Source organism: Saccostrea echinata, unplaced genomic scaffold (assembly GCF_033153115.1).
Source record: "Saccostrea echinata isolate AGI-Se365-2 ecotype Australia unplaced genomic scaffold, CSIRO_AGI_Sech_v1 ptg000012l, whole genome shotgun sequence".
Classification (NCBI taxonomy): Eukaryota; Metazoa; Mollusca; class Bivalvia; order Ostreida; family Ostreidae; genus Saccostrea; species Saccostrea echinata.
The window spans coordinates 20,018,952-20,163,130 of record NW_026889761.1 but is presented as its reverse complement, the minus strand read 5'-3'; the positions used below and the strand labels follow the sequence as shown (position 1 = coordinate 20,163,130).

General features: G+C 33.1%; 6 protein-coding genes and 1 non-coding gene across 7 annotated transcripts; 2 read left to right on the top strand and 5 right to left on the bottom strand.

Moving 5' to 3' along the window:
• The first annotated feature begins 24,085 nt into the window (after positions 1-24,085).
• Positions 24,086-31,290, top strand: LOC133185511 (uncharacterized). Its single transcript, XM_061320789.1, has 5 exons — positions 24,086-25,211; positions 25,784-26,024; positions 28,244-28,551; positions 29,192-29,929; positions 30,185-31,290. The coding sequence occupies exons 1-5, from the start codon at positions 24,215-24,217 to the stop codon at positions 30,991-30,993; spliced, it is 3,093 nt and encodes a 1,030-aa protein (XP_061176773.1). The 5' UTR covers positions 24,086-24,214; the 3' UTR covers positions 30,994-31,290.
• A 12,767-nt stretch (positions 31,291-44,057) lies between these two features.
• Positions 44,058-51,166, bottom strand: LOC133185510 (uncharacterized). Its single transcript, XM_061320788.1, has 5 exons — positions 50,031-51,166; positions 46,551-46,791; positions 46,083-46,393; positions 44,961-45,722; positions 44,058-44,849 (listed from the first exon to the last, which is right to left on the bottom strand). Exons 1-5 carry the CDS (start codon positions 51,145-51,147, stop codon positions 44,065-44,067), a joined length of 3,216 nt encoding a protein of 1,071 aa, XP_061176772.1. The 5' UTR covers positions 51,148-51,166; the 3' UTR covers positions 44,058-44,064.
• Positions 51,167-56,422: 5,256 nt separating this feature from the next.
• LOC133186173 (U5 spliceosomal RNA) lies at positions 56,423-56,544 on the bottom strand. Its single transcript, XR_009721022.1, has one exon. It is a non-coding gene; the product is annotated as a U5 spliceosomal RNA (small nuclear RNA).
• Positions 56,545-69,359: 12,815 nt separating this feature from the next.
• On the bottom strand, positions 69,360-76,584 carry LOC133185108 (uncharacterized). The gene is made up of 5 exons (XM_061320166.1): positions 75,471-76,584; positions 74,762-75,008; positions 71,819-72,138; positions 70,828-71,589; positions 69,360-70,739 (listed from the first exon to the last, which is right to left on the bottom strand). The coding sequence occupies exons 1-5, from the start codon at positions 76,582-76,584 to the stop codon at positions 69,955-69,957; spliced, it is 3,228 nt and encodes a 1,075-aa protein (XP_061176150.1). The 3' UTR covers positions 69,360-69,954.
• A 10,576-nt stretch (positions 76,585-87,160) lies between these two features.
• LOC133185509 (uncharacterized) lies at positions 87,161-93,880 on the bottom strand. The gene is made up of 6 exons (XM_061320787.1): positions 93,800-93,880; positions 91,435-92,584; positions 90,745-90,991; positions 90,265-90,578; positions 88,368-89,129; positions 87,161-88,263 (listed from the first exon to the last, which is right to left on the bottom strand). The coding sequence occupies exons 2-6, from the start codon at positions 92,558-92,560 to the stop codon at positions 87,479-87,481; spliced, it is 3,234 nt and encodes a 1,077-aa protein (XP_061176771.1). The 5' UTR covers positions 92,561-92,584; positions 93,800-93,880; the 3' UTR covers positions 87,161-87,478.
• Positions 93,881-102,472: 8,592 nt separating this feature from the next.
• On the bottom strand, positions 102,473-103,411 carry LOC133185107 (G-protein coupled receptor 12-like). The gene has a single exon (XM_061320165.1). The coding sequence runs from the start codon at positions 103,409-103,411 to the stop codon at positions 102,473-102,475; it is 939 nt and encodes a 312-aa protein (XP_061176149.1).
• Positions 103,412-131,759: 28,348 nt separating this feature from the next.
• Positions 131,760-142,456, top strand: LOC133186086 (mitochondrial carrier homolog 2-like). Its single transcript, XM_061321367.1, has 12 exons — positions 131,760-131,856; positions 132,436-132,523; positions 132,890-132,996; positions 135,526-135,606; positions 136,159-136,216; positions 136,875-136,926; positions 137,187-137,246; positions 138,558-138,651; positions 138,840-138,872; positions 139,253-139,320; positions 139,830-139,899; positions 141,247-142,456. Exons 1-12 carry the CDS (start codon positions 131,776-131,778, stop codon positions 141,307-141,309), a joined length of 855 nt encoding a protein of 284 aa, XP_061177351.1. The 5' UTR covers positions 131,760-131,775; the 3' UTR covers positions 141,310-142,456.
• Positions 142,457-144,179: the final 1,723 nt, after the last annotated feature.

Here is a 144,179-nt window from a genome sequence, read left to right as displayed (position 1 = left end):
TAAGAATAATAATAATAATAAACGGAAGAAAATCAATAGGTCTTTCCACAGAAAGGTGGAAAGACCTAAAAAGTAAATATACAAATGAAAATAAAGGGCTAATTTTGCATAGACAGTGCAATCAGATCTATAAAATATCAATACTGGATAAGAATATGAGGGACTTTGATAATGAGTTACAAGAAATAAAAAAAAGTAATAATAAGTAAGATAATAAAATCTACTCATGACTCATGAATATTTATAATCAATTAAAATTCGAAAAGATGAAATACATTTACTTGTTTCAAAAATCGAGAATTCTCTTTTATCACTCTCTTTACTTATCTCAATTTCGTACGTTGGAAATATCCGAGCAAACATATATCTCTAAAAACATCAGGTTGGATCATGTGGCATGGAGGAGAAAGTATTCCCTATCAACCAGTCTAAGAGTGACTGAGCAAATTTCTGTGAATCAACGAGACGTTTAGTATTCATCTAGATGCTTGAGTTTCTGATTGACAAGATCTATGTGGTTTTTGGAGATCAGGTCTTCTAACAATCTATTGGAATTCCCATGGGTACCAATTGCGCAACGTTATTAGTAGACCTTTTTGTATTCATATGAAGCAGAATTTGTTCAAAATCTTGTACGTGAAAAGAAGAAAACACTTGCTGTGGCCTTCAACTCGATATTTAGATATATCGATGACGTATTGTCAATTAACAATGGCTATTTCCATTCTATGTCGATACGATATATCCTTGTGAGCTTGAAATAAAAGATACCACAGAGTCTGACACATCTGTTTCATATTTGGATATTTTATTTGAAAAAGACGTTAATGGTAATCTAACAACCAAGCTTTATGATAAACGCGATGACTTTAACTTTTCAATCATCAACTTCCCTTACTTATGCAGCAATATACCTTCATCACCTGCATACGGGGTATATATCTCTCAGTTGATTCGATACGCAAGAGCATGCTCTACGTATGTACAATTTCTGAAACGAAGTAAATTATTGACAAACAAGTTGATGAAACAAGAATATCAGCTGTCTTGTTTAAAGTCATCATTTCGTAAGTTCTATGGTCGATACAATGACCTTTTCAGCAAATACAATTTATCATTGAGTCAAATGCTGACTGACGTTTTTCACACTAATTGTTAGGCCATTATTTACGAACTGAATTGTTGACGGATTTTTCCGTTATTTCCCGATCATGACAAGGAGCACACGGCAGGTGTGACAGGTCGGCAGGGAATGCTCACTCCTCCATGGCACCTGATCCCACCTCTGATGTTTGGAGGTCCGTGTTTTCTCTACTCCTATCTTGTATTGTTTGATGGACTTTTGAGCCTGAATACTGTTCGTTATCTTCATATATTTCATCTAAGTAATAAATGTACGTTGTTAGCTAATTACGGAAAATTTGATGGTAATTTTCACTATTTTATGTATGACACGCCAAATATACAAACATGAGTTAAAGGTTTTTGTGTTGATAAACTAGGTTTATCAATTGTAAGCTATAGTTTACAGTTTACAGAATGTATGCTTGAAATCAGGAATTGCTGAATGCTAATTGCCTTATTTGTATTCAGTGACAAATAACAAAAAGAAACTGATAAATATTTTATTTGGCCCAACGGGCCACGGCTGCTTAAATGAGGGAGCTAAGGCATCAATATACTGCCTTGTAATGGCAAACCCTAAAAATGCAAGTTAAACCGGAGAACAGAGTTCATTTTTGTGACTAGTTTATATGCACTTAATAAATGTAACAGTTAATGACAAAAAGCTTAATTCGCCTACTGGTAAGTCCAATAACCGCTACGATACTGTGTGACAGCACAAGTGGGGCGTATATGACTGAACTCAAAACAAGACCATCTTTTAAAAAATGGTTGTTTGTCCTCTCCTGACCGACTGACTATCCTCAAGGAAAGAATTACTTTTTATTAATAAATTAATTATCAAATAAGGTTTTCCATTTCATTAATAACATTTTAACTTCATAGTGTATTTGAATAAACACCATAATAAATAAATATAATATTTTTTTATCCTGAGTCGGGAGACGGCAAGCAAACTTTTTATAAAGATGGCCTAAATAATATTTGCTTTAAAGCTAAAGTAAAATCATCACTTGTGCTGCTTAAAATGTGAAAAGAAAATTACCAAGAAATTAGTCTGATAATAATAATCTGACACTTTGGCTAATAAATTTGAATTACAAGCAAATATACTTGATTGATTGATTGAAAGATTGATTGATTGATTGTATGTTTTTAACGTCCCATTCGAGAATTTTTTTCACTCATATAGAGAAGTCAATATACACCGGTAATGTGTTTCAAATTTAGACCTTTATTCGGTACTCGGGGTCATTGAGCTTCGAGGGATCTTTATTGTGCCAACACCTGCCGTGACATAGGACCTCGGGTTTTAAGGTCTCATCCGAAAAACCCACAACGTACACTTCAAAGCGCCGAGGGCTCGGCAAAGGAACAGTTGCTACCTATTTTTAGCAATTTAGGTCAGTTGCAGCCACGGTTTGACGCCACAACCTTACGATCACAGAGCGAGCACTCTGCCGACTGAGCAATCGTTATGATAGGGCACAAATGAACATTGTTAGCAAAAGCATTGCAAACAGTAAGTGCATTAAAAAGCCAAATGCTCAGAAAAGAAAGCGTAGTCAGCAATATGCAAAATCTCGGTGGCAAAAAGCATTGTCCAAATAAGCCATAAGTATTACCAAAAATGGACTTGTCATGAAGGAACAACTATAAAAATGCAGCCAAGTTAAATAAATGGCTGAAACTATCCCCATAACTAGTCATAGCGCAACCATAGCCCAAAACTCCCTGTGCTTGTAAAACCTTTCAATCAGGGTTTGGAAGGAAACCATGCAATCTTTGTTGTGACCTATACGGAAAAAGGAGTAACCCAAGTCTGAAAGTTGGACCTTGTCACTTAAGAACATATATGGACTATCAGCTTCGGGTTTTGGGTACCTGATATATTTCCCCCTGCCTTTATTAAAGATGTTGCAAAACTGTAATCGAGGCGCTTTCTTATCTTCTTAATGGCTTTCTGGTTTTTACCTCCCCCCCCCCACCCCTCCATTGTAGGCGAGGCAATATTTCACACCAAACTATAATTGTTGAGGGCAACCATTGTGCCAGCTTCTGCAGGATCCTATTTATCTGAAACCGTAAATCTATAGCTACTGACTTACCCCCTTCAGTTGTTGTCCCACAATGAATAAGAAAAGTGAGGAGGGTCGACAATTATAAAGAAGGTCCTAATCTTTGGACAGTTTTCTCTCCACTTCATTCCCTTATTTCCCTACCAGAGGATGGATGCATGCGGTTTCTTTAATTCTAGATTTTAAAAAAACCAGATTGCCTTACATGACAAAAACCCTCTTTATTAGAGATCAGATAACCACCCATATTCTATGCTCTGTAACAAAAGAAACGACAATTGCAAAGAAAAAGCACAGGACACAAAAGTTTTTAAACATGTGACCAATAGCAAAATTCCAAAGCATGCACTTGCTTATCAGCCCTAATATTTAAAATGTACTAATTTCTCTGTGTGTAACTTGTATCCTTCACAATATACCTAAACATATAACGAGACTTCCATCCACCCTTACACGAGATGTATTGTCACTAATGTCATTAGTGCCCCATTGCGAAATGAATAAGTTTTGTAAAATTCTTTATCTAAACCTAATCTCTGAATGACTTTCATAAATATAGATTCGACTTGATATCGTGTAGTGACAGAAAAAAAACCCTGAGAAATTTTGTTTTATATGTAGGTAGCTCTGCAAGATTTGAACTGGATAAACTGGTCCCTGTATAAAAATGCTTCATTTTTATTGTTTGCTACACAAACGTTACCAATCTGAATAGCATGACCGGGTTGATTCCTTGAGTTTTGAATCAGCTCACTCATTCTGAAGTAGCTAAAAAAGCCGTTGCAAATACTGCGCTAAATATCGTGGATTCTTAACTCGATTGGCATAATTCTAGGAGTATAGAAACCATGCTAACGAGTAATTTAAATTGGTTTAGGAGTGTCTAACGTTAGCCTTACTCCAAACTAATAGCATCGTATTGAGAATACATGATTTGGTTGTGTAGTGGAGACTATTAGCCTTAAGAATAATGATATTCCAGCTATATACGATTTAACTTTACTTGGGAAAAAATGTTTATATGAAAGATAAGCCACAAAATCAACTAAATCCTGAAAAACAGCGGGCCAGATTACATCACGCTGATAAATACTGCGAAATTAATTGAATTGACTTACTGAAGCTATGTACAATTTTATTGTGCTTTCAGACACCGAGTAGCTTAGCAACTCTTCAACTCTTCATTGTAAATTATATGTAGGAAGGACACTTGGTTTGCTGCTGGTAGTGGATCGGACTCTGGGAAGGAACGTCTGAGCCATTGCTGCCAATAAAGAAAGTCAGCTTTTATGTTTTTAATACCTTCAATATGTTGACCCTTAAATCGAATATTATATGTCAGCGCATGGAGGACTGTTAGTCTTAATTTATACATAGCCCCATTTGATTAAGAGGTCTTAGAATTCAGAATGGTGACAAACGCTTTGTTATCGGTATGAAGTATGACACGTTTGCCTCATCACCCCAAACAGCAAATGCAATGACAACTGGAACAAGCTCGAAGAATGTAATGTCCCTAAATATATAAGACCCTTTCCACTCATTTGGCAATCTTAGAAATGACCAGTGTGTTGTAAAGACTGCCCCACAACTAAATTTATCAGAGCCAGAAGTGTCAACTGTGAATAGTTCTAGATCATAATCACTGGCCCAGTCTACCTTCTGATATGATGTGACCCCATTAAATGACTGTAAAACATGAACCATACCAAGATATTTTATCTCCTCTGAACACTAACCCTATGTTCGTGATATGGCCTGCTGAGATCACGTGTAGCTTCATACAGGCGTCTCAGAAATGCTCTACCAGCAAGTATAACTCGAGTGGAAAAAATTAACAAGCCTGTCAGTGCCTGAATTTCCTTAAGACTTACTTTTTTACGAGATAAAAAATATGACAATTGAAGACAAAGCTGCTCCATTTTGTCTGAAGGAATCCTGATAGACATGACAGTCAATAGTGTCAATTTCAAAGCCTAGAAATACTAGTTTATTGGTGGGATTTTTTTCGTTTGCAAGCGGTTCCTAATTCTGCACAAACTTGGTTGAAGATCGACATTAGCTCACTGCATTCCTGCATGGGTACCCACCCTGCTTGCAAGAAGGAAATCGTCCAGATAATGGACAACATTATTACAATGATTCTGACTTCTTACAACCCATTCCAAGAAAGTTGAAAATTCTTTAAATGTTAAACAGCTTACCGAACAAACAAATGGTAGGTATGTCTACAAATATCTTGCATTGAATTTTGTAACCTCGTAATTCAAAGTCAGATGGGTAAGCTGGTAATATCCGAAAAGCATTTTCATTGTCTAAGAGTGATATGAGTTCCCCCTCCGGAGGTAAAGGAAATATACTTGACTGACCAATACTTTTAATCGATAAAATTGCTAACACTTGGGGTAATACAAATAGTGGATAAGGGTAAATGTGCCATCTTTTTTTAGATACAATGCCTACTAGGAATAATCTAAGGAATGACAACGGTGGTTTGTGAAAAGGGTCAGTCTCTCTTCCTAGAGTTAATTCTTTATTAACTCTCTTGATGACCTCATCAGTAAGACAGTTTAGTGACTTAAGATTCTAACAGTTATTTGAAATGTTACGACCGTTATCTCCTTCGCTCAATGGCTGATATTTGTAAAGCTGTTTAGTTGAATAAGCGCATCGATCATATTAAAGAAGCACAGAAACACAAAATACATTGTACGCGTAGTTTTAAATAAAATTGATATTTTTACAAATTTTTTAAGTAGAAACATCTGATCTATAGTCCCTGGCAACGCCTGTTTAAACCAAAATTTTGGATGAATTGTTATTATTTTTTTTTATTTATCTTATGAATTTTCACTCTTGTTTGTGAAATATCCCACCCTTATTCCTCATACAACTTTGATGGAGAGGTGTTTTATCTTAGTCCAATGATTATTCTGGCTGCTTCTAAAAGTTTGGAGTCTTTTTTTCATTTAGGGTATTTTGGGGTATGAATTTCATTTAGTCTTGAGACCAATAAACACACACTTACACAAATAAGCAATCCTTCCAAGGGACCAACAGGCTCTTCAAAGAAAGTCAAAATATGAAGAAAAAGATAAAACATGATATTGTTATATTCAGTATCAAATATGAATATCACGAATAGTAATCAAGCTGAAAATTCATTGAAACAATGCAAATAAACTGGTGAGCAGAGCAAACATGATCTTTTAAAACATCAGAGGTGAGATCAGGTGCCATAAAGGAGTAAGCATCTCCTCTCGACCAATCACACCCGCCGTGTGCTCTTTGACATGATCGGGTGAACGGAAAAATTCCGTAGACAATTCAGTGAAAATAATGGTCTAACAGTTTTTATGAAAACGTCAGTCAACATTCGACTTCACTATAGCTAATATTTCCCAACAAGGTTAATGTGCCGACCACAGAATTTGCAAAATGTTGACTTTAACCGAGATTTATGACATCCTTGTGTTATCAACTTATTTGTCAATAGCTTGCCCCGTTTTCCAAATTTTGCGAAAGTAGAACATGCTTTTGTGTATTGAATCAACTGCGAGACATAAACACCATATGCAGGTGATAGTGTTATATTGCTACATAAAGAAGGGAAGTTGACAATAAAACGTTGAAGTCATCATGTTTATCATAGATTAGTTGTTAGTACGCCTTTCATGTCTTTCTATGGTATAATAACCAATATGAAACAGATGTGTCAGAATCTGTGGTGTCTTTTATTTCGATTTAAAAGGATATTTATAACGTAGGAATGAAACTGAATATTGTTAATTGATAACAGTTCGTCGATATATCTAAATGTCGAATGGAAGACCACAGCAAAAGACTTCTTTTCATGTAGAAGTGTATGAATCTTCATATGAGTACAAAAACATGTTCGATTTTTATTGAAAAAGCAGTTGAGGCGTAGTCTTCAATTTATCGTAAGGAATGGCTGTATAAAGTGTTTAAAAAGTCCGTACGTTTTCGTGCTACTGAATTTTGGTAAAAATTCGTGATTTCAAATTTTCTAAAAGTTTCTCGGAGTTTTTAGTATCCACACCTGATTAACACCACCTTCTCAAATATGCTGTACGTTATACAGTATTTCTTAAGTTTCTCCATCACTGCTGTTAATATTTTGGTGGAGAGTAATGAAGGAAGCTTGATAGAACTAGAACCTGCTATGTATCTGTTTATATGGATTTTTATATAGTTTAGGAATCCAGTATAGGCATGGTAATTCAAATTCAATCTAATTGCTGGGAATATTAAAACTGTTTATAGCTGACATATTATTTTGAAGAATTTCTTCCCTAAAAAGGGAACTATAAGTGTAAGTTGGATTACAGTTGGTTTTCATATTGCCCCTCGACAGTTTAATGCAAGATTTCAACATCCATTTGATACTTTGAATACAATCTGACGAAATGCCAAGGTCTTCTTTTCCATGTTTGGACTATCGCCTGGCGTAATTGTCGACAGAATTTATAATAATTATGAATTTGACGCCTGCTGAAAGATCAGGTTTCCCTAAAATTTGCCCTTTTAAAATACTGTAAGTGATTTAAGGTCGTTATTATTAAGTATATTTACGTGACTGGGAATATAACTATCATTTACTTCGTCACAACCTTTTTGCTAAATTTAAGTTTAAGGAATAGACATGCAGTATTCTCTTCCATAAAAGTGACAGTTAAAAAGCCTGTATTTAAAGAGGCCGAATCTTAATGATCTGCGCATACGTATTCACGCAGCGTCGTTTCAGACGCGTCACATATCCTTTATTGCCGTCACAATTGAAAACAGTAACTTTACAGTTAAGATGACGTCCGATTGCGCTAAAATGTTTCGCTATTCTTGCATACCTGGTATTAGTGTTCAATGTTGAAAGCTCCCTCATTCTGGCATTTATATTAATTTCCATGTTTTAATAAATAAATGTTTTAATTGATAATCAACATAATTTATTTTGAGGTATCAATTTCTAAGTAAAGTTTTATTAGTTTTTATATTTCATTATTGCAATTCATGAGATTGAACAACCACTGCAACGAAAAGTAAACGATTTTAGTGTTTCTCCTTGATGTGTTTACTATTCCTTTTTATTGATGACTTAAGTATACATGCATTAGCCTTTTTAAAATATAAAATATATGAATCAATACCCGCCCTCCTGAATTTTACAGTTTCCTATATATTATACAATTATTGCTGGTTTTTGAGGTCAATACGATGATTTAGACACCTGAGGAGTACAATATTCACTCCGGGCTCGGTGAATATTGTACTTCGAAGGTGGCTAAATCATCGTATTGACCGAAAAAACAGCAATAATTGTTTTATTATATGATTGAATGATTAAATGACACACACTCATTAAGCAATCCATGCCATCTTACTTGTTCATATCCACTGAAGTACTAGCTGAACATAATGAGAGAAACGGCCTTAAAAAAAAACCAGTTGTATTATTTTGGAATTTTTAATTTTCGTTTAGGTGCAATGTAGAAAAAATAAATTTCAGGCATATATATAGGATTGATTTTGAAAAAAGGGGGCATTAAAAGGGAAAAAAATTGACAACTTACCTAAAAACAAATCTTTGACTACCCCCCCCCCTCCCCGCATAAAAAAGGAAAAGAATTCTCCCAAATCAAAATCTTGTTTGGTGGGATGTAAAGGTCCATAAACTTTTCGAGGGGAGAGGGGACCTTCATTGAAATTTCCTTAAAATTTAAATTAAAACTTAACATTCTCAAAAGGTGGGGAGAGGGGCAGGTCTCCTGCAACCCCCCCCCCCCACCCTCCCCGACCCCTCACCCAAGAATCTATGTGCCTTAATGTTATGTTCATATGAGTGGATGTCAGGTGCAATAAGTGAAATAACTTTCCAAAACTATTTTCATCAATTTGGAATTTCCCTATCTATTTTTGGTCCAATGTAGAATAAATAATTCCTTATATTGACCTGGAAGATCACGTGCAGGTCAATATAACGTAGTGTTTTTCTAACATTGTTGGATCTCAGCCAATCAGAGAGATGGGAATTATTCAATCATATAATAATACATAATATTACTTAATGTCCTTATTTTGTCGCCCTCATCACCTCCCTTCTTACGTAAAACAACGCTGCGTGTTAAACAAAATTAAGGATGGAGAGAAAAATAATGTAAGAAGTATTTAATTTTGAGCAACTTATATAATATAACAATCATTTGTTGATGTTATGAAAACCCACTGCGACTTATCATAAATCTTGTTAGATATATAGGTCCCCTTTCTGTGTTTCGACATGCCTCCTTTTCACTGCAACAGTAAAGGCAACCCCGATTTTCTTTTCATTTTTCAAATGAGGAATGGATATTGCATAATATATGTGAAAGGCAAAACATTTCAACCTTTATTTCTTTTTTTTTTTTAGTTTGTCAATTCTTTTGTTTATTAGGCAGTTTTAGTATATAATTGTATATAAAACCACAAAAATGGTCCATTTCTTGAAATAGCCCCTATTTCACTATAATAAAGGCAAGATTACAAAATTAATTCAAATTTTTCTTAGCATAATACATTCAAATATTTATCCAAAAATTCAAAATTTTTATCGGTCCGTTTTCGTCATTTCCAGCTAGATTGGGCCTCGTTAACAATATCTAAAATTACAGATCACAGCCTGTATTTTCAAGAATAAAATGTGCTTACAGAATTATACTTTTTAGCAACTTCGATTTAAAGGTGTGTATGTAAATTAAAGAAATTTGCCTTTCCGTCAGAGCAGTTCTACATATGGTAATTTTATCATAAATTATTTTAATGTATTTTTGAATTAAAACTTGTTAAGGGAGGAACGCTATATATAACAAAAATAAAAATGTATCAAGATTGCATACTCTATGTTAAAAAGTTTATACATGTATTGTTATTAATTTTATACCAGGAAAATAATTAAATTTAGTAGACATGAAGTGTGTAACATTGTTGCAAGCTTCTTTCCTGTGCTGACAAACACGGGTTATATCATGGAAAAATTTGCAAAATTACGTAATAAAAAAATCAATATAGATTGCATACCTTGTAAATTCAAAATGTCCTAATTTCTTTATCTTATAGCCCTAGAAACTTGATACGAATGATAAGAGAAATTTCAAAGTACTATAAATTTAATCTAAACTCCGAGTTGCGACCCCCACCAATATCCCCACTAAGATCACGTTTTCTGTCTGTCTACATATTTTATGTGGGAGACTATGACGTAATTGCATGCACAGCTTATCGTTAACATTCTCAAGCGACGAAGTGGAGTTCTGTTTAAGGCAAGTACACTTTTAATAACTGAAATCTGTCTGCATTAAGTAGAAATAATGGATTTGTTAGGTTTTTATTACTTAATTCGTAGATTATCGATGACTTTTGCGTAATAAATTTGACAATTAATGTAATTAATTGAAATGCCATCCTAGCCTCGCTATTTATACGAATTTTTATACTTTGCATTGTATATAGTTTTATAAAAATAAAAACATTTCAGAAATTCCTTCGTAGAAAAGAAATTTTGATACTGTGATTGATTTAATACATGGTTATTTTGTCCATTAAGAACAAATTCTAATTATCATATTGGACTTTATAGCCATCAATTAATAAAGTTGAAAATGACGACCCAAAAGCAAAAATTTTAAAAGGTCCTCAATACAGCAAGCCCCGATATTTCGAATTGCAAAAGAACTTCATTTCTATTCTAAATTTTGTCGATCGAAGATTATGCTAGACTTTTGGCGAAATATGAAGGGAAAGACATAAAACCTTGTCAGAATGAATTAAGTATTTAAGAAACATATTAAAGAATCGTGTTAGAAAGTGAAAAGTAAATATACAAACCACCCGTCCTTCCGTTTTCACTAAATCGGCGTAGTTTTAAGAATTAGAAAGACAACATAAACATTAAACAATATTCTAGATGATGAGGCTTATACGAGGTTTGATAAAAAAAAATTCGTGGAATTTCTTTCTAAAATTTTATCGTGATGTGATTAAAGCAAACAATAGACATATTAAAAATTTTATAAAATAGAGCCATTATGCAACAATACTGGAAAATTTCACCAAGTTCCAATTACCATAAAGGTCACAGGAGTCTTCTTTACATGGACAGTTGTAAAATCCGGGGGAGACTTCGACGTAACGTCATTAGCCCTGATTAGGTATGTCACGTCGCGTTGTAGGAGCGTCCCACCCTTACGTTCAAATCGACTTAGAAATTCTACATAAGACTGTCTTTTCTCCATTCTTGCTCTCGAGAAAAGCCTGGGTACCCATCTCGCACCCACTTTCTTTTAATTACGATCATTTTTCAAATACGCGCCATTGTTCCATATGATGTTCTTATATCAGTAGCAATGTCAACCACAATACGTCGGCGGTCCACGTCCATTAACGCTCTCAATTTGTCTACGAGGAAAAAAAACGACCTTCCAATAGGCGGCCACTTCTTTCATCATCATCCATGGAAGTTCTTTTTTCCTTAAATTTCTCACGCTACTGGAGAGCAAGTGGCTTACTGCACTTTTGTCCTGTCTGTATTAGTGGTATATGCGTTTAAGTCGGAGTGTTCCAGAGATTTTCACAAAACTTATTACTTGACCGAATTTCGACGTTGTCTCACGATGTCATGATGAACAACAAATCATCAATAGAAAAATTAAATATCCAGTAAAATCGATAAAACTTTCACACAAAGGTTTATAAGAGGTCAAGCAATCGCAAGAATGACATCATTTTCGTTTTATATGCTATTTAACGTGTTTTTATTCCTCACAGTGAGTATTAAGTATTGAAATGATAATTAACGAATAAAAGTCTCCCCCGCATTTTCAAACATCCGTTTCTATGACAACTGCCAAAGTGTTACTATCATGAATATTTAAAATATATTTATTAAAAAAAATTCAACAAGTGTATACATCTCCATCTGTAATTTTCAATCACTTCCACCAATAAAAAATAAAATACTATAAGAAACGAACTTTTGGATCAACCCTCGTAATAATGTCTTTTTTTGTAAGGCTCATTATTATAAATTGTTAAAAATCACTCTTATTCTACACAAAAGTACTCTGAAGTTGATATTCAAAGGATGTTGAGTATATTCCTATGAAGCAGAATTTGAAGAAGAAAAGACTTGCTGTGACCTTCAATTCGTCATTCAGATATATAGACGACGTTTTATTAAACGAAATTATTTACTTCCATTCATATATCGACTCGATATGTCCAAGTGAACTCGAAATAAAAGACAACACAGAGTCTGGTACATCTGTTTCATAGTTGGATGTATAACTATAGACGACAATGGCTAACTAATATCTAAACAGAGAGAAATAGATAAAATTCGATTGTTTAAACGTCAATGTTAGCCGGGACTATTTACAAACGTGTTTGTAATATTGACATAACTGTATTTCTTTGCTGTGTGTCATATGTGTCGCCAAATAAGCTCTTTAAAAATAGATTAAAAAGATCGATTACATTTTTGATATCATGTCATCTTCGCCCCTTGGGGATTTCCTTTAATTTCAACATAAAACTAAAAAAAATGTATTGCGTAGTAGAATTTTGCTTAAGAAATTAAATTGCTCTAAAAAAAATCGTAATTTTATGAAATATATTATCTACAACCTTGTTTATTACTTTTTGTAAGCATATTTCAAGTGATATTGCGAGTTAAGAGATGCATATTTCAATCGTATTTCGGCGTCATACTGCTGTGACGCCATATAGGCGACAATTCATTGATAGAGAGATGGGAATTTGCACACTGCATGTATAGAAATCAAGCTTGGTCTAAGGTATTATCATTGATTAAAACATAAAATTATGATGGATATACATAAAATCTCAGCGGGCTACGGTGTGGATGTGCATGGTGTCGTCATGTTAGTAAGAAAATAAAGACAGAAAAGGTGATTAACGAATAAATTTGCAAAGGTTCGCTTCCTGCATAAAATGACCCTGCCCTTATATCAATTAATTCACTCTCACCATATGTCCCATTTCTAACATCACTATTAAATAGTGACTAAGTGCTTTCATTTCCTATGACAAGTGTCCTTTGAGAGTCCAGGTATTTGAAAACAGGGTTTTTGATATTGCAATGTTCTTGAAATTTGCAGAAAACAGGTGTATTTGAGTACCCTCAGTAAACAATAAAAATGAAAGCACACCCTTCGATCCAAAAAATAAAACATATTTTATAATCATCAGTAACAGTTCTATTATTATATAATTGCACATTTTAGATCAGAGGTTGTGCTCTATATATAATATATTGAACAATACCTTTTATTCTTTAGACCATTTTTGAAGGAAATTTCAAGATATTGGAATAATGACGTATTTAATGATGTCATAATGCATTGACTAGGAAGAAAATCACGTCCTTTTCAATAGATATGCAGTCTCCAAGGACCCATGTTATAGTTAATGCATTGTCATCCAAACTTGAGCAGTTCTGATTTTTCAGGAACTCATAGGAACAAAAAAGGTACTAAGTGAACCTTGCTCTTTATAGCGGAATTTTTTTTCTTCATTTTATACATAGTCATTGATTATATGATAAAAAGTAATTAGTAAATACCCCGGCCCTATTCTGTATTCGATGAGGATTCAGTCGCTTATTTACATTAAATTATGACTGGATTAAAATTAATGCGCCTATGTTAAAGAAGGGTATGCAAATTTGCAATTTATTTCATATTATTGAAATCTACTGTGATTTAAAAAAATAATCTGCATTTGTTATATTCTTTATATTACAATCCGTATTTGTATTATCAGCTCTGATTACCGTAATGTTTTGTGATGGGAAAATTATTTTCAAGACCGTTATCCCTTACAAAATCTATGAAACTACATTTGCATAAATTGATATTCTAATATAGATGAAACAATAACAAAATTCTATATTATTAAATTTGTGAATAACAATAGGTTAATACGTGTGATAATATGACAAATCAAATCGTATTGTGGGTTGTGAATGCAAGTTTCTTCGTCTTCGCCGCGTCTTCCTCGCTATATATCGTCCTCATATTTTACCATGTTTACATATTTTGGGAATTTTCTAGTATTGATTGTTCAAACGTATCGTGTTTGATATCCAAACTCAAATCCACAAAAGTAGTGATTTGGCGTCCATAACGTAGAAAATCTAGGTTGTATCGCGTGTACGTATTTCAGTAAGAATAGCGTGAAAAGCTAATCACCCATTATCGCCTTTGACGTCACAGGTCGATCCATCTTTAATTACCTCAGATTTTTTATTCATAGGTTTTCATTTGAATTAATAAATTCTTAATTTCCGCGGTTTATCCGCAATGAAAACACAAAATGTATATACTGTGATCATGAGGAATCTAATACGTTTTGAATTTCAAGTAATAGAGAAACATGCAGTAAGTCTTTCAAAGCTTAAGGGGAAGAAGGACCTTGAGGTGAAAAAATACCTGTCATTCAATTTTTTTCATATTGTGTATATTCCTTATTAAGTATGTCCCACATATCTTAAAGCAGTTATATCATTAGGTTTCTAACCTTATTTTAGAGATATTGATTGACAAATACTATGCCCCACAGTATCTAAATAGAGTTTTAGTTTTCCATGTTATGGGCCCATTACTCTGTCCATAATGGGATTTTTTAAGCAAAGATAAAAAATATGTAAGTGGACATGTATCTTTTAAAATATTTCATAGTATGAATAGGGTTTAAAATTCGAAAAAGCAAGTTTCTTCTATCACATTGCATCTAGATAGCGAAAATTACGTACTTTTTAAGACAACTTTAACAACAAAAAACGTAATTTACCAAAAATTCTATCATTCAATATTTTTAAATTTACGTTGAAATGTAAGTCCTTCAAATTACTGATTAACTGTAAAAATTTCGAATGGTGAAGCTGACCTCAATATTGCACAGGACATCGTTAAAGAGGACATAAGCATGACAAAAACGTGTCATGTTTACATTTCTCGAGTGCGGGAAAAACCAACTATGACGTCACATGTAGCTAAATAAGCGAAATAAGATATACCTACATAAGATTTCCGTCATCAGCCATGCAAAAATAATTTTTGTATTCCCCGTGTCTCAGAATATTTTATCATATAATGATTAAGACCTGTTTTCACAAAGTAATACCGCCCCTGTATTCACTGAGTATGATCTGGCTGTACTAACAGATCGTGTATGACGTCACCGACTTGTTGGACGCGCAGTTTAGGGAAACAGAGGAGTGGATCAATCTTTTTCATAATTTGTTAATGTTTACAAGAATTTTAAAACTTTTTATTTTTTTAATATAATTAAGATGGTTATCAAAGTTCAAAAAAAATGTTAAAAAATTATACAAGAACTCATGCTTTACACGTTTTGCACTTATATAAACGGAGACTATGACGTAGTTAAACAGAGTCATGTGACCATGTGTCCTTCATCCCCTTAAATCTAAAGAGTCATTCTCTGTAAAAATCAAAGGATTTAGAAAAAAGTTGGAAATGGTACATCACAGATTTCGCTGATATTTTGCATGTATTGTAGAAACACCATGTATAGAGCATATTTGCGGTCAATTATTAAATTTGAGTACCGGTTGCTATGGGAATCAAAACCACCATTTTAAGGCCAAAATTATGGAGCGGCCTACTGAAATTATACCAACTTCATCTTAAATTTCTATTTTCTACATATTTTTTTACGGGATTAATTGTTGCCTACTCTGATGGACTACATGTATTTGTTGGAGTAACTACCACAAATAATGAAATGATTCAGTAGTAGGTCATGAAAGAGTGGTCTATCAGTGAAAAGTGTCAATTTTTTTAAAAATTGGAAAAATATAGTAGCAAGAAAACGCAGACAATCCATAACAATTACCATCATTAAAAGTACATTATATACTCAACAAAATATAAAATTTCTAGATAGGTATTATTTCTTAAAATAAATCAAAATGAAAACAAAAATGGTTGCAATTGAGAATTTGGAATAATTTGTAGATTCAACATTTGGCTCCTTTTTTGAACATTATAGCTTCAGAAAATCATTTGTACAACAAATCACACTAATAAACCTTGTCATTTCACTTACATTATTAAAAAAATATAGTTCATAAATTAAAAAATATTGTGTTGCTATGGCAACCAAATAGTTCAGGAGCAATCATTATGATTATTGATGATATCGTTATTGAAAAATTATGGCCTCAGTACATGATTAAAGTTCTTCAATAAAATAGATCACACTTATTATATTTATCATTTTATTTCCATTAAAAAAATAAAATTTATGTCTAAAAATCATGTTGCTACGGTAACAAAATAGTTCTGGAACACGGTTCAAGAACAATCCCTTAAATTATTGATATTTTAAATATACAAAATCTTAGTCTTATTACACGATTATATTTCTTCTTCAATGAAATAAATCACATTAACCTTGTCATTTCACTTACATGAAAATAGAAAGTCAAAAATTAAAAAAAAAAAAACAGTTGCTATGGCAACCAAATAGTTCAGGAAAGATCCCTATAATTATTGACTTATTAATATACAAAACTTATAGCCTCAGTGTTTGATTATACTTATAATTCACATACTTACTCGGATATACACAGATGAATACTTAAACTGTTCACATTTCTGAATTACTGCAGCATAGTTTTTTTTGCACTGTGCTGTTTCCATGGAAACAAGCAATAAGTACCTATATAAAATCATGACCAATATTTTCACTGCTTTGTCACAACGCCAAATGTAATAACAACGCAAAATGTAATAAACCGGGATTATTACATTTTGTGTTGTTACATTTTGCGTCGAGATCAAGCAAAATGTAATAACACGATTTTTGGATTATTACATTTTGCGTTGTTACATTTTGCATCGAGATTAAGCAAAATGCAACGACGCAAAATGTAATAACACACTTTTAAGTCCGTCAGGTTGAGAATAATTTTCAATTGAGTGCACGACGAAAATAGATTTAAAAAAATTAAACAAAAGGAAAAATAAACATATGCTAATTCTTTCATTAGATCTGATTTCATTATCGTATTTCGTTGATCAGTGTATCAGTTTGCTTCTGCTTTTTGATAGGCACATGTCTGGAATGTAGAAAAGAAATCTATTTATTTTTACTGGCAGGTGTAAATCTAGCAGGAAGGAGGTTTCTTGACAATTCAGATTTCATACTGTTTTACAAATCATGTGCATTGCAGACCAGCAAAAATAAAATTCTCTCTCTCTCTCTCTCTCTCTCTCTCTCTCTCTCTCTCTCTCTCTTCAACAATAAAACTGGAAAATTTTTACATGTGCATAAAAATACAATGATCAACATATGAGTAATTCCTACACCTCCCCCCGGCTTCTCCTCGCTAGACATACACACATGCACTTCTAATTTGCTAACCAATGTACACATGCACGTCGTACATGCATATCAAGATTTTAATGGACCCATGATCAATCTTTGGTTATTATACCCCACGCAACAAGTTGCGTGAGGTGTAATGTTTTTGACCCGTCCGTCAGTCAGTCAGTCAGTCCGTCAGTCCTGTTTTTTTGTCAGCGCAACTCCTGATAAACCGCTGCATAGAATTTCGCCAAACCTTGCAGATATTTAGGACACAATGTGTAGATGTGCATATTACCAGGAAATTCCAATTCCTTTATTTTTCTGGGAATTTCGGCACTTTTCAAACTAGATTTTTGGCCATATCTTGAATATAGAGATGAACAGTTTGTCAGCACAACTCCTCTTAAACCACAGCATTAAATTTCGTCAGTAATCCAAAAATTGTGTTATTACATTTTGCGTTATTACATTCTGTGTCGATCTCGATGCAAAATGTAATAAGCAAAATGTAATAATCTTACTTTATTACATTTTGCGTTATTAAATTTTGCGTTGTAACACTACTTACTGAAGCAACATGCTTTTATCATTAAACCATATGTACATGTTTATATAATTATATAGAATGTACTTCTAGTAGTACAAGCACATAGTCAGAAGTGCCCCCTACCCCCACCCCCGTTCCAACTTCTTTTTTAATAATCTTTTGCTGTTTATTTAATAGGGAAAGGATGAATTTTGACCACCCCTTCTCCAATTATACCTTCCCTCTGAAAGAATATAATATGACCCTCAAATTTTGCCGCAGACAATATGCTACGGGAATATTTTACTTGTCATGTGCATCATTTTCCTTTCTTCCTTCAATCATTTTACATTTTAGTTCGCGTAAAGACACTGTTGAACAGAAGATATAATTGTCAATCATCATACACATTAAAATTGATAATCACAATTCAATAGATATAATTTAAATATTTTGTGATGTTGTTCTTCGAACCTCGTTCAGATACAGATCTAGGATTTTTGTCAGGGGAGGTGCTATTAAGTGGAGAGCAGGCTATGGACCACCACCATTCGTAGTGGGTCCAAAGCACTGTCCAAAGGGGTGCCCCTGTAAGCTTTTGAAATTCAATAAACAGAGAACGTCGTTTTGACTCAAAGTGAGTGTTATTTTACCTTTAGTAAACATGTATATCAATGTATGACAGTGAAACTATATCTTAAAATATTTTGAGGGGGTTTAGTGGCGGCACACACTGGGAGCACCCCTGCCTGAATCTGCTCCTGACATTGCACTGGTATTACATTTCCTAATGTTGATTATACTCCTGAGCTAACATTGACCTTCCAATATTCGGATTTTGCATTGACCTTGTTACCTTGGAAATCACAGAATTCCAACCATCCCAATGTCTGCATGACTCTAAAAGCATTACTTATGAGTTTGACCTAATCTGTTCCATTTTTCAACTGGTCTTAGAACTCTCTCCCTGCAGTTTTAGTCAGATTTCAATGAAACTTGATACACAGGTAAACTTAAGTTAAATTTATAACTGAAGTTATATTAAAACAAGAGGCCCAAGGGCCTTAACGGTCACCTGAGTACAATACAACAATTTAGAAGTTAAATACACTGATAGTGGAAGCTTTGTTGCCGTAAAGCAAGAGAAGTAGGAAGAACAGGATCAACAAAATAATTAGTCTAGTATTCAGTATCAACTCATAACTTAAGTTCTAATCTGTCCCCCACTTAACACTATCACCATGCAGACTATTAACAAACTATTAGTGCTTCTGTACTATTTTTAAACCCATATTAAGACCTCTAGCATTGACCTCTCTTATGGTCTTTGAAGAACTTTTAATAAGATAAGTTATTTTTGTCTCATTTTTATTTATCTATTACTTACAGGTCTGCCTGATTATTAAAACTAAGAAAGTACTTTTTGAATTATACGATAAACATTCTTGCATAATTATCTTATTCTATTAACCTTTCAAATACATTATTTACAGTGATTAATTATCAGAGGTGAATGGAAAAGGGGAATAACTTCTATCAGTAGAATACAAATTAATAGAGCCCTGCTTAAACAAATGGTTCAGATGTTCAAAAATCTGGTAGAAATAAGCTTACTTATATCATTTAAACTTTTACTCAGTTTGCTTCCGATATGCCCAGAAGCAGAGAAGAATTTCACAGGTACAATGCATTTTCACTACAGATTCAACAAAGCCTTACCCTAACACCAGAACCCAAGACCAAGGTCAAGAAATTTACAAATTTGGAAGAGTTACCCTCATCATCATAACTACGGACTTCAAAGAATTAACACTTTTCCACTATATTATCAAAAGCCAACCCCCCCCCCTTCCTCGTTATGCCAGAACCCCTGACCCTAGGACCACAAGATTTAAAAATTCTGTTCGAAGCTCCCATTTACATCATAGCTAAGCAATTTATTTATCAGCTCAACACTAAGGAGCAGACAGGATTAATTAATGATTAATTAATAGAATTAATGCATTTTCACTATATAATCAATAGAGCCCCCCTCCCCCCCCCCCTCCTCAAGAACACCAAAAACTGAGGCCATATATTTAAAAATTTTGGAAGAGGCATCCTTGCCTATCATAATCATGCACTTAGTTTGTTTAAATAATCTCCAGTAGCAAAGAAGAAGATTTTCATAGAATCAATGCATTTTCATAAAATCAATGCACTTATAAATTCTGAAATTCATCTATTGCCTTAGGTTACAAATCATTATTTTTTTTTATTTCATTGAGTAAAGAATTTGTTTAGTTGTCCAAATGAAATACCAACATGTATTTACCAATACAACTATATCATTGTTCACTTCTTTTAAGCTGCATCTCTGTAATGCTTATTAGTTGCATAACTTCAAGAAGAGAAAACTTTCATTTTGTAATCTTTAATATCCAATAAAATCTCTCCCTGTCCTCATTCAGCATTTTAGAGGGTTTTACTTGTGCCCTCGCATAATGATGTCAGTGTACATATTTAACTGGGTTTGAATATTTAATTATAAAATCACCACAAGCATATCTCTCTCATTTCCAAACAGTATTCCAGCAACTCTTTACTCTTTCCTACAAACAAAACAATTTAGTTTAATAATTACGGTATTGGATATTCACAAACAAAAACCCCAAAAATTTTAAAAGAGCCAAATGTCCATAAATGTTCGCATAAGATATATCATTACCCCAACCCACCCCATATAAAAGTCATATGCAGTGAGATCCCTTCTGTGTTATCCCCCGAACCCTCTCCTTTTTCTCCACAATTTAAACAAAAACAAATCTTCACTACACTGAACACCAGAATATTTGAATCTAAAATGAATATCCCAGCCTGTGCATTAAGGAGATAAAAAATATGTTGGATGTACGAGTACATGTATCATGATCATTGTTAATTAATTATCAAAGAAACTACTAATATTAATCAGTTTTGGTATTAAGCTCACCAGTACTAATAAATGAATTTTTTGGATTAAGTGTTCTACATATATGTTCATAAATATATTAATTATGAGGTACATCTTACATGCAAAATATATAATTATATTTTCATCTTCTTCCTTAAATTATGACCAATTAAACAACTTCAACTTAACAATGGCACAGAACATTTTTGGTTTATAGGAATTAAAAGTGATCGAATATGAATACCCAAATTTCATTGAAAAGGGAGTTTTAAAATTAAAAAAAATGAGAACCCCCCTCCCCCCCCCCAAAAAAAAAATTAAAAATGGCTATGATCAATTAGCATAAATATTTTTTATGTTCATTTTTACATAAAACTATTTTTTAAAATATTTTCTAGAACATGAGGTTTGTAGTAAATGGAATAATGAGATATCCTTATAAAATATGACATAAGAATCAAAATATAATATGACCCTTTCTCTGCTAAAATTTGGACACATAAATCTATGAGTCAAGATTTCAACTATGAGCTTTATCATGGTTATACATATCCTCAACATCTGGATGCATGTAAAAGGAATTCTTTTCCACTGGAAATTGCCATATTTTCCCCCACCTTATTGTATTGGTTGATATTGTTGCGGGAGGTCAACATTACCGCTACATTGCGAAAAATTTCAACTCATTACCGCTACATTTCTTCCAAATTTCGGGTGATCATTACAGCTACATTTTATCAATAAGACTATTGTCGATTACAACTCATTACCGCTACATATCGAATTCGCCTGCAATCACACAGAATATAAGTTCTATTCATTATACATGGAATTCAGATAAGAGATTTCCAGAAAGCAGTACATCAAGCAAATGGTCTTCAAAGCTCTACCAACTATGTAAAGACGGCGTGTGTTTTATCCATGAACGATGCTCGGTTTTAACACTTTCTAAAATGTTTTATTAAATAAAATAGATTTTAAATAAAAATTGAAAACAAAAACAAAAACATTCGGTTCAAAGTCTTACTTTCACCTCCCCGTGGTGAGCAGGTGAAACAGGTCTTATGGATGTACATGTAGTTTAAATCAATCTGTATATGCATAAGCCGCTGGCTAACGAAAGAGGCAATGTAGTGGTAATGTATACTTTTAAATATAGCGGTAATGTAACCTTTTTGTAGCGGTAATGAGTGTGTAGCTGTAATGACAATTAATTTTGAAATGTAGCGGTAATGATGCGCACCCATTGTTTCAGTAAAGTATATACATTGTAATTTGGCTTAAATTTAACTGAGTGTTTAGTAATAATGATAAATAATAATTTTATATATAATTAATTTTCTTACTTTGCTTCCATTAAAAAATCTAATAAGAGATAAATTTCAAAGTTGTTACAATTTTATGTAATGAGTTCCTTAATGAAAGGGCACCCCCCCCCCCCCCCAAAAAAAAAAAACAGAACAAATTTAAGCCCTGAACAAACTGAAACCTATAAAACTTGCAATGTTGTCACATGTCCAATTTAGTGAGTGTGTATACTGTCTACTGAGGTCAACATGTAACACCAAGAAGAAGAAAAAAAAACCAATGAATATCATGCTTTTAAAATGGATGAAATACCTTGCCTTGCAATAACTTGTTATTCCCCTCTTTAAAGCAGACACACAGAGAGCTGTTACTATGCCTAAAATCTGACAATGTAATTTATGTCATATACACTGTATGCTTTAGGTTAACATAATTTTCATCAACAGATAGTTTAAAAATGTGTCTACAGTATACATGCAGACATTGAATTATTGATATAATGAGATTCTTATCAGTATTATGTTTTAGATACTTTAATGTTTCTTTCCAATCCTATAAATATTCATACCCTGTTATTAACCAACTTGTTACAGAAAGTGTGTGAGCTGGAGTAATATTGAGAAAAGTAAAAAATTTAGCATACAGGTTTCACTGTTATTGCCTAGTGATCTCTCTGCCAGGTATCTTTCTTCATCACAGCCTTATTATCCCACCCAGCTTGTAGCTTTGAAGTCCATGTAACTGATGTTACTTTGCTTTTAGACACTTTTTATTACAATGATTCAGTACGTGTCACATAGGAATTTCAATAGGTGGAATCCATTTTCATGCTTATCACCACTATACACATTACATTTATATTTCTCAGAAATAGTGAGGCCTGAACAAACATTTAACTATGTTTAATAAAAATACTACACAAAGTGGGTTAAACATAACTGAAAATATCCAAAAGATATAGAAATTACTCCTCTGGATCATGTTCTGCTCTCTACTTTCACTTTCATTTTCTTTGATTTCCGAAAAGGGAAATAACTCTTGACAAATGTGTATAAATTGAGAGATTTTTACAAACTTTACAATCAATTTATTTTCTCAAATTAAACAAATATACCTCTCCAATTTTTTAATATGTTCTTCATTATTGTTCAGGGTAAAATTTAGAGCATCAAAATATTCCAGAAGTGCCTGCGTTTTTTGTGCATACTGTTATGTCCCGCACCCCATTTTTAAAGCATTTTTTGATATTATTTGCCATTTCTTGGAGGGTCCAAGATTTTTTTTTTGCAACTTTCTTGTATAAAAAATACAAAATACAAATTATTTTTAGGAAAAAAATTAATAATAGTCACCTATATTAATTAAATATACATTAATGGAGTGAAATTACATTTATTGGTATTTTCCTCCAATGTGCGAAAATACGAGACCTGTTGCCATGGAAACAAGACCTATTGATCATTTCCAATAATATTTTTGTAAAATTGGCATACAATGTAATTATTTGACCAAGTTTCAACAAAATCGGTGACAGTCAATTTCCAGCCCATTTTGATGCTTACAGAGAATGACTCTAAAGAAGCCAAAAGCATTTCAACTCTGCTTTTTAGCAGATTTCTTCTATATTTGCATACTGAGTATATATTTTATCTTACGTAAAATGATATACCACTAACGACAAAATCGCTTTTAGGTTGTTACAAGTTTGATGGAAAAGATAAAGGGAATTCTTGAAAGAGAAGGATTTGGGCTCATCGGACAGCCAAGGGATGAGAACGCATTTTATTACATCATTCATGCAATTAAGAATACGTCAAAAAAAGGTCATGGTGGAATATGAGAAAAACGAAGAATGAAATATTTGAGTTTGAATTGCAGAATGCCTTGTATTTTCACCTTTTTCTTACTCAGTGTATTGAATGTGACGGGGGAGTTCCACCAGAGATTTGCTTAGAGAAGGATTTTAAACAATCACGGGCAGAGAAAAGATCCCCATCTCCTAGGGAAATATTTGCTGCTTCAGAAGTTTTACAAAGAACAATTTGCTTGTATAGAATATGTGCTTCTTCTGTAAAAACTATCAAGGACATCAGAGGTTTTATCTTTACCCCGGTTCTGCGAAACTTGTGTACATCAGAACCTCTCTGCATTGTCATGTTAGAAAGACCTGACGGTTTTCCTGAATTTGGACTGATTGACTTCAAATCTTATGATGAAAAGATATTAAGCACTTGCCCAGGTGTCCTCCTAAATATAGATCACAAGGACTGTTTTGGATTTAAATTTTCAAATAATTATGAACTCCTTTTCACCAGATCATCTTATGGTCATCATGACCATGCCACTGATTTGTTTAAAAGATTTAGCTTGGAGTTTTATAACGATGATGAACATTTTGTTCGTATTATAAACACCATCTGCGACTTTGAGCTGAAAGAAGAGAATGTAGATCTATTTTACAAGTATGCAGACGAATCTTTCAGTGAAAACACCGAGCTTGACGAAAAGGAGAGACTTCTAAGAAATCACGTAGAAAGAGTACGATTGCAATCAAAATCCCCTGGCAAAGGAGAAATGCTTGCTTTATCATCAGTTCTGAACGTTGATATTTTCATTGGAAAGGAAGATAGAGACTGTTGGGAACTTTACATGCCTGTTACAAGTACCTATATCAAGTGTTATCATTCACCTATTCTCTTAATATTACAGAAACACGAGTCTTCCTCGTATAAACCGCATATCACAAACAAAAAAGAATGCGCCTGTCGCCAAGATAAACCAGTGATTCTGGGACACATAGGAATGATTGCAGAAAACATTCATCACACAGTTTGTATGTACCCATCCTTTTTTCTCACTTTTGGTAAATGTATTATTCGACTATATTTGATTCTGTTTTCATTTGTTTGCAGATAAAGTCCTTAGTAACTTGATAAGAGTCAAAACCTGAGTAACAGTTAGAATTGTCCTTTCACAAAGTTACCGTCGTCCGCCCCCTCATAAAGCCCAATCCAACCCTAGGAGCGATGATTTGAAAAAAATGAAACTTCAGTTAATGGAAATATCAGTATATTAATATTATTGATTGCTATCCTTCTGTTCTCAAAAAAGTTATTGAAACAAATTCCTTTATATTTTTTGATATCAAAATTTCAACACATATTTTGGCTACATACTGGGGCTATCATTTGAACAAACTTGAGTTTACATAAGGAAACTTTTAAATAAGTTGTCTTTTTGGGACAGTGGATCTTGAGAAGAAGGTTTTGAATAACTTATCCTATTAACTATTTCAATTCCACCCTCAAAAGGAAGAGTGTCATTTTGAAGAAATTTTAATAACTTTTTCCAAGATATGTATCAAGTTTTGAATCGGACAAAATACCCATATCGTTTTTCTTTCAGTCAGAGCATCATGTTGTCCATCAACAAGACATGCTTTCCACAAACATCTTGACCACATTCCTAACAGCAGAACAACTTGGCCAGACAGGGAAGATTGTTTCGCACCAAATGAATTTATCCAGATTGCCTTAGAAAGACTTTCAACAGAGGGACGGCGAATTGATCAAATAAATGGAGGAAAAGGCACTCTTACGTGCGCATTGACAAAGGAAATATATGAGCGGAGAGAATCTTTTCCGAGGTAAATTCATTTTTTTTTTTTTTTTTTTTTTTTTTCCTTCAAATCAGGCATAGAGTTATGTATTTCTTGGGGGAATTTTAACAATCAATGATTAGGTCTATGTTTTCATATTTCATTTGATAACGGATCTACCTGATGAATATATAGGGCTCACGGCGGGTGTAACCCGTCGACAGGGGATACTTACATCTCTTATTTAAAGAAGTTAAAAAAGGAGAGATTTCTCTTATGAAAAAGATATCTTTCAGATTTCAATGTACAGATTTCTTAGTTTGAGAGAGTTCTTTCTAACAAAATAGATTTCCTCGAATTGCCAGTGATAATTAGGTTGAATGAAAAAGATGATGATAATTAACAATGGTCGATCTAAAAAAAAAAAATACAAACAATACAAATCTGTGACCAAGTCATAAAACGCGGACCTCTGGAAATTCCAGAAGTGGGAATAGGTGCAGTAGAGCAGTAAGCATCCCCTGTCGACTGGTTACACCCACCGTGAACCCTATGTATTGATCATGTAGATGGACATTTCCGTATTGACATAAGATATAAAAACAAAAGACCTGGTCATTGGTATGAATGAAAAAGGTGACGATAACGAATAGTGATTGATCTAAAAAAAATCCACAAACAACACAAATCTGTGCACAGGGCAAAAAACACGGACACCTGGAAATTCCAGAGGTTGAATCACGGGCCTAGGGAAAGTAAGCATCCCCTGACGACCTAGTCTCAAAAGACTATATAGATGTTGTCAATGAAGAACTCCAGCATCTTTGAATAACAACTCCAGAGTATTTGTGTGTAGAATCAGAGTTATTTTAACAAAGTAATTTTTGATGATCAATAACAAGCTTAAGAAATGAAAATTTCTGAGTTTCATTTTTATTAAAGAAGCAGTCTTCGATGATATAAAAAGTACTACTTTTTAATTTATCGTGAGCGTTGTTGTATAAAGTTTAGAAAAGTCATATGTTTTGATATTTTAAGAAATCTTACAATTTTAAATTTTCTATTTTTTTTTTTCTTCTTCTTCTTTTTTTTCTTTTTTGAGTTTTTTTTAACACAACTTCTAGAGTATGTCTGAAGTTTCTCCTTTACATCAGTTAATGTTTTTGTGGGGAGTAAAGATAAGGGCTTGGTAGAGCACATGCTGGACCTGTCAATGTATTTGTATTTTGTTTTTAGTTAGTTTGTTTGTTTGTATGTTGTTAAATTGTTTGTTTGTTGTTTAACGTCCCTCTCGAGAACTTTTTACTCATATGGAGACACAACCACTTGCCACGCAACCACTGCTGCAAAATTTGAGCTATACTCGGCACTCAGGGCCATTGAGCATTGAGGGATCTTTTTCGTGCCATCACCTCGATTTATACGGTCTTATCCAAAGGACCGGTCTCCACGTCCCACGGTGGGATTCGAACCCGCGACGTAAGGATCAACTCCTTACTCCGCGACTCCAGAGCAGACACTCTGACCACACTCTGACCGCTGGCGACTATTTGTATTTGTAAGGGATTTTTATGAAGTCTATGAATCCAATATGGGTAGGATTAATCGAATCCTTTGACTGGAATTTTAAAAGTATTAAAGACTGAAATGTGACTTGGAGAAATTTAATCCTAAGTGAACTGTGAGTATAAGTAGGATTTCCAGATAGAATAAAACAAAGTTCTTCTATCATACAGTTATAATAATGAGCCTTACAAATAAAGTTATAGGAATTTCAGCAACCTAGCTTATATTAATTATAAAAGTATCGAAAATTCTTTTGTCGTTATAATGACCTTGTTTGCAAAGACATGCACAACCTATTATTGGGTCGAATTTAATTGATTGACACATTTCATACCTATTGGTAGATCATTTCTAAAATACTTACTTTGACTACGGATTCGTTGTCTACCTGCTCAATACATAGGGTCCATGTGCGATCGTGAGCATCCCTCAGGGTATGAATATCATACTCCTATTAAGTACCTGATCCCAACTCTGGAGTTTCCAGGGTCTGTGTTTTATGCCCTGTTTTACTTATTTTTATTGGTTTAAAGAATTTGAGATCGATCACTGTTCGTTATCTTCACGTTTTTTTTTTCATTTGTTAAGAAGTAAAATTACCTTATATAAATGACACAGGAGGGCTTATAAGGCCTAATAGAACCTGATCTCATTAACAACCAACTTTAAGTTCCAAATCATGTGATTTTTTTCAATTTCAGTGAGTTACTTGATGTGCTAGAAAATGAAAACATTCAACTCGATGAAAAACTGCAAAGAGTCGCCGATTGGAGTAGCTTACCGATATATATCTTCAATATGATAGTCATGCACAGTGAGTGTCGTCCAGCCTTTCACTGGACTCGATTTGAGCCAGAGAGTTTGATCCAAACACGCAAACAAAGACCATGTAGATTTTACATCACATTGTTCTTTGACTACTCAAATGATGCATTTGATCGAATCATTCCAATAGGAGGATGCAATTGCCATTTGCCACCCCCAGTGTCGCTTTTGCAGACAATATCAGGTATTTAATCACTCAGAAGTCAGTAAAATTTATATTTTTCCACTTACCTTTTTTTAGAAATAATAATATTTTTGATGGTTAGAACGTTACGGCGAGCTTAGTTTATAACTGGATACGGTCAAAAACCTTTACTTACACTAACACTCTTCACTTAAACTTCAATCTGCCTCTACATACCGCAAAGTAAATTTGGATGGTAAATTTATAGGACTTAAGCAATCTGGATTTTGACATCACATGATTAATAAAAAGAATCAGATGATGATTATGATAAATACTGATAATAATAATGATTAATAATATGTTAGTTTCATTTCCATGATGTTAGTTTAGCAGCCATGTAGGGGCTGCATACTACTCTATTGTAGTTTATTCCACCTGATGTTTTTAGAGGTCTGTTTGCTCTGCTTCTAATTTGTATTGTTCCAGTGAAATTTTGAGATTGATATCTGTTCTTTTTTTTTAATATTTCATGAGTGAGAATAGTACGTCTGAGTGCTTTTTCTGATTTTCTGCGGGAAAAAATCAAATGGATCTATGTACATTATACAGACCATCAGAATTTTTTTTTCGTACAGATGGTATTTTCAGAGCTCGCTATTCTCTTATATCAAGTTATTTGTGAATATTTATTCTTTAGAACTTGAAACAAACATGACGCTGCAAATAGAACCTAACATGAGACAGAGGGTTTTTGACACATACTTCAGCGAGGTGCCAAATGAAAGCCTGTACTGCACAGAAGTCAGAGATTTCCCTCCATGTTCACCATACTCTGGGCTTCGAACTGTCCAGCAGAGGATGGACATGAAAGACAGGACGATAGACTTCGTGGAATTTTCTGATCACTCCCTGCTTCGGTGCCTCAGTAAGGAAATATTTGGAACTGAGCAACATGTTGACTTTCTCCTAAAAGAGCTTACTATTGAAATTCAACAAAACACTAATTTCTACCTGCCTTTTATTGAAAACATCACCAAATTTATTTTTGAGGAAAAATTTGGGAAAATGAAAGGCTCTGAAAAAGAAATACAACAGCTAATCACTTTTGCGATTTCACGAATTGAAGATGATTTACCAACAGGAGACGTTCTACTTTGGGTAATTAGCACATTTTTCCAAATTGAAGTTTTTGTGCTACGATTTGCAGAATCGCAGTCATCTGCCGAAAGTTACTGGACTGAATATTTTCCATTGCGAAAGAAAAAAGACCGATATGAAAATTCTAGAAAAAGAAAAACGTTTTTGACCTTGCTCGAAACACAGACAAAGAGATTCTACAGAGTTGTATCAAAAACTAGCGGATGCAGCTGTGAACTTATTGCCCCAACAGTTCCAAACAGAGTTCAGGATCCTTTGTCTATTTCTTCCAACCACGGTGTGTATGCAATTTTGCAGGCTTCTTTTAGAAAGAGAAATATAAAAATAAATAAATAAATAGCTGTATTTATTGATTTCAAGAAGTGCAAGAATTTCTAATAGTTGTTTCGATACTAATATGGAATTGTTAGGCTTACTTTCTCTTTTCAAGTTCAATCAGCCGTAATTCGCAAATGTTCCTCGATTATGTGTCAATCACTTTCTCAGCACAAAATAAATGCAATGTATTTTGAAACATTTTCTTACTAAATAGATTGGAGGGTTACAAAGCAAATGAGAAAAATAGAGGCCATGATTGAAATTGCCAGGGATGCGATAGACCAATGGCTGAAATGCAACCTCCTCCTTCAACAAACTTGTGACCTGGTGATTGCTGAAATGGAACTTCGTCGCCGAAACGTCAATGTTGCAACAATTTCAGGTTCTTCTGTCGGTATAATAGGGGCTGTGCTAACCGCTGTTGGAATTGGCATTGCCCCTTTTACAGCAGGCGCGTCACTTGCCTTATCTGTTACGGGTGGTGTTCTTGCAGCTACAGGTGGAACAGTAGCTGCTGGTGCAAAAATTACCGAAACAATCCTAAACACAAAAACTATCGAGATTCTGAAAAGATATCAAGATGGCTATCAGGAAAGATTCGAAACAGTACAGGTCAACCTTCGGTTACTTACAGATGAAATAAGCAGGCTTGGCGACATTGCAAGTGAAATGAAAACTAATCAAGATATAGAGACTTTCGATTTTGCGGCACTTCAAAGCTTACCTGGCATACTAAGAATGGTTAAGGGGTTAACCATGATCCCATTAGCCGTGCTACGGATTTCTGCACGAGGAATCAGCATTCTTGGCGTAGTAATAGGACCACTCTCTGCGCTGATAGATGTTGGTTTTCTAGCTTTTTCCATCCGGAATATGGTTAAAAGAAACAAAACTGACGTGACTGAAAATCTTCGAAGAATATCTGCCTCTCTTTTTGGTTCTAGGAGGCAAATGCACTCTTGGGCATATGGAAATCAGAAAGTTTTCTTTCATGATTCGAAGTATTTCGTGAAAGTACAATGAAATTTATTAGAGCATTTAGTACATTTCTTGTCTTATCTTGCTCATATTTTCTCTCAATGCATTGCTGCTATGTAATAAAACATACAAAAAAGCATGAGAGAGAGAGAGAGAGTTTTCAGAAACATCTGTGACTTTATACACATAAAGGTAACACGAGATTAATTTAGATTAGTTGCGATGTACATATACTAATTTTGCTAGTCTGTCTTTAGAAGGTTGAAATATGAACATTTTCCCCAGCTTGAATCTTGATTTTTACTGTAACTGTATTATTATACAGAGGTTTTGGTGATATCTTTCTTATTTATTAATATTATAATATTAATTATTTTCATGAACTTGTATCTTATATACATTGACAATATCTATGTAAAAAAAATGAATGCAAGTGTCTTTGCAAATTAGCTGAAACAAGACCTATACAATATAGCTTGTTTCTCAGGCAGCATATAGGACGTTCGACCGATCGGCAGTAAAATAGAAAAAAAAATCGATTGAAAGAAATTACACACTTCATTAAATTTTTCATTATAAAACAATCCGCAAAAGTATTCAGTAAATCTACAATTAAAGCAATTCTAATGAAAAATGAAACTGATTCTTTTTATTGACATCTATCTAGAAACAGTAATAGTCACATTCAAACACATTTCCAAAATTTGGACTGAATAATTGATCAACGCCAAGACTGTGATGTATTGCACTGTCAAGATCTGAACACAGACACACAATGTTTAGACGCTGCGCACGGTGTTGGTACTATAAAATCTTACGCTTTAGATGTCTTAAAGAAACTGGCTTTTTCAAGATGTTAAAGTCACTAGAAATTAAAAATTACATATTTTATCCAAGGTAATAAATTATTCTAAAAATTCTCTTTTTAATAATCTAAAAATATTTTAGTTATGATATGGCTTCATTCACTATTGGTTATTACGGCGAAATTCCCGTGTCCAACGTTACATGAATTATTGTTCTTTCAACTACAAGATATAAAAAGGTCCACTTCCAATCCCCTAAATTAAATGAAATTTAGGAAGTACAATAATATATATGCATTCTTTGTGATATTGTTGAATTTTTAACATCGTTTTTTTTTTAATTTCATGAGTTTGGGCTGAATCTGTGAGTAGGGCATAAAACACGGACTCACGGAAATTCCAGAGTTAGGATAATGTGCCTAGGAGGCTTGTAACAAAACAAAATTACACTTTATTAAACCCTTGATCAGATCTTCAATTACTTTGAAATGCAATGCATTAGTTTACAATTACTTTGGAATTTTTACCATTAGAATTACCCTTACTATTACTCTCATACAGAAAAGAAATTAATTGAATTACAATTACTTTGTTAAAGTAATGAATTACATTACACATTACATTTTATAAGAGAAAAATACAAATTTTATGACCACACAATTTATGTATATTTTAACTTTCTCATATTTTGTGCTCGGTTAATATGCTTTCCCTCAGGTCTATAAGTCAGAGTGGTATTTTGGTTTGATTTCATCTATCATGTTCATGTAGTTTACCAATCTACAGTTGATAAAGTGGATCGGAACACTGTCAACGTTGTAGTTTTGTTCAGTCTTTGATGTTAGTTCCACTGGTTTTGTTTTTGTTTTTGTTCTTTTTAATAAATTTTAACATTTCATACTATATTTTTTATGTTAAAGGGTTATTGAACTTATATTGGTGAATATTGGCACGAGGTGGCTGTACAAATGCACGAGCTTTCGAGTGCATTTGTACAGCCAACGGGTGCCAATATTCATCAATATAAGTTCAATAACTCCTTTGTTATATAGCTAAAACATCGCCCATTGATTTATATTAATTTCTTCAATCAAATAACTCAAATTAGTAAGAATTTTTCAGTATTGGTATTTAAATTAACGTCTGTTCTGTAAGTGTTCAATATCGCATCATTCCAATGACCCTACCAATCTTATTGAGGTTTTATTGAGGCTAATACGTACTAAATCATTAATAAATAATTTCAATTTTGTGTGAAAATTAACACATCTTACCTAGTTGCCACTGTCTATCATAAATTTGCCATCGAGAGGTTGACCAGACGACATATACAAAATAATGCAAATATTCCCTAGACGTGTAATTTGAAATTTGTTAAAATCATCAACCTTTGAAATGGAAGATGAAGTTATTTGTAGAATATTATCAGGAAAAAATATGTAAAACTTTTTTAATAGGAGTTGACCAATGCTTATTAAAATAAATATGTCAGCATGAGTGTATATCAGGGTGTCAAAGGTTTCCATTTGTCAAGACAAGAACAATCTTTAAAATCAACAACAACTAAAACTTACTTGAATTTTTTGCCAGAAGTTTGCAATATATGTATAAGAAATATCTTACTATAGATTTCACTTGATCGCCCCGAAACTCTTTTTATCTGAAGAAAATCACGCTTACACTACCATAGGGGTATGTCCGAGAAAATCGAAATGTTTGATATTCTTTAAATAACCGAGCAAGTCCAAAAAATAGCTAAAATGGCGGGCTTTGAGTGCAAACCCCAACGAAATGCACTCATGTAAATATTAATTTGAAACTTCTGCTGTTAAACGTTGTGCTATTCTCATCACAATCTTTAACCAAAGGGGGAAAATATCGATAATTTTGTAAATGGTGCTTATAAAAACTTGATCTTTTTTTCTAAATAAAGTTTAAAATTGGTAGGAATAGCATTTTTACAAGACATTTATCTAACCTAATGCTCAATACACTTTTGTTGGATGGCTAAAAAAATTAAAAGAGTTCCACTTTCTGTTGCTAGAATTGTTTTTTCGCTAATTTTTTTCTGTACAAAACTAGTTGTGAAACTTGAAAAACCGGGCGCTATATCACAAAATTAAAATATTTTCACAGGAGGCCTACCTGAGCGAAAATTGTATCCATTCACAATCTATACTTCTACTCAATAATGATTGACTCAGTTGTTTTGGTGCTTGATGCAGATTTAATTGTAAAATACAGTTTATTTTTTTAAGATATATTTATTTAAAAATGTGTTTCTACCAGATTTTGCAAACCAAAATGAATTTGTTAAAGAAGAGGTCAGAAAAGCATTCTCAATGCAATGAAATTGTTTCGTTCGTTCCTTTGTTGTTTTTGTTTAACTTTCTTCGAGAATTTTTCACTCATATTGAGAGGCCATCAGGACCGGTATCGACGTCCCGCGGTGGGATTTGAACCCGCGACGTAAGGATCAGCTCCTTTCTACACGACTCTAGATCAAACGCTCTAACAACTGCGCCAGGCAAACGGCTAACATTGTTTCGTATAAAATTATATAGATGTCAGAAATCAGTTGAAATCCTTTTCATTTTGCAATGCTAATACTAAGCTTAGGCAAACATTAATTATGCTCTGTATAAACACAATAATAGTCTTTTATGTTCATTTTGAAAAAAATAAAAATGTGTCATTTTTGTTTTGCTTGAAGAAATTATCTTAATGATAAAAATAATCTCAATCGCCTGTTTATGCTTGAATTGGTAACTGTTGGTTCAAAATTGTTAAATAGGGTGACTTAAATTTAACATAATATATGTAACTTTATTTATTGGTGGTTGTAATAATGAAAAAAAATTAATCAAATTAGTTTAAACCGTATGATAATGTGAAAAAAATCTATTTTAATTAGATCGATTTTTAAAATTTTATCTAAAATATTCTGGATATTTTTATATCGAGAAAACAATTTCTTACATCTTTTAAAATGTAAATCTTATACGGTACCAATTTTGATGCACCAGATGCGCATTCCGACAAATTATGTCTCTTCAGTGATGCTCATGCCGAACCGGTGGAAATCCGAAATATTTAAATAAAAAACCTTTGAATAGCTGAAAAAAGAGGGGTGCCAAAGACTGAAGTCAAATACGTCGAAGGATCAGAGCTATGCATGAGGGAGATAATCCTTAATTTTTAAATAAATTTCAAAATTTTACCACAGCAATTATATAAATATATATCCGTATTTTCAAGCTAGTGCCGAAGTACTTAGCTTCTGGGCTGCAGAGACCTTCGGGAATTAACAGTCAACCAGCAGAGGCCCCGATCCAGGGGTCATAATGTAAATCTTATACGGTACAAATTTTGATGCACCAGATGCGCACTTCGACGAAAATGAATGAAAAATGAATCTACAAGGTATCAAATAAATCTTTTTAATATCAACTTCAGAGAACATTTTTGTACAATCAGAATGTTTTTTAACAAAATAATTTTGCAAATGACCCATGACAAGGTAAATGAGTTTACGAATTCCTTTTTTATTGGAAAAACAGCTCTCTTTGATGTCAAAAAGCCTGGACTTTTAAACAATTTCGGGCAGAGAAAAATCCCCTCCCATGGAAATATTTGCTGCTTCTGAAGTTTTACAAAGAAGCATCTATTTGTATCGACAATTTGCTTTGTCTATAAATACTATCTGGGACTTCAGGGGGTTTGCTTTACCCTAGTTTTGTGAAGCTTGTGAAAATAAGAACCCTTTGCATTATCATGTTAGTAAGACCTGACGGTTTTTCCGAGTTTGGACTGCTTGACATCAAATCAAATGAACAGATATTAAGATTTCCTCCAGGTGACTTATAGAATATAGACTACAATGACTGCTGTCGATTTAGATTTTCCATTTATTATATATGAAATCCTATTATCACATCATCTTACGGTAATAATGAATATGGCACTAAACTGTTTACAAGATTAAGTTTGGATTTTGTGTGTATCCAGTTCTTTTTCTCGGCTCTTATATCGTTTAATTCAGTTTTGATTTAGTTTCCATCTGCATGCAGATTTGATACTTTAATTTGATAAATTGAGAGATTGTAGTATTGTTTACTGTGAAAAACTAGTGTAAACTTACGAGAATGCAATTTTAAATGTCCTTCCAAAATCTATTTAACATTCATAAAATGGAAGGCTAAAATGCGCTATATATATTCCTAGGTCTTTCCAGCGTATTGGCATATATGAGAATTACATTTTATTTTTTTTTCATGTTTCAAAATTTCTTCAAGCAATAAATTTAACATAGATGGAATCAACTGACACGATTGTCTTCTTATTATAAAAAAAATTCCTGTAAAAGTATCAGATAAACCTCATAAAATCATTGCAAAGTATCTGTTGATTTTAAGTTAAACTTAGGATAAAAATAATTAAATTTTAATTAATAGTAATAGTTAATAAAAACTTCATCTAAAATTATCATGAACCCCCCCCCCCCTTATTCGTTCCAATTTTTCAAGTAGAATCCAACGTTCAGTATTTCACATTGAGAAAAAAACTTGATTTTTTGGGAATAAAACTTATGACAAATATTAATTGTGTATACTTGATCCGGTCACAATGCACAGCTACCTGAGATACCTGATCTTTTTGACAAACACACTGTAAATGTACATATGAATAAAACACAGAAGCTATCAACTTTTTGAACTCCATTTCTTTCAGCAATGTTTATGAAATACATTAGCTATATACATTAAAGATAGACATAGAGCTCATGGCGGGTGTGACCGGTCAACAGGGGATGTTCACTCCTCCTAGGCACCTAATCCCAAATCTGGAAATTCCAGGGGTCCGTGTTTTATGCCCTTTTCACATATTTGTATTGTTTGTGGATTTTTTGAGATCGATCACTGTTCGTTATTTTTACCTTTTACATATATATAATTAAAATATTTAGGTTTCAATTCAGCATACAAATTTTTAGCTTTACTGTTCTCTATAAATTTCTGTTTCTTTTGCCCCTGCTGTGGCCTCACTCTATTCAAAGGAGTCTTGAACAAACCGGATTCTACAAAGATTGAAGATGTTTGCATTTCTATATGATTAATTGTAAATCTATTCTTTGTTAAGAAAAAAATCTTTTAAAGCGTTTTTCCTGATTTAGTTTTATGAAAAAATTCAACATTCCAGTGTATCTCCCTTTTTACATTCGACCAAAATTTTCCTATATATTCCTCTACTAAGCTTTACTAAACTAGATTGGTCAACTCCAGGCTCAGGTGCTATTACTTGAATATTTTTTTTACAAATGGAATTTGTTTATAATAACGAGATAACCAGTATTTGTACTCTTTTATTCTCGAGAAAAATATTTTAAAAGATCTTTATTTTCCAATGTCAAAATTTGGTCCTATAATTTAGCCCCATTCCAGACATGGAAACTTCAGCAAAACTTGAATTTAATATAAATACGAAGCATATACTCAAACTATGTACTTTCTGGCCAAGGGAATCTTGAGAAGACTTATAAGTGGCTCCAGCTTTTTAATAATTTATTATCGTCCCTTTAAAGGGGAAAAAGCACCTCATTTGAAAAAAAATTGAATCCCCTTCACCCAAAATTCCTTTGAACCAGCTTTGTTAAAATTCGTCGGAATACTCTTACGATTATTCATTTTCAGCCAAAGCATCAAGTTGTCCTCAACTTATGCTTTCCACAAATACTTTGACCACATTTCTAACAGTAGAAAAAATGGCCCAGACAAGGATGGTTATTTGACCAGAGGAATTATTCAAATTGCCCTAGCTAGACTTTCAACAGACAGAAAGTGAATTGATGAGATAAATAGAGGAATGGACACTCTGACTTGTGTATTGACCAAGAAAATATATGAACATAAGAACATTTTTCATGGGTTAGGAATATTTTTTCTATCAGGTTTTAATTACTAACATTGTATTAGGCATCAAGAGTAGTATCAGAATTATATCTTAGGGTTTTTCAATAATTTATAAATGAAATTAGTGCATATTGAAATTTAAAGAAAAAAAATATAGCTAAAAAAGATTAAAAGAAAAATTCCTTGCGTAATACATGATGTTTTAATGTACACAAGAGAGTTCCTCTGACTGTACAAAGTTTATCACAGAGCCATTTGATTTTTATTTCAAAATCTTGCAATACTTCACTACCATTCAGAGAATTACTTTAAGTATTGTAGAATGAAAGCTTACAGCTCGATCAAAAACATCAAAGATCAAATATTTATGACATTTTCAGCAGTGAAATACTGTGACTTATTTAATGAATAAGAGTTTTATTCTCTCACATTGTGAAAGGATACCCAAAACATATTCTCTCACAGTGTGAAAGGATATCAAAGTAAGTAAAAAAAAATCTGGCCTGTCATAGGGTAGAGACAGTAACTAAACCATCTCGATTGAGACTAAAACTGCTAATTTCTTCCCAAATATATTGCTAAAATCCATGTTACAATTTTTTTCAATCTCACAATTGCTAAGTTATGAAGCCTCAACCGCTCAACTATGACGTCACAGCTTGTGACACTGTGTTAAAAAGACAGAAGCAAAGGGAAAATCAAAGAAAATGTAATAAACGGAAAATTCAATGTTTTGTAGTTGGATAAGGAATTTATTTCATTCGTGAGACAGGATTTTTTTTAATATTTTCACTCGTGCTTCGCAGTCGTGAAAATATCAAAAAATCCTGTCCCACTCGTGAAATAAATTACATATCCAACTACAAAACATTGAATATCCTCTATATATTTTCAGTAAGATAGTCATGAACAAAGAGTGTTGTCCACCGTTCCATTTGACTAGATTTGACCAAGTAGTGTGAACTACACATGGCAACAAAGATCTTGAAGATCTTCCATGGAATACTTAAAGCCAAGGAACATGAAAGATCAGAATTACTTTTAACCAAAGGACGTGAGGATAACGAGAATATTATTCCCTTTGTACATACTCATAATCCTCAGAATCAGAACATCAACTCCATTGTTAACCAACTGAACACCATTCTCAAAGAGGACCAAACAACAGAGCCAATTTATGAAAACGTACAATTTATCTCAAGTAGACGTCAACCAAAGAACCTGAAAAGACTACTATGTAACTCTAATTTTGAAGAAAACTATTCAGTGACTAAATGTAAAAATCCTCGATGTGGAACCTGCGACCATCTAACTGAAGGAACTTGTTATAACTTTAACGGCCGAAGATTTACTGTGAACGCCAATATGTCGTGTGATACTCAAAATGTTTTATATGTTATAACCTGTCCAGGGTGTAGTGAATATTATATTGGTGAGACCAGTGACACTCTCCGTACTCGGGTTCGTATTCATAAACAGCATATCAACACGCCAGAATACAGACAGATACCACTTAGTGAACATTTAGACGTGTGTGGACAAAAGAAATTTAAGATAATTCCTTTTTATAAAGTAACAGGAGAAAATGATATTTGTAGACGTCAAAAAGAAAAACATTTTATTTGTACGTTGAAACCATAGCTAAACAATCTGATTTAATATATATATATATATATATATATATCAATTTAATGATGTATGCATATGTATATCTGTATTTTTATTGAAGTTTTCCCGAACTTTTTACCTGAACGAAAAGAGCAATTGACTATGACGTCATAGTACATTTGACTTCACAATTACGACGTCATATACTCTGCGTATCATTGTGTAACGTTACTATGTATTTTGTAAAGCTTCTGAAGATAGAATGAGATGCCTAAAGCTTTACTGAGGTTTTTCGTTTTTTTCTTCTTTAAGTATAATATATATATATATATATATATATATATATATATATATATATATATATATATATATATATATATATATATATATATATATATATATATATATATATATATATATATATATATATATATATATATTTATTTATTTATTTATTTATTTATTTATTTATTTATTTATTTATTTATTTATTTATTTATTTCTGCAAAAACGGCCGTCAGTTTTTGTAATATAAGCAAGTATCTCAAGTGGAGAATGTCCGATGCATGGTAAATTTGTGTCCGATGCATGGTGAAATGAACGTACTAGTAAAAACAGCTCTAAGAAAAAAATACAAATTTTTAAATGACACTTTTTGAAATTTTCTAGAAAATTATTAATCATTAACAAAATTCACCCAAGAAGGACTCGTTCCCTTGAAGTTTAATGAAAGCAAAATAACGCTAAAAGTTCGAAAAAATCATAAAATTCTGGTTACTCCCCTTCGATGCAAAATACGACGTCACTTCAAGGCCATTCTCGTAGTATTTATATCACAAAATGATAATAAAAACCGGCATCATTAAAAATTTTAAATCTTAGGCCTTAAGACAGGAACAAGTTCAAACACGAAGACATTCAGATTATTGCGAAAAATTGTACGAAGCAAAGAATGTGTCCGATGCATGGTGAACCCACCCTATTGGGCTAATTAAACACACTATTAAACGCTGACGTGACGTCACAATGAGGCAAAAGAGATGGTTATGAAAATATTTCGATATAGGGGAGCGATAAATTGAAACGAGTTTATTTTTGCTCGTTTAAGATATGTTAAATGTAAATACATGTATAAGGATCTTTTTTAGTTTGTGAATCTCATTAGTAAGTGAATCAAACAGACTTGGCCATTTTTATAAAGTGCTAGCGTGCTTCATGAAATATGCTTATGTGAGAAGTCTGTGTGATTTACACAACAATCATACTCACAAAACTAAAAATAACCTTAAATATCGTCATCAAATTATTTTTTTTTTATAAATTATCGTCTATTTTGAATAAAATAATGGATATTAAAGGGTTTTAATTGAGAAAGAAATTCAAAACATAAATTAAATTTGACATACCACAAATATTAAATTATGAGCATTGATTAATGAGATAGATAAAGGTAAATTGTTATTATCTACCTATTACCTTTTTTTTTTAAATTTTCATTATATCTAGTAATAATGTGGCGGCCTCAATTTAACGTTTCGATATATCGACGACGTTATATTAATTAACAATATTTATTGTCATTCCTATCTTGATTTGATATATCCCTTTGAACTTGAAAAGACACCACAGAGTCTGACACATCTTTTTCGTATTTGGATATTTTACTAGAAAAAGACGTTAATGGTAACCTTACAACAAAACTTTTTGATAAAAGTGTGAGCCTCAGTGTGAGCCTTTCTATCGTTAACTTCCACTATTTATGTAGCAATATACCAATAGAGATTGTTCCATCTGACGCTTCCGTATACGTATCCGTATCCGTATCAAGGTATGAGAGGCACCTCGATCCCGATGTCTAAACCATTTGGTAACATTTGGAACCATTGATTCGTGTTCGGTTTTAAGGAAGCTCTAAACACTGCTCACTGAAGAGTTCTAATTACTTGGTAGTTTTATGCAGTTAGAGTTCTGCCCTTTGATGAGAAAAGGAATAAGTAAATATCTACATTAAATGGTACGATTTAAAACAGATAATTGTATTCCTAACATTATATTAGACCAAGATAAAGTAATTAGAGAACATGTATTTTCCCGATGTAAGTAAACAACAGTGATTTCTGCTCTTTGTACTTCTTTGTCTTTGAACATTTCTTCTGGAGAAATATGATGGTATGTGCCATATGTTGAAAATGAACAACATAAACTCAGTATGGGACCTTTAAATGAAACAAAAGTCCAAAAAACATTTTTCATTAGTGTTTAGAGCTTCCATTGGAAATTAAGATACAATAATATTTCTAATAAAAATATATCAATTTGCTGTACATACCTACCATTTTATGGAAAAATAAAGAAAAGCTTTAAAATAAAATTAGGAAAACAAGAATGTAATTCTTATTCAATTGTTTAAAAATTCAAAAAAAAAAACGATTTGTACAAAAATATTTTTTCAGACCTCTAATGATAAATCACCTAAACAACAGAAATGTGCAGAAATTGATCAAACCGAAAAATTTGGGGGAGGGGGGGTATTTAGGTTAATTCCAGATACATTAACTGGGAAAGATTTGACCATACTGCAATAAAATATATATGTGCCTGTATGGGGGAGATTCACTGAAAATTTCCATCCCCATTGTCTTTATTATCATCCTCTATATCATTTGATGGTCGTAGTTCTCCAGAGATGCTTTGGATAGCTGGGGATTCCGGGGCGAATAGAAAACGCGAATTCCGTAATGGTTCCATAGAGCTTTCACTACACTTTCCGAATGTAATGCAACTTGTCGAGAAAGAGAGATAAACGGGAAAAAAATTAGTTTATGATCCATCTATATCTTATAAATTACTCTATATACATATAACTACAGTTTATGAAATTTAGATACCAAAATGGAAAAAGGATAAGATAGCTTACCTATAGGGCTGCGCAATGATATCGATATTCCGATATATTGCGAATCGTTATCAAACATATCGTATTGCAATACGTTTTTCCAGTACCGATATACCAACAAAATGATTGGGCTTTAGATTTATCAAGTAAAACATGAAATTCAAGATGTCAGTCGTTTTTTTTTCAATCGTACTAAACAGTACCAAACGGTGAAGGTTTCTGTTGCATGGTTGCATTTCGTTGCCAAACTGTAGTGAAATCGAATAGAACTTTTTTGTTACAACGTATTTATAAAAGTTTTATACACTCTGCTATAAATGGAGGTTAAAAAATTTAAAAAAAAATAAAAAATAAAAAAAAAAAAAAGAGCATTTTAACTGTTACTAAAAATATTGCAAAACATATCGCAATACAGTTCCAAATATCGCAATATATCGCAATACGAATTTCCAATCTATACCCAGCCCTACTTACCAGAATGAGATAAATCTATTGTTTTGAAAACTTAAAAAGAGTTAAGATAATAACGTATTCTGAATCATTTTTTTTTATCAAACCATAAATCACATGTACAACAACAAGAGAACTAAGAAGAGAGTCAAATTGTACAACTGTATTTTACTCATGAAGTTTTTTCAAGTTAATACCCCTGGATGGACACCATATCAAAACGAAATCAATGTGTATGAGTATAGGCATGAAAGTAGCAATTTCAACTGGGGAGGGGGGAGGACATACATGTATATGTCAAGTAGTTCATTGAAAAAAATGAATGAATGAAAGTTAACAAACGCTATCAAAGTTTGTGTGTGTGCCAGGGAGGACAGGTGTTTAAACTGGCATTTTTAAGCATATACGGGTAATTGTCTGGAAGGGAATTATGTAATCAATTTGATCGTGTTGACATTAACGTGTTTTGTATCTTAGAAATGAGAGGGGGGGGGGGTTAACTGTTACGCTATGTAATGGTATATGAAAGTTAAAGAATGAATCAATAAAATGTCCCGATATTAAAATACAGAAGAGGGGATGTCCGATAAATGTTTTGAAACAAAATTGCAATTGAAATTTTAAACAACATTATTAAAACAAATAGAAATTAACTGAATTTCATTTTCTATTATTTTTATAAATGTTCCCCAAAAATACTAGGGGCTAACAGAAGCTTAATATATTTTTTATTAGAAAAATAGCTATATATCCTATTTCCCAATGGACGAGGCTGCTTTTAAACCAAATAACGATCGAAATCTTATTAAATAGTTTAGACATCGGGATCGAGATGCCTTTCATACCTCGATACGTATACGGATACGTATACTTATACGGATACGTCAGATAGAACAATTTCTAATATCACTTGTATATGGAGATTATGTCTCCCAGTTGATTCGGTAAGTATGAGCATGCTCTACGTAAGAAATATTATTGAAAATGAGACAAGCTATTGACAAATACGTTGATGAAACAAGAATGTCAACAGTCTAGTTTAAAGTCATTTTTTCGCAAATTCTATGTCCATATAATGACCTAGTCACCAAGTGCAATCTATCGTTAAGTATTATGTTGACTGACGTTATTCAAACAAATTCTTATGCCATTATTTTCACACTGAATTGTCTCTGGATTTTTTCCGTTTGCCCGATCATGACAAGGGTCACACGGCGGGTGTGACAGGGAATGCTTACTGCTCCATGGTACCATGTCCCACCTTTAATAATTTTATAGGTCCGTGTTTTCTCTTATCCAAGTTTGTATTGTCACAATTGACTTCTGAGCTTGATTACTGTTAGTTATCTTCATATTTCTTCATCCTTATCTTTCAAATCCATGAGATTAAAATTACAACTATAACATTCATCATACCAATATATTGAACTTGTACTCCGTAAAACGTCTATTTGTAATAGAAAGGTCTCCCATTCCCGTACGCCCAGTTATGCATCTGCCTTCTAGCTCCATATAGAGATACTGATATTCGACGAAGATTTTCCGTCAAATCGGTTCGGTTTCCCTTCGCCATATTATAGGCCGAGAATGCTAATAGACCTGCATCAAACAACGCCGTCAGCGGCCCAATGACTGCGCCAAGAATTGTTATCCCTCTGGCTGATACCTTTAGAAGGCTTATGGGGATCATTGCTAGACCTTTCACGGTTCTTAGGATACCCGGTAAGCTCTGTACCCCCGCAAAGTCGGATGCTTCAATATTCTGATTGGTTCTGATTTCAGTCGACACCTCCGCCAGCCTGTTTACTTCCCCTTTTAATTGTTCCATTACATTCTGTAAGAGCTCAAATCTCTCCTGGTAACAGTTTTGATACCGTTTTAATGTGTCTATTGTACCACTGTTCAAGTAGGTTTCAGTAATCTTCGCTCCCGCAGCCACTGTTCCTCCGGAAACCGCCAGAACCCCTCCCCCTACAGCCAGTAGGGTAGAAATTCCTCCAGTTACCGGTGTCAACGCTATTCCAAAACCCGTCAGTACTGCACCGACAATCCCCGCCCCAGAACCAGATATTGTCGCGATATTTACATTTTTACGACGACCTTCAATTTCACATATCACCAAGTCACATCTTCTCTGCAGAATTTGATTACATAAGAGCCACTGCTCTACAGTTACACAAGCTGTTTTCAAAAGGGTATCGACTTTCCTCATTCTTCGCATCAATTTACAATCTGTAATATAATGAAGAGAAAACTTAATTTTCATTTTATTTAATAAATTTTAAGAAATGGTAAATACTTTTCAATTTGAAATACATGTTTCGGACAGTTGTTGAAATTTACCTTGCTGTGTACGATATGGCGTGGAGTCAGCTTCACTCGAAAGAATATCGGGAATATCTACAAAGCAATTACAACAATCCATTTTTGAAACGATTCTGTGAAATTGTTTGCTTCCCGTCTGCAGAAGGGAAATATAGAACGTTTTATTCTTGGAACATTTTCTTCTTACACGTGCATTTTTTTGTGTTTTTCTCTCTCGGGTTCTCAGCTTTGAGTACTCACTCCAGAAACTCTCTGTTGAGGTTTTTGTGTCCTTCACTCGGAGGACGTAAATATTAGTCTGAAAAAACGTGCAAGCAAGCCATAGCAGTACATCGTCGGTAGGAAGATCATCCTCAATTCGTCCAATCACAAACTTCGCCAGCTGTTCGTAGTCTTTTTTACCCTGAGGTAACTTTCCAAATGCAGCTTCGTAAGGACGATTTATATCGTCTCCAATGACGGGTAGGTAAGTGGTAATATTTTGCAACAATTCTCCGCATAATTCTTTTAGTAATAAATCAACATGTTTTTCAGTTCCAAAAATATTTTTGCTTAAGCATCGGAGTAAAGAGTGTTGGAAAAACTGAATGGAGTCGAATGTTCTTCCTTTCATGTCATTTCTTTGCATCGCTATGCGCAGTGAAGAGTATGGTGTGCAAACTGGAAAATCTCTTATTTCTGTCATGAACATTTCCTCTTCTGGATCCTCTGATAAGAAAGGAAGCAGATAATGGTGGCGTTCTCTTGGGTTCACACATAATAGAAGCTGGGACTCTATTTCTGAAAAAAAAACAATTGACGATACATATATATTTGTCAATATCTGTTACATATATATATCAGTCTCATTAGTGTGTAAATTTAGAGCTTTATAGTAATTGAAATAAAATCTTTGTTGTTAATTTTGATACAAATATCAACGATAAACGTTAAGACTATAATTGTGAGTATTAAAAAATTGTAAATATAAGCGTTACAAGATTTTTTTTACATGGCACTGTCATAAAACACACAAAACATGCCTACAAATTTTAATGAAAATTAGCTACGAAATACAATTTTCATACAGTTTAAGCAATCCAAAGAATGACCAAACAATGCTGGAATTAAACTCTTTCTACAATACAACTTCAAACTTACTTTGATGGTTTCGAAGTAAGGAAAAGGGTGAGGGAATTCCACAGTTACAACCTCTGAGGGGTGTTATCCGATCATAGGATTCATTCAGGCCATTGTAGAAAAGAGTGATGTAAAACCTGCATTCTTTCTCCTCATCAAATTGGCATATTCTTGAACGAGCGGGTTCAAATTTTTTCCAAAACCTCTGAGAACAGTTCAACTGGGTTGGGTCTGAATGGTAAATGTATATTGGGACTGTCAACCAATCTGATATTCTTCCCATCTTTTCATGGAAATCCAGTTTCTCGTTTTCTAAGACATCCTGAAGATCACTGTATTTTAAATAAATCATTACTTATGCTTTCGTTTCATCATTTGTTTAAACACTGGAGGATAGTTCTAGTAGTAAATGCAAATCCTGTTATTCATTTTATATATCTATCAATTTCGCAATTGTTCAGGTATTCACTTAAGATAATCAGTCAATACCTTGAAAAATATTCGTCCCCATACAATTCTTTTGAAAGGGCCATGGTTAAAGTACCATGTCCACCGTTAATTTGATCAATTCTTCGCTCCTCAGCATAAAGTCGATCTGCTACCATTTGTATGTCGTCCGTTGGGATAAGATAATCAGTTCGCTGGGGCCAAAACGTCCTGTAGTTTGGTATGTGCTTTAAATGTGTGTGGTTTTGGTGTTTCCTACTTGGAGGGCAGCATGGATTTCGTACTTAAAATAAAAAAAATTAATGTAAGTTTTTTTTTCTTTAAACTTCAAGAAGGGAAATGTGAGTAATTCTACAATACTATTGATTGCATGAGAGTTTGACAACATACAGTTGTGGTTCGTTCTAAGTAAAGAATATACAAGTTTTTTCATTACATGGTCTTTTCCCTTTTTTTGTAATTGTCCAATTAATGATAGGGGTTCAATGGATTAGACCAAATGCACAAAGATTATATCAACGAAACCTTAAGTTAATGCCCACAGTCTCTAATACTAGTGGCTTCTGCCAGCAAGTCACATGGCACACATCAACGTCTGTTGGCCCAATTAATGCTTTGGAAGCAGAATCATTGTGGCAAAAGGTGAGTAAAGAGTGTCTATAAATAACTCGTTGCTTAGTAATGGAAAATCCAAACGGAAAACAACCAGTTCTCCCTAGCAACTCTTAGAACAAGAATTGACTACACAAACGTATAAAAGAACAAATCTCGTCAATTTAATCTATAAAAGAGTACCTTCATCAAAAAAATTGACAATGCCATGTGGTAAAATCCGGGAATTTTTGGAGTCGAAAACCTTTTCCTCACTAGTACCAATAATATATGTACATGGAATGTTAAAACCATATAGGAAAGACGGAAAAATGCATAAGTGCCAACAGAGGTGTCAAACTATAACATTTTACTGCTCACTTAGTGATACAAGATGGAACAATCTGGACAGATGATACTGAGTGCAGGAGAAATGGAATATTTCAGGCTACATGGACGAAAACATCCAAGACTCCCAGGGAGTAGCATTTATATTATTAAAAACACAACATGGGTACTCACTGGATAGGAAGCGCATGGGTTAAGAATTAGTAAGGCACCCTGTCTAACAAAAGGGAAGAGAGTCAACATGGTAATCTGCTCCCAAGAAATACGATCATAGAGTGGAAAACAAAAGAAACACTTGAAATTATGAAATAGAGGCAAGAAAAGAACTCTGTGAAATACAGAAGAACAAGATCTGAGAAAATGATCAAGACCGAGTGCGAAACCTGAACTACATGCATGCAGCAGATCAGAACGACCTTTGAAATAAGATAAGAAAACATAATGGTTGCAATGGAAAAGAAAAACTTTTAAAAAGACCAGTACCAAATTATCCACAAAACATCTGCCACCTATAAAAGTCCTTAAAAGGCATGAAGTGAACCAACAAATGCGAAATAAAGACAAAGCATCTGAAAAGTGGTGAATTAGATGGACCTGAGAGTATTCAAGCTGAGATACTCAGGACCTACATAGAAACAACAGTAAAATGTTATACCACCCACCCATCCTACCAAAGTCCCTTTTAAACGAATAAGGGAAGAAGAACAATTATCTCATAATCCAATAGAGAGATTTCTTGTCAATAAAGAAAAGGGGCTAAGGCAATTATGTAAGGGTTAATGTACGAGTAGCGCTCCATTTCTAAAAAGTAATGGAGCCGAGGCCCCGAAGGGGCCGAAGCCTATTACTTCTAAGGAATGGAGCGCTACGAGTATATTAACCCGCGTGAAATCCACCTTTTTAAAATGCTTGTATTTATTTTTGTTAATATATAATACAGAATATTTATATGATACACTGTAAATATACATTACATATTAGTAGTATTTAATTTATATAGAGAGAAAAAGTAAGGCGAAAAAAGTGTATTGAGGTTATTCTAATCCTATGACGGTCAACTGCTTCGATAGCACAGTGAAATGAGTAGCAGACTACGAAGGTGCGGGTACCGGGTTCGATTCTCGACAGTGGTACATTTATTTTCTTTATGTGAAAATAAACTTGATAAAATTTTCTATGTTCTTTCCCGGAAGAGGCACGGGAAGGAGAAAAAGAACATAAAAAATTCCGTTTTCAATGTAATTTGCAACTCTCCATTCCTGAAAAATGATGGAGCGCTCAAACAAAGGAGTGACGTCACAGGTGGATTTTACAGATAGATCTACAGATGGATTACGCTCTGGCCAGTAGCAGAGAAGTTATTTCATAGAATAATACTAATAAGATGAAGGATTAGGTCCAGACACAACTAAGCGATCAACAAGCTGATTTTAACAAGAACAGACCATGGTACTGACCAAAATGCTAGGGTAATTATTGAGCAGCCAACTGAGTGAAACTCCTCCTTCAAATTCATTTATCGACTTTAAAAAGGGAGTGTACATAGAGATATCCTTTGGATATTCTCAGCCATTACGGTGTGTCAATAAAAGATGTAAATATGAAACGGAATTCATATAAAGATTTGTCTTGAGGAGTCATTCATGAAGGCCAACTTACATACGCATTCTTTATTTTTTATTAACAGAGGTCAGACAAACTCCCATTTCTATTATTTTAATGATGGTAAACTGATTTACGGAAACAGGAACAACAGAAGCTAAGGATGGTATCAAGTGGAAAGACAAGAACTAGGCAAGAACAATTTTTATGCAGTTGAAACAGTCTTGGATCCAAAGATCCTACCCTTCAAATCAAGATTAAAATTTTTAACAGTTTTATCAATGCAGTACTTCTGTATGGTGACGATCTTGGAGGACTACAGTGGTTAATAAAAAAGAAATACAGACGTTTATCAACAGGTATCTAAGTAGAATCCTCTGAGTACACTAGTCAAAAACTATCAACAGCATTGATCTCTGACAAAGACTAACCAACACTGTAGAAACTAAAATGAGCACTTACCTGATCTTCGAAGGCAAAAGACCTAAAACATATGGAATGAAAAAACTGCTAGGTGTTCACCTGGAAAGAACTATAATAGAAAACCCAGGATAGGACGGCTTGAGAAATATTAGTGGCCTAGGCCCCAAAGGGGTGCAGTGATAAGTAAGGCATTTGTAAGACTTTGAAACCCTATTTTGAACACAACCTGGTTCTTGGATTCTCATTTTACCGCCATTTAAAGGCTTTCAAACGAATTTAAAAGTTATGGATTTTGATTTGAGAGAATAAATTAAATTTAAAAAAAATACATTTCAATTGAAAAATTGAAATTCCTTTTTTCATAGTTATTAATTACAACCCAATCTTTCAGTTATTCAATTAAATTTGCTTAAATTTCCTTTTAAGTCAAGGGAGATTAATTGGAGTCATAAACAATGTCATTAATTGTATTTTTATAACTTATATAACATTACCCCTCAAACCATTGAATAATATTAACTTTTCAAGCTCTGATATGGAGAATATGAAAATACCTACACACTGCATTGTGGATATCATCTTTAATTTTTCCGATGTGACCTTGTATTTCTGGCTTTTTCTGGCGACAAGAACATGCTCCTGGTACTGTGACATACGGTATATATTCACGTAGTGTCTGCTGTCGCAGAAGAATTGGTGATTCGAAGCAGCATGCATATGTACACGAGACTGACAAAAAAGTTTCCCAGTCACCTCTACACATTTTATCAACGATAATGTCGACGTTGAAAACTGACGATATGGCATAAAGTTCTCCATCGCCGGAAGGTTTCATTCGATTTTTTACTTCCTTTGTGTGAGTCTTCAAAAGTCTCTCCTTTTCGACAGTGGTCGTTTCTTCATTGATGGAATCGTCTGCGTTCTTGCAAAATAAATCCAGATTATCTCCTTCTAGTTCAAAGTTACAAATGATATTCAGTATGCGGTCATGGTAATCTTCGTTGCCATAGAATTCCAAACTCAGACGACGATACAAATCTTTGACCTGATCTTTCATTCCATATCTAACACTTCCATCAAAGAGCAAGCAAAAATTATTTCCGAATCGTAAGTCAAAACAATTTTTATGCTCTTCATTCACGAGACCCCACGGACAAGATTTGAGATCCTTTTTATGATCTCTGAAATCAACATTGCCAAATTCTACCGATCCATCTTCATCTTCAACCATTACGATACACACTGGCTCTGAATCAAGACACTGTCTGATACTTGGAGCGAAAATGTACCCCTGAAATCCGAGCATATCCTCATTGCAAGATCTATTGTAACGAATAAGACATATATTCTTCTGTAGTAATTCTGCTCCAGCATAAATTTCCCTAGGAGATACATATTTCTTTTCTTTTTTCTTCTTTTCCAGATCACTAGATAAGCAATCTCTTGGGTGCATTGTCCCGTCACACCTAACATACTGTGGGTGAAATAGGTGGAAATACCAGGCATTATTTACCTCAAATTCGAATACCTCGTCTCGCATTTGTGTTGCGCTTTTTCTAGAAAGTGGGCCCCTTTCCGATGCTAAATTAAGACTGTAATAAAATGAGTTTTCGTCTTTGGGATGTCTCGTCAAACCGTAGCCTTTTCTTTGAAGAACTGACTCAGCTCTGTCCATGATGACCGTATTATCATACAAAACCTAAAATTGTTTTTGAATCAGTGAGTGATTTAATGATGACAATATCATTTTAGGGAGTGAGTTACTGCAAAATACTTCAATGAATATAAGAAAGCTAGTGATTTATAGCACTTATAGCAGTTATGAATGAGTAATAAAATTTTGCCCAAATGAGAGAGTCCATAATGTTTTGCGAAAGCATTAGATTTGCAGAGTACTTTCCAAGATGTGAAACTTGGCACTGTTTTCTTATAATTGTAATCTGTTGCAATTAATAATGATATATTTATTCAACAAATAAAGATAAGTTATTAGTTTTAATCATAATATAAAGATTTTAGAGGAAGGACTGGTATTCAATTCAATGCAACGGTCAATTGCTACTGATTTCCTCTTTTTTTTTTTAATATTTTGCATCACACAATGCGAAGCGAAGTAAATGATGGAATATTAAGTGTTTCAGAAATAACACCTGATTTAACAGCCCCTTTCTTCTACATAACTTAATGGGCTCAGAATTTTTATGGCAGTAATTCTGAACATCAGCAGACAAGAGGAAATATATGAAATAAAGGAGAACATATCATTAAAAACTGCATGAGAATGTACGGGGTATTGTTATTAAATAAAATAGTAACATTAAATCATATTGTATGTTATTAATGCAAAATTTTAGATAAATGAATAATAAAAAAAAAAATCTCAAATGTTTTCCACAGCTATAGAATCATGTGCCTTAGAGGATTAAGCAAACCCTGTCGACCGGTCGCATAATCTTACTGGACAAAGCTTCTCTTCAAAATTTGGAAAAACTCTTAACTAAAATTTATCTGATGTTGTCTACGGAATAAAATGTACCCTTTTGTGGGCTTATATATATAGTGGACATGATATTTTTTAATTGGGTAATGAAAAATTCCAGAAAAAAAGACCACTTGGTTTTATTCCTTTCATGACTTGGAAATGAAAAAAAAGTTTAATTGCCCCAACAAAAAATAACTATAGTAAACTATAGTTAACTATAGTTTACTATAGTTAACTATAGTAAATCAAAGTTCCAAAGTTTTCACTATAGTAAATCAAAGTTCCAAAGTTTTCACTATAGTAAATCAAAGTTCCAAAGTTTTTACTTTGGTACTATAGTTAACTATAGTAAACTATAGTTAACTATAGTTTACTATAGTATTTTTTTTGTTAAGGTGGACATAATTTTATAATCTTTTTTTTTTATTGTTTAATTAAAAAAATGCAGAAAAAAACATCGTTTAGTGTTATTACATTTGGGAGTAAAAAAATTAATTAAATAATTGGAAATAATATTTTGGAAGTTATTTATTCTCTATTGATTTTAATGTGTAGTAACATTAAGTATAACAAATAAATAGAAATACTTCCTTGAATAGGCCTATGTGAATGAGAGAGTAAAAGAAAGTCGAATGACAGATTATGTGCGTTTGGGCATATTGGTCTAACCCCATAATGGAGCGCTCACACAAAAGAGTGACGTCACAGGTGGATTTTACTTAAATGACACGAAAGTTAGTCAATAACTAATTGCTTAACATCGTGATTTACCAGATGTGTTGCATCAGTTATTTTTATAGCTCAATGATACGATTACATGTTGACACCTGTTGAGGTTTTCAGACGTCTTGCAGGGGAACAAATACCTTCTTTCTGCACTCTCTTAATTTTTTCAGAGACACATAATTGAGAAAAAAAAGATTCAAAATTGGAAAAATACGGCTATTTGGATTAGGAATGGGTCCGGTAACCGGACCAAAAAAACAAGCCTGGAAAACCTCTGATTCATATGAATCAGAATTTATTTAAAAACATACACGAGAAGAAGAATACACTTGTTGTTGCCTTCAACTCGACATTTAGATATATTGACGATTTATTATCAATGAACAATAGTTACGTCCATTCATATATCGACTCGATATATCCCAGTCATCATAAAATAAAAAGATACCACAGAGTCTGACACACCTGTTTCATATCTGTATATTTTACTAGAGAAAGACGTTAATGGTATGATAAAAGTGATGACTTCATATTTTCTATCGTCAACTTTCCTTACTTATGTAGCAATATACCCTTATCGCCTATATGATTATGGGGCTCATATCTCCCATTTGGTTCGATACGCAGGAGCATGGTCCACGTACGAACAATTTCTAACACGAGACAACCTATTGACAAGTTGATGAAACAAGGATATTAAGAGTCTCATTTACAGTCATCTTTTTGCAGGTATTATGATCGATACATTGATCTGTCAGCAAATACAGTCTATCTTTAAGTCGATTGCTGACTGACGTTTTTCATGTCAATTCTTGGGCCATCATTTAAACACTGAATTGATTTTTCCATTTGCCCGATCATGTCAATGAGCACGTGTATTCTCTGGTCCCGATCTGTATTGTTTCAATGGACTTTTGAGCTTGAGTACTGTAAGCATTCTAAGGGGGAAATTCTTCAAAATTATCAGTTTTAAATATCTTTCATATTCTCAACAATCAAATCGAATTTGAATTACCATACCTATACTGGATTCCCACATACCACACTGTAAACAAAGATATATAGAAGCTTCCAGTAAATGTTCTACCAAGCTTCTTTTTATACTCCTTGCAAAAATATAAACAGCAATGAAGGAGAAACTTCAGGAGTACTTGTACAACAACATATTCGAAAAGTGGTGTGAAACTTAAAAACTCCAAGGAACTTTTAGAAAATATGAAATCACAGAATTGTTATAAAATCAATAACATCAAAACATACACTTTATACAACCATTCCCCACGACAAATTAAATTTTGGATATCATAGACAGCTGCTTTTTCAATAAAAATGGACCTCGTAGATTTGCATACCTTGCCATTGTTCAAGAGTTTGGACGAAAATATTACTTTTACCATGGAAAAACACTATGTGTTTCTGAAACACTGATGCCCCCGTATGGCAACTTATAGCAAATATTAAACTTTCCCAAATGCAAATCAAATGTGTTGGTACACAAAGTAAGGTATTGTCTCGAGGAAAATACCTGTGAACAAATGACATCCCTAGCAGCAACCACTGATAAGATAGGCAACCATTGAAAAGATAGGGAAAAGGTTTAAGTTTTTTCAAAAGTAAGTAAAACTTCAAGGTCAAATGGTGCCCAAGGATAGACCTTCTCACATGTGAAATATGAAAGCCCTGGCATCAATTATTCATAAGTTATGGCCAAGGTTAAAATTTTTCAAAAGTAGGCCAAACTCCAAGATCAACGTCAAAGGGTCAAAGTTGTTGACGTGTGAGGTCTTGTCACAGGGATTTCACATGTGAAGTATAAAAGCCCTAGTACCAACTGTTCATGAGTAATGAAAATGGTTGAAGTTTTCCAAAAGTAGGTCAAATTCAATGGGCTATAATTATTCATTTCCAAAGAAGGGTTTTGTGAAAAGGAATACACATGTGAAGAAAAAAAGTCCTAGCACCAACCGTTCAAGAATTATGGCCAAGGTTAAATCTTTCCAAAAGTAGGTCAAACTCCAAGTTCAAGTCAACAGGTCAAAGTTCTTGGTATCCAATTACGAAAGGTCTTGTCACAATGATTACATATCTGAAGTATGAAAGCCCCAACTGTTCAAAAGTTATGGCCAAGGTTAAAGTTATTTTTGCAAAACTGGGTCTATCTCCAAAGTCAAGGTCAAAAATGACGGTACCCAAAGAAAGGTCTTAACACAAGGAATACACATATTAAGTAGGAATGCCATTGCTTCAACCAATCAAAAGTTATGGACAAGAGCTCGAATACTGTTCGTTATCTCCACATATTACATGTATATGTCGTCAAAATTATCATAGGCGTCGGAACCGGGGGGGGGAGCTTAGCCCCCACCCCTCCCCCCTTTTTTACAAAGATAGACATAATATAATATAGGCATTGAACATCGGGGCGTAGTCACAAACGCTTTTTTGTTGATGTTGTCGTTGTTTTACCCCCCCCCCCATTTCAACAGGCACGTACCTATAAAAACATGCCATTGAGCGCACAGCAGTGTGATCAGACGACAGAATATGCTTTCTCCTCCTTGGCACTTACTCCCATGGCTTTAGATATCTGTTGTTCGCTCTGCTCCCAATTTGCATTTTTCCAATGGACTTTTGACCTTGATTACTTTTCGTTCTCTTCAATAAGGTAAACGGATAATCAGTAATCAGTAATCAAACTTATTATTAAATCAAAGGTCTAACAATTGGTATAAAACAGTCAGCCAAAATACGTCCCATTCCTAGGGTATATTTGCTTACAAGGTCATTATAACTCCTTTAATAATTTCCGAAATCCTGACTTTAAACGAGGTTGTTGAAATTCCTGTAATATCAACCTACCTGTCAATAAAATGTCTCGGTTTAAATTAGATCATACTAAGAGCTTGGTCTTGAGTAACAAATAACTTACGAGACGTCAACACAATATGCAGGATATAGGGGTAATATCACTACATAAATAAGGAAAACTGAAGATGGAAACGCTGAAGTCATTTTGTTTGTCATACAATTTAGTGGGCCTTTATCGTCTCTAGTCAGTAATACATACAAATATAAAACAGGTGTGGCAGACTCTGTGGAATCTTTTATTAATTTTCGAGTTCACTGGGACATATTGAGTCGACATATTGTTATCGATTGTTGTTGTTAATTGATAAAACTTCGTCGATATATGTCTGAATGTTGATGTGAAGGCCAATTGTGTAGAAAAGTCGTACAATTTGATGCTACATACAATAAACATTTTGTTGATTTTAGATTTTCTTAAACTTCTTTGGAGTTTTCGAGAATCCACGTCTAATTTACACCACTTCTAGAACATGCTGTAGCACAGTGCATCTACATATATAACCAGTTGCAGTAGCTTAGTGGTAGGGCGTATGCATCATGATTAAGAGGCCAAGGTTCGATTATCGTTCGCCTTGGTGCGTCAAATCGAAAATGTAAACGCCCGACAGTGGAAGTGAAAGTCACGGATCATTCGGATGAGAGCTTAAAAACCGAGGTCCAGCATCAATGGCCCTGAGTGCAAAGTATAAGCCTAATTTTGAAGCCTTCACCGCAATATGGTGACGTCTCTACATGAGTGAAAAATTCTCGAACGGGACGTTAAACAACATACAATCAATCAATCAATCTTATGTGAATATGGCTCCACTTTTCTATCATTGCAATCAACGATTACTTCTTCGTAGTAATCAAGAATGTTACGATTCTGTCTATTGTTCATTTTGAATAATGCAGGGTTTCAAAAATAATTCTATAGACTCATTTATGTTCCTCTCCACGGAAATCTTTAGTAAAAGGCGAGAGATTTAATCGTGGATTTAAGAGAAACCAGAGTAACTATCATCATGAAACTTCCAAATTTTTATGTATTTCTCAAATGTATTTCCTCTCGTTTTTAAACATTACAATTACACATATCTAAGATGACAGTCTTGAATAGCAGGTTACAAGTGCTTGCATTGTTACACGAGCAGTAGATGTTAACTAAAGAGATGAAAATTCTTGTTAACTTTATGTCATGTTCAATTTGATGAAGCCGAAAATGTGTTAATTTTACAATTTATACTTCATGTATCTTGTCTAAGGGAAATAACTTCAGAATTCTAATGATTCTTTCCAACAAATTATCAGTCAATTTAGATGTTTTAAAAACAATTCTTCTGTGACCAATGACTGTGTGTGAGCAGAGTGTGAAATATTTTATACACTTATAACAAAAGCCTCCTTTACAACGTATCAGGTTACGTTAGATCATCAATTATGTATCACATGTTCAAAAAACTTTCCTATGTATTTCAATATAATCATTATCAATTATTCACCACATGTTAGCAAACGAAAAAAATCAATTTTAATTTTTTTTTATATGAATAACAGGTTGAAGATAGCAGTGTGTAAGTTTTGCAGGTTTTTAAACTTCATTGCCAATGTGATTATGCATCTTGTCAATACATGACAAATTCCTAACCGTTACTTTTCGTTGTCAGAGGTGTGGTGCAATAGTATGATTTGCGTTTCAAAATGTATTAAGACACGTCACACATTGTTTTCTTCCCATTTTTATAACCGTTAGACTTCACTTTTTTACTTGAAGATCGACGCATGTGAGGTCCGCATCCGCGCAAAACCGAGGGCGGACATATTTCCCAATATTCATAATTTATTGAGAAATATATCAAAAGATGTATTAAGGAGACAATAGGTAAATACTTTTGTGCACAAGTTTATTGCCTTACCCACCAAAGTCTAAGGTCGCCCGCGTGGCGCAGTGGTAAGAGCGTCTACTTTAGAGTCGCGGAGTAAGGAGTTGATCCTTGCGTCTCGCTTTCGAATCCCACTTTGGGACGTTGAGACCTGTCCTTCGGATGAGACCGTATAAACAGAGGTCCCGTGTCGCAGTAGTTGCTGGCACGAAAAAGATCTCTCACTGCTCAATGGCCCTGAGTGCCGAGCATAGGTCAAAATTTGCAGCTCTCCATCGGCAAGTGGTGGCGTCTGCATATGAGTGAAAAATTCTCGAGAGGGACGTTAAACAACAAACAAACCATAGTCTACGAAGCATTTTTTCTTATTATTTTTAACGAAGTTTCTTTTGCTGTAAAAAAAAAAAATACTGCAATTTGTTACTTCCTTTGATAATTAAAGATTAATTCAAGTCATGTGCCTTTATCTCGTTATTTTCCTATTTATATAAAATAATGATATTTGCAATCAAAATAAGATCGTAATTTCTTCATATTCAGTCTGTAACAGAACACTCGATATTCGTAGTTGTTTATTTGGATCTCACTTAAAATGAATCTAGACCTAACACATACCTTTGAAGATTCTTTTGTCTCCTATTCCATTTACTTACCAATTAAAGATTAAAGGTTCCCTCCACTACCTCATCCTCTTTGTGGAATGTTTGCACTTGGAATTTGGCTCTATATTTAGAAAATCCATTAGCAAAGTGCTGGTAGCCTATAACGACAATATTTCTTATATGTGCTTATAGACACAATTTTGGAAAAAAGGTTATTTATCTTTACAATTGATTATTTAACAGATATTATCATGTTTTGAAATTTGATTTGATCTGCTTAAACAGCAGTTAATTCTTTTGAATACATTACTTATCCGTCATACAATACAATGTGCAATGAGCTGCGCGTTTTACCAACTCATTGGCATTTAAATATGCATTTGAGCTTTAATGATTATTTTTCATTGAAGGGTGTAGTCTGGGTATAGTATATATTTATTTTGTACTCCCAATATGTTTTTTTACTTTATGAAAGTAGACGATATTTACAATTATGGAAAATAATGTTTTCCACTTTAAAATGTCTACTCAGCAAATTTTATAAGCTGTTTGTTGTGAAAAAATTCAAATCTTCCCTTAATATTTCGTTAAATTTCCTTTTACTGATTACTGATATTTTTATGAGTTCGTCTCCGATTTTCCTTAATGATTCGAGAAGATTATTATATAGTATCTTTCTCCGTGAATAAAGACTTCAGGCCTCTGCCTGTACAATTTTCGCACCAGACAATTGTTAAAATTTCTTCATTTAACTTCTCATCCTAGATTTATATATTTCTAAAGTTCTTGATTAATAAACATTTCCGTTTGGAAGAATTTAAACTTCAGTGCTAAGATACTGCCCATTCCGACCTACTTCAATATACAAACTTTAAGCACAAAAACTTTAATACACATTTGAATACAATTTCTCTTTAAAATTTTAAAATTTTGATAGCAGACGAAAAAATGTTTGTGTACAATTTATCAAATTAGCACTAAATTGACACTGTAAAAGAAAGGATAGGCTAAAAGCCTTCGGTTTATTTTTTAATCTATACATAGCAGAGCTCAGTTTTCCTTCCTGATGTGAAAATATGGCTAGATTTCCAAAGTTATGTTTCTTTACTGTACATGTAATTTTATGGCAAGGAAGATTTGCGAAAGGCAAAAAAAAAAATATTCATTGTAGCCTGCTGCCCATGAAAATTTAGGTTTTGCAACCGATCGGGAGTGAAAAAGAGTTTTCTTTCTACCTATGGATACATAGGTCGAATGGCAGACTTGACCGGCCAACAGGGAATGCTTACTCCTCCTTAGCACCTGATCCCACCTCTGGAATTTCCGGGGGTCCGTGTTTTATCCCCTGTTCACAAATTTGTATTGTTTGTATGTAGATTTTTAGAGATTGATCACTGTTCGTTATTTTCATCTTTTTCATTATATACATGTATCTATACATTCTCACACTTAATGTGGTATTATGTACGTTGTGAGATCTAGGCAGAAATATTTTGCTGGTGAAGATTAATGAAAAAAAATTGAATTCTGAAATGCTCGATGTGACTCTTGTGTCCGTCACGAGGGATTCCCTAGAACCCTTAGCGCGATTAACTCTATCGATTTTTTTGTTTACAAAACTTGTCATTTCTTTGAAGTAGAATATCGAAAAAGCTTTATAAGACGTATGTTTTGAGGTAAGCAGTATTTTTATTATGCTTATATGTACAAATTTATTACTATTTCGAATTAATAAAATAAAAGTGCAGAAAATAGAAAAATTGATACTTTATCAAGAAACTAAAATTTAAAGTTTAGATTTCTATATGTATCAAGACATACTGTGTAATTGATCGTTCAGTTAGTGTGTTTCTATCTCATTTTATCCAAACGCTGTAGTAGCCTTTTCTGATTACGACACTGTTGTCTGTCTGTAACCGTTTCATATTTTCAGAGACATGTAATAGAGGGACCGCTGACTCATTCGGGGCGTTTCTAGATTTTTCACTTTAAGTTGGGTACTTTAATTCCGAATGGAAAATGATGTTCCGATTTTCGCAGCGCCCTCACCGGGAGGCATAGAAACTATAAACAGTATGGCGTTTCATCATAGAATGGGTAGTAAACATCGCTACAACTCAAATTTTAAGCAAGATTTTCTCGTGGCATTAATCGTAGGGGGATGTGTAACTTTCGTTTTCATGACGACAAAGAATTGAGAACAAAGAAGATGGGTGAACAAGGCGGGCGAAGTGCCTATAGTGCGACAAACATGAAGTGGAAAATAAAATCTCAATTATATAAAAATTTTCTTTGATATTTCATCTAACATTAAAGTTTATTTTATGCTAAATCTCTACAATTTACAAAAATCTCACAAAGACTGAAATTATTTGCCTACGAAATAGCATACACACACTAAAGAGGACAAAAAGGATCATTTTCTCACACTTTAACAAAATTTTTCGATGTGAGTGGGTCTTCGCTCCATTTTTTTGAAAGTTGATCCTAAAAGTTTGCATAAAAATATACATTTTTTGGTTTACAAAAACATGGAGCAAAGACCCACTATACCTTAAAAGTACACTTTTATGACAAAGCATTCGTATCTTTCCGAGAAATACTTGAAGTCCATTAAGTCAAGGTCATATCACAAACATGATTTAAATGCCACTATTCGCCAGTAGCTGCGTGGCGTAGTGGTTAGCGTGTTAGTCTCAAAACAATATGATACACCGGATTTTTATTGATAGGGGTTCGAATCTCACGAATACCATTTTATTTTTTTTAATAAAAGAATAATTTTTCCGAGATTTTTTTTCTCAGAAAAGTTTTGTTAATCATAATTTCATAAATTTCAATAATGAGAACTTTATTTTAAATACTTAATTCACAAATTGAATATGATTTTATTAATATCTGAAGCTATAGGCATTCTGCACGCCTTGTTCACCCATTTTCTTTATCTACAGTAAATAGATTGAATCGATCTTCTAACCCCGACTCGAGTTGCATTTGTTCATGATGGCTTGTCTTCTTTACAACCTCTACACTAAGAAATACACTGTAACATGTATTTTATAGTGTAGGATAAGAAGACCTTTTTTGACGAGGCCATTTGTTTACCGTTTGGTTTTGCACTGGCATGCATTATTTTATTTAGTGGTTATGTAGGTGCTAGATTTCATGCAGCTAGCTAGATTAGTGTATTTACCGTATTTTTTTTTCATATATCGTTATATAAATATATCTGTATACATTCATTAAAATAAAAATTAAACTTTTTTAAAAAAAATATCATATTGCCGTATATAAAATATATTTTACTTTTGATTTTTTATTATAACATATCTAAAAACACAAAATACACCATCCTGAAACCAAGCATAGATTGTGACTTGTAGTCTATAATCAAGCAACTCATACATTTTATCATTTACTGCATTTTTAAAACATTGTTACAAGTGCCATTTTGCAAAAAAAAAGTCAATTGAAAAAAAAATTAACTAAAGTGATGCTCATCAAGAAAACCCCATCACAGTGCACTCAGTCTATGCAACTTAAGTAATGCTAATGGTTTTAGGAGCCCTCTATTCATTGCACACTTTAGACTTATTATGTGGTACTTATATGCAGGAAGACTGACCTTCTGTTAGATCTACATTCTAATTAAAATGAAATAATTTGAAATTTACAGTATATTCATTGATATTAATCATTTCAAGCATTCTTAACATTTATTAAGCCAAAATAAAATTTAATAAATACTTTATTTACATGTATATAAAATCAGCCCTGCAAGCTGAAACAGTTAAAAGAATGTTTTGCCCATACAAAAACCCTGTATTTACTACAAATATATTATTTATATGTAACAAAGCTTTACACAATTTAAATCCTCTGAATGTAAAAAAAAAAAAAAAAAAAAAAAAAAAAAAAAAAAACAGAGAGAGGATGATAAAGACTCTTTGTGAATATGTCGAGGTACTTGGTTACTTTTAATTGTCTTTTATTCAAATCTAAATGACAAACACGTAATATATATATATATATATATATATATATATATATATATATATATATATATATATATATATATATATATATATATATATATATATATATATATATATATATATATATATATAATACTTGAAAAAAGTGGTGTTCAGAAAAGACAAAAATATGTATTGGTTGACTTTAAAGTTAGTTTTATTGTCACACATTTAGACCTTGCAGTAAATTCCAGTTTGTATGCATCACATTGAAATTCGAAAAGTACATCACATATATGCTTTTCTTTTCCTCAGAATTTACAGTCCAAGGAGTGGAAAAATATGTGGAAAAATATTCAAGCATTAAATTCTCGGAAGTCATAAAAAAAACCTTTACAAATGTCCTGGAGTGAGAGATAGCTCAGATTTTACCATTAAAAGTTAAGGATATCAGTAATTCAGTTGCAGTATTGTTGGAAAGCCACGCAACAGTAGTGCGATACAAGCCAATGTTTGTTTCAGTCACGTTTTGAGTTTGGCCATGTTTGATGCAGCAGCATGGTACAATTTTAAGCTTTGCAGCTTACGAAACTACTAGTACTATTTGTCGCTTTATTCATCCTAAGATCTCACTTAAAACACCCTTATAAAGCAGGTCAAGGTCTTTTGGAAAGACAACAGGAAACTTCAGAATCTTGTAGAATCAATCAGTAGAGGTACCATAATATCTGAAAATATGAAAAAAAAAAAAATCAATGAATAAAAGAATTTAATAGCTCCATGAGATATACATGTAAAACCTGGGTTTAGTGCAATTGTCCATTATAAATATGTATATTTTAAAAAAAAAACCCACACACTACAAAAGCAGTTTAAAGAAAAAATTCTACCCCTAAAACAAGGGCACTGCAAGGCGGAGCATCCCCTCACAAAGAGCATATTTATCTTTAAATCAAGGCGTCATTCGACATCGATCCTTATGCAAATTTAGATGTTAACAGTTACATGTAGCAGGTTGATATATTTTTTTTAGATTGATTTTTTTAAATCATTGTGACATAATAGAAAGAAAATTGCCACTCACTTAATAGATTTATGGTGGTGGGAATAAAGTCCCACATTAAAATAAGCATTCTGCATTTCCACTGCTGGCAAGCTGTATCTTTTGCTGAGGAAAGTGATTCATACCTGGAGATTACATGAAGAACCAATTTTCATAAAATTGAATAATGAGTACATGTTTACATGATGTAAAAAATTAACATGCTGATTATTCATTCTTGGATATATGAAAATTCAATCACATGACAGACTACATAAAACCATTTTACATTTATGATAAAATAATACATCCCAAGACTATCATCAGGTCTTATGTTGAAAAACTCTCAGGACCCATAAGTGGGAAGGAATTTCAGTTTTTGGGACACAACCTAATTTAGAAATTTTGGTTGAGCCAAAAAAAAAAGTTTGTCTGACTTTAATTTAATATCTTTTTAGGAGACACATTAAAGTAACTGTAGTTTCAAATGTTTAGGCTTTGTATACACTCTTACATGTAACATGTAGTATCGGGGGGAGGGGGGGCTTTCTCCTTTTCGAAACATACCCTTTTAAACAAACTTTTACTGTTGAAAATATCCACTGAAAGCTGCCCCCCTTCTCCATGAAATAGGATTTTCGAGTTCTCACAATTTTACTTTTTTTTTGTTTGTCCAAAATTTCAGATATACCCCCCCCCCCTTAAAAAAATGATATTTAACTACGTGCCTGTATACTGGCAAAATTATTTTTCCCTTGCTCACTGGCTCTTACGGGCCTGAGTCTACAATTATCATGATTATATAAAGGAACAACTTTTATACAAGACAAAATTTTAACTCAAATTATTGTATCGATGTGACCATTACTTGCATGTCAACAAAGTTCTACGTTTTTTTTTTTTAAATTATCGTTAGAGCTGGAAAAATACATCTAAGATATCACTTTATGTAAATAGTAATTGATGTACAGGCTATATATAATAAAATATAGAATATATTCGCAATATTTACCCCAAAGGCTGTGAAGACAACACAGCAGCTCTTATGACAGGAAGTCTTTCTATGCCTCCCGGTGGGGGCGCTGCGAAAACAGGAAGATAATTTGGCGCGAAAATGAGTCAGCGGTCCCTCTATTATATGTCTCTGATATTTTAGACTTCTCATATTTAACTCATTTTCCCCAAACTTGGCACAATCATATTCTTGGGAGAAGGGAATTAAGTTTCAAATGAAAAACCATAACACCAATCAAGAGTAAAAATTGGGTCCTGTCTTTAAAATGTTTTGTCTAAAATACTTACATGAATTCAATAAATGGTGGAATTTATCAGGATCATTTTCATTTTTTTTTTCTCCCTTTGAAACGCTCTTGGTCATCAAGATACGTAAAACATGCAAATACATTGTATACTGTTTGACAAGTATCCCTTTTAGGGAGGATTAAAAAGGGATTTCATTTAATATATGATAGACCTTTCTTTAGCATATACATGTAGTTCTATGGGAATGAAAATTTATACAGATATACAGGTAAATCTGAGAGTATAGACCCATCTCTTGAAAAAAACTTCGATTTATGATACTACTCTTTGTTGAGAATTTTGGGTATCCTTTTTTCTAATTATATATGTATTACCCCTCCAAAAGAAAGGTGTCCGCTAATTAGAAATATTGTGCTGTTAATGGTAACTTCAAATACCCTTTTACACTATAATGATGAGAATGATGTTAATGCTTTATTTAGAGAAATTTAATGGTTAAAGCTTTTAAAAATTACAATTACAAAGGTGTTACTCTATCATCACTTCTACTGCTCCATTACAAGATGACTGAACATAGAAAAGTTTACTGTAAATCGTCATCCATATTGTCGGGGTTACAGAACAGCGGACTTCAAAAACCCGCAACAAATATATCATTTGAAAAGAATATCACACCACGTGAATTTTATTCTACAATTCATTTATCCATGCTTTGAGATTTTTATTTGCGCAGAAAATGATGCCGCACATTTTATTTTATCAAAATGTCTTTCTTATTAAAGATGTTATCACCGTACCAAGTCTGCGGGCAAATTAAACATTTTAAAATTTTGATTAGATTGCAAGAATGTTAACTTCATACTAAGTACAAAGTGAGAGGTCATGCTACCAGCCTGACCACGATTCAAACCCACCTCTATTGAAGTTTAAACTGTTCTATTAAGGTCAGACAACACGTTCCTCAATAATATATAATTTTTCCTAATAGTTTTTCATTGATGTATTCTAATAATATTCTTCACAGGACTCAAAAGTGGTCAAAGGTGTAAATTAGGCCAATAACCCAAAGGTCGCTGGTTCGAGCACCGTTGAGTCACGATGTAGTGTGTTTTGTTCTTAAACACCTTGAAGGCACTTTATCTGCATTTTCTCAATCCAACCAGCTGAAATAGGTACCGGCTTACGATGGGGATTGACCTGCGATGGACTTCCTATCCAGGAGAGGTCATTTTTGACCACTAAGTACCACAGAAACCGGGTATAAGCCCCGGCGTTATGAGCCTCATGGCTCGCAGAAGAATATAACTTTTAACTTAACCACGGAATTGTGGACAGCTGCTCTAAAATAAGCGGTCATCGGTAGATGGCTTTTTAGCTCAACTGATCCGAAGGCTCAAGTGAGCTTTCCTGATCAAAGAGTGTCCGGCTTCTCCTTCGTCTGTTAACTTCTCACATTTTCGACTTCTTCTCAAGAACCACTGGACCATTTTTAACCAAACTTGCCATTCTTAGGTGAATGGGATTTAAGTTTTTTCACAGGAAGTGTCGCGCCTTATTTCAAGGGGAGATAATAAAGAACTCGTGAAAATTTGGCGGCATTTTTAAAGGCATCTTCTTCTCAAGAACCACTGGGCAAGAAAAGATGAAACTATTGTGAAAGCTTCCTTGCATACTCTAGATTCAAATTTGTTCATGACCCCCGGGGTTCGGCGGGGCCTCAAGAGGGTGTCAAAGTTTTACATACGAACATCTTCTTCTCGAGAACAGCAAAGCCATGATTAGTCATATTAATAAAGGTGTATCCTGGGTCAAAGTTTTACATAGGAGTATATAGGTGTAAAGGTTAAGGGGTATTTGAGTAAAACGCATTAAAAACGTCAAATAGAGGAATGACCTGACAACCCTTGGAATGGACTAGCCAAAAGGTATACAAAAGCAAAGCTTTGGGAAAGCCAGGCATTCAGAAGCTAGCTGAAGAAGGTGGATGATGAATCAGCAATAAAGAAGTTAAGGTATTCCATCCTAATAGCAAAAGATTCAATGAAAATGAATACATAACAGATGTGCAGGGGTTGAATGCTCAGTATATTTGGACATAATTCCCATTTATTACTATTAGCATGTAAGTGTGGGAGCAAGTGTGGGATGTAAGTGTTCCCTAATTTATTATCTTGAATTTTGGTAAGAGTTATCACCCTCTGTTTTTAATTAATAAAAAACTAATTTTAAAAAACTTATCTGGTAAAAAAATCTTTTTCAATTGTCATTCTATTTCTAGTATTTTCATGCAGCTTTCCATCACAGTATTTATTGCCATTCTTATTAGTTGGATTTTTATTTTTAAAAAAATCCTTTGTCCCATAGACTTGAATGCAATCTTTGTTTATTAATCACTGCTTCGTAAATTACAATTTGAAACTTTCTCTTGATAAATTCTTTTCTACTGTAAAATGCTTTTAATCAATATCAGAGTATTATGTACGTGATGGACATTTAAGGTGAGAGAATTTTCGAAGATTAAATGAAAGTTGATTTTGTCCCCAATTCTAGGGCTCAATGGGGATAGACACCATGAATTTCAACTCTCTGTTGCCCTTCATTTCTAGTTTTAATATTCCCAAATTGGCTGAAATTGTTACGCCGTTTGAGAGAAACTGAAAATGTTCACAGGTTTACGCTCATGAACTTCACATTTCACAAACATGGATGGAAACAAATAACAATATGGTAGGTCACTTGAGTGATTCAGATGACTTTATAAAATATCTTATAATGCTTGACAGGAAATATTGGTAAACAATCTTTTTCACGATTGTTTTGAAAAAATATGAGATATGCAATATGAGAACCATCTATCCTTCTGTATGCAATAATCCAGAAGTGAAAAAAGAATTAAATAGATTACATGATCAGTAGGTACTAGTCCCTGCTGACAAAGCAAGTAACAACATTGTCTTTGTTTGTAAGGCTCCTTATATTAAATATATTTTAGAGGAACTTGGATTTAATTCTACAAGTGGAAATCCAACTATACTCAAAGTTCTCTTTCTATGGAAGAAATTCTTCAAAATCATAAGTCAGTTTTGAATATTTTTAATATTCCAAACAACCAAAATGAATTTGAATTACCATATCTATATTGGATTCCAAAACTTCATAAAAATCCTTACAAAGAAAGATACATAGCGGGTTCCAGTAAATGTTCAACCAAGCCTCTTTCTTTACTCCTCACTAAGATATTAACAGTAGTGAAGGGGAAACGTAAAGAGTACTGTGCAACAACATATTCGAGAAGTGGTGTAAATCAGATGTGGATACTTAAAAATTCCAAGGAACTTTTGGAAAATTTGAAATCACAAGATTTTACCAAAATTAAAAGCTTAAAAACTTACGACTTTTCAACTTTATACACAACCATTCCCCACGATAAATTAAAATCCATTTGTTTGATATCATTGACCGCTGCTTTTTCAATAAAAGTGGAACTCGTCAATTTACTTACCTTGTCATTGGTCATTTGCAAATTATTTTGTTAAAAAACATTCTGATTGTACACACAAGTGCTCTGACGTTGACATTAAAAAGATGCTTTAGTTTCTGATTGACAATATCTATGTGGTTTTTGGAGACCAGGTCTTCCAACAATCTATTGGAATTTCTATGGGTACCAATTGTGCCCCGTTATTAGCAGACCTTTTGTTGTATTCATATGAAGCAGAATTTGTCCAAAATCTTATACGTGAAAAGAAAAAAAACACTTGCTGTGGCCTTCAACTCGACAATTAGATATAATGACGACGTATTGTCAATTAAGAATGGTAATTTCCATTCTTACGTCGATACGATATATCCAGGTGAGCTTGAGATAAAAGATACTACAGAGTCTGACACATCTGTTTCATATTTGGATATTTTACTTGAAAAAGACGTTAATGGTAATCTAACAACCAAGCTTTATGATAAACGTGATGACTTTAACTTTTCAATCGTCAACTTACCTTACTTACGCAGCAATATACATTCATCACCTACATACGGGGTTTATATCTCCGAGTTGATTCGATACGCAAGAGCATGCTCTACGTATGTAGAATTTCTAAAACGAGGTAAATTATTGACAAACAAGTTGATGAAACAAGAATATCAGCAGTCTCGTTTAAAGTCATCATTTCGTAAGTTCTATGGTCGATCATGACCTTGTCAGCAAATACAATTTATCATTGAGTCAAATGCTGACTGACGTTTTTCATACTAATTGTGAGGCCATTATTTACACACTAATTGTCGACAGATTTTTCCGTTATTTCCCGACCATGACAAGGAGCACACAGAATGTACGTAACTATGATAAATAACGAAAAGAAAAAGTTCCTGTTGACTTAATTACAGTTATGCACCAACACACCCATAAACAGCTTTTGCTTTATTTTTTGGCACGATCGCAAACGTTTCTGACAATTTATACTTTATATTTTTTTAAGGGTAACGTCATGGTATTTGAACAGCAATAAGCATCTCACAAACTGAACAATTATCCCCATGATGTCATTCCGGAGGGCCTAGAATATCCCAGAATCAGATCATATGAATGGGTGAAAATACTACCATTCAGTTTTTTGGGGTTTTTTTTTTTTGGGGGGGGGGTAGTTTTTAACTTGAGTTTTCAGGATATTGCTTTCAAATTTGCACATATTTTTTTCCACTAATTGATTACCATCGTTCAATCGGTTAACCGGTTACAAATTGCCATCCTTAATTTAAATAGATAATAAGAAGCATGTCTAGCTCCAAAGAGTTTCTTCGAAGGAAGCAGTTTAATGTTATAGAACACAGTAAGTATTCACACTGCAATTTGCTCACTGCCGTTTTGCAATGAACAACAGCATTTTTTTAATATTCAAAACTCAATAGACATTGATTGATACGTTTTACAAAAGCCATTAAATACATATCTTATTAAACGTATTTGGGCTTACTTTACAGTACCCATATCGAAATTTAAAAAAAAAATACTTTAATAAGGAATTACTTATTACATTTTCAACAGTGAATTACTGTAATTGCTTACTTTAATTTGAATAAAAAGGATCATTTTAGACGTATTCTTTACACACAGTGAAATTAACAAAAATATGTTAACAAATGTGAAAAATAACGCAACAACTATTTCTCAATGTTAAATCTATTCTTTTGTATTTTAACATTAATTTTTGTCACATGTTTAAATTAAAGTTGTTTAGTTGTTCAAACTAAGAACTCGGGAAAATATCTTGAAAAAAATTCGGGAAATAAATTTCATCATTGTGTATCCTCCATTTAAATCACAACAAAAAATCGGATTGACAGCTAATTTTTCAAGTGAAAATACATTTTTAATGATTTCATTTTGATGGATCTAATACAATTCCATCCATTTACTTATTTTTAACAAGTTATTGTTCAAAATTTATCCTCAATTTTGAGCAAAGAGGAAGAAATGTTAAACACATAAATTACTCCTGACAACATCACATAAATACAGAATGGTATTGTTCCAACGATCATCTACATATTATTACATTTACTGATACTTGATAATCTAAAATCATTTGTCTAATGATACTCATCAAACTATGACAATTTCTTTAATCGACATAGTCTTTGTGCTCCGTAGATCTTTTTCTTTAGTCGTAATAGAAAGGTCTCCCATTCCCGTACGCCCAGTTATGCATCTGCCTTCTAGCTCCATATAGAGATACTGATATTCGACGAAGGTTTTCCGTCAAATCAGTTCGGTTTCCTTTCGCCATATTATAAGCCGAGAATGCCAATAGACCTGCATCAAACAACGCCGTTAGCGGCCCAATGACTGCACCAAGAATTGTTATCCCTCTGGCTGACACCTTAAGCAGGCTTATGGGGATCATTGCTAAACCTTTCACGGTTCTTAAAATACCCGGTAAGCTCTGAATCCCTGCGGCGAAGTCAGATGCCTCAATATTCTGATTGGTTCTGATTTCAGTCGACACTTCCGCCAGCCTTTTTATTTCCCCTTTCAATTCCTCTATTACATTTTGTAAGCGCTCAAATCTCTCCTGGTAACAGTTTTGGTACCGCTTTAATGTGTCTACTCTACCACTGTTCAGGTAATTTTCAGTAATCTTTGCTCCCGCAGCAATTGTTCCTCCTGAAACTGCCAGAACCCCTCCCCCTACAGCCAGTAGAGAAATTCCTCCAGTAACCGGTGAGAGCGCTATTCCAACACCTGTCAATACTGCTCCTAAAATCCCAGCCCCAGAACCCGATATTGTTGCGATATTAACATTTTTGCGGCGACCCTCAATTTCACTTATCACCAAATCACATCTTCTCTGCAGAATCTGACTACACAAGAGCCACTGCTCTACGGCTACACATGCTGTTTCCAATAAAGTATCAACTACTCTTATTTCTCTCATCAGGTTGCAGTCTGAAAAACTATAAATAGAGGCAGTTCATTTTCTTTCAATTTTGAGAATAAGAAACCATGGCAAAAGCTATTGAATTTTTATATTTACCTTGCTGTGTATGGTATGGCGTGGAGTCAGCTTCAGTAGTTGAAACATCTGGTATATCTAAAACGCAATTACAACAAGCCATTTTTGGAACAATTCTGTGAAACTGTTTGCTTCCTGTTTGCAGAAGAGAAATATAGGGCGTTTTATTCTGGGGACATTTTCTTGTGAAACATTTAGTCTTCTCTGGATTCCTCCTTCGGGTTCTAAGCTTTGAGTACTCTGTCCAGGAACTTTCTGTTGACGTTTTTGTGTCCTTGACCCGAAGGACGTAAATATCAGTTTGGAAAAATGTACAGGCAAGCCATAACAATAGATCATCGCAAGGAAGATCATACTCCATTCTCCCAATCACAAACTTTGCCAGTTTTTGGCTGTCTTTTTTACCCTGTGGTAAATTTCCAAATGTTACCTCGTAAGAATGAATGATATTTTCTCCAAGGACCTGTAAGTAAGGATTAATATTTTGCAATAATTCCTCGCATAGTTCTTTCAGTAATAGATCTGCATGTTGTTCAGTACCAAAGATTTCTTTGCTTAAGCATCGGAGTAGAGAGTGTTCGAAAAACTGAATGGAGTCAATGGTTCGTCCTTTCATATCATTTCTTTGCATCACTATGCGCAGCGAAGAGTACGGCGTACAAACCGGGAAATCTCTTATTTCCATCATGAACATTTTTTTGTTAGGGCCTTCTGTTAGGAAAGTGGTCAGAGGGTGGTGGCGTTGTTTTGGGTACACACAAAATACAAACTGAGACTCCATGTCTGGCAAAAACAATTGAACATGTTTAATCTGTACCCTTTGCAAAAAGATATGTGTCATAAGTTTGAGGGGGAGGGGGGGGGGTGAATTTTAGAACATTCTCTAAAGTAATTGCTAAGAATGTGAATTTAGTCTTTACGAATGTAAATACATGTAAAACTGTTAAGTTAATTGTTAATGTAAATGTCAATAATATCAATATCAGCATTTCATGTTATAATTTTAACTTACCCTGGTAGTTTCGAAGTAAGGAAAGAGGTGGTGGAATTTCACAGTTACAGCCTCTAAGGGGTATTATCCGATCAAAAGAACCATTAAGACGATTGTAGAATAGCGTAATATAAAACCTGCATTCTTTTTTCCCACCAAGCTGGACTGAACGTGAACGAGCGGGTTCATATTTTGTCCAGAAAAACCCTTGAGAGTAGTTCAACTGGCTTAGATTTGCAATACCATGGTATACGTATATGGAGACAGCCAACCAATCAGAAATTCTTTGCATCTTTTCATCGAAATTCAGAGTCTCGTTTCCTAAGGCATCCTGAAGGTCACTGTATTTAACAATAAAAGAATTTATACAAAACATTCAGTAATTGCAAAAATTGTCACTGTGATTCAAAAAGATACAACCAACAAATTCTGATGAACTTTTATCTTGATATTTAGCTATAATAGTCTTAAGATTCGGGAGGTACGTCTCCTTTGAATTTGGCACACCCAGAGAACCTTTGATACACAGACTTTACATTGTCAAAAATGGGCATCTATAAGAATTTTGAAATGAATACAAGTTGGTCAGTCTCATTTTGGGTAAACATATCCTGAGGTCCCAAGATGCATCAACTGCCAAGGTTTGCTGAACTACGTCCTTACAGTTGACAAAATGTCAAATTTCAACAAGCATTTTAGTGTAGAGCAATTGAAGTGATATTGAGGCTATGTCCTTTTCGAATAGTGCGATGCCTTGAACAAATTGTAATATAAAATATATAATCATCCTTATGTTTAAGCTCTGTGATAATCTGCTCAGTGGTTCATGGTAGAATTCTTTTTTAACTCCTTTTTTTAATTTCCCGAATTATCTCTACTTCTTTAGGGTACTTTCCCCTTGTCAAACATAAATAAAAGTCCTTAGCGCAGGGATACTCTGTTGTAAATTTGATAAATATTTGGTCATGAGATAGAGTCTACTGTCCAAACAAAAGGCCCAAGGGCCTTAATGGTCACCTGAGTATAATTCAACAATTCACAGGATCCATAGAGTATAAAATAAACTGATAGATGAAGCTTTGTTGCCCAAAAGCAAGAGAAGTAGGATGATCAGGATCAACAAAATCTAATATTCAGAATTAACACATAAATTAAGTTCTAATCTGTCCCCCACTCATCACTATCACCATGCAGACTATTAACAAACTTTTAGTGCTCCTGTTTTATTTTTAAACCCATATATAAACCTCTCACATTGACCTTTCTTGGTCTTTGAAGAACATGAAATATATGGAGATAACGAACAGTATTCAAGCTCAAAAGTCCATTAAACATTACAAAATAGGAGCAGAACAAACACGGACCTCCAAACATCAGAGGTGGGATCAGGTACCATGGAGGAGTGAGCATCCCCTGCCGACCGGTCACACCTGCCGTGTGCTCCTTGTCATGATCGGGAAATAACAGAAAAATCCGTCGACAATTCAGTGTGTAAATAATGGCCTAACAATTAGTATGAAAAACGTCAGTCAGCATTTAACTCAGTGATAAATTGTATTTGCTGACAAGGTCATTGTATCGATCGACCATAGAACTTACGAATTGATGACTTTAAACGAGACAGCTGATATTCTTGTTTCATCAACTTGTTTGTCAATAATTTACCTCGTTTTAGAAATTCTACATACGTAGAGCATGATCTTGCGTATCGAATCAACTGAGAGATATATACAAGGTATATTGCTGCATAAGTAAGGGAAGTTGACGATTGAAGAGTTAAAGTCATCACGTTTATCATAAAGCTTGGTTGTTAGATTACCATTAACGTCTTTTTCAAGTAAAATATCCAAATATGAAACAGATGTGTCAGACTCTGTGGTATCTTTTATCTCAAGCTCACCGGGATATATCGTATCGACATAAGAATGAGATAAGTTATTTTTGTCTCATTTTTATTTATCTAATATTTACAGGTCTACCTGATTATTAAAACTAAGAAAGTACTTTTTGTATTATACAATAAAAATTCTTGCATAATTATCTTGTTCTATTAACCTTTTAAATACATTATTTACAGTGATTAATAATCAAAGGTGAATGGAAAAGGGGAATAACTTCTCTCATTAAAATACAAATTAATAGAGCCCTACCCAGAACTCTGAATCAAATGGTCGAGATGTTCATAAATCAGGTAAAAATACCCTTGCTTATTAAAACTGTAGTAGTGTGGATTATACTTGATAAATAAATGTTTTAAATTAAATGTAAATAAATTAAACTACCATAATAGATAAACATAAAAAGTTGGATCCACCCCATTATATCCCTAGCTCTACCTGTAAACTTGCACATAGATAATTAGTTACCTTAGGCCAGGTCAAAAGCTTTTGGTGTTTTATTGGTTTTCATTGGTAGTTTGTTTATGAAGATGGATCTCATTGGTTTAATTCTTATGGTCATTGGTTTTACCGTCAAAATGTTCATTCTTTGTCTTGTTGAGTTATGGCCAAGACAGTATTTTATGGACTCTAATGACTTACACTTGGAGACCGACTTTTTCCATTCTCTGAGTTCATATACATATATTTATGATCAGATGTAAGCATCACACATTCATGTGGTATAGCCTTTTCCCACAGAATGCCGAGGAACTATTTGTTTTAAGTAGTAATATTTTTTATGCCTTTATACGGGAGAAAATATGTAATGTTTATATGTCAGTTATAAGAGTTATCTCCCTTAATTGAGAGCCGCACGACGACGGACGAAAAGAGATAGCAATAGGTCACCTGAGTAACTCAGGTGACCTATAAAGGTATACGCACACCCAAAAATGACCATAAAATTAGCTCTTTCAGCCTTCAGCTTATATGATATAATATTTACAAATCTTCCATAAACTTTTTTTATTTTCATTTCATTTCTCTATGTTAGTGTTATTGAAATATGATAATTACTAAATACCTTGAAAAATATTGACTTTCATCCCCGTACAATTCTTTAGACAAGGCCTTGGATAAAGTGCCATTTCCACCATTTATTTGATCAAGTCGTCGTTCTTCAGCCAATAGTCGAACTGTTATCAAATGTATGTCTTCCGTGGGGATAATATAATCAATTCGTTCAGGCCAAAATGTCCTGCAGTTTGGAATATTTTTTAGATGTGTGTGATTTTGGTGTTTCCCACTCGGGGGACAACATGGGTTTCTTACTAAAGGAAGAAACATTGAAAATAAACGTTTTAATGTTACATTTTTATCACATGATACTAAATTTTGATAAATATTTAAAAAAAAAACAAACAAACGAAATTACTATTACAATTTACAGTATTTTAGGTTCTTTTGAGAAAAAGAAGGTTTTTTTATTTAAAAAAACATTTTTTGAGGTAGTAAATAAGCAAACCATATTTTTTTTTTATTAGTAATTAATATCCAACCTTAGAAAGAACCTATTTGTATATCAATCAGGATTCTCTTCTTCCGTTCAAGATCGTACAATTTTGGCAGAAAACTGCCGATAAAGTACAACATACATACATACATACATACATATTAGTAGGCGTTTTCTAGGGCTTTGTAATATTACCATTGGATCCTTTGTATAAAGTGAACCCGGAAGGCACGAATCTTTACTTTTCAAGTTCTAATATGAAGAGAATAAAAATACCTACACACTGCTTTGTGGATATCATCTTTGATTTTTCCAATGTGACCTTGTATTTCTGGCTTTTTCTGGCGACAAGAGCATTCTCCTGGCGCTGTAACATACGGCATGTATTCTCCACGACTCGTCTGCAGGCGCAGAAGGATTGGAGAATTAAAGCAGCAGGCATATGTACATGCGACTGACATATAGGTTTCCCAGTCACCTCTGCACATTTTATCAACAACAATGTCGACGTTGAAAACTGACGATATGGCATAAAGTTCTCCATCACTGGGAGGTTTCTGTCGATTTTTTGCTTTCTCTGTGTGTATCTTCAAAAGTCTCTCTTTTTCGGAAACAGTTGTTTCTTCATTGATGGTATTATCTGCGTACTTGCAAAATAGATCCAGATTGTCCTCTTCCAGTTCAAAGTTACAAATAATATTAAGTATGCGATCATGGTAATCTTCGTTGCCATAGAATTCCAAACTCAGACGACGATACAAATCTTTGACGTCATCTTTTATTCCATATCTAACACTTCCATCAAAGAGCAAACGAAAACTATTTCTGAATCGTAAGCCAAAACAATTTTTGTGCTCTTCATTCACCAGATCCCAGGGACAAGACTTCAGATCTTTATTGTGATCTCTGAAATCAAGATTGCCGAATTCTACCGAACCGTCTTGATTTTCAATCATCAGAATATATACTGGCTCTGAATCAAGACACTTTCTGATACTAGGAGCAAAGATGTACCCCCGAAATCCAAGCATGTCCTCGCTGCGAGATCTATCATAACGAATAAGAAATATGTTTTGTTGTAAAAGTTCTGCTGCAGCATAAACTTCTCGGGGAGAGACATATTTCTTTTCTTTTTTAACCCTTTCCAGATCACTAGATAGACAATCTCTAGGGTGTGTTGTCCCATCGCAGCTAACACACTGTGGATGAAATAGGTGGAAGTACAAAGCATTATCCACTTCAAGTTTGAATACCTCGTCACGCATTTGCTTTACATTTTTTCCATTCTCTGTATTAAGTGCAGTTTGAAGACTGTAATAAAATGAGTTTTTGTCTTTGGGATGTGTCGTCACAATGTAGCCTTTCCTTTGAAGGAATTTCGCGGCTCCGTCCATGATGATAGTACAGTCACTCAAAACCTAGAATGTTTGGATGTACGGGTTATCCGATGGAAAGGAAACATGACAAATATCAGTGCTGTCTGAATAATTTACCAGCTGAAGTTTACCTTTAAATATTTTTCTTTTTACATTTTTACTTCTACACATGTTTGCTAGACTATGGAACTTTGATACATTGATTTAATATAGTAATAATTTTCACAGTTTAACTACAATGAAAATATGATTTACCATATAAATACAATGGAACTTTTTTGGCAAATATTACGAAACTTTGATTTACCATAGTTCACTATAGTAGCTATATTTTATTATAATAGTATTGTTCACAAATCTTAGTAATCTAATATAGTGTCAATGTACACATTTTGATATTTTGATTCACAAAAATGATTACTTTGGAGCTTGAATTTATCATAGTTAATATATTTATCATTATAGTAAAAACTTTGATACTGTGATTTACTACAATTAGTACTATGGTACTTCGATTTATTAAAGTAAAAACTTTGATACTTAAAGTTACTATGGTAAAAATATTTTTTTTTTTTTTAAAAAAAACTTTACTATGTATTCTTAAGGAAAATTTGAATACCAACAAATTATATTCTAGTTTCAGACAAAACCCACAGTGATAACTCTAAAATTTAAAAGTATTATTTATTTACAGTTCAGAATTGAATTTAAGGGCTTTCTTATGATCGGTGTAAATTAATGTGTGTCTGTGTGTGTGTGTGTGAGGGTGTGTGTGTGTGTGTGTGTGAAATATGATATGCAACCAAGTGCTACAAAACATGAACCTATCACATTGATTCAATAATCAATTCAGCAATGCATGTTGAAAAACTTCCTTATTTAATTCAGTTAATCATTTTATGAAGCCGGACAATTTTAGAAATCCAAAATGATCGGCGTTGTGGGTACATTCATTTTGTTCGGTAAACATCACGCGTAATATAATGAGCGGAACATTGCTGTGTTCGCAGGGTTTTTTTGTTTACTTCAATTTGTTTGTCATCTTTTTAAACTGTTATCCTTTACACTTTTTTACGTAAGCCTAATAAAACATCACGTATGTGATTTATTTTTAAAAAAGGCAAATTATACAGACTTTCGAACTGTTATCAATCAAAGTATACGATTTTCTCTATAGAGAGAGGCTATTTTTCACTTGTTCTGAAAATATGCATACTGCAATATAAGTATTTCATATACGATTTTACTTTAATAACTAAAAATCGATTCTTCTTAAGTACTCTATGTACATTCTTTTTCATTTTAATACAAAGTACATTCTTTTAAATAAAACTATGCTTGCAATTTCTTTCATATATTTAATCTATAACAGATACTAGATATTTGTAAATTGACAAGGACCCCTGTTAAACTGTTAAAATGAAAGTACAAGTAGGTTTAACATTCATCCTTCACTCATTGTTCCTTGTACTTACCAGTTATAATGTCTTACTCAGCGATTCAAGCCTCCATAATTTTTTTTTTTTTTTGATATTCTTTTCTTTTTTTAATTTTTAGCGTCTGTTTTCCTGACACGTAGTCCTTTCTTCAACAGGATAGTATGCATTTGGGTCTATTTTTAGAGAATTTATAACAAAGGGCAGATAATCAAAACAGTGACATTGCATACGTATGTCATTATAAAAAAAAAGCAGCTAAACGTGTCACTTCCTTTAAAATCCTATTTTTTATTTTCTCTCCATTTTAGGTTGTTACTTTACAATCTATGACATCTATACCTTCTATGACTAATAGAAATTTTCATATAATTAATTTCTTTTAAGTCAATGGATGATTTTTATCACACCAATCGGCCAACTTCTTACTGTCAAAGGAATTTTTCTCTTGAAATAAGGATAAATATGCTAAAAATGGTTTGAACTTTAGTGTAACAAGTCATGTATGTATAAAATAAATGTTAAAAAGAATATATCTACGAATAAAAAATATGAGCCCAATGTTCCCTTAAACTGATACAGCATTGAATATGACTGTACAAGAAAGCTGTGTCATGGTGTTACTATTTTTGTTTTTGCTACAAAAGAGTTTTCAATCCTGATAAGGGATCATAAGCAGTCCTGAGTCATATTACATGTCTTCTCATCAAAAACAACAGAAGCTGTTCCATGATATTCATGGTCAGAACATATTGATGGACTTCTGAAGTAAAGAAAGTAGACTATAGCTAGTACAATCTTTTTATGTCAGTGGTGTTTTCATCGTTATTTCAAAACAATTTTTGATATTCATTAAACTCTTTAACGAAATGTGTTCTTTGGGTGAACTTATAATGAAGTGGACATGACCTTTACATTATCCAGTGTCAAATAAAGATGACAGATCATTTTATGACTAATACGTCATTGGTATTACTCTCTCAAGTTTAACACCAATGACAAGTATGGTTACACCACTGACAAAACAAGTACTTTTGGAGGCAAAATATATTTTTCTTATGAGAAAATTTAATTTGTATTCTACTATGCCACCTAATTTATGGTCTTTGAAAGCGAGTTGAGTGATTTTTTAATAAATTATTTTTCCATTTAGAGACTTTATTCAGTACATGTAACACCAATGACAATCATTTTTACACTAATAAAATATATCTTCCCTTTTGAATAATGTACAGGTGATGAACGAATTTCAAAGTTTATAATCTGAGTTAAGTAAAATTAGCAAAGTTTAACTTAGTTTTGTTTAATCTTTCTACGAATAATTACCTTTTTATAGTAACACCAATGACTACTGAAGTAACACCAGTGACAAGAGATTTTGATTAAATACATTTTTATCTACTATTTCTTTATGAAGAATATGAAATTTAAAACATTACATATGGCACAATTGAGATTCTTTTACCCCACCGACATTTTTTCCCCATACCAATGATGAACTATCACTGTATTTCCTCCAGCTTTTACCATGCATTTGTATACAGTATACTCGTATGTGTAGGGCTTAATTGAAGAAAAGGATTAAAAAAAAAAGGGGGGGTTAAAGTTTGCAATAGGGGGTTTCTGTTTAATATTTATTCAAGGTAATCTTCATAACTCAGTTTTTCTTTGAATGTTTAAATGACAGTACACCTCCTGCAGCTATGTATTATTCTATGATGACAGTGGGATAAGTCATTGTCAGTGGTGTTACCAGTTTTCTTTTTGTTATAAGAACATTTAAAGTATGAAATCTCAGAAACTGATTTTATTTTTTGTATGCTAGAAGTACAATGTATTCTGCTTTCCACGTTAAGTTTTATATTATAATATGTTTAAATGCTAATTGTTAAGTGTTAAGTCATTGGTATTGCTAATTTCGGTCAATGGTCAATGGTGTTACAGTGTATTCTACTTTTCACGTTAAGTTTTATATTATAATATGTTTAAATGCTAACTGTTAAGTGTTAAGTCATTGGTATTGCTAATTTCGGTCATTGGTGTTACAGCTGAGTCAGTGGAGTAATCAACCAAAGATTCGTTATTTTTGACTTTTAATAGGTTTAAATGTTAGACATAACTTTACATTACCTAATTTATTCCTTGAAAAAAATCATAAAATACGTTATTTTGATTTTCACACACATGACACCACATTTAAAGCATAGTTTAGCACGTGTCCATTAATTTATTGTCTCATGTCAATGTCCAAATCTGATTGGAAACTTAATTTTCAACACTGGATAATGATACTTTTGGACTTATCAGTGAATTGGAATAATCCTAGCATATTTTTATCATAGCTTGCATCCCAAAGTTTTTCACTTGGCTCTTCTGAAAAAAATACTTTTCCTATTGTTTGCAAAATGTTGTTTCCCCAAAATATTGTGTTGCATTCTCATTTTACATTAAAAAAGAAACAGAAATATCTCATTGTATCTCCGATTTTCATGTAAACCATTTGGCTGTTTTTTTTATATTGACCTATATACATAAACAATGTTATCTCTACAATTGAATTATCTAACAAATGTTTACTTTTTGGGTTAAAAAACGAAGTTATCGTAATTCGTTTGATTTGATATGCTCTAATCTGTTTAATCCATTATTTATTTAATATAGGCTAATCTTTAATATGTTGAAATGGGGGTGGGGGGTTACTATATACAATTTTAAGTAAAAAAAATATTTCTATTTTATTTTACTTTAATTTTTACAATTCTAAATTATTCAATAAACATTAAAATTCCCTTTGTGCTGTAAAGCTATGAATGGATGCATATTTTCTTTCATGTACACTCGTTTAGAAAGTTATGTTTATATATCTTAATTCTTCTCTCCCCCTGTATATAAAGCAAATAAACTAGGTGCATGGTTATGATGAACAAGGGTGCCTCTACAAAATTATGAAATTTGTGACTCCAGGGTGAGGGGTTCTCCGGGAAAAGGAGGCTCTATTGATTATACAGTGAAAGTGCTTTTTTTTTTTTTTTTTTTTTTTTTTTTTTGAAAATCTTCTTCTCTGCTCCTAGGTTTTAGAAGATAAACCAAGTATCTATAGTTAAGACGAGCAAGGGCAACTCTTCGAAAACTGTGAATATCTTGGCCTCCAGGTTAGGGTAAATGCATTCTTTTACAAATCTTCTCTTCCCCTGCGTATTTAATAGAAAAATTAATTGCATAGTTATGACGAGCAAGGGAATCTTTTCAATAAGTTTGAAATTCAAAACTCGGGGGTCAAGGATTATGGTATTAGGGTGAGGCTCTTTTGAATATATCGTAGAAATACTTCTTTGAAAATCTTTTTATCTGCTTCTTCTTATTAAATAAACATACTAAGTACATGGTTATGATGAGCAAAAGTACCTTTTCCAAAATTATGAATATCCTGCCCCCGGGTCAGGTCTTTGGTATTAGTGTGGGGCTATATTGAATCTATAGTGAAAATGGATTATTTTCTTGAAAATCTTCTTCTCTGCTCCTAGGCATCTAGGAGGCAAATAGAGTATTTAAAGTTTTAATAAGCAAGGGTGTTTTACCAAATTTTAAAATTCTGTACCCTTTGGTCAATTTATTAATTTTTACTGAAAGATGTTATTCCCCATTGCTATTCACCTCTAATAGTTAATCACTGTAAATAATGTAACTTTTAAAGGGTCAATTGAATAACAGAATTATACAAGAAATTTTATAATACTTGATACAAAAGTACTTTCATAGTTTTTAATGGTCAGGTTAACTTTTAAATAATAGAGAAATGAAAATAGGACAAAAATACAGTACATGTATCATTGTACAATAAATAATCTTCAAAGACTTAGAGAGGCCAATGCAAGTGGGAATGAAATGTGTTAACTAATATTGCTCTAGAACTATTGTTTTTTTTAGTCCGCATGAGGATAGTGACAAATGGGGAAAGTACAGACAAATAAATAGATTAACTTTAAGATTTATTGTTGAGTACTAAATTAATATTTTGCTGATCCCTGATCATCCTATTTCTCTTGCTTCTGGGCACATTTACTTTTATCTATCAGCTTATTTTGTTTTATCTATGGATTGTTACATTACCCTTGGGCTTCTTGTTTTTAGATAGATCACTATTCGTTATTTTCACTTTTTTGATTACAGAAGTCAGATGTTTTCAATTTGAAAACTTTATACAAACATAATCAATACTAAAATAAGGCACAACTTTATATATTTAACTATGATCTATACAATTGCTATATTATCAACAGTTCTTTATGTTCGTGTGGCAAATTTGAAGATATATATAATTTCTTTTTGATTGTAGAAATTATCCTAATGCTAGAAATAAACTTTTTAACCGCCTGTCTATTCTTGATGACTTGGTCACAATTGACATAAATCTGTTATTATGGGGAGATGCAAATTTGCCTTTACAGATCAATAACTATTTTTTGCTGTTCACAAATTTATAAATGAAACCTGTAGATTTTAAATCGGTATTATTTAATGGAATTTCACTTGTATTTCTTGTAAAATTCTCATTTATGTATTCTATTTTGCATGACATATTGTTATATTCAAGGAAAGGAACAAGTCAATTGTCAGAAGTTGTTTCCAGTCCTTTTGATTCATTTAATAAAAATTAATATGCTTAAAACAAAAAACTAATATATCATCTTTGCAGTCCTCCACTGGCAACTGGTGGCGTCTCAATATGAGTAAAAAAAATCTCGAAAGATACGTTAAACAAACAAACAAAACAAACTATGGAAACAAAGTCTTCAAAAGTAACAATTTTGTTCGTTCACTTTTATAAGGCCATAAAGTCAAAAATAAAAGCAAATACAGGTTGAAATGCATCCAAATAACGAGCATTCTGAGAGTATTGCATAAGCAATACTAGTCCCCTACCGGCAAGTTTAATCTTGTTCCCATTAAAAATGGAAAATACCATAATTCCGTCAAAAATCAATAACCCGGAACGAAATGCAGAAGCCATCTATAACTTATCAAGGTAAAGTCACATACCAAAAATCAGCTCAATATCTACAAGCGTTTAGAAAAAAAACGCGGAAAGCCCTTAAAAATTAAAAGGGCCGTAATTCCGTCAAAAATCATTGAAGCGGAACGAAATGCAAACTTGATCTGTAACTCATCAAGATACACTAATACACGAATAGAATTAACCACGTTTGAATAATGTAAAAATATAATTATTACTTATTATTTCGATATTAATGGTACAATTCTCTGATTTGCTCGGATTTTCGGTATATAAGACATGCCATTCTCGGCAAGTGCTACACTGTTCATCTGTACATAGTTAGCGTCTCCTAGATTCTCCTTGATCGCTATCTCATCTGATTCAATATTTATAAAGTAGCATAAATGCAAGTAAAGAAAAAAACACAGAAGTGTTTGAACATTTCTTTCTGTGTGCTGTGTAGTTTGCAAAAATAAGCACGGCTAAGAGTTCTTATTGCAATGACATTTATTTAATTTTCTTCTTCACATCAATAAACAATTCACTTAATTTAGGATTCTGCGTTGCAGATGTAAATTAGGATAACCGGAACTTTAAGAAGTTCCCTTGACTAGAAAACATGCGAAATCTCCAATAATTACTATATTCTATAGCACATGGGCATATATAAATGTTTTGACAAGTGATGGAAGCAAAGATGGATGTATGTTTCTCTTAGACATTGGCAGCCATTTATAATTTTTTTTTTGTCACTCATATTTTTATTTCTGTCGTAACATGTATTTTTAAACAAACATTACAAAAACTACAATAACATGGCATAAATACAAATATTTTACATAATAGACAAAAAAATCCATTTGAACAATTTCGAAAAATAGCATATTTTTTTCTGTAACATTACCTTCAATGACTGAGAAAAGTTTTCAAAAAATCCCAACTTCGCTCTATCATGTCTGCTTTCTTGTGAGAGAGAGAAAAGGAGGAAAAGGGCTCTATAGTTCTATAATATCTAAGTACTTCCAAGTAAACATAAAAAGACAGTTTTATATTTTTCCATTTACAATTCATTATATATTGCAACCAGAATAATTATGTCCAAAGTTCTGAAAGAACTTTCACTTGAACTGTTATATCTAAATATGAATTCTTCAGCAGTAAATTTAATTATTAAACCATATGTATTTCGAAGTTTATCTCTAGTTTCATGGCAAAAAGAAGTTTTACTTCAGCTAAATTGCATTCCGTAAGTTTGCTATTTGTAAAAAATATTTGATGTAAAAGCTTAAACTGCAAGCATGGAAGCTTTGTGTCCTCTGTTATTAAATAGGGTACAGAGTCTTTCCGTTTAAATCCATTTAAATATGTATTGAAAGTTTTTCCTCCCATTTTCTTAAAGCCATTGAAGGGGACTCTGCTATCTTTTCAGCAAACTTTTTTATAAAAGTGTTTTGTAACTTTCATATTTTTTTGAATTGTCAAAATATTTTCACTTTTAATTTCATTCAACTTTTGGTGATGTTTAATCGTTTGTTTCCAATGTTTAGGGATTGCTGATAATAGTCCGAAATTTGTGTTTAAATTGTATGCATTTTTAAATAGGATGAAATTCCCATTTTCCATGATTAAGTCATTAATGAAAAAATACCACTGGCTATGCATTTTCGTTTAAATACGTATTTTTTCCCTACTTTTATATCATTATTAAGCCATAGTGGTTGACTTAAAATTTCAGGACCTGTGGTAGAGTTTTGATCAACCTTTCCCCAAGATATTAATACACTTTTCCAGAATGGATTAACTTTGTTTGAAATGGTTTCTAAACCTTTGTATCTGTAATACCACATTTTTTTTCATTTGCGAATTTTTGTTTTGAGTTGAAGGATGCTAGATGAGGAACCTTGAGCCCTCCGTTTTCTGTTGAACTATATATAACTGTACGTTTGATCTTGTCTGGTTTGCCTCCCCATATGAATTCAAAAAACATATTTTGAAGTTTCTTCAAAAAATCCGGAGGTGGGTCCGGAAGAATTGTAAAAATTTGAACAAGAATTGGTAAAACCAATGTTTTGAGCACTGTGACTTTTCCAATAAGTGTGAGGTTTCTAAAAGATCAATCATGAATAAGCTTTTTGACAGCTTGTAGCTTTTCCTCGTAATTATTATAAGTAATATCAGGTTTGTTTAGTTTAAAAGTTATGCCTAAGAGTTTAAATTTACCATCATGGTTCCACATAAAGCTTGTGGTTTTTTTTTTTTTCAAAATTAGGTTTTAGTCCAGAGCAGGCGGCAAAGGAGTTTATACATTTTAATGCTAAATTAAGGATTTTTCATCGTCTGCGAGCGCTAAAGAAGTATCATTTGCATATTGGCTGACTAGATATTCTGAATCATTGATATTAATTCCCTTAATATCCGGATTAATGTTTTTATGTAGGCGCTGAGGAGCTCTACCATAAGAATAAATAAACAAGGAGAAAGAGAGTCCCCCCGTCTTGCACCTCTTCCTGTTGTAAAGAAAGACGAAAAATGGCCATTGTTAAGCACACAGCAAGATATATCGTGATACAGTAATTTGAACCATTTTATTGTTGATCTCCCAAAGTTGAAAAATTCTAAAGATTTAAAAATAAAGTTCCAATCGACGGTTTCAAAAGCTTTTTCGAAATATAACAATAAAAGTATACCAGGAATATTTTCTTCTTCTGTTTTTTGAATCATATCATATATAAGACGAGTGCATTCTCCAATAAACCTTTTTTAAATGAAACTCGCCTGTGTTTGACTTACAAGTATTAAAATGTTTTTTAACCCTATTTGCAATGCACGCAGAAGTTAACTTATAATCCACATATTAAGAAGAGCTATCGGTCGCCAATTCTTTAAATACAGTTTTGATGTGCCACCAGGAGCTCAAAAACACCACTAACCCCGCCATTTGTCAACCGGTAGTCGCAATCAATATCTATACAACGTATAAGCATGATAAGTAATACATTTTTCCGTCCTTTTTTTTTGGGGGGGGGGGGTATCGAAATATTTCCATTCTCTATCCAGAGTTGACGTTCTTGCTAGGCGCCGGGTCCCACATAACACATGTATGGAGCGTAGCGGAAGACAACTCTGGATAGAGAATGGAAATATTTCATTACAGTGCATTTTGAAAACTTCATACAAAACATCATGATTTTTTAAATTAAATGGCAGTGGCAGAACCAGTGTGTGTGTAGGGGGGGGGGGTTATGCCCGAAGGGCCAAAGGGGTTATGGTAGAGGCTATACCCTCCCATTTTGGGGGTCCTGGGGGCCTCCCACAGAAAATTTTTTGAAAGAATAATGCAAAATGGTGCATTTTAATGCATTTTAAACTGAAATCCTTTCTTTTTTTCTCTGCCTAAAATGACACCAATTCTACCACGATATATAATTTAAAAAACATTTTTAAAAACATATATTTTATTTTCCAACTTTTGAAATATAACTTTACATTGCACTAGGTGTGTCTTTTAAAAATGCAACGAAGAGATTTCTTGTGTTGGTGATTGAGTTTGTTCATATAATACCTATCATAAGTGAATACTGAGCGTTGTCAATATTCAATGTCTTCTGACTTTAATGTTTGATGACGGTTACAGATTCTGCTGCCATATGTGTAATATCCCATTTGTTTACTATGATTTATATTGTATTGCAGAATCTTCGGATGCTAACCATGATCTGATATATTTAATAAACTTAAACAATAAAATGCTTTCTTTGGTTGTTAGTAAGGGAATTAATGTTGCAGCTGTTGCAGAAAAAATGCATACTTGCGTAAGCGGGTTATATATTTTTTCTGCAATAGCTTCATAGATTCTTTAACAAGTGATTAAATGTGAAAATTAAAGTATTTCTCACAATGTGAAAAACAACAAAACCACCTCGATTTCTATCAATACTGAATCTCCTCTCCTATGTTAATAAAAATAAATTAAATCACAAGGTTAAATAAAAGTCTTCTACTTGTTCGGAGTTTGAACTCGTGAAAAAAAGGGAGGGAACGTCTTCCCTACCCGTATCTTTAAATCATAGAATATCCTGCACTCAGATTATTAAACAATCGGAATGACAGCAAATATTTAAGTGAAATAATTTTTTAGGATTTCATGAATCTAGGAGAAGTCTATCAATTTACTAACATCTTCATCAAATTACTGTTAAAAACTTATTCTCCATTTGACCATTTATGGACATCGTTCCGAAGAAAGATAAAAGTTAAACACGTAAACTAGAGCGCCCAAATATTAAATCAAGAGTAAAGTTTTATAAAATACAGGATGGTAATGTTCCGACAAGCATGAAGTATTTATTTCATTTACTTACACTTGATAATCTTAAATCATTTATCTTTCACTTTAGCAAGATTTTAATTTTAACTAACGAGACTCATCAAAATATGAAAGATTTTTACATCGAGATTGACTTCATACTCCGTAGATCTTTTAGTCATAGTAGAAAGGTCTAACATTTCCGTAAGCCCAGTTATGCATCTGCCTTCTTGCTCCATGTAGTGATGCTGATATTCGACGAAGGTTTTCTGTCAAATCAGTTCGGTTTCCTTTCGCCATATTATATGCCGAGAATGCCAATAGGCCTGCATCAAACAACGCCGTCAGCGGCCCGATGACTGCGCCAAGAATTATTATCCCTCTGGCTGACACCTTTAGTAGGCTTATGGGGATCATTGCTAGACCTTTCACGGTTCTTAGAATACCTGGTAAGCTCTGGACCCCCGCAAAGTCGGATGCCTCAATATTCTGATTGGTTCTGATTTCAGTCGACACCTCTGCCAGTTTATTTACTTCCTTTTTCAATTGTTCCATTACGTTCTGTACGCGCTCAAATCTCTCCTGGTAACAGTTTTGATATCGCTTTAATGTGTCTATTGTACCACTGTTCAAGTAGGTTTCAGTAATCTTTGCTCCTGCAGCCACTGTGCCCCCGGAAACTGCCAGAACCCCTCCCCCTACTGCCAGCAGGGTGGAAATACCTCCGGTTACCGGTGCCAGCGCTATTCCAACACCTGTCAGCACTGCACCGACAATGCCAGCCCCAGAACCAGATATTGTGGCGATATTTACATTTTTACGACGACCCTCGATTTCACATATCACCAAATCACATCTTCTCTGCAGAATTTGATTGCATAAAAGCCACTGCTCCACATTTACACAAGCTGTTTCCAGAAGAGTGTCGACTATCCTTATCCTTCGCATCAACTTGCAATCTGCAAAAGGAATAAAGTGAATGCATTTTTAATACCCCCGGTATATAATTTTAAAAAATGGTAAATGCTTTAAAAAAATCATTCCAGCTGTTGATAAAATTTACCTTGTTGTGTAGGATATGGCGTTGAGTCAGCTTCATTCGAGGATTTATCGGGAATATCTACAACGCAATTACAACAAGCCATTTTTGGAACAATTCTGTGAAATTGTTTGCTTTCCGTCTGAATAAGAGAAATATAGGGCGTTTTATTCCTTGGACATCTACTTGTAAAACGTGTGGTTTTCTTGGGATTCCTCTTCCGGGTTCTCAGCTTTGAGAACTCAGTCCAGGAGCTCTCTGTTGAGGTTTTTGTGTCCTTGACCCGAAGAACGTAAATATCAGTCTGGAAAAATGTACAAGCAAGCCATAACAATAGCTCATCGGTAGGAAGATCATCTTCAATTCTTCCAATCACGAATTTCGCAAGTTTTTCATGGTCTTTTACACCCTGTGGTAACTTTCCAAATGTAGCTTCAAAAGCATGTTTAGTTTCATCTCCAATGACCGGTTCGTAAAAGAGAATGTTTGGCAATAATTCTTCGCATAGTTCTTTCAGTAATAGATCTACATGTTGTTCAGTTCCAAATATTTCTTTGCTTAAGCAACGGAGAAGAGAGTGTTGGAAAAACTGAATGGAGTCAAACGTTCGTCCTTCCATGTCATTTCTTTGCATAGCTATGCGCAGTGAAGAGTATGGCGTGCACACTGGAAAATCTCTTATTTCTGTCATGAACATTTCCTCGTCAGGATCCTTTGAAAGGAAAGTGGTTAGAGGATGGTGACGTTGCTTTGGATCCACGCAAAATAGAAGTTGAGACTCTGTCTCTGAAAAAAACAAACTGAATATGTACATACGATTTTGAAAAAATACCATTGGCATAAGTTTGAGTCAGTATACGTGTAAAATCAGATTAACTATGTATTCATTATTGTATTTTTTTTCTTTAAAAAACATAAATATTTCTTTAGTTACAAAAAGCAAACTTATATATGGTGTGTTTGCAGCCTGCAGAACTTGTAAAAAATTGAAAAAAAAGAAAAACTTTTGAATGGTTGGTGCTAGGGCTTTCATTCTTTACATGTGCTTTTCTTGTGATAGCCTTTCCTTGGATACAAATAATTTTGGTCATACGACCTTGGAGTTTAACCCACTTTACAAAAACTTTAACCTTGGCCATAACTTTTGAACGGTTGGTACTAGGTCTTTCACGTTTGATATGTGTATTTATTGTGATAAGAACTTCTCTAGGAACCAACAATTTTGACCACTTGACATTGACCTTAGAGTTTCACCCACTTTACATGTACAAAAACTTTCAACCTGGTCATAACTTTTGAGCAGTTAGTAAAAGGGCTTACAAATTTCACATGTATACTCTTTGTGATAGAACCTTCCTTTGGATACCACTAATTTTTACCTTTTGACCTTGACCTTTGAGTTTGACCCACTTTTGAAAAACTTTAACCTTGTCCATAATTTTTAAACAGTTGGTGCTAGGGCTTTTATATTTTGTATGTGTGTTTTTATGACAAGGTCTTCCCCTGCATACCATTTATTTTACCTTTTGACCTTGACCTTGGAGTTCGACCCACTTTTAGGAAATATTAACTTTGACCATAACTGGTTGGTGCTTGGGCTTTCATATATACCAGGTTTATCCATTGACACGTCCTTCCTTTGGGTACCAATATTTTTTACCTCTTGACCTTGATCTTGGTGTTTGACTTCCATTTGAGAAACTTTAACCTTTGCCATAACCTGCCATATGGAGGGGCATCAGTGTTTCACAAACATAGCTTGTTTTTCAATGTACTGTTATAATAACATGAAATCCGCATACAAGTTCTCAAAAATTCAATATTTATACGTTATTCATGCGATGATGATTTAACAAAATCCAAAGAATGATAAAGCAACGATCAAATAAATTTCTTTCTTCAATTCAAATTTTGAACTTACTCTGTTGGTTTCGAAGTAAGGAAAGAGGTGGCGGAATTTCACAGTTACAACCTCTGAGGGGTGTTATCCGATCATAGGAATCATTTAGGCCATTGTAGAATAGAGTGATATAAAACCTGCATTCTTTCTTTCCATCAAGTTGGTCTGGCCTTGAACGAGTGGGTTCGAATTTTGTCCAGAAGAACCCTTGAGAGCAGTTTAATTGTGTTAGGTCTGAACGGTAGATGTATATAGGGACTGTCAACCAATCAGAAATTCTTCGCATCTTTTCATCGAAATCCAGTGTCTCGTTCCCTAAGGCATCCTGAAGACCGCTGTATTGAAAGTGAATTGTAGCCTCTACTTAAATTCTACTCAATAAAGCATGCTAAAAAGGCGCCTTTTACTAGTATTTTTTTAAAAAAACTTTATTTCTTTTATTTCATCGCTGAAATATTAGTGGTTCATGCATTCATCATAGTTTAGATCATCACTACAAACCTTGAAAAATATTGATTTTCATCCCCATATAATTCTTTGGACAGGGCTTTCGCTAAAGTACCATTTCCACCATTTATTTGATCAAGTCTTCGTTCTTCAGCATAAAGTCGAACTGTTACCATTTGTATGTCGTCCGTTGGGATAAGATAATCAGTTCGCTGAGGCCAAAACGTCCGATAGTTTGGTACGTGCTTTAAATGTGTGTGGTTTTGGTGTTTTCTACTTGGGGGACAGCATGGGTTTCGTACTACAAACAGAAATATTATATATTGACGCTCAAGGGTCATTGATCCACTGATAAGAGAGATAACTCTTATTACTGCCATAGCATGGCTTTGGCTTTTAAACAAATGATAACTTAATGTGTTGCGCGTTGTTTTCGACAGAAAATGTCAAAGATTTTTTTTTTAATTTGGAAGGTTGAGTAAGAAAATATTACTTCCTCTCTCTCTCTATTATTTACCGAACAACGTTTGAATGAGATTGAAATTTTACATAAATAGATGGAATTTCCTCTTTCAATTTAGACGTTGAAGAAGTCTGATTGAAATCGGCTAAGTGATTTTGCAGATAAAACTCACACATATACAATGTCACTAATTGTTGTAATTTGTTGCCAGTGGGTAACTTGTTGAAAATGAACCTTAATTTTTTTTCAGATTTCTACAGGAAGAGCATAAAAATACTTACACACTGCATTGTGGATATCATCTTTGATTTTTCCAATGTGACCTTGTATTTCTGGCTTTTTCTGGCGACAAGAGCATTCTCCTGGCGCTGTAACATACGGCATGTATTCTCCATGACTCGTCTGCAGGCGCAGAAGGATTGGTGATTTAAAACAGCAGGCATATGTACATGCGACTGACATATAGGTTTCCCAGTCACCTCTGCACATTTTATCAACAACAATGTCGACGTTGAAAACTGACGATATTGCATAAAGTTCTCCATCACCGGGGGGTTTCTGTCGATTTTTTGCTTTCTCTGTCTGGGACTTCAAAAGTCTCTCCTTTTCGGCAACGCTCGTTTCTTCATTGACGGCATCGTCTACATACTTGCAAAATAAATCCAGATTGTCCTCTTCTAATTCAAAGTTACAAATGATATTCAGTATGCGTTCATGGTAATCTTCGTTGCCATAGAATTCCAAACTCAATCGACGATACAAATCTTTGACGTCATCTTTTATTCCATATCTAACACTTTCATCAAAGAGCAAACAAAAACTATTTCTGAATCGTAAGCCAAAACAATTTTTATGCTCTTCATTCACCAGATCCCAGGGACAAGACTCCAGATCTTTATTGTTATCTTTTAAATCAAGATTGCCGAATTCTACCGATCTGTCTTGGTTTTCAATCATCAGAATATATACTGGCTCTGAATCAAGACACTGTCTGATACTAGGAGCAAAAATGTACCCCTGAAATCCGAGCATGTCTTCACTGCAAGATCTATTGTAACGAATAAGACATATGTTCTTCTGTAGTAATTCTGCTCCAGCATAAATTTCTCGGGAAGAGGCATATTTCTTCTCTGTTTTCACCCTTTCCAGATCACCAGTTAAGCAATCTTTTGGGTGCTTTGTTCCATCACAGCAGACACACTGTGGATGGAATAGGTGGAAATACAAGGCATTATCTACTTCAAATTTGAATAGCTCATCTCGCATTTGTTTTGCGGTTTTACCAGAAGGTGTCCCTTTTCCTGCATTAAGTATTAAATGAAGACTGTAATAAAATGAATTTTCGTCTTTGGGATGTGTGGTCACACTGTAGCCTTTTCTTTCAAGGAATCTCTTGGCTCTGTCCATGATGGTAGCACATTCACACAAAACCTAGAATGTTTGGACGTAACAACAGATTTCCGATGAAAAGAAAACATGACAAATTTTACTTATATTTGATTTTCATACCAACTGAAGTTTACCTTTGAATAAATAAAGAATTCTCTCATTTTTACTTTTACACGTTTATTATACACAGAGAAAAGTGGTTTGCATGAACTTCAACGAAAAATATCCTGGGAATTCTTCCCATGAGAAGGAGGAGAAAAGGACCTTACATGAAAATCATACGAGCCTTTCCCTGTCTATACTATGGAACATTCGTGTCTTTAATACTTTGATTTAACAGAATAATAATATTTATAGTTTGATTTACTATACAGAAAAAGATATGATTTACTACAGTGAATGCCACTGAACTTTAACTAACTTTCTCTTTGTCCAAAATAATTATGAACTTTTGATTTGCCATAGTACACTATAGTAAACTGTACTTTATTATAGCACTGTTCACTAACCTATAGTTTAGTATATTTAGTATTTAGTTTATGGGGGTGGGGGGGGGTGGATATAGTATGCAACCAAGTGCTACAAAGCATGAACCTATTGATCCAATAATCAATATAGTTCAATGCATGTTGAAAAACATTCAATTAATTTCTGAAGCTGGATAATGTTAGAAATCCAAATAGTCGGTGTACATTAATTTTATTCGGTAAACATGACGCGTAATGTAATGAGCGGAACATTGCTATGTTCGCAAGTTTCTTGTTTACTTCAACTTGTTTGTCATCCTTTAAAAATGTTTTTCTTTACACTATTTTACGTAAGCCTAATAAAACACCACGTATGTGATTTATTTTATAATGCGGCAAATTATATAGACTTTCGAATTTAAGGTTCATTGTCTTATCAATCAAAGTCTACCAGACATTTTTTTAAATTTTTATTAGGCCTATATGGAGGCTATTTTTCACTTGTTCTGAAAATATGCATCATGTTTATGTATTTATTACACGGTTTTACCTTAATAACTAAAAATCGATTCGTGTTATATGTTATGGACTCTATCAGTCAATGTACATGTTTTTTTTATATTAATACAAAGTAAATTCTTTGAAATAAAAGTGTGCTTGCAATTTCTTCATATTCAATGTATAACTGTTAAGTGCCAGTTAACGAGGACCTCTGTTAAAATGAAAGTAGAGTTTTACAACCTAACGAAGATTTTCATCCCTCGCTCATTATTCTTAAGTTTACACTTACCAGTTATAATGTCTAATTCAGTGATTCATGGTTTCATAAATCCTTTTTTTTAATTGTTAGTGTTTGTTTTCATAACACGTAGGCCTTCTTCACTGTATGGATTTGGATCTATTTTTAGAGAATTTAATTAACAAAGGGCAGATAATCAAAAACAGCGTCATTTTTTGCCATATAAGAGACCGATAGGCTGCTCACAAACCTAAACAATTGTTATTGAATTATCTAACGGATGTTTAATTTTAAGGTTAAAAAAAGTTATCATGTTTTGTTTGATTTGATCTGGTCCAACCTGTACCTGTTTGGTGCATTTTTTTAACGTATGTCACCTGTGATATTATATAGTTATATCAAGGATTTTTTAGAAGCATATTTTAGATAAGCACTGATGTAATCATGGTAAATAAAAATAATCTTTATTTTACGTAAATTAGTTTGAATAACATATATCATTGAACATTATTACAGTTATTGTATGACCTTTTTACACTATAAAAGTGTCATTTGGGGGGGGGGGGGGTTTATTAAAATTTAAATAGTCAACAAAATATTTTTATGACTTTAGTGCTGATCGGTTGGAGGAATCGTGTAGTTTAAAAAGGTGCGACCAGTGATGTGAGTTTTGAGATACTGGTCAAAATATGCGATTTTCAGGCAAAAAACAGTGTAAATTTTATCATATTTATCTCCTTTATTTCTTTAGAAAACCATTGTCGTTAATCAGTCAGTAAACGCCACTAAGCATACCACCAGCAAAGATTTCTTGAACTATATGGCTCTTCCATCAATGAACGTACAATGACGTGCATTTCAATAACACAATATTTAACCTACTTAATTCTACTTTAGATGATTAAATATTAACAATAAAAAGTCTTCTTTGTTTGTTAGTATGGGAATTAACGTTGAAGCTATTGCAGAAAAAATATAATATTCCTATCATATAAAAAACGGAAAAAATTCTCTCAGTAAAAATATGTAGGGCTAAAGTTTCAAGTTAATAAATTTAATAAATGTGTGTATTTGAAGAATTTTTTTCTAAATATCCCTTCACCACAAGTCCCCCATAAATCTTGTTTCTTTATGATTTTGTGAGCAGTTTTTTAAAATTGAATGTTGTATGAGTTACATTGTTTAATTCAAATATGTTATAGAAATTGAATTGTAATAAATAGTTTTGAAGTTATAGGTTCTGAATGAACTTTTCCTAAACGCTGACGACTGATATACCTTAAGGACCCTCTATATACCAATGCAAAAATGTTTTTGGACACTGAGAAAATCATACTGCATAGATATATAAATATTGAGCTTATCTGTTGAATTTTCAATATATGGTACGTGGCATTTACCCCCAGGAATAATGTTTAAAGACAAGAAATTATAAATGAACAGAAATCACTGTTGTTTACCTCAGTGGAGAAAATACCTACAAATAAAGTGTAATATGGAGATAACAAACAGTATTCAAGCTCAAAGTCCCTTTAAACAATACAAATCGGGAGCAGAGCAAACACGGACCTCCAAAAATATCAGAGGTTGGATCATTTGCCATGGAGAAGTGAGTATCCCCTGCCGACCGGTCATACCTGCCTTGTGCACCTTGCCATAATGGGGAAAAACGGAAATATCCATCGACAATACAGTGTGTAAATAATGGCTTAACAATTAGTATGAAAAACTCAAGTCAGCATTTGACTTGATGATAGGTTGAATTTGCTGACAAGGACCATCGACCATAAAACTTCCGAAATGATGACTGCAATCGAGACTGTTGATATCCTTGTTCAATTAATTTATCTTGCCTTTTTAAAATGTTTAGAATGCTTAAATCGATCACAAATTTATTAATACAATGAAGATTTCAATTTATTTGAATTAAGATCTAAGGGCAGATAACTCTAACCAGCTCTGCTAACTGCAGAAAAATACCACAGAATCAGAACTCTTTAGTGTGCAGTGTAGAGAGGGTTCTTGATATAGCCTATTCTTTATAAATACGACTGACTGACAGAATACACAACAGTCTCCAAGTTTGTCAGGTTTTCAATGTATTTTTTCAGTTTTCAGTGTAATATCAGACACAGTTCCATGTCAAAGGTGGATCTAACACCTAAATTATCTCAGAAAACGAAATATGTTCTTGACTTCTTTAAAATAATATGAAATTTAACATAGGTATCGGGGCTTTCTTTTCACATGATATGAAATTGAATTCTTCAATGCTTCATTTTCTATCTAAAACAAGTAAGTTTGAAATTTTGACGTCATAATAGAATTACATGTAGCACCAATGAGACAGTCTAAACTCGTGCATATATTATATATTGAAACATTATTTACATCCTATATATGAAACTGGTTAGGAAACTTTAAAAAATAGGAGCTACATGTATGTCGCAAAAATGACAAGATGTTCACAATGGTTGCGTATCTGAGTGATTTTGTCCCAAACAAGCGTGAGAACATATCAAAATACAATGTCTTATTATAGAACAATTCGTTGCTCCAAGATACCTGCAGATTTGATTTATTTAAAAGAACTTTCATACCAGATACAATGAAACTTATTATAGATAGAAACGAGAGAAGTCATCTCCCTCAGTGCATTTCGTAAAAAACCTCATTACAGAAGTCAGAAATTCCCCAACCCATTTTTTAATGCTTGTAGAAAATATTATAATGCTAGAAATAATCTTTTTAACACGCACCTGTTTATCAATATGCTAGATGAATTGTTCACTGTTGACGTTAAATCCGTTAGTATGGTGAGATGCAGACTAATTACACTATTTTTGCTGCTGTTCACAAATTTATTGGCGAAATCTGTAGATTTTAAGTAGCAGTTTTATTTAATGGAATTCCACTTTTATAACTTGTATTTCTTGTGAAATTCACATATCTCTGAACTATTTTGCATTTCATTTTCTTATATTTAAGAGATACCAGTAAATATAAGTTGTCAGAATTTGTGTCCAATAATAATGTCAATACAATAAAATAAAAATCTCTAGAGTTCTAAAAATATAACTTAACTTTTAACCTTAAATAAATAAATATAACTAAAAAAACAGCCATTGGCCAATATTTTTCCGTCAAAACTTTTAACGTCCTTGTCCAGAGTGTGTAGAGGAGCATCTTTGTGTTAAGTTGTATTTTTGAGTTATATTAGACCATTGACATCAAGTTGACTTTTGACAACCTTGTTTTATAGTTGTACTTTCTAGTTTCTAAGTTTTGAATGGAAGAGGCATATGAAAATGTTACTGATTTTTTTAAATAGTTGGTCAAAGCTGGAATAAATTAATTCATTGGAGATGGACTCATTCCCATAGCTTGGTTTGTTGCAATAATTATATGTATTTATTATTCACGGTAAGAATGTGAATACAAAGAGAAATATTTGCATTTTGCATATTATGAATCAAGAGAGAGAACTCTGCGACCTGTGTCAATATTCAATATCTTATAACCTTTATATTCTATGATGGTACCAGATTCTGCTGTCATGTGTGTAATATCCTATATGTTTACTATGGTTTATATTGTTTTGCAGAATCTTCGTAAACAGCTGAAAACCATCTTATTATGTTGCCGCTCTGTTACACTGTATCTTCTAAAATGTTAGAGACAGGGATGTGACATTTACCGTGTGACTGCTTATCATAATTTTATTCAGAGCAGAAACATTTTGCATGACGTAATACGTTTTTTGAAAACTATTTCTTTACTTAAACCCTTTTATTTTGTATTCAAACTTAAAGCTATCTGGTACGTCTAGTCATAGAAGCCAATGTTTAACCAGAATTTAACAAGTTATTCCCCAGTAGACATGAACACAGGTAGTTCTCCAGCTCACTCGTGTACAGGAAGTTGTTCCCCAGTGGACAGTGTACAGGAAGCTGTGTCCCAGTAGGCATTGTATAGTAAGTTGTTCCCCAGTAGACAGTTTACAGAAAGTTGTTTCCCCATGAGACTTGTGTACATGAAGTTGTTCCCCAGTAAACTTGTGTATAGTAAGTTGTTCTCCAGTAGACAGTTTACAGGCAGTTGTTTCCCCATAAGACTTGTGTACATCAAGTTGTTTACCAGTAGACTTGTGTATAGCGAGTTGTTTTCCAGTAGACAGTTTACAGGAAGTTGATTCCCCATGAAAGTTGTGTACGTGAAGTTGATTCCCCATGAGACTTGTGTACATGAAGTTGTTCCCCAGTAGACTTATGTATAGCAAGTTCTTCTCCAGTAGACAGTTTATAGGAAGTTGTTTCCCCATGAGAGTTGTGTACATGTAGTTGTTCATAATGAGACTTGTGTATAGCAAGTTGTTCTCCAGTAGACTTATGTACAGGAAGTTGTTCCCCCAGTAGACTTGTGTACAGGAAGTTGTTCCCCCATGAGACTTGTGTACAGGAAGGTGTTCCCAGTAGACTAGTGTACAGGAAGTCGTTCTCAGTAGACTTGTGTACAGGGAGTTGTTCCCAATAGACTTGTGTATAGGAAGTTGTTCTCCAGTAGACTTGTGTACAGGAAGTTGTTCCCCCATGAGACTTGTGTACAGGAAGGTGTTCCAGTAGACTAGTGTACAGGAAGTCGTTCTCAGTAGACTTGTTTACAGGGAGTTGTTCCCAATAGACTTGTGTATAGGAAGTTGTTCTCCAGTAGACTTGTGGACAGGAAGTTGTTTTCCAGTAGACTTGTGTAGAGAAAGTTTTTAATTCTTATATCACAGAGGCAGTTCTGAACTCAGAGATGCTTTAGATTTCGTACAGGTATTTAGATCTCTATTAAAACAAGGAAGAAGGTGAGGTATACCATAAGGATTATTTAAAAATGAAATAAGTACCTTTGGAATATTCCAAATTGAAAAATTGTTTTCCCTGTGATAAATTTATGCACTATTACGATATTCCATGCAGTGCTACAAGCTTGTAGGAAATCGTCATTCTAAGCGCAGTCATTGTAAGGATCCTGTCTTAATGGGTATTGCATATCGGATTCCTTATACATGTATTGGGACTGATGTTAGAAGAAGTAGTATCATTAAACATTTCAGAACCTTGTGTATTGGGCTTGTAGATTTATGCTAATAATGAAAAAGGTAAAGATAACGAACTGTGATCTGTAAACAATGGGAATCGTAAATAGGGTAAAAATACGGACCCCTGGAAAAACCAGAGCTAGGTTCAGATACCTAGAAGAAGTAAACGTCCCCTGTTGACCGATCACACCCCCGTGAACCCTTTGCACTGACTAGATAAACGGAGTAACACGTATTCTACTTAGTATAAAACCGAAGATCTAACAATTGGTAGGAAACATGCCATCAAATTTAAAAATTGATCGTACTCAGAGCATGCTCTTACGAACCCAATCAGTTAAGGGAAATAAACACCATATGCAGGTGATATTGGAATATTGTTATATAAAGAGGGGAAGTTAACCATAGCAAAGCTGGTCATTCTGTTCGTTGCATAGTTTAGTTGTTGGTTGTCCATTAACATCTCTAGTCAGTAAAACATCAAACATCACATACAAAACAGATATGTCAGATTCTGTGTTGTCTTTTTATATTGAATCAAATGAATGAAAATGATACTGTTAATTGATAAAACGTCGTCCATATATCTAAATGTCGATTTGAGAGCACAGCAAGATTTTTTCTCATGCCGATTTTTTTAAAATTGATAATGCTTCACAATAATATGGAATTGAGGAATGGCTGTATAAAGCGTTGAAAAAGACTAGGTTTTGATGTTATTGACCAATTTTTCTAAATTTCAAAAAAAAAATGAGTTTTGAGAAAACATTTAATTTACTCCACATCTTGAATAGGTTGTACTACAGTAGGTTTAAAGTTTCTCCTTCACAGCACTTCAAGAAAGGAGCTTAGTATTTCAATATTAAATAACATCTGACAAGAAATGAAAAGAAAAAAATGTGGGAAATTGCTCATAATGGAAAAATCACAGTAATGAGAATATTGGATTTAGTTAGATAATACATCTTGAAAACAGAAGGAAAAAGAAATAAAAAAACGTATAGCGGGAAAAAACACGATTTCGATCAAATACCGATATATGTCAAAAGATTTTTAACACTACTCATTTTATTGGGATTCATGCATATTTTAGCACCCTTATTACTACTACCATAATATGATTTTGAAATCCGAATTATATATAAAGAAAAACTGATAGCGTTAAATCAAGATTTTACCAAAAAATAGTAGACCATGTTCATAACCCTAAATTTGCATTTGTGTTAAATTTTGAATGCATTCAAAAAAGGTACACCTTCAGTAGATGAAAAAAGAGAGAGTGAGATAACGTTTCAATTTCAAGAAACAAAGCATTAGATTTTTCATTACAGTACAACAAGTAAGGTTTCAAAAGGTCTGAAACATAATATAATATAAAGTAACACTGATTAATAGATAAAAACTCAATTCTGGAATATCTACATTCATATTCATATCAATTTGAATCAGTATAATTACATATATGCGCAAGTGCAGTCTTTACATAATAATTCTAATCATTATTAAATGAGTAAACTGCTTTATTTACAGAAGCATGATTCAAGCTTAATACTACAATTACATTATACAATACACATTTCTTTGCTCCATCATCTTGATTCGCAGCAATACTTAAATATGCATGTACTGTTGAGCGAATCCATACCATAATTCACAGACCGTACATACTAAGAGATTTTGTATAGATAAAACTGACCACTTAAAATTGTACATTTTTTCACCAAAAAGTTTACTGTGAAATATAATTTTTCTGGGAGTTTAATTTTCGTTGTTTCGTGAAATGTTTGTTTGTTGTTTAACGTCCCTTCGAAAATTTTTAACTCATATGGAGACGTCGCCACTTGCCGGTGGAGGGCTGCAAATTTATACCTATACTCGGCACTTAGGTCCATTGTGCAGAGAGGGATCATTTTCGTGCGAACACCTACTGTGACACGCAGTTTATACGTTCTCATCCGAAGGACCAGTCTCCACGTCCAGCAGTGGATTCGAACCCGCGACGTAAAGATCAGCTCCTTACTTCGCCACTATAGAGAGATCGCTCTAACCACTGCGCCATGCGGACGGACTCCACGAAAATAAATGATTTAAAGTAACTCATGGAAGAGAATAAACATGATTAAATAAAACATATTAATAAAACTACCTAGTATAATTTCACAAATCTTCATAAGAAGAATTGTAAAGAAAGACTCTGTTCTTCAATGGTAACCAATGGTTAAAAATTTTAAACAAACAAACAATTTTTCTCATCTCTATTTGTATTTGACTATTTGCCTGCAAGACCTTCTGGCAAAAAAAAATCCTGTATTTAAAACAAATTGAAAAAATTCCATGAGACAAGGAAACACATGTATTGAAGAGATGTTCATCTGGATACTGAGGGTACATCATTTTGATAGCCAACACTACAACACAGATGCTACATAGACGCGGATATAGAGCGCCTGTCTATTCAAAATTAGGTATAAAGTAAGCAAATTGAACTTCAGGTGAGCACTTTTCTCTACAGTGTACTTTAACTGATCTATAGATAAGTGTGAAAAATCAAAAATAGCTCCTCAAAATTAACCTGAGAAATTAAAATGCTCTCTAGCATCTACGTTTCAGAAGTTGTCGTTTGATATTCTATAATCTGAAGGAAAGATCTCACCAATAAATCTTGCTTCGAGATGATGTGGCGAAAAAAAGCATTAGCTCAGTTTAGGTTCATAAATTTGAACATTTAACCCATATTTATAAGATTAAGCTATAATCATAGAGTTCTCAAAGGTAACCATTGTCAAAGGACTATGGAACGCCAAATTAACATATTCAAATATTTGAACCTATCTTCAAATAATTGTACGTATCTTCAAATAATTGAACCTATCTCCAAATGAATTGAAGATAGGTACAATTGAAATAAAGATAGGTCTAAATGAATTAAAGATAGGTGTAAATAATTATACCTATCTCTAAATAATTAAACCTAGGTTCAAATAAATTACACCTATCTTTAATGGAATTACACCTATCTTCAATTAAATTAAAGATAGGTTCAATTGAATTATACCTATCTTCAATTCATTTAAAGATAGGTACAATTGATTTGAAGATAGGTACAATTGAAACATATCCAGAAAGGATTTGGAGATAGGTACAATTCAATTATACCTAGGTTCAATTCGTTTTGTGTTATTGAAAATAATGAAAGTTCTTCTGACAGCGTTTTGAACAATGGATGGAACCGCACAGTGCATTTTTATTGTGAGTAATTGTTATTGTCAGTATCTTTGTAATCAAAGATATCTTCAATTCAATTGCACCTATCTTTAAATCAATCAATATACCTATCTTTAATTCATGGCATTTGTACCTATCTTCAAATCAATTGTACCTTTCCCTATCTTCAAATCATTTGTACCTATCTTCAAATCAATTGAAGATAGGTATAATTGAATTAAACCTATCTTTAATTCATTTGGAGATAGGTACAATTGATTTGAAGATAGGTACAATTCATTGAAGATAGGTTCAAATATTTGAATATATATTAATTTAGCGTTCCATAATGGACACTTAGTGGGACAGAGAGAGGCAATATTTTAATGTGTTTTTAAAGTACATGTATAGAAAATCAGTTTTTTACTTTTAAATTAAGCTAACCGGAACATCTTTCGAATTTCCTGTCTCAGTTCTGAAATCTGCCAGCTGTAAATGATTGGGTTGATTAAGGAATTGAAGGTAGTAGCACACAGTGTGCTGATTATAATGGTGTGTGGCCGTTCTCTGGACAAGTTGACGAACACTATAGGACCTGAAAAGATCATTAAGGCACCTAAAATGATGCTGACAAGTTTCATGGAGTGTACAAATCTCTTGGTCCTCAATTTTTCCATTTTGTCTCTTTGATTTACCACTACAGACACAGAGCGATCTTGTGAAGTGCTTTCAGTAGGAATGGTTGGAGCTGTCTTCCTGTATCGACGACGTACCCCAAGTAATGTCAATATGTAGAACACGATGATGAGGCCCAACAAAAGAGCATTGAAAGAGAGAAAAATTGGCCTAAATAAATTATAGTTGTTACCGTAGACTATCTTCACATTGCACACTTTCCTGTTTGCTAGCTTTACTGGTGCCATAATGGATCCAATAAACGTCATCACCCCCGTCCAGCTAACTGCATACAGTATATACTTTCGATGACCATTAAACAAGACCATGTTCAGGCGATTTTCTGTAATCACTAAGAAGCGATTAAAGCTTATATAAAATGTTTGGAAATGGGACATAGCTATTCCTGTAACTTGTAGAAAAACATTAACGATGCAGAGTGGTAGGATCCCCGACAACCATGGTAGAGCAAGACGAGCACCTGTAGAAACAGCACTCACCCCCAGCAGAAGATCACCAACAGACAACGCCAACACGAGGTTGTGGTGGATATTCTGTCTCAGTCTGGGGCTCCTTATTGATGCAGCTACAATCACAGAGTTCTCAAAGGTGACTATTGTCCCCAGGGCACATAGTGTGATAGAGAGTGGTAATGGAAATCTGGTCTGTCCTGGTATTGTTATATTGGTTGCATTCATTTCTGTCAGAAATCCTTTATGTAGTGTTCACCTTGTGAGAAGTTTTTTAATAGTAATATTTTCCTGTAAAATCAAATTGTGATACACTAATAAAAGTTCAAGGCTAAATGGCATTATTTTTAGAAATCTTTGCTGACTAAAAGTAATAGTAAGAAATTTTAATTTATTCACTAAGTAACATTGTTTAAAGGTGTTGCAATACAATATTATGCCCCTACCAACAAAGTTTTCGTGCGCTGAGAATCATTTTGGCTTCCTTGTTTTGCTCTGTGGGCGAAAAAAGGGGGTTTTTTGGTGTTTTTATTTTATTTTATTTGGGGGGGGAGAGGAGAGTTGATGATAGCAAGCAAATTTTTTAAAAGCTTAATTTATAATCTTTAGAATTAATGAAAATAGTATTTTTTTTTCAAAAATACTCTTTTGACAACATTGTCATAGATAAAAAAACAAGAGGCTAAGGGCCACATGCTCCTCTTGGTCACCCTTATATTCCCATAAAAAATGTTGACGTCAAATTGTTGTCCCACCCTCGCCCAAGTGGCCTTACTTAACCAAACATGAATGCACACATGGGGATTCTGAGAATCAATCTGACTAACTTTACTATGCTTTCTGGAGATTTCTTTTAAAGATATCTATATACATGCATTATGTAACAGTTGATTTCCAAATCTAGCCCTCATCCCAGTCTACATAAAATTGTACACACAACTTAAGATTGTCTGTATATCAATATGATTTGGTGTCACACTTTAATTTTTAAAAAAAAACTCATATATTCCCATGTAAAATTCTAAATATCTATTTTATGTCCAATTTAGTCCAAGGGGTCCTGATGAACAAATGTGTACTTTAAAGAGATAATTGCATTATATGTAATTATTGCATAACAGTGGGAAAGAAGACAATCTTGTTATATTTCAAACACTTCTACTATATATTTTTCAATAGAAATATTTGATCCCCCTTTTGCCCCCTCTTAACCCTGAGGTTATTGTTTAAATATTTGAATCTGCACTTTCTTGGGATGCTTGCATAATAATATGATTTATAATATGATCCTGCTTTTTTAAAAAACCTTTTTTTTCCAACATGCAGTACTTCCGTGTAAAACTTTGATCCTCTTTTGTAAATCAATCCCATCTCCGGTGGGAATAGTTTTAATTTACTTGAATATGCACAACCTGAGAATGCTTGCATATCAGTTCGACTAATTGTGGCCTTGAATTCTTGGGTAGAAGATTTTTAAAAATGTTTTATAGATGTTCCCAAATAAAACTTCATTCCTATTTTGCCCCACCCTAAACCCTAGGGCCTTGATTTGTACAAATTTGAAATAAGGAGGCATTCACATAAATTTTGTAAATGATTCCATCAATAACACCTATTTCTGAATAACTCCCTGGAAAGACGGAATGACTCTTCATTGGCACAAATATAAATCCTTTAAACAAAGGATGCTTTGTTGCAAATATGGTGAAATTGGCCAGATGGTTCTGGAGAAGATTTGAAAAGTTAAGAGACACAAACAGATACAGGACACTCTTCCAGAAAAGCTCATTTGAGAGTTAAGCTCAGGTGAGCTGAGGGCTGCTGTTTCCACTAGTTCATTGCCTGTATGCTACTTCTTTTTAAATTTCTTGTTCCTTCTCAGGGTAAAACATATTCAAGAGTCTGGATATTCAAATTCCAAAGGCTAAAGAATTACTTGAAGCCTAATATTGTATTTATTAGTACAAGATCGGAGTGAAATCAGATAGAGACGCGACTGATTTAGTTTAAAAATCTGCCTAAGGTTTTAGAAAAAAGGAGACCTAAGAGAGACGATTTTACAACTACTGTTCTGAAATCTGAGTATCTAAATCCACACAATGCAAGAGATAGGATGAGGCCAGACGAAATCTAATATGTTACTGCCTTCAAAAATTCTTTATGCTTAAATTCTGGAGGGAAGATGAAATGTATGGAGATAACGAACAGTATTCAAGCTCAAACGTCCATTATACAATACAAAATAGGAGCAGAGCAAACACGGACCTCCAAACATCAGAGGTGGGATCAGGTGCCATGGAGGAGTGAGCATCTCCTGCCAACCGGTCACACCCGCCGTGTGCTCCTTGTCATGATCGGGAAATAAGGGAAAAATCCGTCGACAATTCAGAGTGTAAATAATGGCCTAACAATTAGTATGAAAAACGTCAGTCAGCATTTGACTCAATGATAAATTGTATTTGCTGACAAAATCATTGTATCGACCATAGAACTTACGAAATGATGACTTTAAACGAGACAGCTGATATTCTTGTTTCATCAACTTATTTGTCAATAATTTACCTCGTTTTAGAAATTGTACATACGTAGAGCATGCTCTTGCGTATCGAATCAACTGAGAGAGATATACCCCGTATGCAGGTGATGAAGGTATATTGCTGCATAAGTAAGGGAAGTTGACGATTGAAAAGTTAAAGTCATCACGTTTATCATAAAGCTTGGTTGTTAGATTACCATTAACGTCTTTTTCAAGTAAAATATCCAAATATGAAACAGATGTGTCAGACTCTGTGGTATCTTTTATCTCAAGTTCACCAGGATATATCGTATCGACATAAGAATGAAAATAGTCATTGTTAATTGACAATACGTCGTCGATATATCTAAATGTAGAGTTGAACGCCACAGCAAGTGTTTTCTTCTTTTCACGTACAAGATTTTGGACAAATTGTGCTTCATATGAATACAAAAAAAGGTCTGCTAATAACGGGGCACAATTGGTACCCATAGAAATTCCAATAGATTGTTGGAAGACCTGGTCTCCAAAAACCACATAGATATTGTCAATCAGAAACTCAAGCATCTTTTTAATGTCAACTTCAGAGTACTTGTGTGTACAATCAGAATGTTTTTTAACAAAATAATTTTGCAAATGACCAATGACAAGGTAAGTATATTTACGAGTTCCATTTTTATTGAAAAAGCAGCTGTCAATGATATCAAAAAGCCTGGACTTTAATTTATCGTGGGGAATGGTTGTGTATAAAGTTGAAAAGTCGTAAGTTTTTAAGCTGTTGATTTTGGTAAAATCTTGTGATTTCAAATTTTCCAAAAGTTCCTTGGAATTTTTAAGTATCCACATCTGATTTACACCACTTCTCGAATATATTGTTGCACAGTACTCTTGAAGTTTCTCCTTCACCACTGTTAATATCTTAGTGAGGAGTAAAGATAGAGGCTTGGTTGAACATTTACTGGAACCCGCTATGTATCTTTGTTTGTAAGGATTTTTATGAAGTTTCGGAATCCAATATAAGTATGGTAATTCGAATTCATTTTGGTTGTTTGGAATATTAAAAATATTCAAAACTGACATATGATTTTGAAGAATTTCTTCCTTAGAAAGGGAACTTCATAGTTCCTGTGACATATGAAGACAGATCAAAATATATTATTAAGTCTTTAAGTATAAGTAAATCCTCTTAGCAACATGAAATACATATGCAATGAAAATTTTGTAGAAATTTATTCGCGGGTATGTTAAGGAAGCATATAAGTCAATTCTCTGGAAATTTAGACTTTTTAAAGAAAATTAAGTTTGATAATTTACCAAAACCGCTGATAAATGTAAACTATTATTATCTATTGCATAAAGATAAAAGAGTGTCTAACACAAAGACGTGCACCACCACCACGGCATCACGTGACTTCTATTAATAGCGAAATTTTCCTTAGTAAAAAAGCTAACAGAACAACAATACCCCGAAGTGTAATAATTTCTTTGAGTAAATAATATAGTTGGAAAACATCTATTTTGCCTAAAAAGTGCTGCTAGAATCCCACTGTCCCGTCAGTAAAATAATAATTCCTCACATTTGCACGAAACCTTACCCGATGTTTTGAATTTTATACATATAAACCGAGATTTTTCGTAAAACCATGCTTAACTCGGGATTCTAGCAGCACTTTCCAAGTATTTTAGGAGGCAAACTTTCCATCTGTACAAATCTTATGTTTTGAAATATACAGCTTATTGTTGTTCTGCTGCATTATTTTTGTCACAAATGACAGAGGAAAGGCCGACCGGGATACGTATATAGCTGACTGTCTTCGAAGAGAATACAATCGATGAAAATAAATTAGCATACCTGTTTCAGTAACTGAACTCCATATGAATTTCACAAAATATTCAGGATATTTGCTTTTAAACTCCATTTTACGTATCTTTGTACATGCCGTCTTAGCCAAATTCTCTTTACACGACATGATCAATTCCCAGGTTACTTGAAGTACACATATGACGTCATCGGTGGTAGATTTTAATCAAAATGACAGATACAGCATAACAAAATAAAATCATTTTACTTCTGTTAATGTTTACACGTTTCTATTCATTTTCTAGAGTTAAATTACATCTCTAGATACGAATATTACGAAAACTTGTATTCTAATATTGACGTCATCTCGCCTACTATGACGTCATAATGTAGCACTGATTAAGTCAAGGTAGAATATTTTGTATGCTTCCTTATTACCCCTGCGTTATGCTGTTGTTATGGTTTCGTAAAATAAATAATTGGCGGCCCTTGATATTTCTAAATGTAAAACTGCAATAGAATTTCCAGTGTGTTCTCTTATATTTACATAAGATGTGAGTACGCTTTAATTCTTTTTTAGCTCACCTGAGCTGAAAGCTCAAGTGAGCTTTTCTGATTACATTTTGTCCGTAGTCTGTCTGTCTGTCTGTCCGTCTGTAAACTTTTCACATTTTCGACTTCTTCTCCAGAACCACTGGGCCAATTTCAACCAAACTTGCCACAAAGCATGCTTGGGTGAAGGGAGTTTAAGTTTGATCAAATGAAGGGCCACACCTCTTCCAAGGGGAGATAATTAAGAATTGGTGAAAATTTGGTGTCATCTTTTAAAAATCTTCTTCTCAAGAACCATTGGGCCAGAAAAGTTGAAACTTATGTGAAATCTTCATTACATAATGTAGATTCAAATTTGTTCAAATCATGACCCCGGGGGTAGGGTGGGGCCACAATGAGAGATAAAAGTTTTACATAGGAATACATAGGAAAATTCTTAAAAAATCTTCTTCTCAAGAACAACAAAGCCACAATTAGTCATATTGATATGGAATCATCCTCAGGTAGTGTAGATTCAAGTTTGTTAAAATAATGACTCCCCGGGGGGTAGGGTGGCGCCACAATAGGGGATCCATGTTTTACATAGGAATATATAGGAAAATTCTTTAAAAATCTTCTTCTCAAGAAAAACAAAGCCACAATTAGTCATATTGATATGGAATCATCCTCAGGTAGTGTAGAGTCAAGTTTGTTAAAATCATAACCCCCGGGGTTAGGGTGGGGCCACAATGGGGGATAAAAGTTTTACATAGGAATATATAGGAAAATTCTTTAAAAAATCTTCTTCTCAAGAACAACAAAGCCACAATTAGTCATATTGATATGGAATCATCCTCAGGTAGTGTATAGAGTCAATTTTGTTCAAATCATGACCCCCGGGGGTAGGGTGGGGCCACAATAGGGGATCCAATTTTTACATAGGAATAGATAGGAAAATTCTTTAAAAATCTTCTCCTCAAGAACAACAGAGCCACAAAAAGTCATATTGATATGGAATCATCCTCAGGTAGTGTAGATTCAAGTTTGTTCAAATTATGACCCTCGGGGGTAGGGTGGGGCTTCAATGAGGATCCAAGTTTTACATAGGAATATATAGGAAAAATCTTTAAAAATCTTTTCAAGAACAGGAAAGCCATGATTAGTCATATTGATATTGAAGCATCCCCAAGTATTGTAGATTCAAGTTTGTTCAAGGCATCCTCCAGTAACAGGGTGGGGCCATAATGGGGGATCAAAGTTTAACAAAAGAATATATATAGGAAATATCTTTGAAAATCTTCTTCTCAAGAACAACAAAGCCATGATTAGTCATATTTATGTGGAAGCATCCTCAGGTAGTGTTTAGATTCAAGTTTGTTCAAATCATGACCCCACCCCCACCCCCAGGGTAGGGTGGCAGACATCTTTAAAATACGTTTTCAGGAACAGCAAAACCATGATTAGAAACATCCTCAGAAAGTTTAGATTCAATTTCATTCAAAACATGGCACCTGGGGGTAGGGTATGCCTAGAACAGGTGATCAAAGCTTTACATATGAATTTATAGGAGAAGATATCTGCTGTCGAAGAACAGCAGGGCCATATTGAGCGTTGTGGCCCATGGGCCTCTTGTTATATATATATAATATTGATTGCGCCCATGAGGAACCAAATAACTGACTTCACATAAGCATCAAACGACGTCATAATCTAAACAATTGTTACTGTTGTTCACTCACAAAAAATATACTTATTAAAAAAATCTTCCACAGGATAAATTTGTTTTGTAGATACTTAGAGGGGTAATACTTAAATATATGGGGTCCTTGAAAAAAATGCATATTGGGCGAGGCGTAACCCCATATATTTAGTATTACCCCTCTAAGTGTCTATATAACCAATAATATCATGTGTTTAAGAATTTAAAGTTTATGAAACTATGTACAGGTGTTTTTCACCGAAGCATATTTTCATGAAGTGCAATTATGTCGCATCGAAATAGATCATACTGAAACTGGAATACTTTTCTCAAATGAATCTACAGACAGGAAATTAATTGCTTATTTTTTTTTATCGTCGTTTCATGTTTCTATGTAATTGTATTAAATGTTACAATGACTTCGTAGGCAAATGAAAAGACTCCAATTCTGTGATCTGTGATTTTTATTATATAAATTTTCTGTTATACTTTATCGTCATTTTTTATTGAAAGAAATCTTATTAAAATAATTATTTTTTTATCTTTGTTCGGATGAATGACAATTTTATCAACTTGTCATATACTAAAAAACATGAAACACGTCCTTCTTCTGGAGATACGTATAACAAAGGAGGAAATCATGTGTTGAGATTAATATCTCGATTATTATAACAGAAGAAATCTTTTACAGATGTTTTCAAATTTAATGAGTTTAAAAAAGAAATGTTTTTAGGCCAAAATAAAAAATACCTTTGTTTCCCCTAACGCGACCGACCCAATTATAAAGCGCCGACTGGAAAGGTTTTTTCATAACATTATTCCAATATTTTTTTTTTTATGTTTAACATCTTTTATAAAATAGAATTCCATCAAAATCCATTTTATCAGAACAACTGATTTTGTTCTGTGATTTTCAAGCGTTTGAAACAAATTGGCGCCCACAACATGTCTCGGTCACCGAGGGTTAGTTCATGTTTTAAAAGAACGACGACGTATCAACCTTATGCCTTTGGCATATAAAAATCCTACACTCTTGAAACACTTTGTTAATAAAATAAAATATACAATGACCTTTAAAGCGTGTTTCGGTTGCATTTACCAACCTGTCTTAAAATTAAGTACGTAGAGATCATACTTAGGTCCGTAGGCCCTCTTCATGATACCCCTCATGAGCAGACAAAGCGCCCACCTTGTAAACAAACCAATCAATTTCACTGCATTTTATTTGAGTTTCGATCTTATAAACAGTTTATCAATATTCCTATGTTTACTACATGTATATGGGACCATAAGAGTTGTAAATAAGTCTGCATATTACATCCTAATGACTAGATTTCAAACGTCTTTTCTTCCTGCCTGTTATTCATGAGTTAAACTTCATGACTTTGACATTGTGAATGACATTTTATCATTTTTAGATATGGATTGTCTCAATTAAATATGGTCAACATACTTTATCCTAATAGATTTGAAATTATGATACAAGCTTCCTGAGACGTCCATGTATCTTTCTTTAATAAGGCCCTTGAAGATTGGTTGTTTCTTTGATTTGAATGCCATTGAAAATTATTGGGACAACAACATTTATTTAAACATTTGTCTGTTGAATGCTCCAAATTTAGACTTGCATACGGCAATTTAGGCCATTGAGCAGTGAGGGATCTTTTTCGTGCCAGTATCTACTGCGACACTGGAACTAAGTTTTTATGGTCTCATTCAAAGAATCGGTCTCAACGTCCCTCATTAGGGTTTGAACCTACAACTTAGAATTCGCTCCTTAAATCGACGAAATGCTCTAGAACCAATGCACAATTCAAAGCCCTTGAAAAAGTACATTGTATGGTCAACATACTTTATCCTAATAGATTTGAAATTATACATTGTATGTGTAAGCACTGGAAGCTGATAGTAGCCTAGGTATGAAATAAATACTGGGATGTCCGGTCTTTGTGTACATAAGAATCTTTTAAACAGATTTATTCAATTTCAACAAATTTACTCTGGTATGAAATATTTCACAAGTTGCGTTTGAATATTATCATAGTCGTGAATTAATTTACCTTAAATGTTAGTCTTAACGACATTTGTATATTATTCTAGCTGTTTACAAATCGCTTTCTTTTGTACTTAACTTATTTATAAAGGTATCATTCCATTTAATTTGTATTTTCAAAATTGCTGTCAAAAAAAAAATTATTTGCCTATCTACCTACCCAACTTGAGATTTTTGGGTCGGGTTAGGGGAAACAAAGATATTTTTAATGATGGCCTTATATATTTGGGAAATACACTTATGTTATAAAATTATCTCTAAAATATTTGCTGAATGGTGATTTTTCACATTTTGTAAACCAACTTTTCACATTTGAAACTATCTTTCAATAAGATTTTATTTTTTTACGTGCTTAGTTAAGTAATCAACAATTAAATATATCACACAACATTACATAATATGTAAGTATTTCTGAATTTAAATTAAGATTCAAATTCAAATATTTAAATGTAGTATAGCTCCATTAATTTTCTTTCAATAGATAAATTTGCAATGTTTATTAGCTTACACAGAGCAATAACTTACCTTCTTACTAAATCTGTCTATATTTCTATAAAACACTCGCATACAGGACTATCGACTATATACTGAATCCTTGGCTAGAAGATTATATAGTTTGGTGTTTACGTCACGAGTTGACGTCTTATCACAGCATTGAATTGGAAGATTGAAGCAATATACATTTGTTCTGGGAAAAAATCCCACAAGAATCCTGATTGCACTACAAGGAAAGTGACCTAGCCTTTAGGCTTGGTAGGTTTGCAGACTTGTAGATATTAGCCTCTACGATGAAAGCTATCTATATGTCATAATCACAGAAAGTATAATTATAACAACGGAAATTAAGGTTATTTCTTATAATCATCTTCTGCATAATATTATATGATTGTTATGCTTTTTATCAGACAGATAAGCAAATAACATGTATTTGATATTATTATATCCGGAATATTTCAAAATTCCTATGATAAATGGCTCCTCTATTTCGAAAATTCCGCAATAAATGGCTCCTCTTGGGAACAGTATCAGAACATATTAAGTGATTATTTCAGCAGCTGCAGTGTGATAATTGCAATAATACTCATGTAAGTACGTAACATATAATGTTTGTATGCACTGATAATTTAATAAAAATCAAAGCAGTTATACTTATTACAAAAAATCAGTAATATTTTTTTTATTATTTTTTTTCCATGGCTACAATCCAATGGAATGTTTTTGTATTGTGCCATTTTCTTTCTTACATACAGTGCTTAATATTAATCTTGTAATAAGAACAACCTGTTTTATGCTTGTGAACTACAGTAATACTAGTAATTCATTGTGTGACGAGATAATTTATGATAATTCATTGATGAGATAATTTATTATACAATTCATTTTTTAAGCATTATACAAGGTTTTCTTTGAAGATTATGACCTTTTGACAAATTTAACCTATCATTCTGTCGTATTTTGTCTGATGTGATTCAAAGTGATTGTTAAACCTTTGTTTTTATACTGAACTAGACAATGGATTGTCTGTCTACCTGATCAATACCAGACCTGTTTACTCTTACGATTTCGCCGTATTTTGTACGGATTTTGAGTCCAAAATACGTCTCACGTTTTGCTATTATGAAAATACAAAAATCCGTTTGTTTGGATTTTAGCACTTTTATTTCGTTATGATCACTCTCAGTTTGACGTTTTTTAATTGCAAAAACGAGAAAGATTTCAAACACTTCAGTGACGTCGGATTGCCCTCGAAAGAAAGCAAGGTATGATGTTTTTATTTGTTATTAAACCATGTTTTGGTTATCAGAAATGTAGTTGTTCTCTAGTAATGTATGTAAAATCCATGGAAAGTGAAATCTTACTGGCAAATGTCAAATCTCACGGACAAATCTAACAAAAAATACTGAGACACAACAGTATGGGTAAACAGGTCTGCAATACATAGGGCTCACAGCGAGTGAGACCGGTCAATAGGGGGTACTTACTCCTCCTAGGCCTGATCCCACATTTGGAATTTCTGGGAGTGTTTTATGCCCTATTCACAAATTGATATTGTTTGTATATTTTTTTTTAGATCGATTACTGTTCGTTATCTTCACCTTTTACATCTTTATTAATCACCGGTCACCATAGCCTAGTGGTAGGGCTTTCTCTTTGTGATCTGGAGGTCCAGATTCGATTCTAGTTAGCCCCGCCGCGTCAAACCTAAGACTTAAACATAGTGACTGTTCCTTCACCAACGATATTGTTGAAATCCCTGTAACATCAACTTATCTGTCAGTATCCCGCTTTGCTTTAAAAATTGATCCTTCTCAGGATATAAGTCTTAATTTGAAGCCCTTCATCGGAATATGGTGACTTCTCTATATGAGTAAAAAAAATTCTCGAATAGGATGAAATATCACGCAATCAATCAAACTACTGTTCATAACAAAATCCGTCAATTCAAAATCAATCAAAATTTATAAAGATCATGTAGGAAAAATATGTTGGACGTAAATAGCCAAGTTTAATTATTAAATGATCAGTTGAACATCCCTTGGGGAAAGAATATGGAAAAACTAAGGGTTCATTTTACACAGGAAAGCATACCTATTTTCTAAAATCAATCTCAATGAAGATCACGAACAGTAATCAAGCCCAAAAGTCCATAGAACCAAAACAAATTAGGAGCTAAGGAAACACAGACCTCTAAAAACATCAGAGGTGGGATCAGATTTAATATACAAGTATTTTCATTAACTGTAGACCAAAGTTTAGTCTACTCGTCAGAATTAAGGTAACGAAATCTAAGCCACAGTAGGAGAATTGTAGAAACACATCTGCAAGAAAAAACATTAGTATTGCTGTAAAAACAACAAGGTATTGACCTTTTACTTTCTTATACAACTATTTTTCTACAATTCATATTTGCTCATAAATGGACTTTAAATTGTCCATACTGACTTTTAGTATAAGGGGCCATGATATTTTCAGTAGGTAGAAATTTGAAAATTTCTCGAAAGGATATCTTCAAAGGGTACATGGATATAAAAACAACCCTACTGAGTCTTTGCAAACAACCTCAAGATTCAACTTTGTTCAGAAAAGAAATTTCTTTTGGTTTCTAACTAGTAAAGGATACCGATTAACTAAACAAGCACTGTATTTATTTTGAGTTCCCAATGATCGGTAACGCTGGGTTATTTCCGTGGCATATAGATGTAAAAAATTTACTCGATTTTTAATCTTCACTCATTAGCAATAAGTAAAGTTCCACTTTTAGATAACCTGTTAGACAGACAGTTCAGGAAGGGTTCTCTATCATGCCGACACCAAACGAAACACGGAAACATATATCTTATGACGCGAGACTTTCATTTTAATTACAAGGTTAGAAAATAATAACAAAAAATATTCTAAAAAGATGAGAACATGTCTTAAGTCTTCATCAAAATGCATTGTATCTCATTGTGAGAAAAAAGTCCACTGAATATTGTACTTGTTTTCAGCCGCAGCAGAGGCCGATCTATTTGTGGTTGTGTTAGAGAGTGCACAAGGGGGAATGAGACATTTTTTTGCACTGCTTCAGTGGAATAATTCTTTATTGATAACATAGGTAAAAGTTATGAATAAAATTTTTAAAATTTTGCTTAATAACTAAGTCTAAATGATTATTATTACACTTCAATTTGTTTTTCATTTCTTATCAAATATCTATTAATTTATGATTTTATAAAAACTTGTTACATGAACTGCTCCCCAACATGGGTGTGCGTAAAATATAAAAACAAACTATTGAGTTTTCTGGATGTGAATTACAGTGCCTAAAATAATCAATAAATTGTAAAATAAAATTTAACACGAACTGAATTTTGTTTTGAATACACTACACTCGCCTGCTTGGCGCAGTGGTTAGAGCGTTCGCTCTATAGTCGCGGAGTAATTAGTTAATCCTTATGTAGCGGGTTCGAATACCACTGTGGGACGTGGAGACCGTTCCTTCGGATGAGGCCATATAAATCGAGGTTCCGTGTCGCAGTAGGTGCTGGCACGAAAAAGATCTCTCACTGCTCAATGGCCCTGAGTGCCGAGCATACGTCAAAATTTGCATCTCTCCACAAGTGCAAGTGGTAGCGTCCCCATATGAGTGAAAAATTCTCGAGAGGGACGTTAAACAATAAAAAACAAAAAAAAATACACTACAGTTGCAAATGACATAATGGATTTTTTTTCTCCTCTTCACATTTATTGTAATAAATATCTATCACAACACTGATCAGCATTATCACGTGACAAACTTATACGTCCTTTTTGTCAGCATTTAGATATTTGTTGCATTTGTCTTTAATAAATAATTTGATGATAATATATTCCTAAACTTTATCTCAGTCCGATTTTCATATCCATGAATTTATTTCTTTTGATTAATATTTAACAATTTATCACTGAAAATTAAAGTATTAAAAATACACGAAGAAGTAAAGCAAATATAAAAATGGATCATAGATTTTTTCTTCTTGGGATTTTTTTTCTATGGACTCTTTCTTATGGGAATACTTCATAATGCTAAATATATTTTTGCGGCCGATTGATGCTTTGCATCAATTTAACTTGTTGACATACTACATATATAGTATTTCGTATCACGTGAACTATCCAGAGAAACAACAAGGATGAAAACTAATTTCTTGCTGGAGGCAAACTCCTTCGATTAGCTGCCATAGTGTATGATGCATCACTATTCTAATGATGATAATAAAGGTACTACAACTAAAATGTGGGATGAAGAACACTTGAACATTGGGGGAAAAAAGTCCTACCTCATTCATTTATCAAAATAGATTAAAGGCTACTTTTTATGGAAATATTAAACGGTCGAGCCAAACATATCTAAGTAATTGACTTGAAAATCGGATCGTCTTATCTATACTTGTAACGAAGTACCCCCTTGAAGGGTTACAGATATCATACCTTTTCTTCTGTGGTGTCATAAGAAGAGTAAGAAGAAGTAAACATGTTCTTGGAATTTAAGGCAATGCGTGATATAAATTGCTCATATTTTGCTTAGTAATAGTAAACATACCCCAGTAAAACGTTCAACACCTAGACTCTATCAAATGAGCACTTCTAATATGATACATGAAATAAACAATAAACATTTCTCTCTCCGGAAAATTTTTATTATCTTATTCTACCTATAAGATTACTGCGTTTAAACAAACCAAAGAGAAAAAAATGAAACCTGGATTCCTATACCCCCAAGAAAAGAATTATCAAAATGGGATGCATGTTTAGAAATTAAAAGTCATTCTTTAACTTACGAATCTACCTTGAAAAAGATATGTCGGTATTTAAAGAATTTCTTTCTTTTTTTTTTAAATAAAGCTCTGAAATCTGACAATATAAGGTTGCAATCGTTTACTTGTTGTGGCTGATTATGGCAGCTTTTTTGAATCGTATGACGTAGATGTTATTGCAATAAAGCTGTAGGTCTAATTTACCAGCTTACATAATCCCAGGAAAAACAGCAGTATACTTGATTTAAATATACTTTCTTGAACATGATCATTACGACTGGTCAAAAGCTATTCCAACTTCCTCTTAAACACAAATAAAACTCACAAATAAAGACACGATATGTGCAAGCAAAGTAATTTTTAAATTGTGTTCAAAATGTACCAGGACAAAGAACGCAAAGGAAAAGGAGTAATAGTAGATATGCTGGAAAGTCAGAATCGTTTCGATTCGTAAATTTACAAGTATTTGTATGCAAAATAAATACATGTATTCTTTTAAATTTTTAAGCTAAATAATTTTAGTGGCCTCCTTTTGAATCGCCGAATAGAACTGTATCAATTGCAAGCTCAAATATCCCTTTGTTAATATACTTATGGCAATGAAATAAAAAAGAAATGATCTTAAATAATAATATACAGTTATGGAAGGGATATGAGGGAAATAGCAAATTTATGGTTCCCCAAGGGAGGAAACTATTTCCCAAGGCGGCGAAGCCTAAGGTCTAATGAGTTATTTGTGAAACTTCAGAGAGCAGTAAGTTTTATGAGTATTTTGATGGGAGGTTAATGTTCTCCCATTAAGATCAAATATATACTCATTCCATTCTTTCTTATCTTTTTAGCTCTAAGTTGGTATCAGTTTTTACATTTGTAATGTATTAAGAGTAGATAGTAAGGCATAAAATATTCAGATTATAATTTATATAAGTTTTTACAGTCTTTTAAACTCAGATAAATTGTTCCATACTTCTGACGAATTCTCAAATAGTCTGTTAAATGTAAAACAGATTTTGGACAAATATCACGCTTTAATAAAAATTAAGTTTAAGGAGGAGTGATTTTATATATAGCATTTGTCTATATTGTCAATTGATACATTGTCTATGTGATTTGTCAATTGCATTGACTTTGAAAACGTTAGTCCACGATGACAGTGATGTTATAGGGATTTCAACAAGCTCGTTTAATGACAGCACTTCGTAAATTCTATGGTCGTTATAATAAGCTTGATAGCAAAAACAACCTATCATTGGGTCGTATTTTGAATGACATATTTGAAATCACGAAATATTACCTAAATCAATAACATGAAAACGTACGACTTTTCAACACTTTATAAATTAGAGTCCTTTTTGACATCATAGATACATGTAGCTGCTTTTTCAATAAAAATAGAACTCGTAAATTAACTTACCTTGTCACTGGTCATTTGCAAAATTATTTTGTTAAAAACATTGACTGTACACACAAGTACTTTGAAAAAGATATTAAAAAGATGATTTTGATTGACAATATCTGTGTAGTTTTTGGAGATCAGGTCTTCGAACAATCCGTTTGAATTTCCATGGGTACTAATTGCGCCCCGTTATTAGCAAACCTATTTTGTATTCATATGAAGCAGAATTTATTCAAAAACTTATACACCAAAAGAATAAAACACTTGCTGTACTGTGGCCTTCAACTCGACAGTCAGATATATCGACGACGTCTTAGCAATTAGCAATAATTACTTCCATTCATATGCCGACTCGATATATCCCAGTGAGCTCAAAATAAAAGATACCACAGAGTCTGACAAATCTATTTCGTATTTGGATTTTTAACTAGAAAAAGACGTTAATGATATCTCTAACAACAAACTTCATGACAAACGTGATAACTTCAACTTTTCTATTGTTAGCTTCCCTTACTTATGTAGCACCCTTATCACCCGCATATGTGGTTTATACATGTATCTCCCAGTTGATTCCATACATGCTCCACGTACGAACAATTTTTAAAGAGTCAAGCTACTGACAAACAGGTTGATGAAACAAGAATATCAACAGTCTCGCTTAAAGTCATCATTTAGCAAGAACTATGGTCGATACAATTACAATGTCAACAAATACAATCATCATTACGTCGAATTCTGACTGACGTTTCTCATACTAATTGCTAGGACATTATTTGAACACTGAATTGTCTACGGATTTGTCCGTTTACCCAATCATGACAACGAGCACACTGCTCGACAGGGGAAGCTTACTCTTCCATGGCACCTGCTCCCACCTCTGATGTTTTAGAGGTCCGTGTTTGCTCTGCAGATGGATTTTGAGCTTGATTACCATTCGTTATCTCCATGTTTCAATTCATACCAATTGTCAGGCCTTACTTTATATATTAAATTGTACTACGTATTACTCCGTCTACCTGATCAATACATACGGCATACGTAGGTGTGACTGATCGACAGGGGATGTTTACTCTCCTAGGCACCTGATCCCACCTAGGAAATTTCCAGGGGTCCGTCTTTTATATCCTGTATTTGTATATTTTTTTTTTAGGTTTTTAAGATGGACCATCACTGTTCTTTATCTTTCACCCGTTTCATTCTTATTAAAAATATGGATATAGTCAAGTACTTCATCCTTATAATCGACAAAAATTGAATATTTTAAGTTTTTTCCTGAAAAACAGTTTTACAAGAAATTTTGATATATTTTTTTTTTTATTTTTGTTTGTCATTATTGATCAGTGTAAGAACAATTTTCCAGATCGTTAATACCTACTGATGAAACTTTCAGTGAACTGTAAGTAATTTCAATTATTTATTCAAAAAAGGAAAAATTATAGGGGGCGGATGTACTTTTGGGGATTTTTCAAGTTTGGTTTCTGTCTTTGTTTCAAATGACTACAGTAAGAGAATTAAAACTTTCAAAAACCCAGCAAAGCACACTTTCCTCTACGCAAAATCTTGTCTGAGAGGAGCGACCGTGCATGATGGTAAAGATCATTTTAATAACTTACGATTCTTTCAAAAACCTAACCTACAAACTATTTGCCAGTAGGTTTTATTTTGTAGTATTTTAATAATTCAATGAATTTTGAGGGTCAATATTCTACTCAAGGTATTCATGTTTTAAATTTTCAACAATCATTCTTGTTCAATAAACGTTCTAAATGTGTGATATGCCTTTATGAGCTTATCACGCTATTCCTTTTTTTCTTTAATGTTGGGATTAAAGCTTGTCTTCTGGTTTCCCATTACTTCTTTGTTTCGGATTTATTCATTTACAAAATCTTTGAGCTTATTGTTAAACTTCCATACATCAAAAATGTCATCAGAATTTTAACCCGCAGTGTTCCATTCATTTAATTTTCATTTGATCAACATTAGCTCTTCTGTGTAGTAATATGTTTAAGATGTGCGTCATTTTGATTGCTTTGACTAATTTAAGTATACAATGAGCTGTTTTGTTACCACCTATAGGTCTAAGAATGTCTGTCGTGTCTTTGATTCAAAGAAGTATCGGAATCAAAGAGAGTGTCTGTAGAGATAGGATCGATTCAAGTTCAAGTATTTTCAGTTGTGTATATTCACTTTAGTTAAAGGTTATATATCAGAATAAGATCAGTAAGTAGTTTGGAAGATTCACATGGAAGCATTATTCCAATCACGGGTCATTATTACTTGATTCTTCTTAACCCCCTTCGAGTGAAAGTCCCCAGGTCTGTTCAAAAACATTCTAAAGGTAAACGAGCTTTATGAAATTGTTGTGACATCTACCAGACTAGGGTTTTTTTTTCAAAACAAGGGGAAAGGTTTAAAAGGCTTTATAACGTAAAGTGAGAAGGAGTTATAACACCAAAAAAGCGTAATGCGAAAAAAAAAAGCTTTTCACAAGGCGCAAAAAACTCGAAGTGAAAAGATTTTATTATTTCATAAAAACGTAATAACGCCTTGATGAAAGGCGTTATAAGGAAAAATGAAAAAGCATTTTTTTTAAAAAAAAACTTTCAAAAAGGTATTATATAGTCATGATTATATGATGAGTGGGACCAAAACCACCTAAATTTATTAAATACTTTTAAATCATTTTCTATACATCTGGCAGACAGGTAACTGTTTATATAAATATAATGAGACGTAACCCTCTACAGAAATCTTGAAAATCAAGACCACAGGGACCAGGATCCAGGCCCAGAGTGAGGCGTAACTGGTCGTATGTTGAAGTTTTTTATTATTATTATTATTATTGGCTTACTCTCAGTCGCCATGCATGCAAAATACTTGCATGAGTTTAGTTTTTGCATGAGCCCTTAGCCTTCTACCAAAATTATGAAATCCAAGTCCCCTTGGTTTAGGGTTCTTTCATCAGAGTATTGCTAAATAAGAATATATATTGAAAACATGTTACACTTTTGAAAATCTTTTTCCTTCACATCTTGTTTCAAACTATTTCAGTAATCACCCTACTAAATTTGTGAAGTACTTTTTCCACGAATCCAGGGTTTAAACCCCAGGATGGGACTAAGTTGATCATATATTGAAAATGCGCCTTTGAAAATCTTTCAGAGATTTTAATGAGAGATTTATAATCTAACATAATAATGAAATTTGTGTCCTCTGGGTACATACTCAAAGTTAGGGCTGCCTTGGCCATAGAACTATTGAAAGAATAACTGCACTTAACACCGGTTTTGGGGTCTTTTTCGGTCCCTTCTGTTGCTTTTATATTATAGCCTAATTTCACTTTTGTATGTTTACTAAAGAATCCTGTCAATTTGGAACCAAATTAAAATGTTAAATTTAAGGAGGTGAAATCTGACCAAACAATGTAAATTTTGAAATAATTTGAAAAATTCACATTTCTTTTTAAATATATATACACGGGATTTTGTTTATTACGTCTGTCTGTTAGTATCGGGAGTTCCGGGGTCGATTCTCGTTCGCGGCGCCGCGTCAGGTAGTGACTGTTCCTTCGCCAAGCGCCCGGCACTAAATGTGAAAGTCACGGGTCTTTCGGATGAGACCTTAAAAACCGTCACAGTAGGCGTTAGCACGATAAAAAAAAAAACCTCACTGCCCAATGGCCATGAGTGGCGAGTATAGGTCTAAATTTGAAGCCCTTCGCCGGCATACGGTGACGTCTCTATATGAGTGAAAAATTCTCGAATGGGACGTTAAAACAACATACAATCAATCATGTTTGGATGATTAGCTGTTTGTCTTGAAGTTATTCAGTCAACCTTTAAATGTTCTACGCTAATAAACATCTTTTTCTTAAGTCACAATTACGTAATGTTTAGTGTACTCAGTAATAATTTGATTTTAGTTGTAACACGTCATTTGATTGGATAAAAGATTTAGTTTATATCGTATAACATAAGTTGCCTACGTCACAATGAGTTACGTCAAAAACGTATTACTCCGCTTGACGTTACTTTTAAAATATGCTCAATTTGAAGCCATTTTGGAGGAAAAATTGTCTTATTGTCTACACTGAAATTAAATTATAAGGAATGAAGCTTATTTTAACCTATGTTATACGATATAACATAACTTGGGACAGTTTACGCTTTTTTATAAACCGCTTCGCGGTTTATAAAGCGTAAACTGCCCCAAGTTATGTTATATCGTATAACATAGGTTAAAATAAGCTTCATTCCTTAAATAAACTCTTTAAAAAAATATAAATAGATAAACAACAACAAAACCTTCGGTAATTTAACAAAAATTTGCATTCTGCTGTGTAGAAGCACTTTGTTATTTAGCTTTTTACATCATTTATTTTAGAATATGGACATGTTTTGTATTTAAAAGATATTAATTCATCACCATGACGTCATGCATATGTTTAAACCGCGTATTTTTATCATTTGTTTATAATATGATTCATTAAAAACCCTTTTTCTATAAATTTGAATATAGATAAGTTTGTTGAGGCATTTAAAATTTTACTTTTAATTTAAGCCAGAGCAGGAGCTAAGAGTTACGATAACCGAACTTTCACGGAATAATTCAGCTTATGGTGGTATGTATCATTAAATAGTGTAAAAGTGCATATCACGTCGCAATATTCATCTTAAACCAGCTGCATGAAATGTGAAGATAACGACCAGTAATCAAGAACAAAAAATAGTCCAATTAAACTACATGTACATGTATATAAAATGAGCAAACAGGGACCTCGGAAAACATCAAAGGTAGGTTCAGGTACCATGGAAGAGAAAGCATCCTGTCGATCGTCCACATCCACCGTGAGCCCTTTGTCTTCATCAGATAAACAAAGTAATCCATAGACAATTCAGTGTGAACATGATGGCCTAACAATGTGTAGGGATTGCAGCAGCCAACATTTGACATAAAGATACTTTTTATTGCAACTAAGGTTATTATATAGACCGTACAATTTCCGAAATGTTGCTTTAAATGAGATTGTTAATACCCTTGTACTATCACGTTATTTGTCACTTTTAGTTTATTTAGATAGGACATAGTCTTCCAACTTAAATGAAGTTCATGGGGAAGGCAATCAAAGGCATTGGAGAGATCCATTAAAATGGCTGTAGTTCATAAATTTCTTTTCGTTTTTAAAAAAGTAAAAAAAAAATGTGTCCCTCAGTGGATTTGAACAGGGGTCCTTTAGCTTTGAGAGCTTCCGCTTGTTCCACTAGGCCAGTAACGCTTTCAAGTATCGGGTATTTAAATTATTTTGTGATGTTCGTAATATTAAGGGGCACTATTTTGTTTATCGTAGTAATTTGCAGGCATTTGGTTTAGGGTATTTAGATTTTGGAATCGGTTTTTGTAATCACTCGACAAAAGTTAGCCAACGACTCACTAGTTTTATTTTTAAAAATGTGCTACAATTTTAGATGTATTTTCAGATATTGAATGAAGTTTGTTGAAGATTGGCAGTAAACCTTTTCTATCAAGATGTTCACTGATTTCGCCTTTCAGCAGTAGACTTTGGTATCGTTTCCCATCAGGATATACTCCATTATCACCCGTTATATGGATGCTGATCTTGCCCTCCTACGGACGTGATCTTCTTTGTACAACTTTATAAATGGCTAACTATGTCTTACCCTACATTCTGTGTTTGTTTTATTTTTATATTAGAACAGGAAATGATTTATGTTCGGCTGAGCGAAGTGAAAGAGAACATAAAATTCGTTAACTTCCCTATTCATACAGTAATAATACAATATAAGTATCAGCATGTATCTAGTATTAATGTCTCCCAACTGATTCGGAACGCAAGATCAATTTTTAACAAAGGCAGGCTACTGATAAAGAAATTGATGTTACAGGGCTTTCAACAATTTCCTTTAAAGTCAGCATTTTGGAACTTCTTGTCGATATAATGACTTTGTTTACGAATTCCTCCTATTGTTGGTCCTATTTTAACTGTCATATTTCATACCAATTGTTTGGTCATTGTTTTACACTTATTTTAACTACATTTTTCCTTCGTTTGCCTGATCAATACAGAGGGCTCAAGGTTTGACCGATTGACAGGGGATGCTTAGTCCTCCTTGGTACTTGATCCCACCTCTGCTGTTTCCAGGGGTCCGTGTGTTTTTGTTTTTTGTTTTGTTTTGTTTTTTTGTTTTTTTGTTGTTTTTTTTTTTGTCCTTTGCACGATTGATACTATTTAAAGGATTTATTAGATTGATCAATGATCGCTATCTTCTCCTTTTTCATTCCTTACACGATCATTGAGGGGTCAATTTCTCTTATGATTTAGGTCCATTCACATTATTGATAATCTATTACTTATTCATGCAATAAAAACAGGTTTTAAAGGGATTATTAAAAAAGATTGATTTATACTAAATCAGACACCGCTTTCATTTTACGTGCATTGTCATAATAATCAGACCACAAACGGAATATGATTCTTTGATATTGGAGGATATGAAGCGGGTGGTGATGGAAAAAGCAAAGAAAATCTTAACTAGATACTTTTAGAATTGTCATATAGCCCTTGAGAAACCATAACATGATAGCAGAAAAACTACTGCATTTATAACAATATATACAGAATATCAACGCAGTTCTTGAATATGTTAATCATAAATCATACCCTTAATACACGTTGTAACACAACAAATTCTAATACGAGAATTTTGCAAAATTATAGCATGCAGATTACTGTCAAAATTCTGCCTGCTGCTGTAGAGGAATGGGATTTCGTGTAACTTTATCATAAGCTTTATAACTATTAATTTCTAACCCTTGATTAGTGACAAAGAGACAATGGTACCCTGAGGCTCCTGCTTTAATTGTTGACATTGCACATTGCACATATATTTAAAACCAGAATTTCGCATTGAAGAGGATCTTTTAGATGAAATCTCCTGTGGTAAATATACAGAAACTAGAGATTTTTTATGCTTCAAAATTATTATTTCTAGTTTTGCCTTGAATATTCCCAACATGTTTCTCTTAGGACATCTTTAAATAAAAAAAAAGTCTGTTTGCCCTCGCCAGACTGACTTCACTAAAAATGGCCTGACTCAGAACGGAAATGATAAGCCAAAAACCCAAAGAGCTGGAAAATTTTTTTTTTTTCAACAAACTTCTTCAAATGGAAAAAGACTATACTGTTGACATTCATGCGTATTTGCCTTAAATAGTTCATCAACAGCGTCTTTTCTGAAAACCTCATATTGCATCTATTACTTATAGTGATATATATATATATATATATATATATATATATATATATATATATATATATATATATATATATATATATATATATATATATATATATATATATATAAAGCACAAAGAAATTCACTTTTATAAGGACACCCACTTCCGCCCGGGGTGAACTCTCGACCTACGGAATCTGTCTCCCAGCAGTACAGGAACAGCGCGCTAGACCGATCGGCTATCTAGGCAAGTCAAAAAACTTGCTTTCGATGCCGATGGAATTCTCGCGACGCTGCTCTACACTACACGGTCATTGAGAATGGAAGTGAGGTACAGTTATTTGGACATTACTTTTATTAGAGGATCGTTACCAATACACGTTGTAATGAAATTAATTTTTATTTATAAAGCTTTGTGCTTTCTATATTAATGTTTCTTCACTTAGGGCAGTTATGTTAGTTTAAAAATTTTGTTAAAAAAAATTGAAAACTTACGATTTTTTCAGAAAAGTTTTAGTTTGTTTTATACCAAAACTGGTTATCTTTTGATTGTATACATTGTTAATGTCATGAAGGAGAATCCGAGGGGCACCAACTGTTGCACTTTATAAACTCTACAGATTGACACCTTTTTATAAAGGGTGACTTGTCAGCCAGTATGGAATCTTTTGTCTTTTCACTATTAATAGTAGAATGTATAGAGAGTGACAAGTATCCTCGAGGACAGACTGTCCTCCAGCAGAGATTCTATGTTGTTTAACGTCCCATGAATATTTTTCACTCATATATAGAGACAACATACTAGTACTCGGTGGTTAAAATGAAGATAACGAACAGTGATCGATCTAAAAAAAAATTTAATAAATTTAAAAGAAAACCACAAACAATACAAATAAGTAAACAAGGCATAAAACCAGACCCCTTGAAATTCCACAGGTGGGATCAGTTGTCTAAGAAAAGTAAGCATCCCCTTCGACTAGTCACACTAGCCGTTAGCCCTGTGCGAACGGAATAATCTTTAGTTAAATTTAGTATAAAAAAAGGCCTAAAATTGGTCCTTCAAAATACGACCCAATGATATGTTGTGTTTGCTAACAAGGCCATTAAAACGAACATAGTCCGTTAGAAAATGCTGATTTTAAACGAGGGTGTTGAAATTCCTGTGTCATGGAGAAAAACTAACAGTTTTTCAATATACTTATTTATCTCTGAAATATGTAATTAATTTTAATAATTCAAAACAGTTAATTTTTCATTTTTCTTAAACAAAAAAATCAATTAAACATTAAATTATGTAATAATTAAATTTATTATAAAATATATTTCAAAAAAAATGAAAAATTAACTGTTTTGAATTATTAAAATTAATTACATATTTCAGATATAAATAAGTATATTGAAAAACTGTAAGTTTTAATTGTCGTGTACTTATTATATGAATTTCTAATTCAATAATTAGTAAACGACACCTGTAACATCAACATATTTGTCAGTAGCTTGTCTCGGTTTAATAATAGATAGTATTCAAAACATATCCGAAATTTCCAAAGAAAGTTCGGGTTTACCTGAATTGTTCTTATTGCGGTCCGTCAGTCTATCCGTCCTTCTGTAACATTTCCTCAAACTCCTTGTTGTGCAAAATGTGTTTTGTAATTTTTATTTTTCACCTGGGCCGATCGGGGGTCGAAAAAAAGATGATTTTCTGTTAAATTTCTTTTCAAATTTTATTATTACAGAGTAGCCAAATCAGCATTTTGGAATTTGATTGTTGGTGTCCTGTAGGTGTGCAATAAGGTTTCCGAATTTTTATTTTCCCCCTGAGGAGGATTGAGGGTGAAAAAATGATGTAGTTCTAGAAAAATCATGTTCTCAGAATTCGTATAACATTTTACACAGTAGCCCACTCATCCATTTGAGTATGATTGTACATGTGCAATAAGGTTTCAGAATGTTTATATTCATAAGGGGAAGGGGTCATTTGGTGGTCAAAAAGCGACATTTTTCCACGAAAACAACGTTCCCAGAACTCCTTTTACATATTACGCAATAGCCAAATCATCTATTAGAATATGACTGGTGGTGTCCTGTAGATGTGCAATAAGGTTTAGAAATTTTCATTATCATTCAGGGTGCCAATCGGATGCAAAAAACTCCTATTAAACAGAATTTTATGCTTCATTAAATTCTTTGATTTCTTTGAATTCTTAAATTGGTAATGGATTTACGTGAATTCTAATTTAAGAAGCAGAAAGGGCAACAAGATCATGCATCTGAGCATTTGATATATTTAATGGATATTGGTCTTCAATAAAAGCAGCATTCAACTTACTGTAGTCTATAGAGAATCGTGTGTTTCTATCTTTCTTTTTACTCAGGTATTATTCCAGCTGCCCAGGGACTCGTAAATAGCTATTTACACCTCTGTATGTTTGTTTATATACTCCCTCGCGTATGCGTGCAAGACTTTGTTTCTTGTGTATCTCCCATGATCTGCTGAGCTTGGCCCAGAATGGCAACTGCTGTGTCCTTGTGTAGAACCTTTACATCTGACATCAGGTTCATGTTCTTATGGTAATGTCTTTCTTCTACATTGGCAAGTACTTTGACTATTTATACTCAGATCTGATGAAAGCTTCATCTGGCTCAGATCAATTCCTTTGGGTGTTGTTTCCTCATCCTTTAGACCAGAAGTAATAATTTCACTTCGAGGTGGTAATCTCGGGATATTTATCACTGCAATCTCAAAGCAACCAACGTGCAACACCTTCTGAAATCAAGGGAACTTTTTTTTCGTCAGATCTCTGCTTGGCATCTCTATGACACACTTATCTTCAATCATGAAATCAAAGTCATGGTAAATTCTATATAGGTATATATGTATACAGACAGTTTTGATATAGCTATAGTGTTTTCATATGATCTACCGGTATTTTCGATGTAGAAATTCAAAACTGTCTTCCTACATACTTCTATAAATTCGCCATTTGCGGAGAGAATATCTCTAGTAAGCTTTATAAGCTCATCCTATTGACCTTTAATTTGGTTACATAGTTCTTTCAAAATCAGTGAGATAGTTGCGCCTGTGTCTAAACACATTTTTGCTGGAATACCATTGAATGAAACTTAGCAGAAATACCAGGATCGCAGATTCTGTTGTTTATATCAATACGAGCATTTTTTTTCTCTGGTTTCACTTTTTTCTCGCTTCTAAGAATTTGCAGAAACGAACTTTTTTGGAAGATTGTTGATACTCACTTGTCCTTGTTTGAGATTTGGCCCTTTGAGATAACTTTATTTGTCTCTTTTCCCTTCCGTCTGCTGTTATGACAGGTTGATCTTTCTTTCTTATCGTCCTGAAACTGAACTTTTGGGACTTGTTGGCTTTAGTAGGTCCTTCGTTAAGACTGGTTCTCTTTCAGGGATTTTATTTCATGTCTTTTATCATTCATTGCCATTCCCATGTTCTCAGAGAGTTTGGGGTACACATCTCATACCCGCATCTCCTCGTATGCCATTAAATAAAGAAGGTGGGCGAACGAAGGGAGCGAAATGCCTATAGTGCGACAAACATGAAGATGAAAAATTGAATCTCAATTATAACAAAATTTTCTTTGATATTTCATCTATCATTAAAGGTGCTTGGACACAGATTTGAAGTTAATATTTTCTCAAATTTTCTGTATAATTTCATGACTTATATTTTGCTATAGCATTTCATACTTAAATATAATAAAAATCTTATTTAATCTTGAAGTTATTAAAACTTCGAATTTCTGGACGCGTTGGATTGACACATCCTTGCGCTTTCACATATTTTAATTTTATTCTTAATACTTATGAAAAGTGGCAATTTTGTTGTGTATTAATAAAAAATATTAAAACTATAACCCAGAAAATTCAGAGTAGAAATGTTCTAAGGCAAAAACCACTCACAGTATTGTAAGTCCGTGCTCAGTGGTGTGTGCAGAGTTTAACAATTGAACACACCCGGTGAATCGTAAACATTAACAATAACAGAGCTCGTGCCCTGTTTACAAAAACAGTTTACGTTTCACGGGTGTGTTCAATTTGTTAAACTCTGTACACATCATAGAGGGCGGACTGACAATACTGGTGAGTTGGTTTTGCTTTCGAACAATAATTTCCAGATAAAATAAGTTTTTAATTATATTTTTGTGTGAAATGCTATTGCAATATATAAGTCGTGATATTATACAGAAAATTTGAGAAAATATTAACTTCAAATCTGTGTCCAAGCACCTTTAAAGTATACTTTATGAAAAATCTCCACAATTTCCAAAAATCTCAAAAAGATTTAAATTATTTGCCTATGAAATAGCATACACACACTAAAGAGGGCAAAAAGGATCATTTTCTCATATTATAACACAATCTCTCGATATGAGTGGGTCTTTGCTCCATTTTTTTTTTTTTTTTTTTTTTTTTTTTTAAAGTTTATTCTCAAAGCTTGCCTAAAAATTTACATTTTTTGATTAAAAAAATAACATGGAGCAAAGACCCACTATACCCTAAAAATACACTTTAATGCCAGCGAGAACTACATTATTTTTTAATAACAGAAAAAAATTGCCCAGAAATTTTCCTCAGAAAAGTGTTGTTTATCATAATTTCACGTATTTCAATAATATTGAAGTTACTCTAAAGTTACTCTGAATTTAGTATTTAGAGTCTAAATACTAAATTCACAAATTGAATATGATTTTTATATATCTGAAGCTATAGGCATTCTGCACGCCTTGTTCACCCATCTCTTAATGATACTTTCACAAAATCTTTGTGACATAGTGCCATTGTGCACCTCCTATTTCACTTTTTGATCGGACACATAGTAGTATTTTGGATTTCCTATAGCAAAACATGGACTTTGCCCTTATAAGCATATGGGAGACGGGGGGTATCATTTTGTGAGCTCAGTGCTCACAGTACCTCTAGTTTTTAATAGTTACAATTTACACATTGTGTAAGCATATTTTACAATTAAATTGACTATTCGCAAGTACACGAATTACCCGTGAGCATTGACAAAATGGTTACATTTAAAATACTGAACTTTTCATTTCCGACATTTTTTAGTTTTCATTTCTGACATTTTAAAATTTCATCTCCGACATTTATCATAATTTATAGTACTTTTCTGGCAATGAAAACAGAATTGAAACTTCCCTTAATAAAATTTTTTAAAGAATAAATCCAGAACAATTCATTGATATGCAAAAAATAAGTCCTGCTTAGCTTTTAAAGAAGCTTGTGATGATTTTATCCAGGGGCACGTGTAAGCCTTCTAAATTTTTAATCACCTCGTTTTCAATCAAGATATTCAGTTTAAGTTTGAGATTAGATAAGTTAAGATGGAATTTATAAGACGTATAAGAAACTATATAGTCGAGGGAGGAAAGCAATCATCGTTGAGGGAATTCTGTTTTTCGGTGTGCACAGTCACAAAAATATAATTCAGTGGACATTAAATTTGGTGAACAAAAATTGCATGCTCATTTTACTCATGCAAAACGTTTTACTACACTTATAGCTGCAATAATGTAGCCCTCTCCGATTTTTTTTAATCTGATATTTTCAGGAGAGCCCCCCTCCCCCCCCCCCCCCCCCAAAAAAAAAAAATCGGAGAGGGCTACATTATTGCTAGACTTAATGCTGCATGTATTGTAATGTTTTTAATCGGAAAATGAGGCTTGAAATAAATGTAATATTCATATCCTGTTAAAATTCTATTTCTACCTGCTTGGTGGATTGCCAGAAAGGAACCCTCTAAAAATTCCAGAAATGTATATAAAAAAAAAAATAGATATCGGAAATGAAAATAAAAACTGATTCGGAAATAAAAACAAGAAATGTCGGAAATGCAATCCAAAATTCCGGAAGTTCTTTATTGTTATATGTATTTATAAATTAATGCATGTTGCATTTAAACAAAACATTAGAAAAGCTCACTTGAGCCTTCGGCTCAGGTGAGCTAAAAAAAAACTTGTAAATTTTGTCGGGTTCGGGATACAAAACCTTTTGGTTGTACCATCAACACAAAATTGAAAATAATGAGTTTTGTTCCGTCAGGCGTTAGTGTTGTTATAATAACAACTTTGCATCCGCTGGGTTATGCAAAAGTCTTAATACAGGTTGTTTCCTTTATTTTGATCATTGTTATTATGGGAAAATGCAAGAAGAAGTTCATATGCTTGATATTGTGAAATGAAAGTAGAAATTTGTGTCATATTCATTTCGAATTTTCTCAGTTTTTAAACTCTAAAGGTCATTTTTCATGTTTCACTTTGTTTAAACTTACTTGTGATAGTCATATATGTCAAGTACTATTTGTGCTCCTTTGCTTATTTTAGTTTTTATTCCTTCCATTAGCATGATCAGTGATAGTAAATGTGCTTTGTGATTCTTCTTACTTGTGATGGTCATACTTGTGCATTACAATTTATGCTGCTTTTTTTTTTATTTCATTCTCTTTTTTTGTTGTTGTTGTAATTGCTAGTATATGTGCTTATTTCCTATGGTTCAATCAAATTATGCTTTTTTTACTAACTATGTATATTTTTACCAAGTTTTATCTTTGTGTAAATTTGTTAAAGTCGGTTAACGAGCTATCACAGCTCATGTTATTCTGTTATACTGTATATACATGCCGACTATAAATAAAATTTACTTGACTTGAAATTTATTTGAAACATTTAATTTTCTTTTTTCAGTTAGGGAACGAACCAGTGCCTCCGTATCTCGCAAAGTCTCCATTCTGGCGGAAACCACAATATTACTATCCAAATGTCTTTCAATATAGTAGGTGCTCTTTATTATAAATTTATTTCTTGTTGAACCCAACTTTCCAGAAGGAAGATAAGAGATTCTTGATTATAAACTTCTTATCATCTGAATTAGTTCAGAACTGGGCTTATTCCAGTATCTCCAATTGCACTGAATGATATAAAGATGTAATTGATTGGGAAATCACACTTTCATGAAAACTTGTTAATCATATTTTGGTATATTAGGGTGGTGTGTGTGTTGGGGGGGGGGGGGGGTATGCAGAGATGTACATTATCCTTGCTTTAGGTGCCTGTGATAATAATTGCTTGAAAACTTTATGATGATAAATATGAAAAATATAAAGATTTAAATATTGAAAACAAATTTTGTTTGATTTAGTACGTCACATTAAAAGAAAAGATGGATTTTTGGGATTGTACAGAGGGCTTGTACCAAGAATTCTGGAAGGAATTGTCGGAAGTTATGTTACACAGAGTGTGACTGAGGTAAGAATTCTGGAGGGAATTGTTGAGAGTTATGTTACACAAAGTGTGACTGAGGTTAAAATTCTGGAGGGAATCATTGGGAGTTATGTTACACAGAGTGTTACTGAGGTAAGAATTTGGGAGGGAATCATTGGGAGTTATGTTACACAGAGTGTTACTGAGGTAAGAATTCAGGAGGGAATCATTGGGAGTTATGTTACACAGAGTTGGACTGAGGTAAGAATTTTGGAGGGAATCATTGGGAGTTATGTTACACAGAGTGAGACCGCATGAGGTAAGAATTCTGGAGGGAATTGTCGGGAGTTATGTCACACAGTGTGTGACTGAGTTAAGTATTCTAGGGGGAATTGTTTGGATCGAGTTATATTATACAGTGTGTGACTGAAGTAAGAAATCTACAGGGAATTATCGGGAGTTATGCATACATCTTAGTCTTGTCTTTTATGAAGTCAATGAACTGAAACAGCTTTGGTGAAGGCATTGCAGATTCAACTTTTCTAAAGAGAATAGATGAAGAGCACAAGGAACTAAGGAACTATAGTTAAAAAAAACAAGATGTGTTTGTGAAACACTGATGCCCTGTATGGCAAAATTATAGCAAAGGTTAAACTTTCTCAAATGCAAATCAAATATGTTGGTTCCCAAAGTAAGGTCTTGTTTCGAGGAATAAACTTGTGAATTATAAAAGCCCTAGCAGCAACCATTGAATAGATATGGAAAAGATTAAAGTTTTTCAAAAGTAAGTCAAACATCAAGGTCATGGTCAAATGGTCTAAATTAATGATGCCCAAGGAAAGGCCTTCTCACAAGAAATACACGTGAAATATGAAAGCTGTAGTACCAATTGTTCAAAAATTATGGCCAAGGTTAAAGTTTTTCAAAAGTAGGTCAAATTCCAAGGTCAAGGTCAATGGATTATAATTGTTGGTATCCAAAGGAAGGTCTTGTCACAAGGAATAGACATGTTAAATATGAAAGCCCTATAAGCACCAACTGTTCAAAAGTTATGGCCAAGGGTAAAGTTTTCCAAAAGTAGATCAAACTCCAAGGTCAAAGGGTCAAAGTTGTTGGTATCCAAATGAAGGTCTTGTCACAAGGATTAAACATGAGAAGTATGAAAGCTATAGCACCAATTTTTCAAAAGTTATGGCCAAAGTTAAAGTTTTGTAAAATTTTGCAAAATTTGGTCAAACGTCAAGGTCAAAAGGTCAAATATGATGGTACCCAAAGAAAGGTCTTGCAACAAGGAATACACATGTAAAATATGAAAGCCATAGCTCGAAGCAATCAAAGGTTATTGAGGCAATGTTAAAGTTTTTATGGACAGACAGACAGCTACACAGATGGACAGACAGGGCAAAAACTATTTACCCCCGAATCTTCTATATGGGGGCATAAAAATAACAGCTTATATTTGGAAGCTCCACAAGTCCAAAGGTGCTTGCCACATACTACACAGAAATTATATTTTTATTTGTGTTGTTTCAATTCCATAAGCATGGAAATTTTACTAGCTAAGTTCACTTTACGCATCAAATGGCCTTGAAGATAAACAGCTTTATTGACTAACACCCTATGTCCCATTTCAAACATCAATAAAATGTATAGAGACTTATTTGCTTTTATTTCCTGTAACAAAGTTTCTTCTTATAGTCCAGATATTGGAGAAAAAAAGACTTTGTGAAATTGCAGTGTTCTTCAATTTTATGGAAACAGGTGTATTTGAGTACTTTCAGCAAAGAATTAAAATTTGAGTGCCCTCCTAGATCCAATAAGATTAAACATGTTCTTTAATCTTCAGAAACAGTTATATCATTATATAATTGCACATTTTAGATTAGAGGTTGTGTTCCATACTAAATATTGAAATTTTTTTTTAACTTTTGGACATTTTTAAAGAAATTTTCAGGATATGGGAATAATGACACAATTCATGATGTCATATTGCATTGACTAGCCAGAAAATAATGTAAATTTTAATAGATATGCAGGCACCAAGGGTCCAAATGAAATTTAATGTATTGTCAACTAAAACTAAGCAGTTTTGATTTTTCAGAAAATTCATCCTAGGTGAATTTTGTTCTTAAACATGTTATTTTTCAAAACTATCATAGGTAATAGATTATGAGTATATTTTTTAATTATGATGCCTCAAGTACATTGTGTAGCATTTTAAATGGGAAGCTATTCATGAATTGAGATTTGGACAGATTTTACAATTGTAAAAATTATTTATGGCATATAAATTTCTTCAAGTGGATAAAAACTTTTGCTATGGAGGGTATATATTAATTCTATGACTCCCCACAGTGTCTGGTACTATATTTTCCATTTAATAAGTATATGAAGAAGAAGTATTTGTTAGCTATGGAGGGTATATATTAATTCTGTAGCTATAATATGTAGTTGGTACTGTATTTTCCATTTAAGTACTTGAAGAAGAAGTAACCTTTAGCTATTGTATATACATGTATATACCCTCAGTCTCACAGACTGTTATTGTAGATAGTACCATATTTTCTATTTAAGTACGTGAAGAAGAAGTATCCAATCGATGAAAATGAAGAAGGACCAGAAGTTGTTATATTTTTCAAACACTTTGCTCTGCAGGTAAGTATTGCAGATTTGCTGATCAGGTATACTTACTTCATTAACACTTTTTAGGGACCCAGGTTTAGGGTTCCTCCTACAATGTACATTTGAAAGAAATTTTTAATCTGGAAATTTTCAAGTTTCTAATACATGTAGAAATATTTTACATACACATGCATTAAAAATTTTAAGATATTAAATAATGATTTAGCCCAATTCATTGGAAATATGCTAAACATCCTAATTGTTTTGATAATTAATTGTGAAAATTAAAACCTGAGGCTCATTCATCCATTCTGTCAGTGCTTATTTTATGTCTTTATCAGAGACTTCATTGGTAAAGACTGGTTGGACATAATAACATGTCTATGCACTTTAGAAAATTTTCTGAATTTCTGCTTTGGAATTAAAGTTCCTCATTTTGAGTTTTTACATTTTTATTAAAAAACAATGAATATGTTGCATTAAAAAACTTTTTTTAAGTATTTGTTTCTAAAGGCTCTAAAGACTTTGTTCAAAAGAACATTTTTTTCTTTTTTGTCATATGGTATTTTTTTTTTTTTTTGACAGTCTTCTCAAGAAGTGGCTGCTAAAACTCTTGCAATTATTGCCAGCCAACCACTACAAGGTGTGTTGTTTTGTATCATTTGTTTTATAGCTGTAATTTCATTACTCTGTGTCAGATACTGTGATATTAAGACATCAGTTTTAAAAAATTCTTTGAATATTAATTATTTTGCAAATATACTATATACTGAAGTTACATGTATTTACTTTTGTCTTTAATTATTTTAATTAAGTCATCAATATTAAGGTCACAAATGTCAAAAACACAGTATTTTGATAATACTTTGGCATTTGTTATAAAAAATATATTTTAAATACCGGTTATCTTTTTCATTACATTTTCATCAGAGGAAAACTTCAAATTTATATGTTGAATAAAATAAATATTTTCATGCTGTAAAAATAACAACCTGAACATGAGATGTCAGATGCCCTGTACCATGTAATGTATTACAAGTTTAGAATACCATAAAAAAAATGTAATAAATAGAAAATTCAATGTTTTGTAGTTGGCTATTGAATAAATTTTACAGGTGAGATAGCATTTGTTTTTATATTTTCATGACTGCTCAGCACTCGTGAAAATATTAAAAGAAAAAAATCCTGTCCCACTTATAATGATATATTCCATATCAAACTAAAAAAACATTTAATATATCCTCTTCTTATTTCTAAATTCTAAACTTTATCATTATCTGTTCACCAAAATTCCTTTTCAGTGATTGCCCTTAGGACTATGGCACAGTTTGTGGGACAGGAGACTTTATACAGGTGATTAGAAATACATGTACTAGTAAAACATTTGTAGATGGTCAAGATCACATGTTTTCTTTACTACATTATTAAATGTTAGAAAATAAGATAATAATTATTATTTAAAATGATCTTAAATAGATTGGAATGTTTATTTGCATATTCAATTGAAATCTGTTTAAAAAGATTTAAGGTATTTGATGTGCTTGATTTAACATAGGATTTAAGTATATAGAATATACATGTACATGCAACACTTTTTTTCCCTTGTTTTTCAGAAATATATTTGTTTCTGTGATGGAAATTTATGAGAATGAAGGAATTCTAGGATTTTATGCGTAAGTTATATGCACTGAATATACTAACTAAAAGTATTATAAATATTATTTCAATATCCTGTAGTAAGCTTAATGTGACAGTAAAATAAATCTACCCTATATTGCTTATTTTGTCACTTAATACAATACAGTGAACACGCTTATTATGAAGTGCCAGCTAGGGATGGACGATTTTGCTTTGTTGTAAGTGTAATTCATTATATTCGTTAAGTTTACAGTATATTTTAAATCACTGGGAATGAAAATTACTTCGCTAAGGCCATAAAAAATTAATTAATAGTTTCTCAGGCCAAAAATTTCAAAATTCAATGCGGCAGGCAGGTTCTTTTTTTTTGGGGGGGGGGGGGGGGGAGCAGGTATTATACCTATTTTTTCATGTCAGTCATTCAACAAAATGATGATATCAACTGGTTCTTACTTTTTTTGTTCTCTTACGTTAATTATAATATGTATTCAACTTTAAATAATGTTATTCCAAACAAAGTTAATTCATAAAATACCGTATTAACAAGAAATGTATTGTTTATCTAATAAAAACGTCTATTAGCTTTTATGAAAAGGGCATTAACTCAATTTTCTTTTTCAACTTGGAAAAATTGAAAATTGAGTTATTTCCTTTTTCAATATATCAATAAAATTGATCAATGTGGCAGTGTTTGACCTGATGCGGCGGTGCCTGCGAAACTATCGATTAATTTTTTTTGTCCTAAGCATCAATTCATTATAAGCGTGTTTTACTGTATAATATATAATACAGTTTATTCAGTCAATATGACCTTAGGCAATACTGCCCATCAGTTTGATATACAGACAACATTTTTAATAAGCTTAAACTAATAATAGTAAAATAATGTTAATTATACTTGTCCTGACAATGCAATAAGAATGTACATGTAATATGAAACTTGAAAAGTTCCACAAAAACTATAATGATACACACATAGGCATTAAATATATGTAATGTAGTGTTTAAATTATACTTTCATGTAAAATACTCCATTCTTATTGGTTTTCCTCTGATGACAATTTCTACTTCTTGCAGTCTTTATACATGTATTTTTAATCACACAATATGTTATGAAAATCACATGATAGCAATATATGGGTGGATTCTGATGTTCATTAAAAACAAAGTGAATATCTAGTATACATGTATGATTTGAAGTCCAGAATACATGGTATAAAATAAATAAGTTTTATTACTGGACTATTACCAACTGATATGTGAAGTAGTAGTCTGAAAAATGCTTGTTAATGAAAAGATGGGACTAATGCAAAGAGCAAACTTAACCTAAATTCTTTTCTTTTCAGTGGCATTATTCCACGACTGATAGGGGATGCCCTAGCCATTGTGCTAATCAACTTGATTTCTGATTTTGTCAACAGATATTTCATAACAGAAAAGGTCAGGGATTTATTTATTTGTGATTCAATGTCAGTAATATATTTCCTGACAGTCAGAGAGGAATAAAAAAAAATAATTGAGAAGTATTTATATTTGTCAATTGACTTATGACTGGCTATTGTGTTGGTGTATTTTGCCATATTATGTATTTTTGTTTTTGACTAACTTACATACTATTTCCCTTCCAGGAATACAAAGCCTACACAGCAGCTGTCAGTAGTGTAAGTGTGACTGCTGATCCCAAGTCATGAAATTAACTTTTATTTCATGACTTGTTATGAAAACACAGAGTCTCAGATTTCAAATAGCATATTTCATTTAATATAAAGCATGTGATTTAGTGTCTAAATACATTGTATCAAACATTTGCTAAATGCTTTAGATACTTTTTTCTTATACTTGAATTAATAGCTTAAGTGTTGAAAAGTCACATTGGCTACAGGGACAGAGCATTTGTTACTGAACTTAATCACTGAAAATGGCAAATATTTTCAGCCTTGATACTGTTATCAATCAGATTTGTTTATTATCTTACAGCTTTACTAACATAAATAAAGTAAGATTTGCTTTATGTGTCAGGTTTCAATGTTTCTATTTTTAGCTTTTTGTGACCCAGTTTACATATCCATTTGAACTTGTGTCCAGGAACATGAGTGTTAAACCAGCAAGGTGAAATACTCTTAATTTTAAATGTAGGAATTATCTTAATATTCTACATCAAAGATATTATTTTTTATTCCTAAAATAACTTAAGTCTTGTAATATAATACAGTCAAATTTCATTATCTCAAACTTGATAGGACCGAGAAAACACTGAGAAATTATATCTGAGGATTCAAGATATCAAGGGTAAAATACTTAATGAATAAGTGGTTGGGACTTCCAAGTCAGTTTAACATATCCATGGTATTTGAGATATCAGTGTTCGAGTTAAAAAAGTTCAACTGTAATTATATTGGGTTTTTTTTTTAAAGAAATTTGGTGACTTTTCCTCTTTATTTTTATTTTTAATTTTGCAATTGTGCATACAGTGTATATAATATTTAACAGGATATCATTTCTATGGGCTTTTTTTCTTTTGCAAGTGTTTAGAATGTCATTGTGAGAGACTCGCATCAGTGTGAGTTTTATTTGGTACTTATATTCTTACCACTGTACTGTGGTCTCTCCTTGCACAGGTTACTGGCAGCTCAGAATATGCCTGACTACACAGACTGGTTAGATTGTTGGAGAATGCTGAAACAAAATGTAAGTTATTGTGTGGCCTGCTTCTTAGGTATCCCACAAAGAATATAAGCCAAAAGTATTGATAATCCATAAGCAGGTCTGGTCTGTGGATTATCTGTTTGTCAGAAATGGATGCTGCTTGGAAAAATAGCATTGTAATACATTACATCTTTTCAAATACAGTCAAACCTCATTATCTTGAACTCGATGGAACCAAGAAAACCTTCGAGATATCCGATCATTCAAGATATCAAGTGTAAAATACTTAAAAAACAGGAAGTCTGTGAGCGAACGCTCACTAGTAATACCCCCGCTCTGATGTGAGTATACATTCTCACGTTGACATTGAATTCATACAAAAATGAATCCCACCATTTGACATTCCTAAATAAAGATTGTGCTAAAATTTCAACCATGTGCGCTGAGTAGTTGCAGAGAAAACTGCGACAGAAATTTGGTAAGGACAGACACAGGGATAAACAGGAAGTTGACATCAGATTTGAACAAAAATAAATCCCACCACATGGCATATCTAAACAAAGTTCAAGCTTCTGCGCTGAGTAGTTGCAGAGAAAACTGCGACGGAAATTTGGTATGGACAGATGCACGGATAAACAGGAAGTTGATATCGGATTCAAACAGAAATGAATCCCTATATATGGCATGCCCAAACAAGGATTATGCTACAATTTCAAGCATCTGCGCTGAGTAGCTGCTGAGAAAACTGTGATGAAAATGTGGTACGGACAGACGCACGGATAAACAGGAAATTGACATCAGGTTCAAACAAAAATGAATCCTACCATATGGCATGCCTAAACAAAGAGTGTGCTAAAATTTCAATTATCTATGGTGAGTAGTTGCTGAGAAAACTGCGACAAAAATTTGTTACGAACAGACTCACAGACAGACACACAAGGGTAAAACAATATACCCCGCTTTCCTTCAGAGCGGGGGTATAATAAGTGGTTGGGACCAAATCACTTCGACATATCCATGGTATTCGATATATCAGTGTTTGAGATACCAAAGTTCAACTGTATATTGTACATGTATTTCAAATTTATTCACATACATACATGTACTTTTCAAGTACGTAGTACATTGTATTTCTGTTTGAATGGAATCATAAAAGTTTAATATGCAAAATTAAAATTCTCCTTTCAAGTAGGGTTGTAAAAAATTCCAAGCCTTAAAAATTACTTGTTTTACAGAAAATTAAGTAAATTACCTGTAAATTTGAATAAAAAATATCTGTTGATGTGTGACTATAAATGTGTATGGATATTTAAACAGTAAAAAATTTGAACCGCCAGTGTTGGTGAACAAAGAATAGTTTTATAATTTGATTGATTATTGTGATTTCAGGGTGACTTGCATCGTGGATCAAAGATGTTTCTGCGGGCTGCAAAGAAGGCAACATTAGAGTGATAAATTTGTGATAGTGAGGCATCATCAGGATACGTTTTACTTCCTGTAGACAAAATCTGATTGGGCTTGGCTGAGTGTGAATGAGCATCAACAATTTGTTGAGCAACTTTTTATGTCAATATTTTTATTTTTAATTTGCTTGTTCATTATGGATATGTGGTATTATAATTTTATAAGTTGTCTGATATACAATACAAACTTTTTTTCCTGATCAGTAGAAATGTTTATCACGACTTTCTTACATTTTATTCTGTACTATAAGGAAGGTTTTAAATATTAAACGTTTTAATTGTCTTAATGAATAGGTTTTAAGATTGTTAATCTTTTTGTCATTTACATTATTTTACTTAGTACCATTTCTATTTATATTGCATTCACATGTACCCGCCTACTTACTTACATTTTAAAGATTGACAAGCATATAGAAAACAGATGAACTTGAAAAGAAAGTTTACGCAAACGTCTGGTTTTGTTGAGTTTACCATTTGTAAAGTCAAATTTCATATTTTCTCTAGAAATCATAATAGGCCAAATTGAACCAAAACCTGCCAGCAAAACATCCTCAGATGAAGGGGATTCAAGTTTTGTTCAAACACAAAACCTTTGTCCCAAAAGGGAGATAATGAAGAGTAGTAATATTATTTGAAAATCTTCATAAGAACACATTAATGGCCCTTCAAAGAAAACTTGCATTGTATTGTTCAGGTTTGTTCAACTTCATATGGCTCCAAACATTATGGTGGGGCCATATTGGGTTCCAATATTTTTAATGGAAACAAGGAAATATGAGAAATCTGATGAAAAATGTTACTATATATTATTAGTATTCTCCCCATGTAAATTCATATTTTTTTCAAAACAAGACTCTGAGGCTATGGTGGGGCCACAGTAAGGAATCAAGGTTTTAATCTTGGAATAGGAAAAAATGTACTGCATGTGCTTTTATTAGTAGGAACAAGCTCCAATTTGAAATTTAGGTGGGCTTTGTGGCCCCTGACATGGTCCTCCTGTAATTTGTGGGGTGGATAGTGTATTTATAACATTGTCGTAGATTTATTTAAAGTGAGCATTCTGAATGACTAGGTAGATATAAAAATTTTAGTGGCAGGGAAATGTTGTGCCTTTCACAATAAAGATATTTACAAAAGTTTGATTTTAAATTATTTTTTCACCGTTAGAATGGTAGTGTTTACACAGTAGATTCTTAGCTTTAGACAGAATATGAAACAAATTAACTTGATGTGATATGTTTGCATAACCAGAAATCTTGGACAAGACATATTTACTCATACATGTGCTATGAAGATCAGTTGTGGTTCTTCTGGAGGGACTTTGGCATGATAGTGTACTGAGTTTACACCATCAATGTACAAATTTTTCGGATTGTCGGATTATTTATCTTAACATATGTACATTTAATTACAACAGCTGGATAATCAGTGTTTTGCTCATATTTTAAAAGTTGATCTTGCTGCAATCATGGCTGTCTTGCAGGCAGATTTATTTACCAAGGTCATGCAGCTGAGTCGGTATAGCATATAAACCCAGTTTCAAATTCAGATCTGCCACTTCATCTATCTTCATGTTAGTGTCATTGCAGTCTAATGGAGTTGACTGTCATGAAAACTTTCCAAGGTGAGCTGGGGATGTTGTCCTTGATGGCAAAAGCATTTAAAATGATATGGTCTGTAACTCTTCATATCTTTCAATATAAAAAAAAAATATTCTTGGCAAAAAATATCCTTTTCTTTGTTTTGCAATATTGATTATGAAAATTAAGCCTTGTATCTCACAAGGGAAAAGGCATTAATGCAATTTGGCTGGAAAACATTGGCTTTGTATGGAAGTAAAACAATACATGGGACTGTGCACAAAAATACATTCAGGTGTGACTAGGATTATAAATAGGTGTCACGTGAAACAAAAATGTGGCTGGCAATTATTATTGACTGATTAACTTATTCATAAAAATGGTGTTGATTGGATATTTCAAGTCTTAATTTCAATAATAAAGTTTGGAAAGTTTTGTATATCAATTTATATCCATACATATAATACTATATAAATTATATACCTGGTACTATAGTATATAGGTCCCTGCCTCACGTTGAAATGGGTGGAAAAAAAATTAACAACCCTTAAGTTAAACCATTTTTTTTAACTGAAGCCATTTAGGGTTAGAGGGGAAAACATTTTAGCTCACCTGATTTGAAAGCTTCTTCAGAACCATGAGAGGGCCATGATTTCAACCAAACTTGCCACAAAGCATCCTTGGGTAAAAAGGGATTCATGTTTGTTGAATTGAAGAGCTACCTTTTCTTTTAAAGAGAAATAATAAAATATTCACAAAACGCCCAAATTCAGTTGTGTTGCAGACTTTGAAAAAACGACCACTAGATTTCATTCCTAATAATGAAGAAAACATTTTCTGTGTGTAATCTCAGTTGAAAAGAATATTTGGATGAAAGATATTGATAAACATTGATCGAAATTCTACCCTGCATACAATATAATACAAATCAGATTTAACATAAATCACTGCATCGATCCTCACAGTGTCAAGGTTTTGTGATTTCGGAACTGAGCACAAAACCTTGACATAATGTGAGGATGAAATCACTGTAACATTCAAAAAAAAAAAAAGATAATTATTTAGTCCTAGAAAACAATTCATAGCATTCTGAAATCGTGAAAAATTAAATAATTGGCATCATTGATAACTTTGAATTATTTGCATGTATTAAAGGAAGACAGATGTGATAACGTAGGTCACCAAAAAAAAAAATAAATAAATAAAATTTTAAATTCTGTAGACTATGCTGGATTTTAATTTTCTAATTTGTTGTATTTGAAGAAGACACTCTGAACAT

Bases quoted from the DNA above. Each gene is read 5' to 3' on its own strand.
- LOC133185107 (XM_061320165.1), bottom strand. From the start codon at position 103,411: ATGAATGCAACCAATATAACAATACCAGGACAGACCAGATTTCCATTA.
- LOC133185509 (XM_061320787.1), bottom strand. From the start codon at position 92,560: ATGGACAGAGCCAAGAGATTCCTTGAAAGAAAAGGCTACAGTGTGACC. The intron at 90,992-91,434 runs GTAAGTATTTTT...TTCTGTTTGTAG, and splicing joins TGATATCCACAATGCAGTGT to TACGAAACCCATGCTGTCCC. The intron at 89,130-90,264 runs GTAAGTTCAAAA...TGTTTTTTTCAG, and splicing joins CTTACTTCGAAACCAACAGA to AGACAGAGTCTCAACTTCTA.
- LOC133186086 (XM_061321367.1), top strand. From the start codon at position 131,776: ATGAGTTTTGTTCCGTCAGGCGTTAGTGTTGTTATAATAACAACTTTG. The intron at 132,997-135,525 runs GTAAGAATTCTG...TTTCTATTTAAG, and splicing joins TTACACAGAGTGTGACTGAG to TACGTGAAGAAGAAGTATCC. The intron at 139,321-139,829 runs GTGAAATACTCT...CTCCTTGCACAG, and splicing joins ATGAGTGTTAAACCAGCAAG to GTTACTGGCAGCTCAGAATA.
- LOC133185510 (XM_061320788.1), bottom strand. From the start codon at position 51,147: ATGGACAGAGCTGAGTCAGTTCTTCAAAGAAAAGGCTACGGTTTGACG. The intron at 46,792-50,030 runs GTAGGTATTTTC...TTTTATTTTAAG, and splicing joins TGATATCCACAATGCAGTGT to TACGAAATCCATGCTGCCCT. The intron at 46,394-46,550 runs GTATTGACTGAT...TTTAAAATACAG, and splicing joins GGGGACGAATATTTTTCAAG to TGATCTTCAGGATGTCTTAG.
- LOC133185108 (XM_061320166.1), bottom strand. From the start codon at position 76,584: ATGGACGGAGCCGCGAAATTCCTTCAAAGGAAAGGCTACATTGTGACG. The intron at 75,009-75,470 runs GTAGGTATTTTT...TTCTTCCTTTAG, and splicing joins TGATATCCACAAAGCAGTGT to TAAGAAACCCATGTTGTCCC. The intron at 70,740-70,827 runs GTAAATATAAAA...ATAGTTTTTCAG, and splicing joins GCCATACCATACACAGCAAG to ACTGCAACCTGATGAGAGAA.
- LOC133185511 (XM_061320789.1), top strand. From the start codon at position 24,215: ATGAGAAAAACGAAGAATGAAATATTTGAGTTTGAATTGCAGAATGCC. The intron at 26,025-28,243 runs GTAAATTCATTT...TTTCAATTTCAG, and splicing joins CGGAGAGAATCTTTTCCGAG to TGAGTTACTTGATGTGCTAG. The intron at 28,552-29,191 runs GTATTTAATCAC...TTTATTCTTTAG, and splicing joins GCTTTTGCAGACAATATCAG to AACTTGAAACAAACATGACG.